Source organism: Salvia splendens, chromosome 6 (assembly GCF_004379255.2).
Source record: "Salvia splendens isolate huo1 chromosome 6, SspV2, whole genome shotgun sequence".
NCBI classification, from domain to species: domain Eukaryota; kingdom Viridiplantae; phylum Streptophyta; class Magnoliopsida; order Lamiales; family Lamiaceae; genus Salvia; species Salvia splendens.
Window position 1 is genome coordinate 5,738,422 of NC_056037.1, and position 118,466 is coordinate 5,856,887.

The window sequence follows — 118,466 nt, forward strand, 5'->3', positions numbered from 1 at the left end:
TAAAGAGAGTTGCACTCATGTGCGCACTCCACCATTTGTTTAAGCAATTATTTACCCTAATTAATGGAGTATTACAGTATTTAAAAATTTTGTTATTCTTCCAATACGTTATACGTACATTCTATAGAATCACTGTTGTGATAAATAAATAAAGAAGAAGAAGAGAGGCATGAGTTTTGACTGCAAAAGTAAGGGTTCCTAATTTTATCCGAAAAATTAGTCTCCTAGTCCTAAATCTTCACACAGTAAAATAGTCACACCATCCGTTTTATGTTGTTGTCTTTTATTGAAAAAATCACACCCTCTACCGCTCTACACACATAAAATGAGAGTACGTCGTCATATTTAAAAATCATTACATATGGAAATATCTAGAAAATAATAAAATAATGATTAATTTAACGAAACGTAATTATGACACCACACAAATTAGAAGCTGCATTTTTAGTACTAGTATATTTTTAACATGATCCAAAACAATAGTATTGTTATAGCTAGAAGAAAAACTAGATACGCCTCATTTAATTGGTTTGTTGCTTAAACAAAAAAGTACGACACTATTTATTGCATTTCTCTCTTCAATCCTATTTGATTCTAGTTTGTGTTATATCAGAGAGCATATGTGTCACAATAATTACTAATAAGTAGTCATTCACGTTGTTTGACGCCAGCAAAAGTTTCATTAAAAAATCTTTACATTTTGAAGAAAGAGTACAAACCTCCTTAGATATCATAGAAAAATGTATCTGAGTGCCAAGATTTTCTTGCCATTTTCCTTTCTCTAAAATATGGTAAGGTTTCTCAGATACCATAAATATGCAAAAGATTGTGCTGCATTTAGCTTAGATTTTATGAATGACTGGTGGCCAATAGCATCATCCCAACCCTGTCTACCTTTTAAGTTTATTTTCTTATGATACTTTTGTAATTAACGTTTTATTTTAGATGCACTGAGTTCGCATAATCTATGTGAACATGGAATACTAAAACAATAATTTCTCCTATTTGAAGGAGTAACATTTAAAAATTGGAGTACTATTGTCCCTCCTAATTCTGGGCTAGATTCAACACTGGTTTTTATCACGCAATTGGTTGAAGATTAAGTACAAACTGATACCACTTCCTTTTTCCTTTTTCCAACTGTATGTTCAAATTATAGGTCTAAGTCTTTCATCTATACTTGACCTTTTTTATGATTTCACAACAAAAAAACTTAACAGTACTAATTTTTAATTTAAGGACACAAAAATCAAAACAAAATTACTTGTGTTGGAAACATTTTAAAAATTACAATAATTTAGGAAGTTAAAGACAACATTTATAAATTAAGGACAAATTAACTTAATTTTTTACTTTTTTAGGACGCTTCCATTTGCATCCTCTAATTTTAGTTTGGACACCAACAATAAAGACACTTTTGAAGCGTTGTTGGTGATATATATATTTAGAAACACAAATAAATGTCCTTAATTGCATTAAAAATCGTCCTTAATGGGTTTTTTTTTTGTTGTAGTGTTTTTACTCTTTTATGTCACTAAATTTGTCAAAACAAAATCACAAAATATATACCAAAATTAGTTCTTCTCCCCAGATTCACTTTTTCAAAGTCTCTATGTTTATATATTTTGCTTATTAATTTGCAAGTATATACTATGTGTAGTCTGCACAAAACGACTACGTATAGAGTTAATAAAACACAGCAGTCGCGGAGTAGTTGTTTTATTTCACTATAAAAAGAAAATAAAAAAAAGTAATTACTCCGTAAGTAGTACTCCATGTATCTACCCTTTTCAGCTTGAGACTGAGATGGGTTGAATGAGAAAATTGCTGTTGGGCTTATTTATACGTCAAATTGGGCTAATGGAGTTATATTTATGATGGGGCTTCTGAATTAATTGATTTGTGATTTTATAACATTCACAATCTTTTACTCTATTAGCCTCTTGATTAAAATATTAATTTATAAACCATTATTCTGCCCTTAGAGAAAAAAGGTTAGTATTCATCTATACACCATCATTCTTCCATCAGAAAAAAAGGGTTTCCAAGATAGTTAGAATTTTCAAATATTATGCTACTTATTTTACGTGAGTAAATAATTTTTAGAAAATTTGGCATTACAAGTACAGATTTTGATCATATATCAAAGTTCAAACATATATATATATATATGGTTGTCTTATATACAAAACAATCTAAAGTGTATAACCTAGAACTACATTTCATCCATTGGATGAGGAAAAAGGATGGTCAAGATCAAATTTCATACATAATCACAATGCATCGGTTATAACCACCCCACTAACCACCCCACTAATCATGTTTTCAATCCAAATTTGGCCTTGGTTCTACATTTAAGATTGGTTCTATATATATATATATATATATATATATATAGGGGTGCATTATAATGATAACCCCAATTTCTGTAATAACCCTATAACTAAAGCTGGACCACACATTTTTAAAATCACGTGGTCTAGATTCAAACTGAGATTTACTTCATCAAAAAAAGCGCGGGGGTAAATATGTCATTTCGCTCATGATAAAATTTACGTATCCAAATTTCGCTCATTTAATTTCTGAATTTCGCTCATTTTATCATTTTATGAGTCAGTCAAATGAGTCAGTCAAAAGTATCATTTTATCAACTCAGAGTATCATTCTATCCGGCAAAACTATCATTCTATGCAATAAACCTAACATATATCATTTTATCATTTTATCATTTTATCAGTCAGTCAAAAGTATCATTTTATCAACTCAGAGTATCATTCTATCCGGCAAAACTATCATTCTATGCAATAAACCTATCATTTTATCAGTCAGTCAAAAGTATTATTTTATCAACTCAGAGTATCATTCTATCCGGCAAAACTATCATTCTATGCAATAAACCTAACATATATCATTTTATCATTTTATCAGTCAGTCAAAAGTATCATTTTATCAACTCAGAGTATCATTCTATCCGGCAAAACTATCATTCTATGCAATAAACCTAATATAATCGGCACAACACATAATATACAAACCTACAAAGCAGTAAACGTATCATTTTATCAACTCAAAGTATCATTTTTATAAGGTTACTGTCATTTTATCCGCTTAGATTATCATTTTATCAGGTAAAAGTATCATTTTATTAAACAAAAATGTCATTTTATACACCAAAAATACCTATCATTCTATCGGCTGAAAGTATCATTCTACCCAGCAAAACTATCATTCTATCGGCTGAAAGTATCATTCTATCCGGCAAAACTATCATTTTATGCAGTAAACCTAACATTTATAAGCTAAAAGAATCATTTTATCAACTCAGAGTATCATTCTATCCGGAAAAACTATCATTTTTATAAGGTTTCTGTAATTTTATCCGCTTTAGATGATCATTTTATCAGGTAAAAGTATCATTTTATTAAACAAAAATGTCATTTTATACACAAAAAATACCTATCATTCTATCGGCTGAAAGTATCATTCTACCCAGCAAAACTATCATTCTATCGGCTGAAAGTATCATTATATCCGCCAAAACTATCATTTTATGCAGTAAACCTAACATTTATAAGCTAAAAGTATCATTTTATCAACTCAGAGTATCATTCTATCCGGAAAAACTATTATTTTTATAAGGTTTCTGTAATTTTTTCCGCTTAGATTATCATTTTATCAGGTAAAAGTATCATTTTATTAAACAAAAATGTCATTTTATACACCAAAAATACCTATCATTCTATCCGCCAAAACTATCATTTTATGCAGTAAACCTAACATTTATAAGCTAAAAGTATCATTTTATCAACTCAGAGTATCATTCTATCCGGCAAAACTATCATTCTATGCAATAAACCTATCATTTTATCATTTTATCATTTTATTATTAAACAAAAATGTCATTTTATACACCAAAAATACATATCATTCTATCGGCTGAAAGTATCATTCTTCCCGACAAAACTATCATTCTATCGGCTGAAAGTATCATTCTATCCGGCAAAACTATCATTTTATGCAGTAAACCTAACATTTATAAGCTAAAAGTATCATTTTATCAACTCAGAGTATCATTCTATCCGGCAAAACTATCATTCTATGCAATAAACCTATCATTTTATCAGTCAGTCAAAAGTATCATTTTATCAACTCAGAGTATCATTCTATCCGGAAAAACTATCATTCTATGCAATAAACCTATCATTTTATCTTTTTATTAGTCAGTCAAAAGTATCATTTTATCAACTCAGAGTATCATTCTATCCGGCAAAACTATCATTCTATGCAATAAACCTATCATTTTATCATTTTATCAGTCAGTCAAAAGTATCATTTTATCAACTCAGAGTATCATTCTATCCGGCAAAACTATCATTCTATGCAATAAACCTATCATTTTATCATTTTATCATTTTATCATATATATAGAGTCGTGATCATATGATAACTCCTAAATATCGTAATAACCCTATAACCAAATCTGGACCACACATATTTCTAATCATGCGGTTGAGATTCAAACTTAGATTTACTTCATAAAGAAAAGGGGCGGGGGTAAATATGTCATTTCACTCATTTAAATTTCTGAATTTCGCTCCATTCTTTCTCTCTTTCTCAGTTCGATTCTTTCCATAATCTCCAGATTATGGAAATGATACTTTTGCCGATAGAATGATACTCTGAGTAGATAAAATGATACTTTTGCCTTATAATTGTTTGGTTTAATGCATAAAATGATAGTTTTGCCACATAGAATGATACTCTGAGTTGATAAAATGATACTTTTGCTGATAAAATGATAGTCTGAGTGGATAAAATGATAGTTTTGCTTGATAGAATGATACTCTGAGTAGATAAAATGATACTTTTGGCGATAAAATGATACTCTGAGTTGATAAAATGATACTTTTGCCGGATAGAATGATACTCTGAGCTGATAAAATGATACCCCTAAATATCGTAATAACCCTATAACCAAATCTGAACCACACATATTTTCTAATCTTGTGGTTTAGATTCAAACTTAGATTTACTTCATAAAAAAAAACACGGGAGTAAAACTGTCATTTCCCTCATTTAATTTCTGAATTCCGCCAAATATCACGTAAAATGATAGGTTTATTGCATAGAATGATAGTTTTGCCGGATAGAATGATACTCTGAGTTGATAAAATGATACTTTTGACTGACTGATAAAATGATAGGTTTATTGCATAGAATGATAGTTTTGCCGGATAGAATGATACTCTGAGTTGATAAAATGATATTTTTGACTGACTGATAAAATGATAAAATGATATATGTTAGGTTTATTGCATAGAATGATAGTTTTGTCGGGTAGAATGATACTTTCAGCCGATAGAATGATAGGTATTTTTGGTGTATAAAATGACATTTTTGTTTAATGAAATGATACTTTTACCTGATAAAATGATAATCTAAGCGGATAAAATGACAGTAACCTTATAAAAATGATACTCTGAGTTGATAAAATGATACGTTTACTGCTTTGTGATAAAATGATAGGTTTATTTCATAGAATGATAGTTTTGCAGGATAGAATGATACTCTGAGTTGATAAAATGATACTTTTGACTGACTGATAAAATGATATATGTTAGGTTTATTGCATAGAATGATAGTTTTGCCGGATAGAATGATACTCTGAGTTGATAAAATGATACTTTTGACTGACTGATAAAATGATAAAATGAGCGAAATTCAGAAATTAAATGAGCGAAATTTGGATACGTAAATTTTATCATGAACGAAATGACATATTTACCCCGCGTTTTTTTTTATGAAGTACATCTAAGTTTGAATCTAGACCACATGATTTTAAAAATGTGTGGTCCAGATTTAGTTATAGGGTTATTACGGAAATTGGAGTTATCATCATAATGCACCCCTATATATATATATATATATATATATATATATATATATATAGTCCTGTTAGGTTGAGATTTTTTAGCTTAATTGAGAATTGAGATACATTTTTAGCCATTCATCCACAACATTTTCGTTAAAATTTAGCATCTAGGATTAAGTTGTAGGGTTCAATCTTATGAACCAACATGATACATATTTAATCATGAGATTTAATCTTGTCAACCGAACATCCACTAACTTTACTTTCACTACTTTTTCTCTTCATCTCTTTTACTCTACTCATTTTTCTTTTTCTCTCTCTTACTTTACCAATTTTCCCACATACTTTACCAATTATGCATTAAAACCCTCGTCGTTTCAAATGCTTCTATTTTTTTTAATACGGAGGGAGTATAATTAATATTTTTAATTTTATAATTATCATATTGGTGCGCGCGCGTCACAGGAGTCTGTTAAGTATATGCATATTCATTTACCAAATTTTTAAAAACAAACTGAAATTACAAATCGAATACTACTATTCATAATGTAAAGGAAATAAATACGTAATCTTTTTCTTTTTGCTAGTATTATAAATGTACTTTTATTGGTTGGTGAGGATGGAACAAAATAAAAAAGGTTGTGCGTCTAAGAGCATCCGCAGCGGTGGCGGTTGGCGCCACCGCCGTCCGTGCCAGCGGCAAGGCGAAGAACCGCCGCCGCTGCAACCGCGCCGCTGGCACGGCGCTGCTCGATGTATCGAGCACGTCCGTGCCAGCGGACGCACACGTGTCACTCTCCCATTCGCCAACGGCATAGCCGTTGGTTTCAAACAATTTTTTATTTTTTTTTTTAAAAAATCGGTTTTTTATTAAAAAAATCGATAAAAAATAAAAAAAAAAAATTTCACTTCCCCAAAAAATTATATCCGTTTATAACCGTTTTTCCCCACTTTTTAATTTTTTTTTTATTTTTTTTACCCCAAAAATACACACTTTCATCTATAAATACCCCCAATTTCACTCCCAAAAATTCACACTTTCACTACACAATTCTCATCATCATTCTCTCATCTCCATTCTCATCTTCAATCTCTCATATCCATTTTCATCTTCCTCTCACACCCTACAACACCACTATGTCCGGTAACGACGACAACCCAAGCGGCTCTCACGGTTGGAACCCCGAATGGTTCGGTTCGCAACCGTTTCCTAGTCCGGAAACGGAATATTCGGCCCCTCCTCTCACCCAAGATTCGGGCGTTCCGAGTGGCTACCGGCCATACCCAATCGACGATCAAGGTGCCTCCGATGGGCGCTACGGGTGGACACCGGAGCCTAGGCCTCGCGCCCCTTCCCAAATGCCGAATCCTCCATCTCGCGCCGGTGTCCGCACACCGTACTCACCGGCGGAGATGGAAAGATTGTTCAAGGCGTACTTGGAAATCTCCGAAGATGCGGTGGTTGGAACGAACCAATCCGGCGATCACTTTTGGTGGCGCGTCTCTAGCCGGTACAATGCACACCGGCCGCCGGGAACGATCGAGCGCAACGAGAGTATGGTGCGCAACTGCATCGGCCGAGCCAACGAAGAAATTGGCAAGTTCAACGGCTATTTCATCCAGGAGTCCCGGAATGCCGGGAGCGGCCAAAGCGAGGTCGACATCATCACCGCCTCGCTGAGCACCTACCAATCCATGAACGGTAAGTCGTTCAACTATCTTAACGTTTGGCAGGAGACGCGGACGCACCCGAAGTATAAGGGAGGCATAACATCCTCCTCTAGCGGCTCCTCCAAACGCTCACGGTCGGTAGCACTATCCGACTCCGGCTCGGAAGAAGTGGCTAGCCAACTCGCCGGAGCTAACTTGGGTAGCCCCGATGCCGGACCAAGCGGTTCCCGACGCCGACCGCAAGGTAGGAAGAAGGCGGCGGCCGAGCGACGTCGCGCCGCGACTCCATCTGCCCCTGCTCCCGAACCCGCACCCTATGTTCCACCTCCACCCCCGAACAACTCGTTGTGGGCCCTTTTGGCCCAACTCAATATGGCCGATAGGTCAACTATGACCCCCACGCAACTTCAAACGCACGAGTCCATGATATTGGGTCTCCAAAAACAATTGGGGTTGGTGCCGCCGGATGCGTAGTCTTCCTCGGGTTATATTAGCCAATAATTATGTAATTTTTAATTTTTAGGAGTTTAATTATGTAATTTTTAATTTTTAGTATTTTAATTATGTAATTTTTAATTTTTAGGATTTTAATTATGTCTTTTTATTTTATTTGTAATTTGTAATTTTTATTGTGGTTTTTTTAATGAATTTTAGTATTATGAAAATGTTGTTGTGTAATTGAATTTTATATTAATTGTGCTCGTCCTTGCGGAAGAGCACAGTTGTGGGTGTTGTGCTCTTGCCAGAGAGCAGGCATGAATAGTACCGCCCGGGCCCACAACCGTGCCGCTGGCAAGAGCACGGTTGTGGATGCTCTAAGTTCTCTTAATGTGAAATCCAGCGGGCCCCACCACCTCTCTCTAGATTTTCTCATCTCTCTCTCTCTAACATATAAACACGAATTATTCTCTCTTTTCTTTCCATTCGTTTCCAGTTCATTTCTCCACCTGTTTTCGCTCCACCCACTGCTGGGAACGAACACCTCACGTATCTCTTTCTCTCCGCGCTTTGCCTAACACTCCCCCCATCTATGTCTCCCTCATCAATTGTCTTTTGAAATTTCCACATATAAGCAGAAAATATGGAACGATTTGATGGCCAAAGTATCCTGGTGAACATCCTGCCAATTAGACTACGTACGGATGCACATTCGTGTAATGGAGCTTCTTCGTGATTTTCTGTCTGCAAAATCTCTTCTCAGCAGCGGAATGTACCGGTTGAAAAAAAATTAGATGGACCAGCATTTTGGTTGAGGTGGATCAAATTGCTGCTTCTAATAGCTGGGCTGTTTTTGCAACAAAATTTCATCGAAAGCTCTCTTTCAAGGATTTATCAATGGGCCTTTTTATTTCTTGAGCAGAAATTTAAGCTTTTGCTTCTGCTCGATGGTAGCAACGAGACACAGATGAAGCTCTAAAATCCTTTTTCTATTTCATTGAAGAATAAGATCTAAAGGTTAGTGTGATTTTCCAGGTACGACTTCTTATTGACTTTACCATATTTTTCTTTCGGGATTTTCTGATATTTTTATCGATCAGTTCAATTGGCATGATTCTAGATTTTTATTTCATTTTTAGGGGTGTGGGGGTGTTAATCTGGGTTCCTATTGGAAATTTGTTTATGTGATTAGTTCAATTACAGTTCTGAATCCCAGAAATTGAATATTACAATCGCCCTTTTTTGGAAGTTATAGGCTGGTTGGCGGGTCAGATCTTTTTTTGTCTGCATTTGGTTGAATTCTGGGTTGAATAATATATGTAATCTTGTATATCTACTTATGGGTTTTGATTCGATTGAATATTTTCCGTCAGGAAATGAATGCCCGCGGTTGTGTTGTGAGATTGTGATAGGAGTGGTCCATTTGTGTATCTAGTTGCATTGGGAGCCTAAATGAGATAGGTAAGCAACAACAACAAATGGATTGAAACATCAAATTGGTTGGATGCAATGTTCAAGACATTAGCATCTGCGTTGCTGGTGTTGTTGTTTTTGTTGTCGTTGTCTGTTTGCGTCTCGGCTGCAGACAATGAGTACCACTGCAGCTGTGACGAGGAGGGTTTTTGGAGCGTTGAGAACATCTTGGAGTGCCAAAAAGTCAGTGATTTCTTGATTGCAGTGGCCTACTTCTCCATCCCTATTGAACTGCTTTACTTCCTTAGTTGCTCCAACATTCCGTTCAAATGGGTGCTGATTCAGTTCATCGCGTTCATTGTCCTGTGTGGGATGACTCATTTGCTGAATGGTTGGACGTACGGACCTCACACCTTTCAGCTCATGCTTGCTCTCACCATTTTCAAGGGTCTCACTGCCCTTGTCTCGTTTGCAACGGCAATAACCCTTTTCACCCTCATCCCTTTGCTGCTAAAGGTGAAGGTGAGGGAGATCATGCTGAAGAAGAAGACTTGGGATCTTGATCGGGAAGTTGGGATTATCAAGAAGCAGAAGGAAGCTGGCTTGCATGTTAGGATGCTAACACATGAGATACGCAAGTACCTTGATCGCCATACTATTTTGTACACAACTCTTGTTGAGCTGTCAAAGACTCTGGATTTGAAGAACTGCGTTGTTTGGATGCCAAACTCGGGTAGAACGGAGATAACCCTAACACATGAGTTGAGAGAGCATAGCTACCCAAACACATATACCTCGGTCATCCCTACTAGTGAGCCTGATGTGAGAGAGATCAAGGGAAGTGAATGGGTGAAGATACTTGATCCCGAATCACCCCTTTCTCTTGCAAGCAGTAGGGAAGTTGGTGAGCCGGGATCTGTGGCTGCGATTAGGATGCCAATGCTGAGGGTTTCCAATTTCAAAGGTGGCACTCCTGAGATGGTTCCCGCCTGTTATGCTATACTCGTGTTGGTCCTTCCCGATGGGAAGGGTAGAACGTGGAGCAAACAAGAACTCGAGATAGTAGAGGTGGTTGCTGATCAAGTTGCTGTGGCTCTATCCCATGCAGCTATTCTTGAAGAATCTCAACTCATGAGAGACAAGCTTGTGGAACAAAATCGAGCGCTGGAGCAGGCCAAACAGGACGCACTAATGGCAAGTCAGGCACGCAATGCATTTCAAATGGTGATGAGTAATGGATTAAGAAGGCCAATGCATTCGATTCTTGGCCTGCTATCAGTGTTGCAGGATGAACAGCTTAGTGAGGAGCAGCTTCTTCTCATTGACACAACATTCAAGACTGGTAACGTTCTTTCAACACTGATAAATGATGTCATGGACACTGCAGCGAAGGACAATAGGAGATTCCCTTTGGATATGAAGCCCTTTAAACTGCATTCTATGATTAAAGAAGCTGCTTGCCTCTCCAAATGCCTATGTGCTCATAGGGGATATAATTTTGTTATTGAAGTGGATAAATCATTGCCAAATTATGTGATAGGTGATGAGAGAAGAGTGTTTCAGGTGATTTTTCATATGGTTGGTAATCTGTTGAATGCAAACAGAGGAGGTGGATTTCTTTTGTTACGAGTGTATTCAGCAAGTGGGAGTCAGGTGCGGAATGAGCAGAGACGGGGGCAATGGAGATCAAATTCATCAGATGGATATGCTTATGTTAGGCTTGAAGCCGGTATTTGCCATACCGGTTCCCAGGAAGCCAACAGTTCTTCTATGATCCAGTACGGCAGGCAGAGATGCTCTGGTGGAGGCGAGGAAACCATGAGCTTTAACGTATGCAAAAAACTTGTTCAGGTATGCACTCGGCCTGTTTACTTTATGAGCAAATGTCACTTACTGTTGATAAAGTCCTGCAATTCGGATCCTCTGTTTATCATTTTGCTTGTAAATGGTTATTAAGTTTATATATAAAATGTTTAGATTTCTATATTTTTGTTGATTCATTGCCATAATATTTTTTTAATCTAATTACTGACACAGCTGATGCAAGGAGACATCTGGATGATCTCAAATCCGGAGGGCTTTGATCAGAGTGTGGCTCTCGTCTTGCGGTTCCAGGCCAGGGCATCCATCGCAAGAGGCATATTAGAAAATGAGCAATCTCTGGAGCGCGTGCAATCTAACTCTGCTTTCAGAGGTCTGACCGTTCTCATAGCCGATGCTGATGATGTGAACAGAGCCGTGACGAGGAAGTTGCTGGAGAAGCTGGGATGCATCGTGTCTGCAGTCTCATCTGGATACGAATGCCTCAGTGCTCTTGGTCCGTCTGCGTCCTCACTCCAACTCGTGCTTCTGGACCTTCACCTTCCCGACTTGGATGGCTTCGAAGTCGCTATGAAGTTACGCAAGTTTAGGAGCCGGAACTGGCTGGTGATCGTGGCCTTGACAGCGAGCGACGACGAAGAGATGAGGGAGAAGTGCTTGCAGGTTGGAATGAATGGTGTTTTTGCAAAACCAGGTTCGTTGCAAGATATTGCTTATGAGCTCGAGGCTATTTTGCTGCAGGCAAATAGACTATATTCCTAGATATTGTTAGTTGATTGAATGAACTAAATTAATTATGCCTTGTTAGAATAAAATCAAAGGCACATTTATTTGTCTGAATCTGATCGGTAGCTATTAAGTAGTATTACACAAAGTATACAAAAAATCTTCTTTTGTATTGCATTAGTATTCAAAGTTTGGTTAGCTTATTGAGCATTTTAAAACATTGCAACATCACAACTCAATTGGTAAAATATTTTCACTACAACAACCAATTGGTATGTTTTAATATGCAATTTAACCATAATCAAGAAAATGAAATATTAATACTAATGTAAATATATGGTGTGTGTGTGTGTGTGTGTGGGAGCATGTGAGAGACATGTGGCGAAGCATGTCTTTTATTAGAAGCATGTGTATTATGTTAGGTGGGAACATGAATGAACTTGAGCTACGTATGTATGTAGACACTTTGTTCATTTCCTTTTCCCACTTGGGCCCCTTTATATCTTGACCTACACAAATACAATTGTTTTCTCAAATAAATATTATTTTATTCACGGTTTCTAAGAAGAGAGAATCGCACACGTTTGATGCATAGATATGTAAAGAATATTGTAGATCGGATCCAAATCTAGTTAATCAACATTATCCAAATCGGTTCTTGGCGGTTACTCAATGCCTTTTTAGGAAAATTAATCTTATACTATTCATATATAGTAACATAAGGTTGATCAGTTATAGAGTAAAGGCCAAAATTGGTCCTGAACATATAGCCATTTTACGATTTTGGTCCTAAACATTATCTTTTGGATTTTTTGGTCCTGCACATATGGACATTTGATCATTTTGGTCCTCCGTCAATAATTCCGTTAAAAACTAACGGTCAACATTATCTTTTGGATTTTTTGGTCCTGCACATATGGACATTTGATCATTTTGGTCCTGCACATATGGAATTTTGATCATTTTGGTCCTCCGTCAACATTTTCGTTAAAAACTAACGGTCAACGGCCAATTTTTGACTAAAACGATGGGTTGAGTCGGGTCGTGTTTGGGTCGGGTTTGGGTTACACGTTAAGAAAAAAATAATATTTTCTTAAAATCTAAGCATAATATTTTCGTTAAAATCTAAGCATAATATTCTTAAAAAATTAATTAATATTTTTTAATTAATAAAATTAAAGTATAGATTTTATTAAAAATAATTTTTAATTATTTAATTTTATTATATAGATTTAATATTAGTATACTTTAATTTTATTATTTTGATTAAAAAATGATTATTTTAATTTGGTAATTTTTTATTTTATCGTGTAATATCATGTTTAAATCGTATAATAACATCATGTTTTAGTCGTTATAATATTTTTAATCAACAAAAATAACTAAAAATTAAAGTTTTATAATTTTTTAATTAATAAAAAATAATTATTTTTTTTCTTAACGTGTAACTCAAACACGACCCGACCCAACCCATTGTTTTAGTCAAAAATCGGCCGTTGACCGTTAGTTTTTAACGAAAATATTGACGGAGGACCAAAATGATCAAAATTCCATATGTGCAGGACCAAAATGATCAAATATCCATATGTGCAGGACCAAAAAATCCAAAAGATAATGTTGACCGTTAGTTTTTAACGAAAATATTGACGGAGGACCAAAATGATCGAATTTCCATATGTGCAGGACCAAAATGATCAAATGTCCATATGTGCAGGACCAAAAAATCCAAAAGATAATGTTTAGGACCAAAATCGTAAAATGACTATATGTTCAGGACCAATTTTGGCCTTTACTCTCAGTTATATTTACTTGTGACTAAATGCTACTCCATATGTCTAGTTCTATCTTTTGAATGGTTCGTGACAATGTATCTTAGCTTGTCTCCAAAAAGTCAAGATTAATTAAAAAATAACAACAAATTGTTGCCTTGAATAAGTTTTGCAATGGTTAATGTAAATTAGGAGTTTGTGGGAACTTCTTTAAGTATTCTGTTTAGAATCAATGATGAGCTGTCAATCTCTCATTGCTGGCTGCATGAGACTGGTCGGTGTATTGTCTACTTTTGTTCGACTTATTATTCCATTTTTATTAGGTGTCTTACATCACTTGTCCGTCAAATTTAACATCACTACAATAATGTTTCTAAATGCCATGTACCTATTAATCCAATGTTAACACTGCAGTCATTTCAAGGGCTGCATTTGTTATCGATAGCTAAGTTTGATTTGAATTATACAAGTTGATGTAATCGTTGAGAGGGACAGGGGAGCATCTGCACCTTATTGTGTTGCAATTTTCATTTCTTGCTTATGTTATACTCCTTTTTAATCTTTTGCATTCCACAGTAAAAAGAGTGTGTGCCCAAGGGCTCTGAATTTGATATGAAAATAAAGTAATAACCACAATGTAAGCTCACATGCTTTGCTTATCTAGTATTCACCTCTATATGAAAGTTACTGAAACTGTATTGTGAGATTCATAAGTCAACATCTTAGACTTGAGAGCTATTCAAAATGCCACCTTCCATTTTGAAAAAATAGAGCTAACTAGCAATAGAAATTTAAAGGTAGCATCATAGTTTTTTGAACTTGAAACTTTGTCTTCAATATCAATCACTCTATCGTTAGGACAACACATATCTATAAAAAGTTAGTTGAGTGTGACTCAGCGTCTGAATTGTGTGTGATGCATTCATGCTTTAATATTGGTGTAGATTTGAGAAGTTTCAAAGGCAAGTACAAGTAGGCATAATAAAAATAACTCTTACTGTATACCTATATCCAAGTAGTTAATTGATTGTCGTAGGTGGTTCGCCAAATTGGGTTACCAAATTTTTGTGTCATTTTCTTGATTTGCTTTTATTTATGTTCGTGACATTGTTTCGACTTAATATATTTCGGTATTAGTCTTAACACTAAAAGCAAAGCATATTCGGAACTTCTTAAATTGAATTTCTGGGTCTTCTAAAGTGTGTAGGCCGAATATTAGTATATTGTTTTAAGGCCATATAGTATAAATTTTAAAAAGTGGGCATCATATTCCACTAACTTTTTCAACTCATTATTTTTTACATATTCTAAAATTCACGCACACACTAAATGTGACTCCTATTGTAGGATGAAGAACTGTAATAATATAGAGTGACCGATAAGCATTTACAAAAGAAAGGGACAAATTATAATTTGTTTAATAAACACGAAATTAAGATAAAAGAAATAATAAATGCATCATAACCATTACGCCAGAGTAAAGAAATTAGATATATTGCATATGCATGCTTGACTTTTTAGTGCACATTAAACAATGTAGGGTAGGGATGGTAAATCGTACGGATTGAATCGTTATTGAGTCAATCTGATAATGACCAACTCAATGAGGCCTAACTCGAATCCGACGTGTTAAGGAAATTTTTAATCAGAATATGAACCCGACTGCTACCCTCAGATCCGAACATGACATGAACCAAACACAAACCCATTAACGGCACGATATAATAGGGGTTGACACGATACGATAATGACCCGAATCCGATATTACACGATTAAAACTCAATATTACACTATTAAACCAAATGTTTAAACTTGGTTTACAAGATAAAAATTTATTTTCCACAAATTAAACTTGATTTACAAGAAATTAAATAATTAAAGTAAAAAATTGTTTTTTTTAAATAATAAAAAAATAATACCATTTCTTATACTTCATCATGAATCTTAAACATTCGGATCTCAATACTCCTTCCGTCTCAAGTTACTTGAGTCGTATTCCTTTTTAGGTTGTCCCAAGTTACTTTAGTCATTTCTTTTTTTAGCTAAAAATAAAACATATAATCTCACCTACTTTATTTTTCTTTTATTTTACTCTCTCCTCTTTCTCTTACTTTATCCTCTTATCTACTTTATTTAACTCAATAAACACAATTTTCTTAAATCATGTGCCGAAAAGAAACGCCTCAAGTAACATGAGACGGAAGGACTATAAGACTTCATGGCTGATTGTTTTAAGAGTGCGAACTGTTGGGCTGGTCGGCCTGGTCCCATTATGTGGGAGCCCAACTCGTTGATCCAAAATAAAAGGGCATATTTCATTTTGCCTTACCTTAACTTAGTTAGGCCTTAAAAAATAAAAAGAAATTGATCGTTCATGAAAAATAGTTTTATTTTTTAATTTTGAGATGTCTAAAAAAATAGTTCCATTTATAAAATAGAAAGTTTATTTCTCATACTTTATCCACCTTTTCTCCACTCTCCTATACATTACCTTTTTTTAATCTCTCCTACTTTTCTAATTTCTCATTAAACCAGTGACATCTCTCTTACTTTTCTAATTTCTCATTAAACTTATGACATCCATAGATGAGACTATTTTTTTGTGAATGTAGTGAGTATATCATTTTGGAGATTCAAAGAATCACAAATTAGGGCGGTGACAAAAATAAAGAGAGGGTGAGAGTCACGCTGCTTGTTTTATCAATTCAGAAATTGGAATTTAGTGACTGAGAGTTGCGACAGTACTCCATTAGTAAAAGAGAGTAACTGCAGATTTTTCAGCTTGGTGCAATTCTGTTTGATGTTTCGATCGAGTATTCATCCAAGGTATTGAGACTAAATTTGGACAGATCCTAAATTTGGACAGATGATAGTCATGGACTTGAAGATCTTGAGTTTGTACGGAGGAATTGTACGTCCGTGACCAGTAAGGTCAGATTTTCTGATGTCGAAGTCAACCCCTGTTTTGGTGACTTTGTCCTCTTGTCTTTTGGTAATTTGCTTAAAATGGTATTATCATATTAGGGGTGTGTTATATTGTTAACTCATTCCTAAATTGCTAACTACAACTAAATAATAGACATTGGATCATAAAATCAATGCACAAGATCATTCATTCATGAATATCAATACAATATACATAAAATGTCAATTAGGGGTATTAATGACAATTGACCAAAAGTTAGTTATAACTAACTTTCAAAAAATATCTATAAATTTTAAATGATTATAACTATCTCAATTTAAATTATTTTTTTACACAACTTATATTAATTTAAAGATAATTTTATAAGGATTCTAACGAGATATCACTCACTTGCATATGTTCCGATGTCAAAATTTGATTTTTTTTTTTGAATTAACAGCTCAATGCCAATGTAGCTATCATAATATGTCGATATAATACATATACAATGTCAATGCTAAATTGTGTAGACGTATTCAATGAATAGTATTGATATGTTTAATACACTATATTGACATTTTGGTGTACAACCCTAATTTTGATAGTTTTCTTTTCTTTTTAAATTTAAATAATAATTAAATGAAATTACACATGGTAATTTATAGACTACTAGATTTCTACAAATCTTATGGTTTGAAATTAGTTATAGTTAGCAATTAGAGATTGAGTTAGCAATTGATCACTCCCCTATCATATTATACTTCCTTTGTTCTATTAAAAATGAAACATTTTTCTTTTTGGATTGTCCTATTAAAAATGAAATGTTTTCTAAAATGGAAATAACATCATCTCTACATTTTCATCTCTCTTATTTTATTATCTCCTCATTAACTCACAAAATAACACTATATAAAATTTCATACCAAAAATCAAATGTTTCATTTCTATTGGGACGGAGGAATACTTGTTTTAAAAGCTGCAATATTTGATTTTGTAGCAATACCATATTATAGTAGAGCTTTTTGAGTGTGACTCTCAAGTCCTGTAATTTTTCCCTGCCTTGAAAGGGTTTTCCATGCAAAAATTACTAGTCTTGTTGTATTACCTATATTTCAGCTGATTATTTGCCATTGATATATTTGTGCTTGTTAGAAATAATTAATATCTACTTGTGCTATTGGGTGAGAAAGAAAATCGTCTGTGCTTCCACAAATTTGAGGTAGTTTGGTTTTCTTCCCAACACGAACACATTGTGATTCAATAATCAAACTGTAACTAAACGAAATTAGCAGCACATGCAAGGTTTAGAGAAAGAGTCATCATTGCCACAGAATTCGATACAAAACGTAAAACGTCCAATAAAGTGAGAAATAAAACTGATATGGATCTATGGTACCATCACTCAAATGTCAACTGCAACATCCAACCATAATTCAAACATAAAATCTAGAAGGTGAATGAAAACTCAAAGAAACCTCATCGGAACTTGATTAAGAAGGATCTGAGCAAGAAGGTAATAAATTGAACTGGTACCACCTAAACAAAGAAGAAGATAATATTTGAGCTAATTAAAGAAGCGCAGGGGATGGATAGAGCAGGAATTTAAAGTTAATGGCAGTATAAGAATGGTAATAAAAGAAAGGGCATGGTGTGAAAGTGAAACTATACCTGGAGAATTGAACAGGCTGGCCTGTTTGTATGATGGTAAGAAAGAGCAAGAGAGATGCAGCGAAAACAGATATGACTGACTGACCAAGGGTTGTTGAAATTTACGCGTCCCAGAATCTCTCGTGATTCGACAAATTTGTAAATCTAAACCAGCGGGCTCTCCATTTACTTTTGCAGTGGACATCCAAACTATCACAGAGATGAGCAAAATAGAAATCTTTCACTTCAGTCAAAACTTCTTTGTGCAGGTTATTGAAAAGGTGTTGCTTGTGTTTTATGAACCTATCCATGAGCATCACATAACTTGTAATGTTCTTGGAAAAGTAGCCATAATAGCCCAAGTGTTCAAAGGCTATATGATTCCGGAAGAATGTCTCAGTCCACTTATTTGCTGTCAATTTGGGGACAGTCAACACACCATTGCTAAAAGTAACATCAAATAAGCAATTTCCATCTCCGCTGCGCAGATAGACATCAGCTTGGACAAGCTCTGATGCACTACGACTATATTCAAACTTCTTCGATGCTAGTTGCATTCTCGGTCCCTTATCCTTCTCTCGGAGCATGGAGAAACAGAAGGAACTCCACAAAATGCCTAGCCTCACTACAACGTGCTGTCAATGGTACCTTGCTTGTAATACCAATGTTCTTGAAGATATTGTGAGCAAGATCAAAGATGGTGACCGTGGTGCCTTCATTTAAGAATGAAAGATCCACAAAACTCAATAGCCTATCTAGCGATTATTCTTATAGGTAGCTGATTCTCTAGCAACAACATATCATGCATCAATTCATTGTACATCCAGCAGTCAGTATCAAATAATATCTCGTTTACGTCCATCAGCTAAATGAAATAGTTTTCCAGCAAAACTTCAACAATGAATATTCCATCCAACACAATCACTTCTGCCACTTCCTTAGGACGAAGATTAACTGTACCCTCATAACACCCACGAACAAAACCCTCTTCCTTTGCTGCAAATTTGGCTATGGTATTTAACCCAACTCCAAATCTCGTCAACAACTTATGCATGAATCTCAATTTAAAAGCTTCCATGCCTTGAAGTTGCGATTCATCATGATGTAATGGCCCAATTGATACTAATTTAGGAGTATAGGCTTCTTCCTTCTCTTTTCGCAGACTGTGAGAAACATTATAGATAGATGCTGCATACGAATATGAAGGATCTGCAGACAGCTTATCAAGTTTTTTTTCGAACGACAAGCGAATTCGAACCAAGTTATATTGAAGATAACCGAACCGACTGGATCAGTTAGCAAGTGTCAACTTGATACTAATTTAGGAGTATAGGCTTCTTCCTTCTCTTTTCGCAGACTGTGAGAAACATTATAGATAGATGCTTCATACGAATATGAAGGATCTGCAGACAGCTTATCAAGTTTTTTTTCGAACGACAAGCGAATTCGGACCAAGTTATATTGAAGATAACCGAACCGACTGGATCAGTTAGCAAGTGTCGTTGCCACTTGATCGATGCAAACTCGCTCTCACTCGTTTACCCACCAAAGTAATTTATAACTCCCAATTTTGCACTACTTTAACAGTAAAGCGGCAAGTTCGGGGTTGATCCCACAGAGAAGTTGGTGTATCAAGTGCGTGAATAGTGAACAGGGGGTTGGCTGCTGCCATGCTTTAACTTGGGAGTTTTTAACTACTGATCTTACTCTAAGCAGAATTAAACTTGCTAGCTTGATAAAAGTAACTTTAACTACTGGGCCAAGTGCTCGAAGATGAAATTAAAGCAGTAAATGCAAGGATGAAAACGGAAGTAACTTTGATTAAAACTAAACTCATTACAACGCGAAATTTAAACTAAGCTAATACTTGGGCAACTACGAAAGCAATTAAAACCGAGAAGAGCCTCGGCGAGAAACTTAAGACTATGCCGACAGAGATAACAAGTATTCTGCAACGCTTCTTCAATCATCTTTCTAACTAAGCATTACTTTATCTAAGCTAAACTAAGCTATTCTAGAGAACTGAACTAAACACTAGAACTAAGCTAAACTAGACGGAAAGTAAAGGATCAGCTCTCTTTTGTGTGTTGGCACATCCTCTATTTATAGGATCGGCACGACCTCTAGCTGGATAACGATCTTGGTAGGGAATATTCGCTCATGCTGAGAGTGAGCGACTCATTGATTGCTACGTGCTCTTCTTCTAGAATGACGACGCTTTTCAGCAACAGAATTGCGACTCAGCTCCGTCCTTGCGTCTCATATTCCAGCACGTGTCCCTTTCTAGAACGTCGACCTTGATAACAGAATGATGCGCACCATCCAGCTCATAGCCTCGCGTGTCCTTCTTCTGACATCCAGTGATCCCCTCCTTAACTGCTTGATTACTCCCCTTGATCAACTTCCCCCGAAATCTGGCATTTTTCGCCTATTGTACTTGCTTGATCAGTCTGACCTAGTTGCCTTGGTCAAGTAGCATTTCTGCACATTTAACACTTGTTTTGCGCAATAAAACTGATCAAGTAGCGTACATTTCACCCTAAACCGATGCATGAAATGAACTTTATCACCATCTTATCAAGCCTAGGTCTACTTACACACAGTGACTCTGTTCTCAAGTCATGATAATTAGTAACTTGATGAGCCTGCAACAATTCCAGCAACAAAAAGTATTACATAAGCTCTAATGCTATAAATGCTATTCAAAGTTAGGTAGTCATAAATATGTAACTACAATTTATGATAATGATAAATAGGATATGTAAGAATTAAAATACTTTCCAATTGACAGATATTGTTCTTCCACTGAGAACATGACCATTGATGATGTTTTCCCTATCGCCCGAGGGGAGGAAGTGGACATGGGAAAATCTGGTAAAATAACATCTGAAGGATGTAGAGATTCATAATCTCATTCCATTCTTGATGGTTAACTTCTTTCACCTAAAACATTTGAAGGGAGTAAATGTTTTCAAGTGTATGGCTCAGGTTTATATCTGGTTGCTTGACCTCAAGTAAGTAGGCTAGGATTGAGCAATAAGAGAAGTAGAGACCTCCATAGTCATACCGAGGCATTACCAACCGAAACTTGTCTGATATTTCAGGAGGCTGGAAACACCAACCTCACAGATCATTTCTCTTGTTCCACAGTACAAGTCACAGATTCTAGCCATTGTTTTTGTACCGAAGATTTTAGTCATCTTTGAAACAGGTAGCTGCTTGAGCCAGATGTAACTCCAACAAATGTCAGAAAACATTGGAGATATTGCTGAAGGTCCCTATGGTGGGTGCGCGATTGAATCGCCAGAAAGAGCAGAGACAAAAGTGTAATTTAGGCATCTCACTACTGCCCATACCCGTGACACACTGTAATAAAGATGATGAAACGAAAGGGGTGTCCGGAGGAGTGCAAGCAGCACCTCTCTCAAATTATGGAGTGTTCATTGGTGCTCAAATCTTGCATTTTTGCTTGTAGCTGTCAGCTGATTATGTGACTTTATTCGATCTCAGCTTATATTTATTTTGATCGCAATATAAACCAGTAAGACCACACCTGGAAATGTCAAACTGAGAATACCTAACGATTATGCTAGAACATAATCAAGTGTAAAAAAGATATCAAAGCGAGATATTTTCCGTAGCAAAAAGCCTTCAAATGTGAACAAATGAAGAAAAAATTAGGCACAAAAAATCAAATTGCTAGTTTTAAAAAAAAAGGGTTCCAGTCTAAAAAATTGACTAAGAGAAATACAGCACCAAATGTTGGCGAGCTGACACTGAATAGTTTATCGACTCTGCCTAATTTAACCTATGCCTTTGAATTCAACCTCCTCTAAACAATTTCCCAGAGCCTGCTTCTCTCGTTGCATTCAAGCAGCCTTCGATTTGGTGATCTTTCTCTTGGGTTGCTTCCTTGTAATCGAGTTCTTCATTCCGAGGAAGAACAGCAATGCACCAACAAGTGCCGCACACTGATAGGAAATTCATGAAAAATGTTACGCGAGCACATGCAACCACAGGAAATAACGGTGTTGAGACTTGTTTTCGTACCTGAAGGAACTCACATAAGACTCTGAAAAACTCTGGCTTTCCAGCTTCGTAGTTGTAGAAGTCATACATTAAAGGAGCTGTCAATATCAAGTAATACATCTGTTGCAAGGAGCAGATAAGATTAGCTTTTGTGCTGTTTTGCTTTTAACCGATCGAATGAGTGGAAAATATCGGAGAGCAAAGGCAGGATAGGGTTTCTCACCAGTAGATAAGCACCGAAACTGCTGCCAAGGACAAATAGAAGTCCTCCAAACCCATTTAGAAAGATGGATGCAGCAACGAAAGTCCTGGCCTGTATGTTTGATTATCAGGCATCATATGGCATTAGATCACCCAATGATTCAGAGTTTTCAAGGAAAATAGAGTAGCACAAAATTAATTCGATTTACATCAATGTGGAAATTGTTTTTCCCAATTATTCCATCAATATACTTCTTGACAAGACCCAATTTGGGAGCCCACTGTTCTGCTGCAGGTCCACCATCGTCTCCAAATTCATTGAACCTGAAAAGGGGCAAGCAAATACGTCAAGAAAATGAATACTACTCCGAAAATGTAAATAAAAATAGAAAGAAGACCAAGAACTGTGGGCCAAACAACTGGGGATGGTCTAGCATATCTGCGGACAAGTTTAATTTTAACGTCAACCAAATAACTAGGAGACACATGTATAAAACGAGGCAATAAATTAGTATTTAATATGCTCATAAAGACAATTACAGAAAATGACTTAAGAGGTTTACTCAACAAATATGACAATGGCCTCTCAAGTCAAAACCGCTCATGCTGACGGGGTGCTAGACAAAAATCTCCAACGTAGGAAACATATCAAGCAATTAAACGAGTTTTAGATGCTAAACAGCATTATAAAACTTTATCAAAGCACTAGGCACTAGGCAGTTGAGGATATAACACGCAAGCCCCAGCTTATGTACAAATAGGTCATTCACCACCCCCAAGGTCATACATGAACATGAAGACCCATAATCAGTGTGAACTCAAAAATCACATTTCCCGTGATGAGTATTGTGACACATGTCATTTAAACCCCCTACCCAACCACTTCTGTGTGTGTGCAGAATAGAAGCTTAGTATCATCCCAGTTTAGACATAGCATCAAATTTCAGATATCAGCAGTGTTTAATGAGTAACATTATTAATTCCTATTTACCAGTATCATTTGCATATCCGTCTTCCGAACTCCACATTTTAACCAACAAAATCCAGGAAACAACAGATAACGTAATTTTCTGATTAACCTTTTACAGAAAATTATCTCACAAACAAATCTTTACCTAGAATCCTTCTACTTTTCTTTTAACAAGGCATATATAAAGGAATCAATGTTCTCAACATGAATGAAAGGAAGTCAAAATTGACCAGGGCACAAACAAGAACTGGAAGCAATAACTGCCCCAACATCTATCCGTTTCAGTAAGTTGGAATTTACGCTCCACTCCATTATGCTCCTACCAATGAGACCCCTATCCAAATGAAGCTACTATCAATGCTAAATCTCCTCCAAATATGAGGGAAAATTAGTTTAAGTTGAATCCATATTAATGAGTATCAAAATGCATATGACTGTCTTAGTCCACGGAACAACAATTCGAGATGAAACAAATTCCGAAGAGTCAAATCTCCAGAAAATAACGATTATTGAAGAACCGAAAGTGAAAATTTAATAGAATCCACAAATAAAAAAAATCGCAGTGAACGCTGGAAAATTTAAAATTAAAAAACATGTGGATTAGAATATTAAATGAACCATTTCAGTGCTACAATAATATTTAATTCGTAGATCAAAACACCAAATACATGAACCAAACAACAAAAATCCAATAAAACAACAAATTCAACCTTTTAAAGTTTATACGAAAACAGAAAATTGAGAATCCCAGCCAAATAAGGGGCATCCAGATCTAAGAATATTTCTGGAGCAGCAATCCTGGGAGATATGCATCAACAATTTTTCGGAAGCAAACGCAAATACAAAAACAGATCTGAGCAAAAAGCAGACGTAACGAAGATATAATAGGAGTGGTTAAGGATTGATTACATTTGCCATGCAGAGAGGATGAAAATGGAAGCGAAGAGCACACGTCCAAGGAAAGAAAAGAAACCCATTTCTCCAGCCCTTCGCCTTTGACTGTGTGTTGTGCGTGTTTCTTCTCGCTCTTCGAAGAAGTTGTGTGTAAATGGAGAGAAGGGATGACCGATATTCCAGTTCCAGTTGGGTAATTTGTTGGGAGGAGTATTTATTTCACTTGGTTTTGCATTATAGTTAGATAATAATTTGAGTTAATAATGTTCAAAAGTTGCGGCACGTCAATATATTTCTATTTTAAAAAAATTTAGATGTAGTACTAAAATTTTAGATTTAGATTCACTTTTATTAAGGTAGCTTGATTAAATTGACGTCTCTACTCTGTATTTAATTGTCTACTATGAATCGTGACAATTAAGTAATACTTCATCGATTCATAGTAATTCTGCAATAAAAATTAAAAAAAAATTGTATATAATATATTAAATAATTGATAATAAGGAGTAGGAGAGATGAAAATCCAGAAATAATAAATTACTAGAAAAGAGGGAAAAATAAGTGTGGGAAAATATGTTACTCCACTTTTTATTAAAAAAAAGGAAATGATTCTACTATTATAGAACACCAAAAATGCAAAAATGACTCTAATACTATGGAACGGGGTATCATCTTTTCATTCCACTCAAGATGTTTACCTTTCCTTTTTAGTTTGTTACACTCAAAATATCCGTTTTCTTTATTAAGAAATAAATTCTTCTCTTATCTCTCCTTATTAAAATATTTAATTATATTTTTCTCTCTACTTATTCCACGTAAGACTTTCTCGTAAAATCCCATGGCGCATAAAAACATAAATATTTTGAGTGGGACGGAGGGAATACTATTAAATAAAAGTACTACTATGAGTATCAGTATGTTTCTCACTTTTTATTTAGAAATATATCATGTAGTATTAAATATTTTATTTTTAATATTTGATAAATTAATTTAATATATCTTTTACATTTTTAAAATATTAATGTATAATTATAAAACATGCAAAGTTTAATATACGTATTGCAAGATGGAGTGAGCAGTTCATGAGTCATATGTGAGGGCATCAAGAAGTACAGTAATAATGATTAAAGCGGGAATGATTAATTTTCTTTTTAGGCGGCCGTGCTAAATGCTAATGCGATTATTTGCACATATTTTATTTTACGTTTGTTTTTTTCCAACAATTTGACTGCTTGGAGTGATAGTGCAAGTCATTACTCAACGTATTAATTTAATGGGTTATCTATTAATTTTCTCGTGACTAAAATTTAGGTTGGAGGAATTAAGAGCATCTTTAACGCTACGGTCCGGCCCGCAAATCGCGAGTCCCGGCCCGTCCCACGCGTTACACGGAAGAGCGGCACGGCCTGGGCCCGGCCCAGCGCGCGTTAATCGGAGAGGGGCCGTGACGGAAGAAGGAATTTTTGCCAAAAATTGGAAGAGGAAGAAGAGGGAGGAAGATGAAGAAGACGGGCGGCGACGTGCTGCAGATTTGCAATTATTTTTCTGAATTTTTACATTTTGGAAGAGGAAGAAGAGGGAGGGGGAGAGGAAGAAGAAGGAGGAAGAAGAAGGAGAGGGGCGACGTGACGTAGATTTGCAAAATTTTTTTGAATTTTTTTTAATATTCTATTTTTTTTATATTTTTTAGGTTATAATTTATTGTTTTTGTATTAAAAATGAATTTCTCGTGTTATAAATGAAATTTTCCGTGTTATAAATTTCCGGTTTTTTTATATTTTACGTGTAAAATAGGTTGAAGTTGTGAATAGTGTCATTTATTAGTTGCGGCCCGGGTTATGGCCTGCAGGGTTAGAACAGTTGGGGCCTGGGCTGCAACTGTAGAGGAATGATGAAGTGGAGGGGACTTGGGCCGGAAATGGGGACGGATAGACTAGATGAATGATCAGACGGTATGTGTCTATTCTTAAAGATGGATAGATGAGGAAAGTAGGAGTAATATTGGGGGTTGGTTATTACTCCATTACTACAGTGGCCTTTTGTTGAATTTGAGTCCACTTATACTAATACAAGTGGCATCCCATAATATTCCGATTATTGGACAAAGTGAGTCTACATTTGCGTAATCAACTTGTAAGTTTACTGAGCTTGCTTTGACTACCCCAAAATGTACTACTATTTGCTCATTGGTTCCATTCCATAAAACAACCAACATGCATGCACTACACTTCATTTAAAACACACAACTCTATATATGTGCCACTCACTTTTTTTTGAAAATATACTTAATACTTGTATATCTAACTCTAACATCAATAGCCAAGCAAGAACCAAAATATAGACGGTCCAATTAATTAAGTCGTAATTTTATCTCTTGGACCAAGCTTATATATGTAGGTGCATCCACGTTTATTTGCCAAGCACTGAGCATTTTCTGCAATTGGAATTTGACCAAATGGAAATTAGCCACTTTCATTGATTCATTGACGTTCAAATTATTGCTTACTTGTTATATTCACTTTGAAAATATGATAATCAAATGTTTTATTCGTCTATCTTCCCCCCTTTGTATATTACTTTCAGAGTTCAAGCTTGCAACAAGAAGTTCATGTCAGATCAAAAAATAAATTGTACTATGTTGTCACGATGGAATTCAGCGATCATGTATCAAACGAGCAACTTGAGTTGATGTGAAGATAAGATAAATATATTACTAATTACTACTATATATTTACATATGTGAAACTTTAAATAATAGTATATTCAATAAATACTTTGATCGTTTCTAAAATATTATATTTTAGTACTTCCATTAAAATTAGTCATTTTTCATTTATAGACACTACCCACAACATATTACTATTATTCTATGGCTTCATTTGACAAGATAGATGGATTTAAGATAGAACGTTATCTATGCTCAACAATCATTTGATAGCATAATTAAATAAGTATGATGGTTCTAACACTAGTAAATAAAGATAATTTATTAGTACAGAGTATCCAGTTAGCACAGCTTACCTGCCAAACAAAGTCTAATTTTATAACCTTATTTTACACTCCCAACAAACATATGTGACCCACTAACTTTTTTTACTTACTAATACTAATTTTTCAAATTGCACCATTTATATACTCATAAGATGCTAACAAGTTTCATTGAACTTTATGTTGCACTATGCTAGACCAATTTTTAAGACATGAACAGGATATAAAATATGCATTTGGCTAAATTTAAACATATGGAATAAAAGAATAAAAGTTGTGTCGCAGCATCGTGTTTGCTTAAAAAACAAATCTTCACACTAATTGGCCTAGTATATTACTCCCCCCATCAGTAATAATTCATCACCATTTGACTCGCCACGGGTTTTAAGAAATGTAACAGAAAGTGAGTTGAAAAAGTTGGTGGCATGTGGATCCTACTTTTATATATTCTCTCTGTCCCATGTTACTCGCGCTTTTCATTTTAGGCCGTAAATTTGGGATTGATTTTTTAGTGTAATTAAATTATAATTTTAAGTGTAATGAGACATCACTTAATAAAAGAGCTCTTTACTTAAACTAACATATTAATTATATGCATTAATTCTAACTTAAACGATAAACAGTATAAGGAGTTTGTGCCGAGCCGAAAAGCAACGGTGCAAATAACATGGGACGGATGAAGTATTAGTTTTATAATAAAATGTGAGTGTGAATGAATTAATGGAATGTATGGTCCATTACCAAAAATGGTAATAAAAGTGAAAGGAGATAATTTTTTAGGGACGGACGAAAATGGAAATAGATGACAAATTTTTAGGGATCGATAGAGTCATGTTTAATTTTGAAGTCAAAGTATTTATGTTCAGATTCATCGTGTTCTTTAAAATTTCTTACTATTTCCGTATCAAAGAAACGTTCATTTTTCAAAATTGGGCAAACAATTTATTTTCCTTTTTCTTTGTCTTTATTTTTGTGGAACCTTTATTTTTCAAAGGTATAAAAGGCAGTCCATTCGCTCCCACGTTTGAATCTCTGTCTTTGAATTGCTCAAATCTAGACTCTGAAACCAGATTCCAATTTCGGAGGAGAGAGGTGTTAAGGAAGAAGTTCCTCAACTTCACGATTTCGCAAGAACTAGAGTTTGGGGGAAGGTGCGGACGAGAGAGAGAGAAGAATAGAGAGATTGAGAGGAAGTAGTTTATTTCTTGATTGAATGATTCAAAAGAATAACAATGTCCACTATTTATAATAGTGGATACCCTAACTTAAGGAACAAGAAAATAATCCTAATAAATATGAAAAGATATGCTAAATCAATACTAAACTAAATAAGAGAGATTTGGAGATATTCTTGGAGATATTCACGTATCAAGAGGTCTCTCCACTTCGGAAGCTGTCACCGCTGCAATGGCGCTCATATCTTTCTTCGGTAGACTGCTTTTCGTCTCTGTCTTCGCTCTCTCCGCCTATCAAGAGTAAGACCCGTTTCTCACTCAGATCTGCTCTTCTTCATTATGCTCCCGATTTGTGTTATCTTATCTTCCTTCACTCTAATTCTGCTCTTGTTTGTCACAATTGTTGACTTTCCACTCTGAAATTTGAATAGTATTGTGTGCTACTTAGGTTTGGAGTTTAAAGACTTGATTTTTCTTGTTTCTTGCTTAGAGCTACACTGTTAACTTGCAGATTGAACTTGCTTGAGCTCCACTCATGCTTAAATGAAACAAATATTTGGGTTGCAGTTTGAGTTGAATCATGAGAGAATATTGTTTACTCTAGTATCAGGATGCTTAATAGGAGTGGTTAGTTAATTCAGATTCATGTCTTATTTTATTGACCTTTTCTATTTTTCATTTTTTGATAGATCCACTGTTTTTTATTATCAATGGAAGATTAGATGGATCAGTACTCCCTACACATGCCATTGGTTCTTCAGTTTTTACTGATAAACATATTACTCCATCCATCAAAAGTTTGCAACAATTGTGTTATTTGAACATAATTTCTTATAATTTACTCTCACAATAATACTTATTTACATAAAAAACTACCCGTGGTCCACCATTTTAAGTATTCAAACAAAATGTCTAATTTATAATAATACTACTCTGGACCATGAACTGGGCTCAATCCTGAAACTGGTTGTTGGTGGTTTAGGATCTCATGGAATGTTTCAGCCACAGGATCATTAAATGGATGTAATAATTAGCTGAAAACTTGTTTAGCTGCTGCTTATATAATGTCACTTTATGCTTATTGATGCATGTTTATTTCTCCATTCTAACAACAGGAGAGATTTCTGCTACTATCCAACATATTGTTGAAGAATTTATGGCACTTTAGTTAGCAAACTTTTAGTGTCTTGATCATCATTTTTTAGATCAGGATAGGAACTCGTATAATCGTATTATTTTCTGTGTGAACAAAGAAAATGAACTAGTTCATTAATTCATTTCATCATTTACCTTTAATGGTTCAAATTGCTTTTTATCTTGGATTTCCACACTTGAAGGATTAGAACTGAGATTTGTAATGACTGTTGTTGAATTGATGCTCTTGATTCTATCATCAAGTTTTAGACCATCCACAACGGGACTCGCCGGCGTCTCGCGTCTCGTCTCAGCGAGACGAGACCCCGGCGAGACGCGTTGCAGCCTCCATCTCGTCCCGTCTCGTCGCGCGACTCGACTCGCCGAGCCAGGAGACGAGCTGGCTCGCCACGCGCCTCGGCGACGTGGCGCAGCCCGGCGTCGTGCGTGACGCCCACTCGCCGGCCCGCGAGTGGGCGTCGTCACGTGCTGACGCAATAAATATTTTTTTTTTTTAAAAATTCGAATTTAAATAAAAAAAAAATTTTTTGTAACGGTATTATTACCGTTTTTTTGTTTTTTTTATATTTTTTTTGTTTTTTATTAAATTTTTTACTCTATAAATACTCCTAAACCCATCCTCATTTACACACAACTACACATCCCGCTTCTCGCACTCCCAATACGCGGCCTGGTGGAACGGAATTGTGCATATGGCAGCACAACTTGGCCTTCCGACTCCCCCTCAACCTCGACCGCCTCCGGAAGATGATTAGCCCTTCCGATTAATTTTTTTTTTATTTTGTGTGTTTTTTTATTTTGTGTGTTTTTTTATTTTGTGTGTTTTTTTTATTTTGTGTGTTTTTTTATTTTGTGTGTTTTTTAATTTTGTTTTAATTTTAATAAAGTGTGTTTGTTTAAATTGAATTGGGTTTTAAAAAAAATTATAAATTAAATTGAATGAATAGTAATTAAGAGACGGTATAGAGACGGTTAAGAGACGGAGCGTTGCAGCCTCCGTCTCTTAGTTAAGAGATGGAGGAAAAAAGGACAGTGGGGCCCTCAAATAGTGCTCAAATAGTAGTTAAGAGACGGTTTAAGAGACGGTATAGAGACAGCGTTGTGGATGGCCTTAATCTTGCATTTATCTTTTAAATATTTTGTGTGAATGTTATTAACTGTGGTGATCCTGTAATCTTTGAGATATTTCCGTTGTCATAAAACAATGTTTGTCCTAATGCACAAGGCATGGTTATTATGTGCGTGATCATCAGTTCTTCTGAGTCGATTAAAGACATGTCAACTTCTCTTTATATGAGATGATTGGAGTTTTAATAAGCAATTTAGCTGTGGAACTGGTGCCATGATGTACGCACTTCATTTCAGTATGTTGAGTGTACTACAAAAAGGGCCGAATATTTGGACCTCTGAGCCCTCTTTCAGCTATCCCATTGCAGTTGTGCTAGGATAGTAGCTATACATTTGTGAAGCACATTTCTTATGCATCCTACGCTTTCAGGTTCAATGAATTTGGAGTTGATGGTGGGCCGGCAGCAAAGAGTTTGAAGCTGAAATACGACGTTTTCTCCAAACATGTCACAACCCAAACTGGAATTCAATTCCCTCATGTAGATGTAAGGAGCTTATATCTACTTAACTATGTGTAGCAAAGCCTTATTGTTCATGTCGCGTTGACTTGGACAACTATGACTGCAGATGAAACATTTGATATTGGGTGCTATAATCATGAAATCTCTCGGAAGCCTCCTATTCGTCTTTGACAGCACTTTTGGAGCTGCGATCCTGGTACGTGTATTCATCATCCACTCTATGCACATTTTCTGGTCTTGTGAGCTTTATCCTTGTTTCTAACGGGTTCCAATTCTTGTAATAGCTACTGCATCAAGCAATCGCAACTCCCATCCTGTTCGATTTCTACAACTACGAAGCTGACAAGAAAGAGTTTAATCAGCTCTTTTTCAAGTTTACACAGGTGTGCTTTGAATCTGAAAACCATTTTACTCTTTAAGTTTCAAGTAAATTTGAATCATCTGTGGATGTTACATGCACATATATTTTCTCTAGGGCTTGGCATTGCTTGGAGCTCTTCTCTTCTTCATTGGCATGAAGAACTCATTGCAAAGGAGATCTCCAAAGAAGAAGGCCACTAAAGCAAAAACCAATTAGCTACTAGGATTAACCCATACTCAGCTTTACTTGGTTTGTCACAACCTTCTTTTTTTTCACAAGATTATCATGGCTACAGCTTTGCAGTATTTTTTATCACATCACTTCAACAGTGCTATGTTTCAGTTTAATCAACGAAAATATTATTTTACGGGTTAATCTACGAAATAATCTAATCTGTCAAAATTCAAATTTTCAGTTATTTTAGTTTTGGAAAAATCAATCCAAATCGATTCGAAATTTTAAATTTTACATTAAAAAAAATCAAATTATCCTAATATCACCAAAAACTCGAATCCAATTAATTAATATTTCGAATTTTGCTCGCCACTAATTACCTAAAAATTATAATATACTAGTTGATGTGATGAATTTAGATAACAATCAATGAGAAAGCACCACGTGAGCCGTGGTTCTCTTTCGGCGCACAAAAGAGACAAAACCAGTTTCTATAGTTTTCTTTGCATATGTAGCAATCGAATCGCTATTAAGCTTTTAACTTGTGGACTTGAAAAATAACTATACATATTATCAGAAACCCTTTTTTTCTTTCTAATTTTCACGTCTTCAAAATATTCAAAGAATATTGAAATATATGTGGCTGTTGTGATAAGTCTGGAAATTTGCATTATCACAAAAATAAATCTTGTGTGTGATATATAACAAGGTGCAGGTAGCTTAGCTACACCATTGAATATATTATAATGAGGAAGATGATACAATATCTGATTTCATGCATGCTCTTACTGTTTTGGAGAATCGCGCGCAAGATATTTCTTCTTGTGTCGAAGCCAGTGAGGAGGGTTTGGGGTCGTGTAGTGCTCAAGTTTATGCGAAGCGAAATGGATGGCACCGACATCAACTTCGTCATGCCTGATAGATTGTACCAGTTTTATAAAAAATATTGACTTCAAATAGCTTATTACAGGAGGACAACACTGGTTTTGCATGCCTCCACTTGTATGTTTATCTCTATTATTTCATGCTTGGCTTCGTAAATATGTTATACTATATGGTTTCCATGTGCACACCATATATTAGACTTTGTATCACTATCTTATCGTGTGAAATTAAACGTTAATTTATCATATCTTGTTTGGTTACATGAACGATTTATCTAATTATATATTCTTAGATTTAATTTTGAAACTTATCTTTATAAACATTATATAGCTCAAATAAAGGCTAATGCTCAATTCAGAAATAAGGCAAAGATAAAATCCAAAACTGAAGTTAAGTTCGAAGTTCGACTATATAGATAAGAGGGAAAGCCCTCCATATCAACGTAATAGAGAGGTAAAACTTTAGCTATTATACTTTTAGAGTAAATGTCAAAATTGATCCTGAATATATGACCATTTTACGATTTTGGTCTTAGACATTATCTTTTGAATTTTTGCATCCCAACTATTTCAATTCGGATCACAATCAGTCCAAAATTAACTTTTCCGTCAAATTTAACAGTCAACGGGTTTTAAATCGAATTTTGACCAATTTAATCATTTTTTTGATAAATTTTAATTAATTAAACAATAATATTTATACCCAAAACTGACGGATCCATTAACAATTAACAGGTTTAAAATCGGATTTTGACCCATTTACAATATTTAAACATGATTATTATTAGAACTTATCATTTAAAAATACAAATTAAATACTATTAAAGCACAAAATAAAATAAAAACAAATGAGTTCTAACACTTGAGCCAATTCAGCCCCCTCCGATGAAAATACACGGCAGAGTGCAGCCATTGGGCTTCCATTTGAGCTTGTCGTAGTAATTATCAGGCCTTCCATTGAAGAAACAGTTGAATTGCTCATCAATCAGAGCACAAGAACCAGGCTTGTACCGTGGATACGAGTCATCTTTCACCCAATTTCCATCAAACAAATTGCAATTCATCAAAGAGTTAATTAAATCATCCGTCCCCTTCTCCTGAGACTTTGTGATTCTTCATTACAGAAGAAGTTAGATTCTTGGGCAAACCCTTTTCACCATTTGCAAAGATGTTCTTGGCTCCGGAGGAAGATTCCGGCGATGAATTAGCCGTGGTGTTTGCTAGTTCGGGAGATTCTGTGGCCGGAATACTGGTCTGATTTGGCTTCAAGACTCCAGCTTCATCTTGAATTTGGGTTTGATTTTGCTTCGAGCTTTCAACTTCCTCTTGAATTTGAGTCTGATTTTGCGCCAAGACTTCAACTTTATCTGGAATTTGACTTTGATTTTGCTTCGAGAACAACTTCATCTGGAATTTGAGTCTGATTTTGCTTTGAGACTTCACTTACACAATTGGAAGTTTGATTGACTTCAGATTTCTCACCAATTTCTCTGGTGAATTGGTGGCATTAGTTGGATTGAAGACTTCAACCTGATGAGGCGGTGAATGATTCGGAGGAGCAGATCCTCCATAGCTGACATAGTTGAGTCACTCAAGAACTAGGGTTCTTTGTTTATACGTCGTGGCTGAAAGAAGAAGATGAATTTCGTGAATGAGAAGTGTTTTTGAAATAAAAGTTATTTTATTTATAAATAATCATTATTATTGTCGAATTAATTAAAATTTATTAAAAAATTATTAAATTGGTCAAAATCCAATTTAAAACCAGTTGACGATTAAATTTAACGAAAAAGTTAATTTTGAACCGATTGTGATACAAGTTGAATTGTTTGGGATGAAAATTTTTAAAGATAATGCCTATGATCAAAATTGTAAAATGGACATATATTCAGAATCAATTTTAACATTTACTCTAATTTTTAATTATTTTTACGGAAAAGTGCATGTATAGTCTCATCATGTGTGATTAATTATTCTTTTGAAGTTTACGGTTTACCCACCGTTCACTCAATTGAGAGTGGATCATGTAAGTATTGTTGTTTGTTAAAGACAACTACATATAGGACTGAAACACAAATAGCAACATGTTGAGATGGCCGAGTTGGTCTAAAAGGTGCCAAATTAAGGTTATGTTCCGAAGGGGTGAGAAAGGATTTAATGATATTGTTTAATTGGAAAGATCAAAATAATGCTATTTTCCCCAATTTTTAGTTACTTGATTACGTTTAATCATGTTGATTACTCTGAAATCTAACCTTTTATACATCATTGAAGAAGTCACAATAGAATATGAAGATAGTTATGTCAAGACGGATTTTAAGATAAAAATTGGCGATAAAAGTGAGAAAGGATTTAATGATATTGTTTAATTGGAAAGTTAGCGATTTTCGGTACGGTGTGATAAGGTAATGGTATGAATTTTCATATACTGAGGTATACTACGGCATATCGAAATTCGGTATATACCGTAAATTAAGGTATATACCGTAAAATATAAATATAATTATATATAAAATATAATTTATATATTTTAAAATTATAAAATCTATTGTGAATATAAATATAATTATGAATAAAATATATTCAATATATTTTTAAATTATAAAATATAAATAATATTCTAAAAACTCAAATATTTTATTTCCATTTATGTTCAGTCAGGTATACCGAACTTCGGCACGATATACCAAAAATGAGGTACGGTATCGGTATGGAAAATTATCATACCGAAAATAAGGTATACCGAAGTTTGATATACGAAAAATTTTGAAAAGGTAAAGGTATGATTTTTTTTGCATATCGCATTTACGATAAAATATACGGTATGTACGATAAAGTATACGGTATGTTGGTTTCGATAAGGTATACTGTGCCTGCCAACCCAGAGATTTAACATACGGCAATAAGCGCGCCAAAACCGCATCTCAATTCCTACCCGCTTCAGCTCCCAACATTCTCCAAATCTCATGATGCCCAAACCCATTTACCAAAATTCTCCACATATCGCTATGAATACCTTCAAACTCTTGATTTCTTATGGTGAATCTTAGTAATGCTCTAATAAATTTATTGGATCACTTTAACAACCTGTCATCCGATCCAATTCTCAGCCAAACAATACAAAATTTTACCCCTATTTCTAGGGATTTCATGATTACCTTTAGAGGAATAGTGCATTTGCATCATCTATGAAGACAACACGAATGGTTGGGACGAGAAATCGATTTGTTCGGTGGATAGGGCTAGATTTGTTTCAGATGGAATGGCAGATCCTGCTAGCTTCGACATTGATCAGGTGGAATGCCACTCTGTAAACCTCTTCTAAATTCAGATTGTGTTTGTCTTGGGATTTCCCCTCTCGTAGTTACCTATTAGTGAGTTGATAAATTTAGTGAGGGACGCAGAGTATCTTTGCTTCTCCCTAATCCTGACAATATATAGTTGATGTGATTCTCAGGTTTGGGTTCGAATGTCATGTGCAAATGTGGATTACTTCATATAAGCTGTGTTAGAGACTTTATATTGTAGAAATTATAATTAAAACTCCTAGATGCTTGGACAATGTGGAATTTTGAATAATTGAGAATGTAGCTTGTAAGGCAGCCTAGATTGCTTTGTGTCAGGGAAAAATCTCATGTGATGTGATTAATCAATCGAAATGCAATAATATGTCACGCTATGGTGGGTAGGATTATACATTTTTTGTAATTCATAATGCATATTATGAAAATTGTGAGAATAGATTAATTTCTACAAGTCATTATAAAAGCTCAAATTCAGAACACACAGATAGAACATAGCTGATGAAATGATACAACTGTTAGTCAACGAAGTGATATTACTAGATACAAAGTGATAATCGTCCAATTAAATAGTGATTAGTTTGGATGCTTATCTCCTCATGTCATTCTATGTTTTTTTCCTTGAAGGCACTCATTCTGTTGAAGAAGGGAACACAGTTAATCAAGTATAGCAGAAAAGGGAAGCCTAAATTTTGTGCATTCAGACTTTCTCCAGTAAGTAATTATCATTTTCATTGTTTTACTTATTGAGATAGTTTTCCAACCTCCATACAGTTTCTAGCTTTACTATTCTAAAATGACAAACTAGTTTCACTTGATTATCTATTTATGTATTATTTTTTTAATGAAGTTTTTGTTTACAAAGATCATGTAAGAGACATCTCATGTATATGTACATAAGTATCAAATGGAAGAATAAAATATATGACTTATTAAGTTGATGGAGAAAGCAATTCTAGAAAGACATGAGAAGATATTTTTCCCTGTGACTTTGAGTTTTCCTTGTTCCAGCCAATTCGCTTTGGTTTATTTATACGTAATGATTTCTCAGAAAGTATGAGTAACAAGATAGGGGTTTTATTATTTCCAGGATGAAGCAACATTAATCTGGTACTCGCATGGATCAGAAAGGCAGCTAATATTATCTTCTGTTTCACGGATTATTCAAGGACAGAGAACTGTGAGTTACCGAATTACCAGGATCAAGGAGTATATATCTTGCTAATGAGTTATGATTATTCTACCTCAACAAAATAATTTATCACATGGAGAAACTTATTAACTCAGAATGCTGTTTTTGTTTGTCATGTATCTCTGCATAGCCTGTTTTCAAAAGATTTTTGCGTCCAGAGAAGGAGTACTTGTCATTTTCATTGATACATCATAACGGAGAGAGATCTCTTGATCTGGTCAGAATTCTTCTTTTTTTGTTTTCAATAATTGAAGTGAACATTTCATTGAAAAAACACACTAGTTCCATCTCGTCCTTTACAGATCTGCAAGGACAAAGTTGAGGCTGAGATCTGGATTGCTGGTCTGAAATCTTTAATATCAACTGGCCAATCACGCAGTAGGCGTACAAAAAGTGAATTTAATGATGTAATTTCGTTATAGCTATTATCCCGTAGAGTCATACTGTTGTTTCCATCTCTTTTTGAGAGCATTATTATGTCCACTTTTTGACATGGACTTCCATGAATTTAACAAGGATGCTACACTAATAGTCCCTTCGTCCTACAAGAATATGCACTCTTTCTTTTTTAGTCTGTCCCACAAGAATATGCACTTTCTAATTTTTAAAATTTTCTCTCTATTGAGGTGGGACCCATTCTCCACTAACAATACTTTAATTACTTTTTCTTTCCACCTCTCTTACTTTACCAATTGTGCATTAAAACTCATGCCCAGCCAAAAGTGTATATTCTTGTGGGACAGAGGGAGTATCTTTTTAAAATAAATATTCAAATTCTGATCCACATAAATTTGATTAAACATTAACTACAGTCCTGTTGTTCCTGTTCTGATTCACATATGTGTTTTCAGTTACATGGTGGAGGTGATATCTCTCAAGATAATCGCACATTCGGAGCACTAGACGGTCCGCGCAGAGTGTCCACTGATTCTCGTGATAGTAGCGTCAGTTCTTCAAGCTCACATGTTGGGTCTGAATGTAACAGTATGCAAAGGACAAGTTGTGCAGATGGTTTCCGGATTAGTGTCTCGAGTAATCCTAGTTGCTCAAGTCAAAGTTCTGGGCTAGATGACATAGAATCACTTGGTGATGTTTTTCTTTGGGGAGAGATCTGGTCTGATGGAGGGGACAAAGATGTAATTGGGAAACCTATTCCAATAAAGGTTGATGTACTGACTCCGAAACCATTGGAAACAAATATAGTACTTGATGTGCACCAGATTGCTTGTGGTGATCGGCATATTGCTCTTGTTACAAGACAAGGTGAGGTTTTTACTTGGGGCGAAGAATCCGGGGGTAGGCTGGGTCACGGCATCGAAAAGGACTTTAGTCGTCCTCGGCTAATAGAATTTTTGGCTGTTACAAATATTGATTACATTGCTTGTGGAGAGTTTCATACAGGTGCTATCTCTTCATCTGGTGATTTATACACATGGGGTGATGGTGCCCACAATGCAGGGCTTCTTGGTCATGGAAATGATGTTAGCCACTGGATTCCCAAAAGAGTTTCTGGACTTTTAGAAGGTCTTCAAGTTTTGTCAGTTGCATGTGGTACCTGGCATTCAGCAGTGGTCACTTCTTCAGGAAAATTGTTTACATTTGGTGATGGAATGTTTGGAGCTTTAGGTCATGGTGATCGTGAAAATGTTCCATTCCCAAAAGAGGTCAACTCGTTGAATGGACTTAAAACTGTTGCTATCTCCTGTGGCGTATGGCATACCGCTGCAATAATAGAAGTTAGTAATCAGTCAGGAGCAAATGTTTCGTCTAGGAAGTTATTCACCTGGGGCGATGGGGATAAATGTCGATTGGGTCATGGAAACAAGGATGCCTATCTCTTCCCAACTTGTGTCTCCGCCCTTATTGATTATAACATGATGCAGCTGGCATGTGGCCATAACATGACCATCGCCCTCACAACATCAGGTCATGTCTTCAGTATGGGAAATAATGCATATGGCCAGCTAGGAAACCCGCAATCCGATGGAAAGGCTCCTTGTTTAGTACAAGACAGATTGGTGGGGGAGTTTGTCGAACAGATCGCATGTGGGGCGGATCATGTTGTAGTCCTCACTTTAAGAGGCGACGTATTTGCTTGGGGGAGAGGAGCCAATGGCAGACTAGGACACGGTGACACTGAAGATCGTAATGTTCCCACATTGGTGGAAGCACTTAAAGACAAACATGTCAAAAATCTCTCATGTGGATCAAATTACACGACGAGTATATGCATCCACAAGTGGGTGTCTGGAGTAGATCAGTCAGTATGCACATCTTGCAGGCAGGCTTTTGGTTTTACTAAAAAACGGCATAACTGTTATAACTGTGGAATGGTGCAATGCCATAACTGCAGTACGAAGAAGGCAATAAAAGCAGCTCTTGCTCCTACACCTGGGAAGCCTCACCGAGTATGTGACTCTTGCTACATGAAACTTAAGAAGGCAGCGGAAATGGGAATTTCATCAATTGTCTATCGCAAAAAATCTACTACTAGTTCTCGAATAGACCGAGAGACAAAAACCTCACGAGTTCTGCTCCCCCCAGCTATGGAGCCAGTTAAATACCTCGAGATCAAGTCAGGAGGTGGTGGACTGAAGGCTGATACCTATTCCATTGTTCGTGAATCGCAAGTTCCATCTCTTGTGCAGCTGAGGGACGTTGCTTTCCCAAGTTCACTCAGTGCTCTCCAATATGCTCTAATGCCTGTTACTCTACCATCATCTTCACAGGCTCAGCCACAATATCAGTCTGCTTCCCCGTACTCGAGAAGACCAAGTCCGCCACACTCTTCTACTCCGGTATACTCGAGGGGTGTTATTGATTCTTTAAAAAAGTCAAATGATATATTAACACAAGAGATTTCCAAATCGCAGAACCAAGTATGGATTCATCATCCTTATCATGTTGATTGTCATACATTGGTTTGTGAGTTCCTATAGTATTGTTGCTTCCAACTTATCCTCAGGTTAAGAATTTAAGACAAAAGAGCGAAATTCAAGAAACAGAAATTCAGCAGTTAAAGAAATCTGCCGACGATGCAACTCTTTTGGCTGCAGATAGATCTTTTAAATGTATCAGAGCAACGCAAGCCGCCAAGAAAATTACGGATCAGGTATTTTTTCCTTTTTTATTTAACGTTTTAATTGCTAAACCAAATCAAAATGTCTATTCAGAGTGTTTCTATTTCTGTTTTCTAAAATTTTGAATTCTGGTGTGAGACTGTGAGTGACATTTGGTTCAGTAGCAAATTTTGATTTGCCTATTCTATAGTATTTATCTATTTATTATGATGTATTATGTGTATCTATTTAGTTCTATTCTTATAAACTTTGATTGTGCCTATAATATTCTTATTCTTTTGAAAATTCAACAATTACTTAAATTTCAAGATATATGAATATAAGTCGAACCAGAGGCTACAAACTGAAAAAAATAATACAAGTCCATGCTATGAACTACTCCATAATTAATCATTTTTTATATCCTTGATGAGGTTTCAAATTTCGTACATGAATTTTTCAAATTTGTGATAAGATATAATCTACTCCCTCCGTCCCATTGAACATGACCCACTTTCCTTTTTAGTTTGTCCCAACCAAGATGACACATTACTAAAAATAGAAACACCTTTTATCTCTACTTTATTTCCTCCCTCTTACTTTATTCTCTCCACTTAACACACAAAATAAATCTGCATAAAATCCCGTGCCGCCCAAGGAAGTGGCCATCTTCAGTGGGACGGAGGGAGTATTTAATTTCTTACATCGATATGTATGACCATCAAATTAATTTTAATCCTGATACATGTGAAAAAAAAATCTCTTCGTTTTGCAGATGAAGGAGATTAGAAATAAGTTGCCTCCAGAGATATCTGAGAATGAATCATATAAAAACTTGCACTCTGATATTGAGTTTCTTCTGGAAACAGTTCGTATGCAAGTATCTGATGACAACTTCTCATTTCCAGCATATCAAAATCACCTTGAGAATACAGTGGTTCAGGACCTGTCACAGACCAATGGATTAGCTGTTTCTTATGCAAGAGCTACACATCAGTCCAGCTCAGGGACCCCGGAAGTTGCTCAAATGGAGGGACAGAAGGAAGTTATCGAACAGTTTGAACCAGGTGTCTATGTAACAGTCATCCAACTTGCAAATGGGACCAAGATCTTCAAAGGGGTTAGATTCAGGTATGTCAGTATTAGACTCTTCTATATTAAAAAAAATGGCATTCTCTAATTATCACCATGCCCCATGTGTGAGTTTGTTACATCCAAGAAAAGTTGAAAATTCCTTCATTTGGATCTAAGCTTAGACCTTTGTAATGAATCCAACTTTCAACTATCTTCCACTCTGCTGATTTCTCAGCAGGATTGATTTTTCAAATTTATATTTTCACTTGCAATCCTTGAGTAATCTCATGGACCCTGATATGCTTGTATTTCATATGTAAAGTTGGATATGTATTTTATGAAGCTTGAAGGAACTGTAACAAATTTCCTGTTTGTATAATGCACATAGAATATACGTAATACGAAATGATGGAAGCTGAGACAATAAGCTCTTCAGTTTTCATTCATATCACGTAACACTCAGTGCAGGGCCGGCACATTAGTTACAGCACCAGCACCATTGCTCTTTCTTTTGCTACACAAGTACAGTTGAATCGGGTTTTTTCTATTTTTGTTCTAGAATGAAACTTAGATTCCGTGTTTGTACTAAACTTTTTTTTTATTCCGTGTTTGGGAGAGACGCATGACCCTCAAGGGTCTCCTTTTAATGAAACGCATGATGATTATGCGTCTTTGTGCAAATCACCCGGTGCAATTTTTTCGAATTGTGAGATTGCAAGTGGCAAAACACCCGACCGGGTGATTTGCACAAAGACGCATAATCATCATGCGTTTCATTAAAAGGAGACGCATGAGGGTCATGCGTCTCTCCCAAACACGGAATAAAAAAAAGTTAAGTACAAACACGGAATCTAAGTTTCATTCTAGAACAAAAAAAAGAAAAAACCCCAGTTGAATCAGAGTGAGATATGTACCTGCTGGTTGCCTCAAAATCAAATGTACAAGAGGAATTTACAAACTGTGATGATTATCCATGCTGGCTGAATAGGGAAAGGAAATGCAAAACATCATTGAGCAATAAAGTTCTTGATGGATTCATTTGCTATCTTCATGCTAAGTCCCATTAGCATCATTAAAGTTGTGAGAATTATTCAACTTCATGCTAAGTCTCATTAGCATCATTAAAGTTGGGAGAATTAGTCAATCTGCATACATTAGCTATGCCCTTATCCTAAATTTTTGTCAATATGTATACATGCATGCGGCTGCTGATCATTGGATTCATGGTTAAATTTCTGCTATAAACATGCAAAAGAAGAAACATTCTGAGAAGAGTGAAGTTGTAGTGCTGACATGTTTGATTATGTGTATAGCAAGCGAAGATTTGCAGAGCGGCAGGCAGAAGGATGGTGGAAAGAAAACAAGGATAGGCTACTTAAGAAATACAGTCCTACTAAACCAAGAAGGCCATCAGCGGAGGCGCTTCCAACTCCAGCCGATCAAGATAACCCGGCAATGCAGTAAACAAGCTAGGCTCCAACGCTTTCCTAGTATATATCCATCTCATTATTTATGTCTGATTTCTTTTGAACATGAATATTTAGAAAAGTTCAGAAGTGGTGTGATTATTATTTAAATGGCAATTTGCCGGAAACCATGTATTTTGGTCATATTTAGTATGCCCCACAACTGGAAAATTAGTCGTAAAAATATATATTTTAAAATTTCCTCAATTTTTCCATGACGAAAAATCTAATTTTCTATTTGTAATATGTTGTTGATTTATTGCTTGCATATTTCAAATTGGTGATGAAGTTGAATTATTTGCTAAGTATGTTGAGAAAAATAATAAAATTCACAGATATTGTTGTCCTCAGCTCATTGAATATTTTGGATCTCACATTAGATTTAATTTTCACCCATTTAGTCCATTGAATATTTTGGATGTCCTCTTATACGTATAAGCTTTGTTTAATCTATTTTCATAAACTCAATCAAATAATCAAGTTATACTTTAAATTCTATATAAGTATACAACTCACGTGGTAGGCTACATTCATTTGGTCATCATATAAACATTTATTGTATAATCCATTATTAAAACAACTAAGTTCACTTACTGATACAATTCTAAAATCTCCAATGCTACTTACCAAATTAATTAGATCATACCATTCAATGTTAATTCATAATTTTTTTTATAAATCGGTTTTGCAAATTAGGGCATTACATATGCATGTCAGAGTTCATATATTTATTGACTCATATAGAAATTCATAGGAAAGATTACCCCTATACGTCCAAAATTGGTGTAGTTTGGGGCATGAATATCCATACCAGCCTATTTATCGATATTTATAATACACGATATAAATATATCATTATTAATGTATTAATATATTGATTAATATTTATCCACTCCAACCTATCCAACCATATACTCCTATTTAGGATTTCGTTTTATACATGCATGTACCTAAATTATTGTTGTATCGACAAAGTTTTATTCATATCAATCCATCTATTTATTATTTTCATTTGTATAATAAACAAAGTTTACATATAAAATAAGTGAGACACAGAACAAACAAAACATTAATGGAATCATTATGCAACAAAATATAGCTCCAGCAGTAGTGGCTCCTTTATATTGACGCGCGTGTGTACAGTCTTCTGAACCACAGTCATGGCAATATAGTGTACGACATCTGCATAAATTAATTATAGAAAATATAAGAAATTAAAATGTACTCCTACTAAATCTAGAATTTAAGACGGAATTAAATTGATTAAAGCAATAATTAAATTGGTTATTAATGGCACTATATATAGCAAATTGGAAGAAAAAAGTAGTAGTAGTAGTATTAGTAGTATAGTAGTAAAAGATACAATACCTGCACATAAGAACGCGACATCCGCCACCAGGGACGGAGCCAGGAATTTATACTGGGAGGGGCAAAAATACATAGGCAAAATTCAAGTATTTTAGATGGGGCAATTAATGAGAAATTAAACTAAATAAATTTTATATTATATAAATTATATATATGCGAAGAAAATGGAGGAGGGGCATTTGCCCCTTCTTGATACATGCTGGGTCCGTCCCTGTCCGCCACCAAGGCGTTCTATTGACTGGCCACATCTAGGACGGACATCTTGTCCACTTCATCTTCTCAACCAAACGACCTAATTGAACGTCGTTTTCATCCATTACTTGGGCGGTCTCGCTGCACCTAAACCCTGGGTGCCATGGAACTCTACACGCGTAGCATATGAGCCTCTTGCATCCGGGGCAAACACATTTTGTAGTCGCCTCGTTGCACTCATTGAGGATCAGCTCAGAGCAGTCCCAGTAAGGGCAATAGCAGCTTGTGACGCCTGAAACGGCTGATCTGCAGAGACAGTCAGACCACTTCACGAAGAGCGAAGATGGGATTACCGGCCGGCATTCCATAGGAATCAGTTCTTTCCCACAATCCAAATCTGGGCAGTGGATGGTACTTATATTCTCATCAAGCTTTGATTGGATGTGGCTGCCTATGCACTGATCAACACAATATAGTTTGACATAAATTCATAAGATAAATTGTTCAACTTAAACTCATAAATTAACCATTCAATACTTCATGGAGGGATTTTAAAACCCTAATTACGTAATTTTAGTTTACGGTTTTATAGAATGATAGTAAACAAAAATAATTAAGTGATTTGAGGGATTAATAGAATACAACATACCGTGAAACAAATATTATGAACACAATTGGTACCGTGGCCAAATTTATGCGTCAACATTGCTGGTTCTATACAGATTTCACATGTAAAATTTTGTAGGACTTCATCACTCATCATGCTTGTGTCATGTATCTCAACCATCTCCATCGCCATCGCCATACTTTCAAATTCAAACTATTATTATAAGTTCTCCATCTCCATCTCCAACTCCATCGCCCTACTTTCAAATTCAAACTATTATTAAAAGTTAAGAACAACTATGTCTATGTATCTTTCTTGTTAGAGATCGTCTCTTTTTATATGTTTAAAAAGAGACTCTTTTCCTACAAGAATTCGGCTTTGGTATCAGATTTGGATATATAATCTGTAGTAAAGACTCCTAAGACTATGTGATTTTGATACTAAAAGATTTCGATGACTACTATCTAGCTATTTATTAGATTAATATTTACGCGTTTTATTCGTCTGTATATTTAAAGAATTATTACTCCTTTTATTAACAAAAAATAATACTAGTAGATATCGTTTTGAATTATAAATTCAAAAGATCGTTTCCTATTCGAGTTTCGTAGTTATCAATTACTATACCATGTTTATGTTAATTATGTCTATAATTAACTTCAAGGGAGTGATCAATTGCTAACTCACCCTCTAGTTGCCAACTACAACTAATTTAAGACCATAGGATTTTAAAAATCTAGTAGTCTAAAATTTGTCACGTGTAATTTTCGTTTCTATTAATTAAATCGAAAAAGATAAAAAAAAAACTACCAAATTAGGGTTTTGGATGAAAATGTTAATATAGTGTTTTGAAAATATCAACACAATGTTTTGAGAATGTCAACACATTGTTTATGTCAACACATTGCTTTAAGAATGACATTCTGCATGTATTATATTGACATATTTTATATACTATGTTGACATTTGTTGCTATACGAAAAAATTGAAAATTTTTGATTTTTTTTTTCAATTTTTGACATCAGAACAGATGCAAGTGAGATCTCGTTAGAATCCTTATGAAATTATCTTTAATTTGATATATGTTGTGCGAAAAATAATTTAAATCGAGAAAGTTATAAGCGTTTTAAAGTTATGTGATATTTTTCAAAAGTTAGTTACAACAAATTTGTTGTAAATTGACCTTAATACTCTTATTGACTTTTTTTGTTGATCGTATTGTCATTTCAGGGCTGATGATCTAAGCCCTTGATTTGAATATCTAAGGATTATTACTTAATTGTAATTAGTAATTAAATATTGACTAACACTCCCCTTACCTTCAAGTACTATATATAAGCTTTTTTCAATCAAATAATCAAGCTATACTTGTTAGGCCAAATTTTGAGGCTTTGACTTTTGAGCAGCATATCAACATATATTGTACTATAATCCCATTAATTGAAAATATGCACTTATGTCATGCGCGAATTGATTTTTTTTTAAATGGCTAAAACAACTAAATTGACTTACTAATGCAATTCTAAAATCCCTAATGCAAATTACCAAATTAATTTTTTTTCGATTTTAATTCATAATTTTCTGACTTTTGATATCGCTTGAGACGGTTTCGCAAATTACATATGCATGTCAGAGTTCATATAGGAAAAAAAATACACAATAAAACAATAGTACTATCATTTTTAGTAATTACCAAGGATATCCACCGGCAGACCCAATAAAATAATAGTACTACCCAAAGGCATGGATCGATCTCCTGACCATACATATGCATGTCAGAGTTCATATAGGAAAAAAACACACAATAAAACAATAGTACTATCATTTTTTTTGGTAATTACTAAGGGTATCCACCGGCGGGCCCAATAAAACAATAGTACTACCCAAAGGCAAGGATCGATCCCCTGACCATTTGATTAAGGATGGACGAGTCTCATGTCACTCGACCACACTCCTTGGGTTAATAGTACTATCATTTTGAATATATAGTTGTAAACGATATCATTTCATGCACACATTGCGTCCAAATAAAATTATGGTTCATCTCTAAAATTGTCTGAAATTTAGGATTGTGTGTTCAATACCCATGTTTGTCCGATCGAATTTCTTCATCTTCTTCGATTGGATTTGATTCGATAAAGACCAAGTATGATTCAGTTTCGATCAAAGTTCATGATTTTTTAAAGAGAAGTTTTAAATTTGTGGGAAAATACAATCCATGATATTAGCGACTAATACGGTTTTATAAATTGAAAGCACACGAAAAAAAGTAGAAAAATAATAAGAGACGAAAAGCATACCACGTACCATGAAACAACTATTGTGAACAGAATCGGTGTCGTGGCCAAATTTCTAGCTCATCATTGCTGGTTCTATACAGATTTCACAAGTGAATTTTTGTTGTATCTCATCGTTCATCTTACTTATATCGTCTGTCTCAACTATCTCCATACTTGGAGAGATTTGTGAAAAAAACCCCCAAATAAGTCCAAAATTGGTATGATTTGAGGCATCAGATCATTTCCTATAGTATACTAAAACTTAAAATGTGATAGGTAATTAGCTCTAATAATATTTCAAAACCAATCCCATTTTTGGTTTTGGGAAAAAATACCAATTTTTAAGGTTTACACTAAACTCAAACCCAAAAGTTTTTCAAATTTTGTGAGTAAAAAAGACATAATATAGAGAATATTCTTTTAAGTTTAAGTCTAGTGTAAATGGTTGGAGTAAAGTCATATTTTTACACTAAAATGAGTTTGGGTTTAGTGTAAATTGTTGGAGATGCTCTCCATATACATATTTCAAATGAACAACAAATACAGTATTAGTATCCACAAAAGAGAAGTGTAGTGAGTTGTTTAAAATTCATTAGCCCTCATTCATACCCCCTCCCGTCCCAAAAGAGTATGGAATTTTAGTTGGATACGAATTTCAATACACAATTAGTAAAATAAGAAAGAAAAATGTTATTAAAATATCATTAGTGGAAAATAAATCTTACTTCATTAGAAATAAAAAAAGTTTTTTAAAATTAAAAAAGTGCATTATTCTTGTGGGACAGACTAAAAAGAAATATTGCATACTCATGTTGACGGAGGAATCACCAACTCAAATCGGTACCAAAAGTCAAAGTTTTATGACATAGAAGCCTATCTACTACACTCTTTTTCTCATGCCTTTTGCATGCCACCAAAGAAAAAACAACTTCGTTATCTAGTACGAAACAACTACGAAGACAATTTCAGACATTTCTTCGGGCATCTATACAATGATAATTCATCATTTACATACAGCTTCTGATACATAATTGCAGGTCATCCTCAGTTAGGGGGCTTTTTGCTCTTTTTCTGTGCAGTTTTAGCTAGGCTTTCTGGTACATCCCGCTTTCGTTTGTTATTGCAGTTCTGGTTGTTGTCGCCGTTGATGTTCCCTCCAGTGCTGGTTGAACTCTTCATCTGCAGTGGTAACGTGTCTTTGACGAAAAATTTCAATTTCCACAAGGTGGATTCACTCTACAAAAAGAATATCTAAATCAGTAAGTATTTCGTGTTACTTATGGATCTTACATGTAAGGAAGGGTGTAGATAAGGGAATTATGATATGATCGGACGATGTTGGGAGACCTGCGCGTCAATGTCAACTTCAACAGTTTCTCCAGCTGCTTGAAACGTGGGGTCGTTCTGGGCAATTATGTCTACAGCCTTATTGATGTCCTCAGGAGATAGACGAGTGATGGCACTCCCAAGTCGTTTCTTTTCTTCGGTTGTCATCTTTCTAAAACAAAACAAGAATTTATGCATAACAGATGAGTATGTTTAGACAATGACAGGCGACGTATATTTACCAATAAAATAAACTCAAAATGGTTCAAGTATTACAATACCATATAACTGATGCAAACACATCCCAGCTGCCTAAAATGGTAATGCAAACTGAACTGATGCTCGTTATTAAGTGTCCAAATTTGCAAATAGTATTTTATTCAGATAAAATATTTTATGCAAATAGTATTTTCTTTAAACATTTCTAACATAATATAAACATATAAAATAATTTTAAAAAATATTTTGGGTTTTTGGATTCAGATATTTCGGATAGTTTAGGATTTATATTCTCGCAAAATCGATTTTTCGGATCAGTTCAGACTTCAAATTTGGAAATAATCCGGTCTGAAATCCAAATGCTTAACCCTACAGAGCCACTCCTCTGACCCGCCTCTCTCTCTCACTCTGTCCTCTACCTCTCTGGTGACTCAACTTATAAACACTTATAACTATTCATAATCTTTGTGTCTCCCATGTGTTTATTTTAGTAGTAAGTTTTTAAGTGTTTTATTATAGTACTTACCATTATTTTCATGTTTTTGTTCTGATTTACTCCTTGAGCTTACACCCCAAACGACCTCAAGGCTTAAACCTCGTAGGGCCGTTGGAAAGAGCCTTTTGAAACACTAAAGCTGATATTATCCGGAATGAGATCGTGTACCTTTGGATGCAACCAACCCAAAAAGTGATATCAGTGGACGACTTCCATCGCTGTTATAAATTCTCTTTTAGGTGTACACAAGTTTTCATTTTATCTCCCACAATTATGGAGCAGTTGCTAGGTTCTTTGAGAAGGTGAAATCACAACAACCAAGCAACCTAGTTTATGACTTTGATCCTAAAACCAAGTACACAGCAAAAGAATCCATAAAATAGAATACTATATTCCCAAATTAATGTCACTTTGGGGACACCCACACCTTGGGTTCAATCCCACTATTTTCCCCTCCCTAAACAAAATCATAATTAGATGGGAGATCCAAGTGATGATTTTCACAAAAAGTAAATTTATTATATTTAAAAGAACTATTCACCTGTCAAATTGATTTCCGTGTGTCAAACCAACTCGTGGGACACCCTATATTAACTTTAAATAATAAGGGCATGTGTAGATATAAAAAGTGTTGTAGTCAAGATATTATCAAACAGAGCAATTACATAGGAGCACGATATAAATCAAGAAGTTCTATGTGTTGAGACAAAACAAACCTGCATTTCTGAAGTACCGAATCTCTGAGTTCCTCAAGTTGTGCATCAACCTCATCCAGCTGGAATGGTTAATAAATGCTTTCAGACCATTTCCATGAGGCTATCTTAGGTAGAAAGAAGAGATGAAAATAGATGAAACAGAAAGTAAGAAATTATTTGCTTCGCTTTCCTTTATTATCTTCATTTGCTTTGAAGAAGGGAAACTCATCTTTAAAGTTTAAGGTTCTTTTTCACTTACATCAAAACATAATTCTCTAGTCATTTTGGCATAAGCAGCCTCTTGTGCAAACTGTACATCTAGTTGCATATCAGCTTCTTCTTCTCTCCGCCTTTCTTCCTTTAATCAGGCAATATATATGTCAAAAAAGCTACTGAAGTTGTTCTTTATTGTTAAATAGATGCACTTTTAAAGTAAACATCGCAATAACTTATGAACTTTTCAAGGAATAAACTACAACCTCTTCATCAACTTTTGGGAGAAGTTGCAACCATTTCGTCTCAAATTTATCCAACAAAGTTTTGGCCATAACATGAACATCATCTCTTTCTTTGTTATACTTCATTGCATTCTTGAATATCAGCCTCACGTCAGCGCATACTTCTCGAACATTTTTATACCCAGTACCATCTTTGGCCTCCATTCTGCATTTGATAGTGCTGAAATCCATGGGCTTCTCAATAACCTAGAGTCATTTGTAAGAAGTTATAGAAATGCAAGAGGAAACTGGAAGATCGAAAGGGGACAGGAAACTGCCTGGTGATTGAAGATGGCGAAACAAGTTACGAAATGAAAGTATGCTGAACAAATTCTCCCATGTATCAATTTTTAAACCTCATACCTATTCAGTGACGAACATATTGATCAACAGATCTTCAAATTTCTCCAGAAACATTTTGGTGGATTTTTTCTTTTTTTGTCATTATTTTAATACTATTATCTAATGCTTATTTTATTTTCATACTGTTTTTTTTGGAGGGGAGGGTGTTATGAAATAGAGAAAATTCAGCTTAACCTCATAGTAATCGTGCAAACCAAGACCTACTACATCCACAGGCTGCAAGAATGGTCCCGCCCACTGGTGTTGAGTTAACTGAAATTGCAAAAACGCAGCAACAACAACTAAGCAGCAAACTAAAAATAAGAAATACAACCGCAGCACAGAACTAAAGAGGGTTAACATTGTGGAACAGCCAGTATTATGCTCTTTTCAATTTTTCATCCCCTTAACTGCAGTGGTAGATGATACAACTGCACCCTAAAAATAGACTTCCCTCACCAACAACATTATTTTATTTAATCCTACACTGGAGTTCTTTCATCGAGACTATTCTCTATGTTCATAAGCACATTCCCTTAACTTCTAGGGCTTAAAGAGGGGAAAATCAGAGTCAGACAACGGAGGTGTCAAACCAACCAATTAAATGTAACATCAATCTAAAAGCTAACATGAATGAAAATTGTTCAGCTATAAAAGGATACCAAACTAGAAGAAACAATAGACTACCTGTCGCAATATCATCCCAAATTGGCGCATAAGCTCTTGCATTCTCTGAGCAGCAACGGCTTCCCTACTTGCAATATCTTGCTGCTTCTTCTTAAAGCTGCTCGCAGAAAACTTGTCCCTTTCTTTTTCCTTCACTAAAGAACCAACACGAGTGTCCAGGTGCTTTGCATTTGAAGTGGAGTAGAATTGTTGAACCTCATTGAATTTCTGCTCAAGCTGCAAGTGCATAGCGTTAAAGTCATCAAAACCTTTTTTTGGTCTTGGAAATCCACTCCCTTATTCGATACAAATAACAAACGGTCATTATTAGTACTAAGAACACTGTAAAAGATCTTGAAAAAAACCAGGTCTTCTTAGACAATGCATAATGTATAAAAATTGCATACTTTATACCACTTCAAACAACAAGTTAGTATATACGACTTCGGCCTTAGTGTTACACGCTCTAGATTACATAACTACACAAATAATCATCACGCATTTCTTCTCCCAAATGTAATTCTTTATTCTTCCACCACCCATTTTTGAGATATTTTCGTATTTACAAATTTTTCTTCCAACTAAACCTTTTAGCTCAGAACTGTAAATTGACAAAAAGGAGTAATTCCAACGAAATCCATTGAAAATAATATCAGAAATATGAAAAAATACAATGTAATCAAAATTGTACTCCAATAAGCTCTGAAAAGCTGCACCTGGTCAACTTTTACGAACATCTCCTCCACGCCTAGGTTCAAGCTCTCCGCGTCAGACATATCTCTCACCGTTCCTGGCGGCGCAACCACAGGCGCGTCAACAACCGACTCGGTCTTTGCCTCCATCGTCTTTCAAGACATGAGAAAAATTCACGAATCGGAATTTTAAAAACAAAAATCATACCGAAAAGGAAAACAAATTGTATAGAAGTTCAAAGGATCCTACCATATTTGGCCGAAACTTGCAATCAGAGAAGACAAGTTTTTTCCGTGAAAACGAGATTAACGCCTACACTTATCTACTAAATTGAAGACAGAGATAGGCGAATTATTCCTATATCATAATTATTCAGTCGAGTAGTCGACCATTAACCAAAACAATAAATTTCTGTTCAACTGCTTGCGCTGAGCTGAGGCTTTCATATGCGAAAAGAAGCTACGCTTTAATAGCTTGTACCTTATGCACATGTGCTTTTTCAACTTACTTTTTAAATTTTAATAATGCACACCATTTTTGGTAAGTTTGAATTGTGAAGTACACTTCATCGTCAACAATATAAACTCTTTCATTTTTAGTCTGTCTCATAATAATATACATTTTCTAATTTTTGAAAGCTTTTCTCTCGAATGTGAGACTCATTCTCCACTAACAATACTTTATTTACTTTTTCTCTCTACCTCTCTCTTACTTCACCAATTTTATACTTCATATGTCCATGAAAAATAAGGCACTTTCATTTTCTTCACTCGTACTTTACTTTCTCTTCATTTTAACTATTTATTATCATTTTTTCAAAACAGGTACAGAAAATGAAAGTGACCTATTTTTCATAGACGGAGGAAGTATTAAAACTCGTACCGACCCCAAAATGCATATTCTTTGGGGACGGATGGAGTACTAATAGTACTCCAATACTTAATTGAAACTCATTGAGTGAAAAAAAAAATATTGTTTCCAACAATTTTCGTATGAGAATTTTATCAGCATTTGGTTTACTTTTTCAATCGAAATTATGTAAAATTTTCCACTCTAAGAGCATCCACAACGGGACGGATGTCCCGGCGGACATCCTGACGGACTTCCCAAAAACATCTTCTGCCACGTCATAAGGACATCTCACTACACTGCCACGTCATAAGGACATCCCATTACACAATGGCGGACATCCCCAAGAACATCCCGAAGGCCATCCACAAAAAACAATAAAAAATCGGGACGTCCGTCGGCACGTCCGTCGTGTCAACGCAATGGCGGACGTCCCGACGGACGTCCCGGAAAGCCGCGGAACTCCGGTGTCCGCAGCAGACGTCTGTATCCATATGCATGCTGCCTAATGGCGGACGTCCCGTGCGGACGTCCGGCACGCCGGTCCGACGTCCGTCGGGACATCCGCCATTGTAGATACTCTAAATATCAATTTTGTTCAAAGAATTAATCGATTAATGCTAGTTGAAGTGAAGGCGCTGGTACTACATAAGAATAGGACATCAACACCTAATTTATTTTTTTATTTGACCACAGGTGTTCTGAATCCCCAATTAATCATGTTCGATTGGGTTTGAGAATTAAGCCAAAAGTCACCATAGCTCCGCGTTGCTAACTGCGCTACAACCCGTTGATACCGTCCAATTTCTAATATACGATAGTCTCATCCATAATAAAAGTCACATTTGTTATATGCACAAGTTTTAAGAAATACTACAAAGTCTTTGGAAAACAATACCAACCAATTTTTTTTAAAATTTTGTTGTAAATAGAAATTATGGGCTATACTGTCATAAATGCAATATTGATTAAATTCATTGATAATTTGGCATTTTATTTATATATTATATTTTTCATTTATTTTAATTGAATATCTTATCCTATGTAGATATGGTATATCATTAATTCGTTCTTCAAAAATAAGCACCACAATATAATTAATTATTTATAATATGCCATTTGATGTAATACTTGTTTTATTAGAACTATAATATTTTTTTTATTTTTCTACCTATTAGAAAAATTATATTCTAAAACTATTTATTACTAAGACCTATTAAACAAATTATATTCTAAACTTTTCCAACTATTTTATTTCTAAGATCTTTTGAAATTTATAGTATTTCGAAAATAGTTGACGTGCCATTAGCATAAGCATTCTGGCATTATCAATTTCGGCCATCCAAACTTATATACTCCGAATCGAGATTTTAGTGTCTTCGCCTTCTCCCTCTCACTATTTTCCTCTCGCCGGACCATAAACCCTAGCGCTTACACAACAAATCAGCATACACCATGAATTGTTCAAGTAAATCTGCTAATACACTCTTGCAACCAACATCTACATTTAAATTGCTTGTGTTTTGTGTTTTACACGCTGTATTTTCTTCGCAGTTTCTGGCGAGGTGCCGGAGGAACCTGTTGTCTCGAAAAGCTCCGGTCTCCTTTTTGAGAAGCGCTTAATTGAGCGCCACATCTCGGTTTGTGTTTTCCTCTCTTTTTATTTTCAGTGCTTTGTAGCATTTCTATGTTAAATATGCTTGTTTACACCTGTTGTTGATTGATTTTATCTGGCCTTTGTCTATTTTCATTTTTTTTAATTATGGCGTGCTTGGTTACCTGGAGAACTTAGTTGGGAAGGATATTTGAAATTTTCGGAGGGAATTTTGGCATGTTTGATTTCTGATACCTCTCATTGTAGTGAGTAATAGAATGACTATTTTAAGTCGACTTTAAGAAGTTTGTTTTGAGTAAGACTTTCAATTCTTCAATTCACAATATTATTGTTATCCATTTTAGTATACAAGATGGTGAAGTTCTATACGAGTCATTTAGCCCCTTAAGGAATAGTACTTGAATTGAATCATCCTTTCATTAAACATGGATAAGCTTTTCCTTCAATCTTCCACAGTGCTTGTTCTGCTGGAGATATTTCTAATTTTTGAAATATGTAGTGAAGGCATGTTTTTTAAAAGAGAAGATTTGAAGTATTGTCCTAAGTCAGTCCAAAAGAGCTGTAGGATTATATATATCTAGGTGATCTTTTGCTATTTTTTGTTCCCCTTAAGTCTTAAACTGTTTTATTGGTGAAGTATGTTAGTAAATGTATTAGTGATGGAAGCACCATTAATGGCTTTCTCATGTCTTCTTGTCCTTTTCAATTCTCTCTTATGTTTCTATTTGATCAGGACTTTGGTAAATGTCCGATTACTGGAGATCCTATGACAATGGATGATATTGTACCCGTGAAGACTGGGAAGGTATGATTGTGGGATGTCTAATAGTTTGGATGGACATTAGCTCCCTTTGTTCAGTTGTTGTTTATTTCTTATAGCAATCATGTTTATATTTTGAGCTTGACTATTTTTGTGCCAGATAGTGAAGCCCAGGCCAATGCAAACTGCTAGTATCCCTGGGATGCTGGGAATGTTTCAGATAGTATGTGTTTCTCTTTTTGAATTTCTTTAACTTTTTTTCATAGTCCCCTAAAACTATTGGATGTTTGATATATATTTCATCCGTTTGAACTTGGGAGACTCATGTTGCTAGTTCTTGCTTGAGAAGAAAATTCTGTGTTAATGAGATAAATGGTGCTTACTGCAGTTTAAATCTTTTGATGGTTTTGTTTTTAGTTTACATCCTGTATCTGGGTTTATCCTATATAAGAAAAATGTACTTTTCCATATACAAATTCAGCATTGTTCCTGCATAGATTAAATACTTTATATGCTGCTTCTTATTATAATCATTGAACTTCTTACTTAGTAATAGTGAAACAAGCACAGAAGTTTAATTAAGCTAATGAGAATGCTGTCATTTAATTACTCATGAGTTGCATTTGTTGATACTGGACGGAGCCACTTTGCAATTGGAGTAGTATTTACTTCAAAAAAATTCATTGATGTATATCTTTCAGCTAGTTAGAGGAAATAATTCACCTACTAAAACGTAATGTTGCTTTGTTATTCATTCGATTCCCACTTTTCTTCTCTATTTGTTATAGTTTTATTTACAAATTAGCTTAGACATTAAGATGCAAATTTTAACTTTAACACTTCTTATTTTCTTCTAATTTCATTTACATTAGGAATGGGATGGTTTGATGTTATCAAATTTTGCATTGGAGCAACAATTACATACTGCCAGGCAAGAGCTGAGCCATGCCTTGTATCAGGTGTGGATTTGTCAACCTGTAGCTTCATGACGTTGTCATGGTACGTAAATTTTACTAACATTTACTTTGATCCTTGCAGCATGACGCGGCATGTCGTGTTATTGCAAGGCTGAAGAAAGAAAGAGATGAGGCAAGAGAGTTATTGGCACAAGCTGAAAGACAAATACCCATGTCAGTGGCTGCACAAGATACAGTGAATGCTGCTGCTTTAAGCAATGGGAAAAGAGGTTCTTGTTTTTTGAGATTGAAGTCCATTCTATGTTTGAGTTCTTGTGTGGGGTTGTCTTGTTCATTTTTCAATTATGCTTGTAGCAATCGAGGATGGTGAGATGGGTCCTGATGGGAAAAGGGTTCGTCAAGGAATCTCAAATAGTATCATTTCTGAGCTTACAGATTGTAATGCCGCCCTTTCACAACAAAGGAAAAAGCGACAGGTAAGTCCTGGATTGATCTAGTATTCTGCGGCTCTGACTCTTGTCATGTGGAGTGGCTTAAATCTAATTTTCACAGAAACTTCTGTTTTGATGTTGTTGAGTTATTCCATAGATATGTATGTGATATTATTTCATAGATATGTATGTGAGTGTGTGTTTGTGTGGTCTACCAGATACCATCAACATTGGCTCCTATCGATGCTGTGGAGAGCTACACTCAACTCACTGTTAATCCTCTTCATAAGACCAACAAACCTGGGATATTGTCGTTGGACATCTTGTACTCCAAGGTATGGGAAGTTCACTTTTTATCTATATCTCTCTGTTATGGATTTCCTTGAGTATCAACAATTTGCTTCCATCCTATATTCCTATTGTGATGCCTCATCCATTTCTATCTTGTTCAAGACTATTAAAAAAAGTCAAGTTCTGATATATGCTCTAGGACAAAAAAGCTCATATTCTTTGACATTGATAAACCCTTTGTTGGACAATAATCAGCATGATCCCCAAAGAGATATATTATGTGTGGATGTTGGGCTGCTGGCTTGGCCCATCTTATGATTTCAAGATGATGACTTTTACTTTTGTTGCGGGTTTTCCCTGGGGATGATAACAACTAAGCTAAAAAGAATGTTCCAATGCACGACATGCCTTATTGTCTGAATTAAGAGCTATTGGTGTAATAACTACTGGGAACATATTGTTTTCTTTATCTATATGTCCTGTTTTTCTTTGTAATTTCAGTATTTTTTGCATGCTAGTTGAAAGCAAATGAGTGATTATTATGTTTTGTCTTATTTTTTTACTAAGTGGAACTTATCTGTATTACTGACTTACTGTAGAGAGCCAATAAAATATTCCGACATAAATTTATCTTCTGCACTTAATGAGGCTGCTAGATTTTAGTTTTGGCTCTTACACTTAACTACTTTGTCCTTCTGTTTTTTTCTGTCACTTTTTTGTTAATATGAACGAGTTATCAAATTGTACACGACAATGCAATGCTCTACAGAACTGTTCTTTTTACAGAATTAATCAGTTTCTGACACTTGTCTATATAAGATGCTACCATAATAAACATCAAGCTGTTGGCTTATTTACCATGATAGCTTGAACATTTAAGCATGGAAGCCTCCAATTTATCAAACTATAATTGAATTCTTACCTGTAATAGATATCTGAAAACTATTCAGTTCTAGTTTATAGATTGTCCATCTGTAACTACTAAACATTGTTCAAATGGTACTATGGAATTGGTGGTAATTATTCTAGAGCTGTTAGCTTTCTTTGTATCTACTTTTTTCCTTCTCGTTTTTTTACGCTATTCTTATAAAGACAGTTTGCAACTTCTTTTGGATGTTTCCCTTAGGATCTCATTGCCACTGCTGGGGCTGACTCGAATGCTGTAGTTTTTGATAGATCTTCAGGCCAAGTAGTATCTACTCTCAGTGGTCATTCAAAGAAGGTCAGCCTTAAATATTATTTTGTTCTGAATGTTCCATTTTCTATCTCACCCTGTTTTTACTTGTTTTAACTCTTTGATGATTGATGAAGATGAATAACTTTCTTTGTTTTTTCTGTAGGTTACAAGTGTCAAATTTGCTGCGGAGGGTGAATTAGTAGTTACTGGTTCTGCTGATAAGGTAATACCAACCATGATTTCCCCCCATTCTATTAGCTGATTATTTACACACTCATTTTCCCATTATTTTATTATTCTATTACCCCGTGTTTTATTGGTTGTTAGCTGATAACTTTCTCCAAGATTTTAATGCAAACTTCTCTCCTTTTAGGTGACTTAACATGACTATACTCTGGACATGCTATTTGCTCTTGCAATTTTTATTGAGGCATATTTGCTCTTATATTTATCTTTATCCTACGATGATTTGAAACTGTGTCAAAACTCAAATTACTGTGAGAGAGAACATTATAATCACTTCTTCTAAAGAAACCTCTTCTTGTTAGGCTTGCTATCTGTTATCTATTATTGTAATAGTCAGAGTGTCCCTAACAGCATTTGGTAAAATAAGCCTCTTTGATGTAAAACTGCGAAGAGGAAAAGGAGTGTTCTGTGATTTCTTGGTACAATGTAAAGTGCTTCGTGAACTATATGGCCCTATTACCATCCTGCTACTTACAGTTTCTACAAGTTGTGTACTGTTCGACATCATATTATTCTACTTATTGCAGACAGTCCGTGTATGGAGAGGGTCTGAAGGTGGAGATTTTGATTGTAGGCACATTTTGAAGGATCATACTGCTGAGGTAATTAATTTGTATGTGGTTGGTGAATTATAAATCATATACAATTTGTTTGCTGGGTTCTCATGCTTTGCATTCTCCTTCTCTCATACATAGCACCCTGATATTCGCTTTTACTTGATCACTTTAGTTGAAAGACATGTATTTCAGAACTCTTCACACACAAGTAATATTGCAATAGCGAAAGATATTTAGAAAACAAAAACCAAAGAATAGCACTTAGTAGCAGATCACTAGCTACTGAATGCGAGATCAAAGTTTTCTCAAGAGCGAATTAAGATTTGGGTTGTGAAGAAATTGACACAAATTTACGCTCGCTCTTTGCAGAAAGTTAGAGTGCTTTCTTTTTTGTTTGATCATTCTTTTGCAGTTTTTAAAATCTTCACACTCTTGATTGCTTGCTACCTGATTTGTTTCGCTCAATACATTTGTACGACAGGTGCAAGCTGTTACAGTCCATGCAACCAATAACTACTTTGTCACTGCTTCTCTTGATAATACATGGTGCTTCTATGAACTTTCTTCAGGTTTATGTCTTACTCAGGTATACACCTTTTCTACAACTTTATACACAAAAGGAACCAAATATGTTTATTTTTCTTCCTTTTTCATTTTATTTCTGTTTAAGTTGGGAATTTTATTTCTCACTTGTGTCATATGGTCTTTGCAGGTAGAAGATACATCAGGATCTGCTGAGGGATACACATCAGCAGCCTTTCATCCTGATGGTCTTATCCTCGGAACGGGTACTTCTGGAGCGGTTGTTAAGATTTGGGATGTAAAAAGTCAGGTGCAGATTCATCCATATGAATTTCTCATCTATTTCGTTATTTCCTTGTTTCATTTTTCATTTAATCTAGTTGCCATTGGAAATGTGCAGTCAAATGTTGCAAAATTTGATGGGCATATTGGGGCTGTAACAGCCATATCATTTTCAGAGAATGGTTACTTCCTGGCGGTAGGTTTTCCTTTCATAGAAAGTGGAGTATGTGACATCCAAGTTTTTCATGCCTACAATATCATGTTTGAACTTTCAGACCGCAGCACAAGATGGAGTTAAGCTTTGGGATCTGCGCAGGCTGAAAAATTTTAGGACTTTTGCCCCTTATGATGAAAATACACCTACACAATCAGGTTATTTTTGTATACTGATGGCTCTGCATGTTGGTCAACGTATGCATATTTCAGAGGTTAAGCAGTATCTACTCTATTACTCCTATAAGACAGTGTACAAGAAAACCTGCAAGATTGATTTGTTTTCTAATTCCTCACTTGAGACCTTCTGCTTTTGCAGTGGAATTCGACCATAGTGGAAGTTACCTTGCTCTAGGAGGATCAGACATCAGGTATTGTACTACTACCATTATTTGGTTCAAGTTAACATGTTAAATTCCCCCTCTGCTGTCTGCACACCCCCCCCCCCCAAAAAAAAGAAAAAAAAAAGAGAATCTCTTAACTCCACAAAAAAGGAATTAAAAGTAACATAACTTCCACTTGTAACGTTCTCCTCTCTACACCTAGAAGAGACATGTAATTGATTATATCAAAGGATACTCTGTTTTCTTTAGTTTTTGCAAAGTTCTTCAATCTGATTGCAGTTGTCATACAGAGTTACAAACATATCAAGAAGATTTAAAGTGATAACTATGTTTTCTTTTTTGGTGATTGTGAATGCTTCATTTCATCTATGGTATATTACAGAGTCTATCAAGTCGCGAACGTCAAATCTGAATGGAATTGCATTAAAACATTCCCTGACCTGTCTGGCACAGGTATATTCCTCATCCTCCGTGCTGCACCAGACAACTGCGAATATTAATTGTATCTTAGCTTTTCAACATTGCTTGTGGTGCTGATGTATTTAATTTCTCAAAGTGTTGGGTTTTATATCACTCATGGGTGCAGGCAAAATAACTAGTGTTAAGTTTGGCCCTGATGCAAAATACGTGGCTGTTGGGTCGATGGATAGAAATCTCAGAGTATTTGGGCTGCCTGAGGAGCAAGATGATCAATCAGAGACATGAAGCGTTTACTGTGTATTCCAATGATGATTGCTGCAGTGCTCTCAAAATGGTTCTGTTTAATCCACAATGGATTTTTCGGGGCTGTCCGACTTCAAGAGGCTTTTTATTTGGAACACAACCAAGAGGGACAAGAAATTTGTGTGTATGAATAGATTATCTCATTCCGAAATTGTTTAAATTAAATATAAGATTCGATAATTGTAGGATCTACTTTCTTTTTTTGTTTCAATTCCAAGTGTTTCCTTATGCTTTTATGAAAGTGCCATTTATATATAGATAGTACTTCGTCTGAATGATATTGGTAACTTGGTACTGCATCGACATATAACATATGGATAATCAAATATAAAGGTGGCTGTATAATCTGCATATACGCCTTTCAACTTTTAAATGGCGTTTCATCCAAAAATCTACTTTTTAGTGGGAACAATCATAACTAGACACAATGTGCTTGAATCTCAAATCTTTGGCCTTACGTTAACTATTCTATCACTAAGTTATACACTCCTCTTTGCATCCAAAGCATGTGCAAAAACGCATACCATCTTATGTAATCTAATGTAAAACAATAAATCCAAAGCATGCGCAACATCTTAACTAACGTAAACGGTAAAACAATGAATCCAATTTCCTCTCTGGAATTTCTTATGGAGAGAATGGGACATAGATTTGATAATTATTCAGTATCCCCCAATGGAATGAGTCCTGACGTGACTATTATTGTGTCATGCATATTGAAATCCATTTCAATTTTTTTACGATATCTACTTTTAAATTTTAATGAACGTTAAAACAAACTCAATCTAAAAAATATCATTTCATCCAAGCGAAAAATGTGTATCATACTAAAGTGACAATGCTTCCCGGCTATCATTTGTAAAATCAATAACAATTATTATATATAATTATATTTTCAACACTAAAATCAAGAAATCTATAAAATTAATATTCCTAATAACTAGTATCACACCTGTGCGACCCATTTTATTTTCTTTACACTTATTTTACATTGTTTAAATAATTTTATGAAATGATAAACAATACTATCATTATACAAAATCTAAAATTATAAATATAATATAATAAAAATTTATTATAAAATAAAAAATTAATAACTTTCAAAATAAAAAAATTTGGCAAATATATTGATTAGTAAAATACTCAATAGAATAATTGAACCAACTAGAACTAATAAAAAAACCCGTCACAAGTTAAGAATTAATGTCTCTATCGTCTCTTCTACTTCAGTACGCCTCCATCTTATCTTTTTCCCAATCTTTTATGCCGCCTCCATCTATCTCCAGTAGGCTCACCTTTTTTGGATATCGTCTTCAGCACTTTCATTGTTTTATATCAGTGCTAGATTGCCTCCATATATAGAAGTCAAACAGAAAAATAACTACAACTAAAAATATATGTTATCAACATATATATGTTCATCTTCAATTTATTTCCACTAATGTTAAATGAAACATTAGCAACAAGAAGTTTTCCCCCAACAATTAATCATGCAAAATACTATCCTAGTGTATCAATATATATACCTGGTTGGCACTAAACCCGGATAGTCATGGATCCAAGTACTATCCTCGAACTTATTGAAAGAGGGACAACAATTGCGAGCTAAACATGCTGAAGGAACTCCACAAATAGTTTATTTGTAGTCTTTATGACATTGCCTTGTTTGCCTGTCTAATAAATGAATTCACGTGATTTGCAGAAAGAAGAAGGCTGTACACAAGACGACTGCAACAGATGACAAAAACTACCTTCAAGAGAACATGAGTTAATGCTATACCTGCAATTGAGGAAATTAATATTTTCAAGGACTATACAATGTTACAGTTCATCAACCCCTAAGGTATGAATTACTAGTGTTTTTATTTTATCCAATGCCCTGTCGTTCTTATGCTTATTTGCTCTTTTATTAGCCTTTTGTCTAATATTTCTATTTTGATATTTTCCAACACCTGGGTTGTTAGTGGCACACCTCAGACCAAGGGTATGTCTAGCTCTTTTGACTCTTTATATAGGCCATGTGGTTGAACTAAAAGTCCATATAACCTGATAGTATTTCTGTCACCAGATTAGCTTTCTTTGTAAACACAACTGAAGCTTCATTTTTCAGTTTATAGTTTAGAGTCTTTAGGCATCCCTTGTATGTAGGCAGCATGACAAATGACACATAGCTCCATTTGTCAATTTATAGTTTAAGAGTCTTTAGGCATCCCTGGTATGTAGGCAGCATGACAAATGACACATACTAGTTTCTCTTGATCATCTCATTTTCTATCTTGATTCTCCATTTGTTTATGTTCGAAACTTTTTAAAAATCTCAATGAAAGGTTGCTGCATCCAGCATTTGTCTTCTAATCTAAATATATCAGAAGAGCAACTCATTTGTAATTCCTTTATTGTTCTTTCAGAATTGCATGAGGTTCTTCCACATATTTTTGACCTGTTGGGTAAGTGTAGTTTTCGTTTCGTTTGTTAACTTGTGATATACAGTTTTTACAAATATCTGTACTCAAAACAACTCAATTTTCAAAATTCCCAGGCCCGGATAGCTTGCAGCATTTTAGAAAGTTAACAGCAGAACATTTCCTTGCTGCTACTGCTGCAGAAGAGGGTAATGGCGACGTACCCGAACTTGTAGCTGGTGAGACGTTTGAAGCTGCCGGAGGAGGGACACACCCATACTATTATCAGTTTTGGAATATCTGTTGCAATACTTTGTCTATGATGAAACTAGGTCTATGTCTCAGATTAGTAACTCGAATTGACCGTGCTTTACTCGATTCATATATCACTTTGCTTTGAGTGAAGCATCCATGATAACCATTCAAGTATGATAGGAGTACTGTATTATGTTTTGATGAGCAGTTGATAGTTTTGTCTTCTCATTCTTTTGGTATTCTGTGGCCTAATGTGTAATCCTCAAGCTTGAGCACCAGAGCGGCAAAGCCGTCTACTCTAATGACTAATGAATGATTCATTTGAAGTTTTTTCTTGCTAAATTTCAATTTGATGCTTGATTGTTAGTTAATTACTCCATAGTATATTGTCATTGCGAATGCAATGATATACTACTCTCTTCTAAATAAATACTTCCCCCGTCCCACAATAAGAGCCACATTTTGCTATTTTTGTTCGTCCCATAATAAGAATCATATTTTACTTTTATCTTAAATGTTAAGTAGGTCTCGCATTCTATTAATTTAATTCACTTACATTTTATTACAAAACCAATATAAAAAAGTCGGTCGTATGACGTTTCCAATCTACTAATCTTTATATTTCTTAAACATGTGTTCACACCAAATATGACTCTCCTATTATGGGATAAAGAAAGTAAATAGTAATATTTTAAACTTTATTCTAAATTTAAAATGTAATAGGGTTGTTTTGTACAATTGAAGGGTTAGATCTAAGATGCTATACAAATGAAATTTATATAAAGGATATTAATCTCTAAAACAATGAACTTTGGCTAAATATGGTATTTTCTACTTTAAAAATGATCTAAAATTTCATAAATTTTACATTTTAAAATATTTGTTATTTTCCAACTCAACACAAATACATATCTTTAATAAAAAACTTATTTTATGTGGGCAACTATGAAATGTTTATAATACGTTGACTTTTTTAGTTTTATGACAAGTAAGATAACATGAATTTAATAGTGCTAAGTAGAATTTAAAATAATGCATATGAGTTATTCGAATACAGTAATTGACCTGTCATGAAAAATAACTAATAAAATATAAATTTATGATATTTTAGTCTAATTTTACGATTATGGAATAACAAAATTTAGCCTAAATTTATAATTTAGGGACCAAAATGTCCCTTATAAAACAGAAACTTACAACTATTAAACATAGAAAGCGTGTTTGTGCTCTTGCAATTGCATTTGGGGCTAGGGTTTTACTATTTGGTTATCCTCTCTTTGGCACTTGCACCTCTCCCCCTCCCCCTCCCTTTCTCTCTCTCCACTCTGCTACTTCACATTTTCGCAGAGGTAATTGCCGTTCTTTCTTCCCTGCATGTAGATTTATTTTCAGCTTGCGTTTTGTTTTATTCGAATTTGCTTTCTTCTGTAAATACTGTTGGGCAAGACGATGCTGGAGTTTTTCTACTTTTATTATACTTCCTTAATTGGAAATCAGTGTATTCCTTCTCTTCTCTGTTGGTGTTTAGCGATTTGTTTCTTTTCCTGCTGAATAAGAATTTTTGGCATGATTGGTTGGTTTATTTCTCGTCGGAAGCGATGGTCTCGTAGTTTATGTTTGGATTAAGCATGTATCATATACCCATTATTTTCTGATTGCGTGGTAATTATTTTCTCATCATATGATTTGTGTTGTGTTATCCCCTTTGATTTATTGTATTTATTCTTACTTGTGCTTTTTTCGTGGTCTTGCACACTTGAAATGATAGAGATGCTCTTCCTTTAGCTGAAAATGTGATCTTTATTGTTGTAGTCATAATTTCTTCTTGTAAATGCTTGTCTATTGTTATTATATTATATGTGTGCTGAATTACTGTTAGAGTGAGAGGCAGGCCTGTGGACGACTGCATTATGGCGATTCTGTTTGTTGGCGTGTTGAGTTATTGTAGATATATATGTAACATGCACACATTAGAGACTATGACGTTTTATCTGACTCTCTATGCTGTTCATTACAGATGAATGTTGAAAAATTAATGAAGATGGCCGGTTCGGTCCGCACTGGTGGGAAGGGTACAATGAGAAGGTTTGTTCCTGATAATATGCTGCAACGTTTATTTATAGTTTTGACTGAGTTGCCAAGACAAGACGATGAGTTATAGAAGAACAAGCATCCTTTCAACTTTGCTCTGTTTGTGTTTTTAACAAAAGCATTTATGGTATGGTTTGCAGAAAGAAGAAGGCTGTACACAAGACGACGACAACAGATGACAAAAGGCTTCAAAGTACCTTAAAGAGAGTAGGAGTGAACGCCATACCTGGAATCGAGGAAGTTAATATTTTCAAGGAAGATGTAGTTATACAGTTTGTCAATCCAAAGGGTATGAGCTACTGGGATTTTAATTTTATGCAATACTCTCATGTTCTCATCTGAATTTGTTATTTCAACCTTGTTTCTAATTTTTCTATTTTGTTTTTTTCAGTCCAAGCCTCTGTTGCTGCCAACACCTGGGTTGTTAGTGGCACTCCTCAGAACAAGAGTATGTTTACTTGGTTATGTTGACTCGAAACCTACTTTATATAGCTGATTTAAGATTGAAAGACCATCTCAAAAAAGATTAAGGCTTTTAACATTACTTGTTTACAGGCAGCAATACACGTATATGGCTCTATGTACTCTTGTTTGATTGTCTGATTTTCTTTCTTGATGCGTATCATTTGTTATTCTATATCTGTTTATGTTCAACTCAAAACATTTGTTATCTCAAAGAAAACTTGCTTTGTTCAACATTTACTATATGGAAGTTAAATTCATTGCAACTCTTCTATGGTTCTTTCAGAATTGCAGGACATTCTTCCTCAAATTATCAACCAGTTGGGTAAGTGCGCTTTTTTCTTTCTTTTAGTGTCTTTCTGAAAAAAATCTCTACTAAAACTTTCTTACTGTACATAATTCTCAGGTCCGGATAACTTAGAGAATTTGAAAAAGTTAGCAGAACAGTTCCAAAAGCAGGCACCAGGTGGTACAGCTTCTGGCGCTGGTGAAGATGACGACGACGATGTACCCGAACTTGTAGCTGGTGAGACGTTTGAAGCTGCCGCAGAGGAGGAACCCAAACAGACCTCTTGAGGACTCCATTGTCCAGTTTTTGACCGTTGCTTACATTTTCCATGTTTCTGAAAGATCTTACATTATTTGCAAGCTAGTTTTCTATGTCGCTATTAATAACATAAATACTTTAACCGTGCTGTCTTGTATTACCATATTTTGAATCAACCTTCTTTTGTAAGCAAAATATGATTGAATCAATTTGCCTTGTTCGGTTTATGCCAGTTCACCTTCTAATTCCATTTGGTTTGATTTTGTAATAAGAAAAAAAATCGATCCAGATTCGCTGAATTCTAGTTCGGCTTGGTATATGTTTTTTATAAATGTTTATTTAGATTAAAAAAAAACAGTCTTACATTATAGTGGTAGGTGGTAAAAATATAACAATTTTGACATAATTTTAATTCAAGATGTAGATTTGTTGACGGAGTAGGGTCTAAATTTGGTTCTTTCGTTATATCAATGAAAGCTTGCTTCGTTTAACATTTGTCATCTAATCTAAAACAAATGATGAGAAGTTGAATTCATATGTAATTCTTTTTCTGGCTCTTCCAGAATTGCAGGACATTCTTCCTCAAATCATCAACTAGTTGGGCAAGTGTAGGCTTTTCTTTATTTTGGTATCTATCTTGTGATATCCAGTCTTTACAAAAATCTACCCAAAATAACTTAATTTTCATAATTCCCAGGTCCAGATAACTTTGAAAATTTGAAAAAGTTAGCAGAGCAATTCCTGAAGCAAGCAATGGCTGCTGGAAATGGTGATGCAACATATCATGATGACGACGATCAATGTACCAGAGCTTGTAATTTGAAGCTGATCAATGTAGTCAGGCCGTTAGAAAACTTGATCTTGGGAAATTGAATTTTTCCATTTTATCTACGTGTCACGAAAATATCACCACTAGACACTCCACCTAGGATTTAATTTTGCCGGAATACTTGATAATGGAAAATCGTAATATAAACGCATTGGTATATACTTGGTGAATTATATCATGTCTATGGTTTGTAACAAATACCTAAATTAATTAATAGTTCGTGTATTTAATAGCAATAAAAATAGAGAATGTAGCCAATATTGTGGAGAACTAATATAATGTTTAAATTATGTTATGCATGCATGAATATTAAGTAGCATGTTTTATTTTACTACGTAACGTAAAAATAAAAGATATGAGTGAAAATTGGATGAAAATCCGATCCTCCAGGCACTCCGACCAACTTAGCAACATGGATTCCCATTTTCTATTTCTTTTTCTTTTTCTTTTAGTGGAAATAATAATATGAAACAAGAATATTTAATATTACCAGAATCATTTGAATTTTAACCCCATATGTAATCCACAGTTCTGTTAGGATTGGTTCTTGATCCCCATCCTCTGGTAAATGAATTTTTTGCAAAAGTTTTCACATATTTACTATTGATCAATGAATTTCACAGCAATATTTATTTGACGGGATCTACATTTTGTTGAATTTTGCAGAAAGAAATGGCAGAAAGTAGTGTGTTCAGTGACTGTGTGGAAGGGTTAAAACATGTGAAATCTGATCATGGAGATCTCATGACCAAGCCTTTCTTGGATGTCTGCAAACTTGTTTTGCCAATTTTAGGTTCCTTTTTATGCTTATTATTTTCCATTTTCATATTCTTTCAATCCTAAATTATTGATTTTCTTATGTGCTGAAAATGTATCGGGTTGGCCCATTTTTTTTTAATCCAGGCTGTCAATAAAATGGTTGAACAAATTCAATAATATTTAAAAATCAAGATTTATCTTTTTTGTTTTTTTACCAAGAATACGAGTTAACTTCTTTGTATTCTCCAATAATAGATAAATTTGGCGCTGCGATGATAGTGGTAAAATCTGACATTGGTGGTAATATATCGGTAAGATTTTCTTTTTTAGCTATCTACAAATATGTTGTGTTTTGACATATAATATTCAATTTTGAAATATTGTTTTAGCGTCTAACAAAAATGTCACAACTTTTAGATAATTGTCAAAAGACACCCACTATCTTAGAAATATCCCGTAAAAAATTTCCGAACGAAAGTGCCCATAGATTTTCTGCAGACGCGGGACATGCTAGCAAGCCAAGAACAATGTTGGCAAGTCCTCACACTTGCTGGAAATTAATACTATGTTAGATAATGTTTTGCTATTATCTAAGGGTGTGGTAATTTCGTTAAAACACTTGAAATGCGGCGTATGTGAAGAACATTGGTGTTGGATTTTACAGTTGTGATGCTACCAAGTTGTTAAACAACTGAATCTTTTAGTATTAAGCAAAAATAGAAGCAAAACAAGTGATATAGTGTAAATAAAGATGGTTCATTTTTTGAAAGTGTAGAGGCTGGAGTCTAAGTATGATTCAAATCCATCAAGATTTAATTACCTATTCAACTTGGTGCAAGCTGAAGTTGAAACCTCAACTGCCAAGTCATCTTCCAGTTGCACCAATGGACTCCTCTGGCTCACCAGGTGCAACCTTTTTCTTCTATTTCTATTTCTCACACATGAAAGAAAAAAGACTACTACTAGTTTTGAAGGTTAATATATATGATTGCAGAGCGATGGATTTCATCGTTGAGCTATTCCGCAATCTAGTTGAGCATCAAGATTGGTCGATGTCTCAAGTTTATAACGACGCATATGCCAAAACCTTGAAGGAATGGCATGGCTGGCTTGCTTCTTCAAGTTTTACGGTAATTGCAACATTAAATTTAAAGTCGACTCTACTTTTCAATTGTTATCTGTGTGTTATAAAAATAAAACCTCTAATTTATTGTTGGGAAAAGGTTGCTCTGAAGCTTGCACCTGACAGAAAGAAATTCATGGAGGCTTTAGGCACAACCGATGATACCAATGGCGACATGCACAAGTTCTGCACGGACTTCTCGCCAATCCTACGAAAGATCCACAAGTTTCTTGTAAGATTATTTCACAAATCAAATTCATTTGTACATCAAAATCTTGATTTGATGATATGAATATTGTGGTTGGTGCAGGCAAGTTGTGGATTGGACAATATGAAATCTTCATGACGGTGTCCATTTGTAGCTCCTCTAAGTTGTTGCTTACCTAATGCTGCACATCAATGAAGAAGAAACCACTTTGTGCTTCTCTAAATCAAGATTTGTTTTTCTTAATTCTTTCGGACACTAGTATTGTACTAATATTATCAGGAGCTACTCATTTTTTTTGTTTTTTCAAGAAAAATCCTGTAAAAACTCATGAATCAACCCATGTTTATGTTTCTAACTTGTACCAATAAAATCACCATTGCAATTCTGATTGTCTGTGACAATGCTATGTAATGATAAGAGAGATGTTTGTTGGCCTTTGAGCACAACATGGAGAGCTGCAGGAATGGGGGTGGATGAGAGAGAAGTTAAATGTCATACACATAAATAATAGAGAGAGAAGAGGTGGAAAAATCCAAAAATAAAAATCAGCTTGTTATACATTCTACTTAAACAAGACAATCTTTTCTAACTCTGAATAGTTTAATCTTGAGCAGGAACAGTGCTCTTTCGCCACTCCCAGTAATTTGATCTCATGGGATCGACTAACTTCAAGATAGAACACACTTTCTCAGCTAAGCCAACATCTGAAAGATTCGGGTCTGGAGACACAGCATCAACGGCATCTTTCAACTCTTTGCTCGGCTGATGGCGATGACAAAGAAGATCGAGAATCATGTTCAGAGCATGAATATAATCTGTTTTGCCCGTCAAAACGTCCAAGCAGACCGATGCCACTCGGGGATCGTTTGCCAAAGATTTACCATCATTCTTGTGAAGACCACGGAGATATCTCCAAGGGCTTTCATTCTCAGGTTTGGTTAAAATGGCTTCAATTGCATAAGCAACTTCAGAGTCCCTCATAACCTCTAACCCTCCTAGGAGAGGAGATTTACTTACAACAAAATATCTCTGCAAAAATATGATACGAATTAAACAAATCAATACCTAGGAAGTAAATTTATCAGTTCAATCAATAACTCTGTAATTCTTTTGATTAGCACAACGGCTAGAATTCAGGGTCTCATTGATACTCTAGTATAACAAAACCTACTACACTGCTTTTGCTTTATATTTACCCATTTCACAAGCCTATCCATAGGCCTACGATTTTTTCATACATCCTCTAAGCTAATAAACCACAAGGCTATTAAAAGTCAAGATTCAAGTGTGTAAAATACATGGTTATACAAACAACAATCAGAAAACAAGCCATTTTCACCACTCAATGCAAATCTGAAGAAATATGTTGAACAGGACCCAAATGCCAGAAAAATAAATCTTATGGAGTACCTGATTCCAAGCAGAATTATTGAAAATGTCGTCTTTAATGAGTTCACTGCAGTAAGAAAGCTCACCTTCCCATCCTCCAAGAGCCTGAAGAACCCACTGCATACAAAAATTTTACTTCAACAAGCGAAATACAATAAAAGATGAGTTCTATGCATGAGACTCTTTGCTATCTTCAAGGAAATACAACACACAGACCTGCCTATGGGACCAAGCATGATAGTTCTTTGCATCTTTACAGAATATTTCCCGGCTGAATTCATGCTCCTTACTTGCAACATGTTCCCCGAGCTTCTCAGCAAGCCACCGTCTGTGATACCTAAAAGTTCAGTGATTAACAATATCATCCAACATGATTAAAATCAAGAAACAATTGAAAACTCTTCATCATTCAGGATTCAGCAGTACCATATCATTAGCAAATCTTTTACCATAAGCCTTTGGTTATAACCCTAGGACGGTCGGGCGAATGAAGCACACTATCATGGGATGGGAGGTCTTAGCAAAAGAATTTTGAAAAAAAGAATGAAAAAAAGGAACTTCAAATAGATATTCTAAATATTCATCCTTTTGTTCTTGAGAACTATGGTGATTACACTTCATTCTTCAGGAACTTCCAAATGAACTTTCCCAAATATTTATCCTTTAATTCTTGATAATTCTGGTAGTGAACTGAGTCTTCTTAGGCTTCTACCACTGCATTATGTGTTTAGTATGTATGCAATTGCAAATATCAGATAACTTAACCAAGTTCTTATTATATTACACTAAGTTTCAGGGTGCCATATAAGCAATATCTATACCTAATTTAAAGCAAGAGAACCTCCAGGATTCAGTTTGTCATGAAACACTCACAATGAAATAGAAGTAATTATCTAATAATACCAGTGCTTTTTAAGCATCCATCAAACTATAAAACTCAATTAGACATGCAAGACAAAGATGATGAGTATAATAACATTGTTTACCAGATCTGATAGTTTTTGGCATTTTCTCTTGTAATCTGGTCAAGAAATTGCAGTTCCTCATGTAAATCGGCATTAAGCGCATCAAGTATCAGACGCCTGAATTGCCAGACCTAACAAAGTAGAAAATTAATGAAACATATTCTAGAAAATAGTCACAATACCAGTCAGCCCACAGCAAATAAGCATAAAAACTCACCCATCTAGCCCTAACTAGATTTCTAAGTTTTGTACTATGATTCAGTGTATAAAACAAAGAATCTTGAACCGAAGAATAACAACAAACATGAATAATAACTTGGACATTAACAACTAGCAATATGTAAAGCAAAAGTCCTTAGCAGAGCCTTCCTCTCAGAATTTCCGTGTTATATAAACTTCTGAAATAATACAAATAGAGGTTTATGCTTACAAATGTTCAATTACAAAAGTTAGCAGTCATAGGTCAATAATCCGAACACGCATAGAGAAAGAGAATGGTATCCAGATATAAGCGATCGAAGCAGTAGTTAAATATTTAATTAAATTACATCCTTTCCATTCCAGTTGCAGTGAATTTGGGGAAGACGATGAATAGAGAAATTACAGTGTAATTGCCGGAGTTGAGAAGAATGGCCTCTTTAGTGAGGTGAAGTGCGCGCGGGGATCGCTCATCGGCTAAGTATACTGCTCTAAAGTAATCCATGGTTTCAGTGAAGTCGTCGGTGTAATCAATCGGCACCACTGGATTCGGGCCGTCGTCTTGCGGTACCGGCCGGACATCAGCCCATTCGGGCCTCTCCTTAATTGGAATTCGCTCTCTCTCTTCTTCTCCCTTCATTATCGATCTCAAAATTGCGAGCAAATAACGAATGAGAGTGGCTGGGGAAACAGAGTAAAAAAGAGAAACAGATTTTCCTCTTCAACACAATCTAAGTAAATAAATACTTTAAGTTTAAGCCCTAAAATCTATTTAATGCCAAATTTATAAGGTAAGAGATAAAAATAATTGAGATATTATTAGTTTAAAAAAAAGATTCAAATAAAAACTTTACAAATATAGAATGGACATACCAAAATTAAAACAATAAATTTATTTATAAACTTTTTCATCATCGAAATATAGTAAAATAAGATGCTTTGGGAGTATGTTTGTATTTGAACTAGTCAAAAACTTAATTTAAGGCGATTCTTTACTACTCACAATTTTGGTTTTGCAGCACCATTGCAGTCTTGTCTATTTGGTATCTCTATAAAAATAATCTATTTTCACTATTTGCACAAGTGGTGGAGCGTGTGGTGAAAAGAATAAATCTTTATTTTCAATTTGACGCAAAGCAAAGAACCTTATCACTGAGATAATAAGATGAATGTTACATAATATAAATAATTCCAATGGCATTAACATAGTCACCCTGGTGTGTTACATGACAATATGCATATGACTAGACAAGGTAAGAAAGGAAAGAGAGAGATGAAGACGGAATATATCGACGACGTTAACTAACGTTCTGCTCTGTAATGGGAACAGGGATCCCGAACCATGAACCTGTGAGGCAGGTAAGGCCAACGGGGAACCTCCATAGCTCGTTCTTGGTCCCCAGACAAAACTGTGCAGAGCTGCAACATGTCCACTATTTCCTTTTCCCCGTCCCAATTGTCAACAGCTCGAAGCTTCTGAGAGTTTCATCTCGGGCGCCTCTTGTAGCACCAGGCTGTAGTCTTTGAGTGGTTGTCAGGCGGCCTCCACCTGAAGTGTTGGGCCGGCTGCTCGATGCCACTGCCCTCTTTGTGGCACTATTCCGGGATATTCGCCCTTTTTCAGAATCAGCTTGCTGATCAAAACAGATAATTAAGTTTTATCAACTATTAGATTGGATGAAATGATTTTCATGAATTACTACTGCCTTACCACATCTTTGGATGATGGGACATCCTCTGCAGATTTGTTGTGCCTCAACTGATCTCCATGACTAGCACCGTTTCTCCTGGCAAATGCCTCAACCGCACCAGAAAGTCTCTCTCGAACTTCTTGTTTCACTATCATGCAATTCCGAAGCAATTCATCAGCCTAGGAGATTGATTGCATCGAATACAATTCGAACGACTCCAGTGTCTAATTGAAAAACATCACTTCACTTGCTCAAAAAACTAAGTTCGTGTGCCAGCAGTGTAGGTTTATGCTATTTGGGCTATAATCAGCAGCAACTTGAGGGTTGATTACCAAATAATGAACCACCCATCTTTCAATATATTGGCTAGAAGCCTCACATACCTGGTGTCTTTTCCACCCTTTCTGAAGATGGTCCAGCATTTGCAGGTGGTTTCCCAGTTTGCTGCATATAGAAATCATTCAAGATTCGAGCTACTTTTGCAATTAACTAGCCTCTTGCGAAGAAAAATGTGAATGTGAATACTCACTCGTGTTCGAGAGCTGGATCCGATTTGGGGGTACTTCAATATGGTCCAGTCAAACACATAATCAAACTGATAACCTGCTCAATTAGTACAAGTCATCAACTGAAAATCATTACAGTAGAGGAAACCAATCCCTGGTGTATAAGACTAACCATGAAAGACAAAAAAAGAGGAGCACAAAATATGTAAGCACGGATATCCTTTTACCTTCTCGAATAAATAGTTCTCGGAAAAGTCTTCTCAGATATGAATAATCAGGCTTGTCTTCAAATCTTAATGAACGGCAATAATGAAAATATGATAGAAACTCAGATGGGTAGGATTTACAAAGCACCTGCCAAAAAAATACACATAATAAGAAAATTCACTTTTTGGACAAAAGCTATATAGTTAACCAGGTTAAGCAAGCTGCAATACTTCCATCGTCGTAAGCATCTTCTTCTCACTGATACTGTCATATTTCTGCTTCTTTGTGCCAGCTTTCAGTCCTTGCCAGGGAAGACTACAACAATTTTTTTTTTAAGTTAGGATTGTGTTTGCTGGATATTGAAGAATGGTCGAAATGTAGATGCTATTCCACCAACCTTCCCCGGATAAAATACATGAGGACATAGCCAAGAGACTCCAAATCATCCCTTCTGCTTTGTTCTGAAACAAAAAATTAGACACAGAATTTAAGTAGAAAGAAGATGTCCTCGAAGTTTCTTCCTATACTCTTACAAAATTTTGAAAAAAAAAAACTAAATAAAAATAAGTAAAAGTAGGATGGTATGTGATTGTGGGCTGCACTCACCAATTCCAAGATGAGTGTTAACACTAGCATAACGAGCTGTACCAGTAAGATTTTTGTTTTCCCTGTAAAAAGAGAGGAAGTATTTGATTATTTTTACACAAGCAGAATTCAACATCATCCAACCAAGTATTTGACATTTCTCATTCTTAAACTCAGGCTGATAGAGGTGATGTGTAGGCAAGTGTGAGAAAAGTAAAATAGACAAACACGATAATGTTGATCAAGTAGTAAACACCTGTATGGTATGTGCTTGTGGGTGTGAAGATCTCTGTATTTCTTTGCAAGTCCATAGTCAATAATGTATACCTGTTACAAAAATGACAATAAATTGAGTTACAGCAGGTTAAGGCATGCAAGAATATCTCATGAAATCTTCATCTTATTTTTCAATATATCTTTTCGGCAGGCTAAACTTGAACAACCTCATTCAGATATCATACTACTACTCATTCCGAAATTCTTAGCTTTAATTGATGAATGAATCCTTAATATATGGCATTACTAATGCTATAAAATTTTACTCTCAATACAGTGAAAATGAATGAGTACTCGCTATCTGGCAACATCCTTTAAAACTCAATAATAAAAGAAGTGATCTTGAGTAGATTGAAGATAGTAAATAACAATAAACAGAATATTAGCTATGCATATTCAACTGAAAACGAACCCATCACCACCTGATTCGCTTTGCGTCCCAAGCCCATTAAGAAGTTATCTGGCTTTATATCACGGTGGAGAAAACCTCTGGAGTGCATGAACTCCACTCTATTAATCTACAATCAAAAGGAGGTGATGAGCAAATAACAGCTTCAAACAAGCAGATAAAATACGTTTTGTAGTGGACTCAAACTCACCAATTGATCAGCAAGCATGAGAACTGTTTTCAGTGAGAACTTCCTATTGCAATAGTTAAACAAATCTTCCAAGCTTGGTCCAAGAAGATCAATAACCATGGCATTGTACTCACCTTCAACTCCAAACCATCTAAGCTCGGGAACTCCAGCTTCACAAAACAAACTACAGATTAATGAGCTTGCTCTGAAGTTTTCACACCACCAACTACAAACCATGGGAAAAACTCACTTCCGCCTCGAAGAAGCATATACAACTTCGATTCATAATAAAGCTGAGGGTGTCTAGTCTTAACAGATTCCTGAAAGAAACATTTTTTGTGTGTTCATAGATCAAAGACACAACAAATTTCAAATAAAATAGACTACATAAAGCACATCATTGATCATATTAAAAAAAACATCTCCCTTAAAATTATGTTTCATGTTATTAGAGATTAAGAAAAAGGGAATCACTCACCAGCTTCACGGCCACTTCTTCACCAGTTTGTGCATGCGTTCCTGAATGAAAATGTGAATGTTATATAAACTTACAATACCAATCACATGAAGCAAAGCTACAAAAAGTTATTGAAATTACCCAAATAAAGCTCCCCAAAAGACCCCCCACCAATTTTCCTCCCCAGCTTAAACTTTCCTCCAATGACATGATCCATTCTTGATTTCCAAATGATCAATTGAAAATGAAACTAAGGCAATCAAGATAATCAAAACAAAGAAAATCTCAAATTTCAGTGCACTCCCTTCAGATCCATTTCAAACCCATTAACCTAAATGACCCAACAAAAATGCACCCACTAGATAATTTTCCACAAATATTCTAATCAAAAACCAAAAATAAAAACACTAATGGGCGAAGATGATAGATGATGAGGCGGGGTTAAATAAAAAAATTAACGGGATCAAAAAGGATCAGAAAACCCATGAAAAAGGAGACTCTTTTCTACATATTCCGATAAAGAAAGTCAACATGAGGGACTATGAAGACGCTGGAAACGGAAAAGGCCAGATTTTTTTTTTGCATGGTGGGGCGAAAATATTTGATGGCACAAATTTGTTTTCCAATACAACAAAAAACTGTTGGATGGAAATGGAATACGCCGTGTTAAAAAATTTACTATTAAAAGGGGAATTGGAAATGGAAGGTGGGAAATGAGAGAATGAGAGAGAAGGTAAACTGGAAGGTCATACAGAGCAGAGCGAGAAGGTGAAGAAGAAGTAGCAAATCAATCTGTGTATTCACCAACTTTTATTTGGTGCAAGTATTATTTAACAATTAATTTAATTAAATTAAATTAAATTTAGTAGTACTACTACTAATTAACTAAAGCATGTGCATATTATAAAGGACCTGGTTGGGTGAGAGTGTGAATTTGAAATTTATTCCTCGTAGCAAAATAAACATATGTATATGAAACAGGTCAAATTACTAATTTAAACTGTTTGATAACTTTGATGTTAATAGATAACTCTATGTTATTGTGTGCTAATTAAATTAATTCACTTTTTATATAATCTATATGTAGCCATAATTTAGTACGACTATTTAACACCAATACTCTCATTCAACAACCGTTATAGTTCGTTTTAATAGAAGTAGTAATATTGAATCAATTCTACTATTTATAAATAATTGAACACCAATTTCTCATTCTATGAACATGATCCTTGTGCAGAATTTGAAATCGTCTTTTTTTTCTAAATAAATAGAAAAAAAAAAAGCATCACTGGGGAGTGAGACAAGAATTACACTATCAATGAATGAAAGGCTTTACTACAGTAGTGAGATGTTATTATCGTGGTTTGGAAACCTGTAGTTTCTGAGTTAACATGTTTAGAAAAGTTGCCAGTGCAGATTGATCGGATTCTGAATTTGATGAGTCCTCATCTGTCATAGGTGGTAGGAGTAATTAACAAGATTACAAAAATGCAAAATTAATTCAACCAAATTTAGGCTCTGCTATGATGGAATATGCCAGTCAAATTCAATGTTTAGTACTGCAAAATGTATTTAGATTTGTAATTTAATTATAATTATAATTTCTCTCAATTCTACAATTTGAATTCCATATCAAAGTAGATAATTGAAATTTCAAATAGTTCCTACTATAAAATTGAGTACCTTCACACACTACACACCTCAAACACCACTCTATACACATTGGACACACTAGACACTATATACACACTACATTCACACTATTGACAAAATATGGAAACAGGCCTAAATTTATTGTTTTAGAGAAGTTTCGATCTTTAGTTATAAATGAACCAGCACAAGATTACAATACAACGATATTGCACCCAATTTCTGGCAGAAAAACACAAGTAATGAAAAGAAAATAAAAAATGAGTGTTATACATGACAAATCTAATCAACGATGTCACACTTTCAAGTGCCAACCATTCTACTTAGTCATGGAAATGGCAAAAGATGGCGCCTGATGGTGAGAGCACCGCATGCGGGTTGCCAGAGAACCCAAATGGGACGAAAACTAGAATAACAAAATATTATCAGAGCAAAAGCTGGCTTCTCACCTCAGTTCTGCACCCTCAGCTAGCCATGCCCGTATCATTCTACGGCATCAGCCTATGTTACCTGCGGAACCTCATCTGATACAAGTCATGACCAACGTATTCCACAGTCACAACACGCCCATCAAATGTACGTCCGTGTAGAGAATGTGCGGCCACACAAGCAGCTTCCAATCTTCTATATTCTAGAATAACCGAGCCAGGCTCAAAGATATGCTCAAGATCCACAAAAACATTTTTTCTATCACCTTCCCCTGGAGCATCCAATTGTTTTCTGTCAATGCTATCCAACTCAACATTTACTACTTCATTTCTCTCTTCAATATCCAACGCTTGCTCAGATCTCTGTGGTTTTGCATTATGGTCTTCTATCAAGTTTTTGGTAGATGGTTTGTTCTCAAGTTCATAGTTCATTACAGAAGTAGAACTGGAATTATTACATTTGGTCATCTGCTCAGTATCTGAAGTATGTTGTTGATTCCCAGATTCTCCAGTAAAATCTTCTGGGTTTGATTGGCTTGCAGATTCTTTGAAAGAAGCATCTTCACCATTGAATGGTAGTTCACATACTTCATATCTTGCAATATTGCCGGCAGTTATCTCATTAGACAAGCTTTCATCAGCCACCGGGGACCTAGTTATATTATCGGGCTCAAGTGATCCACTTGACACATCAGATGAGCCAGTAATATTATCACAACCACTTTTCTCTTCCAAAATTCGAATATTATTCTCCAGTTCAGTTGGGGCCTCCAGAGTTTCTGATTTCTCGAACTCTCTAACCCCAGATGTACTCTCACTGGGTTGTTCGACTCTATGGCTCCTATTTGCAAAGTGAAAGTCATATGCATCAGTACAAGCACTCGCGTTACTTATCTCATTCAATTCCATGGTGCCAGCAGCATTTGTTTTCTTGGCAACATTAATAGATCTCACCATACCAAACCTACAGTATAAAGGAAAGGTAAGAAAAGTAGAGCAACAACAAAAAGTACTGAAATCACTCGACCATTTAGTTATGTCAACCTGGAACACTCCAGCCTTATATCTTCCAATATTTCTTCTAGTTCCAATTCGGACAATGAAATGAGGTCATCAGGGTTGAACTGCAAATTGTAAGGGAATTGGTCATACTATAGCATTAGAACGTGAATTAGAATAAACATAATAAGATATAAGATACACTACCACATTCTTCAGCTTTAAAACAGTAGTAGGCTTCTTGATAAGGGGCTTTGCATGTTCAGGGATCTCATAAGTAGGCAATTTTCCAGCATTTTCCTAACAAAACAATGGCCATTGATTGTTTGAGAAATTTCTAGGAAAAAAATAAAACCTTTAACATTCACTCAAATGTGACAAGTCAGTAGAGATAAAATACACCCACCATATCAGGTTCTGGAGTAGCAAGTACTGCAGTTAGGACTTGTCCGCCCAATGCCATGCCATTAAGACCAGCACATGCCTTTGAAGTCACTAAATGATCAACATACTGAGATGATAAATAATTAGTTTCACACAACACACAAGAGAGAGAGAGAGAGATTAAAAAGAACATAGATGAAAGAAGACAAGTTTAAGATGTAGCACTCCCTAAAAAATTGAAAGACCGAAGACTTAAGAATATTGCCTATTTAGTTTTTCTCTGTGCATTAATTACTACATTGCAAAACTCTCTTCAACCCTTAAATTTGTACCTCAAGAAATGCACATGGTTCATTTGTATCAGCGATTAACTCAAAGTGGAATGCTTTTACGAGTCCAAAGGCTCTGGCGATATCCAAAAGCTGAAGAGAGCATTCAAAAACTAGTGAGATGCAACATAATAAAACAAAAAAGAAGTTTGACTGAAAACAAGATTGCATGTGAGTTTACCATTCTAGAAGAAAGAAATTTTGATATGCCACCGATAAAGATCTGAAAAGTGAAGCAAAAGCTTGTCAAGAAAATGGAAATATTCGCTGGTAAACTAGTAATAGCAGGAGAAGAATTAAAAGTAAGACTGTACAGAGAACCACTGTACTCAATTTACATACACTAGTAAACACTCTGTATTACCTTTTACAAAATAGTATAGATTGATACAGCATAATAAACAATAAGAACATCAGAAAACAACCTTATCCAGATAATGTCTAGAGAGGGAGGTTGGTCCAGAAGACTTAGCCATCCGAATATGGGTGTCATAGATGAGAGTGAACTCTGGATATATATACTGAGTGGTTCATATCTTATGTGGTAGCTAAAGGTTCCAACTCATTCTTTTTAGTGACTCAATAACTAGCTCCATGGAGTATAGGTTATGAGTTAGTCTTCCTTGTCAAAATCAAAGCCAGAGTAAATTCCAACACATAATAAATGAATATGAGAGGAGCAGGGTTCTGGTGCCACCAGATTAGCAGCTCATCTTTACAGTTCAGAGCTTCATCCTGACTAACTTTTATCACTTAAAAACATGCTTCAGACTCATGTTAGTTTTCTGGTCTCCGTTATAGATCTTTACTTTAAGCCCAAGCAGTGTTTATAGCAGAACACTTACATTTGATGCCATAATGAATATTTAACCTATATGAAGATTATGAACAATATTTGTTGGTGCCTGAAGCAACATCTTTAAACACCTCTTGTGAGAGTAGAAAGCTATGATGCTTCAAAGCATACCTTGTGGGGTGAATCTTCTACAATGTCACTGATTGAATCAACAACACCCACAGATTTGTCAGAAGGACCAGTCTGCATGAAAATAGGAACTGTCTGAAAACCTGCTACATGGAATAATAATGACAGTGTACCTTAGAAACTAAAAGAATATGATAGAAAACAGTCTTAATCGGTAAGTAGTTTTCTCAGTACAATACCATCCTACAAAGCTCAAGAAGGAGAAGTTTGTTTGCAAGAAAGAAAGTTAGCACAAAAAGAGGAATATGAAGATTCATAGTTTCAGAGCAACTAATAGACAGGGAGGTGTATGATACAGAGTATATTTCCTAAACATGGTAAAGGCTATATTTTGTAATGAATGCACAAATTACTAATTGTGATTCACAAAAAAAAACAGTGTTCCCTAAAAGCCAATGCCAAATCATGATCATGATGTTCATTTAACAGAAATTTCATCCTTTCATCCCAGTCATTCAATATAATCATCAGAAGCTATAGGACACAATCACCACCCTACAAAAGATTTACATATCATGAACATTTGCCAAAACACATAAGGTTTGCTAATTGCTACATATGGATACTGGACCAGTGACAAAGAACTAAAGCAAAGATTGAAGTATTATATTTGGGAGAAATCAAATCATACATTTTATTCATCCTATCATATATATGTATCAGTTGCAAACTTCCAAATAATCTTAGTAACATAAGCTACAGTTTTGAGTAACACAATTCCCATTTCTGTTATTTTGTACCATCCAAGCTGATAAATCAATAAATTAAAATACGGGTCTTTTTTGTGAAAGTAAAACAAACATGACTTAAGGAGGCAAATGAGAAAGGTAAATCATGTATGCCAATAAGAGGATAGGAATGAGATGCAAATAAATTCAAGTACACAAAATTACTTTTCACCAATATCAAGTAATAATACTGAGTTTGTGATCTACTTATCAAACATTAGTCATCACTCAATAGAAAGAAGCAGCTACCATAATATGAGCAACGATTATAATAAGAATGGAGAACAGCATGGAAATGATTCTTACAGTTACATTAGCATAGTCCTTGGGGCGTCTGAGTTTAAGATCCGAACCGGAAAAGGACATTCCATCTAAAGAAAGAGCAGCAGAAGCATCCTCAGGGGTCAGAAACTCTAAAAGAGCTTGACTCTTTTCCTTATGTATCTGCAGTTCAAAAAAGAGCAAGAGCTTGCTGAGTGTTAAGCTCATAATGAACATGCAGAACAGATTAATAGATCAAGAAAACGAACGGAGACATACTATACAGCTGATACAAGGTTGGGTCCCTTGGACATAGTTAACACCAGATGACAACAAACGCTTGTTAATGCACTCTATTAAATCTTTCTCAGATGCTGAAACAGGCAAGTTTTCTAGGTAAAGCCTCCTCTTAGGTCTTGTCGCTTGAGTTAGCTGAATTGACTCCACAGCATGCAGCTGTGAAGATATGGAATGGAGAGAAACTCCAATAGGCTTCACTACAGGAGGAGCCACAGGGTACTCCATATTATACAGTGATAATTTTTGGCTTGTAGCATTCAAATTGAAAAGAGTGGATGTAGCTATCACACTCTCTTTTTCAACAGGTTGCAAATCCCATCCAGCAGCTCTTTTCTCTGGAGAACGACGAGTTGGGGAAGGAGTTTTAGCAGCAGCCTCTGTTTTTCTCTTTCTAGGTGAATAGCCTCCAAGACCACTCGAATTATTAGTATTACGCCTGTAGTAACTTGTAGATCCAGTACTGGACATCCTCTTGTTATCAACATTAGAGTGTTCTCTTCCCGATTTGTCTTTTGTAGAATGAGATGATGGTTCTGCACTTTTATCTTTCGATGTGTGCTTGTAAGCCTTTGGTGACTGTGAAAGAGATCTTTTACCTACATTTTTTTCGCGATCCTTGCTCTGTGACCGTCTTCTTTTTGACCTGGATCCTTCAAGATATGTCCGTGTTGGTTCTGTCCCTTTTCTTACAGAATCATTCTTTTTAACACTATCCCTGCCTCTAGACTTATCTTCTTGATGGTGATGTTTGTGTTTCTTTTCCTTTACAGATTTCTCTCTGCCTCTGGCATTTAAGGTATCTGTTTTCCTATCATCTCTCACATCTCTTTTCTTATGCTCATGATCAGAATCACTGCCTATCTGCTCATCTGTTTTCCTCTTTCTGTGAATCTGTCTCTCATCTTTATGTGGTTGTGCTTTTACTATTTCAGATTTGACTCTGCTTCTTTCAGAAACTCTATCCTGTTTATATGATTCACTATCCTTCCTCTTGTCAAGTCCATTATCAGAACAAACTCTTGATAGGTCTTCTGTTTTTCTGCTGCCCCGATTTCTTGCCTCAATTATTTCATCTGATACTCTATCGCGCCTCGGAATCCTGTCTCCTCTGTCCTTTGACTTAGCATCAGGATATCGAGATCGGTCTGCATTATCCTGGACCGAATTCTCATTCTTTCTAGACGCGTTAACATCCGATTTTTTCCTAGACCTTACCTTCACATGATCAATGTTTCTGCTTTCAACCAGTGGTTTCGAATCATCACTTATTCGCGGAAGACATTCTGGAATATCAGATGCCCTCTCCATGTTCTCTTGAGCTAATTCACTATCAACTGCACCAGAGCTGCTGGAAAGTTGTTGAGCTGTATCTCCCTTGTTTTTTCTTCTACGCATTATCTCATCATAACTCATTGGTCTTGTTCTCGCTGAAGTGCCATCCAAGATATCCTCCAGTGACATTTCATTAGTATTTCCGTGTATCTCTTTTTGTGAATCAGATCCAGCCATCGTGATTGTACACTTCCACACTGGTACAATAGCAACATATTCAAGACGGATAACAAAAAATAAGAAAAAATCACCAAATTTTTACACACAAATTTAAAGGCTATCACCAGCGCTCTTCCAAGAAACGGAAGAATTTGAAAAAATGAATGATAAGGGTGCTTATTTATCTATTATCATTACACGTATCTTCCAATAAAATAGGTATGCTCTCAGAAATTCATACATATTCAAATAGTCCAGCAGCTACAGAACATTTTAAAGGCAGTGTCAAGTGAGGGCGGAGGGTAACCGAAAATTTACCTCAATTTAGTACTCCAAGAAGGTGGTGGTTGTGTGGTGCAATAGCCCCCCTTTCGCGGCGGAAGAAGATTGCAAATGAGGTGGTTACGGAAAGAAGATGGAAGTCGCGTCGGCAGAAGGGCGGTGCGCAGAAGGGGGTGGCTAATTCTTTGTTGGGGAAGAATGAAGACAATAGGAATACGATATATTTTTAGGGTTGCATTTGCACAGCGCCAGTGATTCAGTGAATAGACTGATTTTATTAACAACCTTGCAAATAAATCGATCGAATAGTTACCATTATTCACATTTTTAGACATAAGCAACCTTCTTAATTCCATCAAGTGAAATGCATATTTTATTGTTTATCATCTTTCTTTCGTTTTGTTGTTTATATTTCGTGTATTTAGAGGTTGTTGAATCATTTTTTCCGGCACGATTTCTGTTTAAATATTACTCCACATGAATATTTCATTTTTTGTAGGGTTTTGTCTTAGCTAACTATAATTAAAAATTGTTTTACAAATTTCCCTTCTCCACATGAATATTCAATTTTTGGACGTTTCATAAAAAAATCAACATTTCTCTTCATCTTTTTTAACATATAGCTATTGACTTAATTGTGATTGTCATGAATATCATTGTGGCGGTTGATTTAGAGTATAATTTTACATTGAAAAAAAATGACTTGGAACTTTTGGCACTATTCAAGTGTACACTCCGAACTATGATCTTTAATTATTACTATTATTTTTTGCTTTTGTTTGAATGAACTTTTAGTTACTCCTTGATCAACAAAAAAATATTATGCCTGGGAATACAAAAGACTAAAGACTCATTTTGGTCCTTAACATATTGCGATTTTACGATTTTTGTCCAAAACATTATCTTTTGAATTATTCGGTCCTTCACAAATAAAAACGGGTTACATTTAGTCCGAATTTGACGAAACTGTTAAAATTTAACAGTCAACGGATTTTAATTACATTTTGACCGGATTAAGTTAATAAATATGTTTTATTAATATCTAATACTCTAATTAACCCAAACCTAAAAAATTAGGGTCCAAGGAGGCGTAGCCACCTTGGATTTCGCCAGAGGCGGTGGCAAAGGCGGAATGTTGGAAATCTCCGCCAATGCGCGGTCAGCTGAATCCGAAAGAGAGGCGGATGAAGATTGAGACGACGACAGCAGCGTCGGCGGCTTCGGAACCTGCAGCGCGCGGGATCGAATCCCTATCTATCTCCCATTAATCAATGTTGAATGAATTATTAAAGCTCCCCACCAAAAGATTTTCCCTCTCTCTCGTCTCAGTGCATGTCTTTCTCCTATGACCTCTCTTCCACCAGAAACACCACCGTCGCATCTCTCCTCCTCCGTAGCTCACACATCCATCTTCCCCATTTCCGACCCAACACTCACCTCCTCTTCATCCTCAACCCTCACCAACGGTAACCATCATCCTCTTTGTCCCTCTCATTTTCCACCTCAGCAGCGCTGCCACCCACAGCCAGAGTCCCTCCTACCGTGACCTCGAATATTCGTGGAGGAATGTGTGCTATACGGCGTCGATCACGGCGTTTAACTCAGAGGCTTCCTGCCGCGCTGTTCACATCCACGACGTTGCGGGAGCTCGAGCTCAGGCAAAGAAGAGAGTGTTGAGAGATAGAGATAATTTGTTCTTAAAAAATAAGAAAAAAAAGTAAATATTCTTATTTAAATTCATAATCTAGTCAAAATAACTTAAACAGCCGTTGACCGTCAAAATTTAACAGTTCCGTCAAATTCGGACCAAATGTGACCCATTTTTATTTATGAGGGACCCAATAACTCAAAAGATAATGTTTTGGACAAAAATCGTAAAATCGCAATATATTAAGTATCAAAATGGGACTTTAGTCAATACAAAATTAGAGTTGAATCTATAATTAGGATTCTCTCTCTTTAAATACATGTATGCAACATATTTATACATGTACATAGTAACAAAAAATGTTCAAAGGGAGCCATTCCTCTTGGCTAGATGGAACGTTCTCTTGAGAAAGCTATTGGCAGCTCGATCATTCCTATGGCAAAGCACCCTCAATATAGTATTCGGATCGGAGCGGCTCCATTTCCCCGTCGTCGGCGGGATCGCCATCTTCTGCCCGGCCGCCCCCGCCAAGACGCTCAAATCCTCCACCAACTGCTCCGTCGTCTGCTCCATCAGCGCCACCACCCCTCCCACCGCCTCCGCCCCCGCCGCCACCTCGTCCTCCCCCACCAGCCCCTCCCCGAAGAGCCCCCTCAGCCCCTCGAAATCCTCCTCGATCATAGCGTGGTCGGCTCGGTAGAAGATCCTGGAGCTCCCCCCGGCCAGCAGCACCATCAGGTACGCCTCGAAGCACGCCGCCATCACGTGCCTCACCGCCTCCCCCTGCACGTGCTCTGTCACGATCGCGCAGAGCAGGGTCAGGTTCTGTTTCATTACCCGCAGCGCCGGCCTGATCCGCGCGGCGCCAACGTCCGAGTTGTAGAGGCTTCCGTAGAGGACCGAGCTGGAGTCGAGGAACACCAGGCGGTAGGCGGCCACCTCCGCCACGTGCTGCAGCGCCGCCTGGATGGCCGACCTCGTGTGCTCGAAGTACGAGTGGCGGCGACGCCGGCTCTTCGACGGCGTCACCTTCGGGGAGAGGGAGAGCGTCTTTTCTAATGAGTGGAGCTGCTTTGTGAGGTAGTGTAGGGTGTTGAGACGGATGTAGAGGCGCTGTGTCCCGCGACTCGTTGACGAACGAGGGTTTGAGTTCCCTTCCTCCGCTGCCGTGTTGCTCTGGCTCGCTTCTTGTTGATCTGTTCCCACGTTGCAAGCGGCTTTCTTCCACAGTTTGACAAACTTCGAGCCTTTGCTGCATCGGGTTAAGGGTGGAAGCGTTGGGAGGTAACTTTGCTTCGATCCTTTTGTGGAGTAATAAAATGAGACAATTATCAGTGATGGACGGAAATGGCAAATTGAGTCGATGAAGTATAGTATTTACCGCATGAAGAAATAAATGCGATGTATTCTCCCAAAAGATTTTCCAAGCCGCCGGTCAAATCATAGACTACACTTTCCGAAACGTTGATCGGAATCTCGAAGAAATTCTCAATAGTCTCCTTGCAAAACTTGATTATTTCCTCAGCTGAATGAGAATATGGTTCTGATTTTGATTTCGGGTTCCATGTCTGCAAACAAAAAAAAACAGTGAGAAAATGTTTTCTCTTAAAAAAGTAAAGACAAAATCGAAAATTTAGACGAATACTTCAGTTTCTTTAGCTGTGTGGAGTTTATCCTTGCCAATCTTGAGCTTTTCCTGCAACCAGTGTTTCAATAATCTGAGTATAATGGCGTCGATTTCGTAAGGGAGCATCTCTCTAACAATGGCCTTGCCTCCGTCTGCGCACTCGACAGAATCCTCGACCACCATCTGCACCAGCACCTTCTCAAGCTTCCCAGCTCTCTGCAGCACCAGGATCGTCTCGCTCATTTGCGCCGCCGCGGAGCTGTTGAGGTATTGCCGCAGCAGCGTCCCGTAGCAGGTGTGCAGCGTCACTGCCGAGACTCCCGCGGCAATCGGGTGCCATTTCTTGGTGACCGGGCTGAAAATGGCCTTCTCCTTTGATGCAACTTGCTCCGTTTCTCTTGCTAATTTTATCATCATTTCGCTCACTCTGTGCGTCTCCACATTTGATGCATTCTGCTCCTCCATTATCTTCAAAACCACATGCTTTAGGTACATACTTGCTATACTAGGCTTACTTGATGACTAAAATCAAATGCTAAACGAAGATTATATTTTCATCTTCATAGGGATTCCATTTTGATTTTTCAAGCAATTATCATGTGGAAAGATTTTCACTGGTTCACTGTGTTTTTGGACAAGTTTACAAGGTTTATGTTTTTTCAATTAAATATATTATTATCAAAGAAATAAAATTACCCTGACACACTAATCCTCCATGCATTAAAATTTCGAGCTTTATATAGATAAGAGAAGTTAACTTCAAGTTTAACCATCAAAACCGGGGATAGCTCAGTTGGGAGATCGTCAGACTAAAGATCTGAAGGTCACGTGTCGATCCACATTCACCGCATTTTCATTTTTTTTATCTCAAAGTGTATGTTAATATTGTTTTTTTTTATTTTCTTCATCTTATTACTATATTTTTTGTAAATTCTATGATTCTTTTATTTGAATTTTCTACCTTTTTTTCTACCTTACATCAATTCCTTAAAATTAAGTTCCGTATTTAACACTCCAATTCCAATTTATTTTTTACTAACTTTTATATTCTGAGAGAATTACTCCATTTAAAGTGAGAGATCTAGAGAGATAAAGTTACCTTAGCAAAGGCATTTCTTGAAGAGGATCTGATAAAGTAATCAACCTTATTCCCAGTAGAATCATAATCAATCTCTCCCCCCTTATTCAGGTGAGGAGTAGTAATGTTATAGGTGGGCACATCCTCCTCCAATATCTTGGTCGCCGAGAAAACCAAAGGCAGAATACTCTCCATCAACCTCACCGTCCCCTCATCGAAATTCCCATGATAGTCCACCAGCCTCATCCCACACCACTTGTTCATCGCCGCCAGCACCTCCGCCAGCATCCTCGTGTACCCGGCCTCCCTCCTCGCCTTCTTCGCATCATTCGCCACCTCCGTGCTCAGCATCGTCAGCGACGCTGCGAACAGGTCCGCCTCGGCCTGCCCCGTACGCACGTACTGCTCGAAGAACACCCACGCCAGCAGCAGGTTGTGCACGGGCTTGCTGATCCCCAGCGTCGACCACGTCTTCTTCATCAGCTCCAGCATCTCGTCCACCTCGTCCAGCACTAGGGTTTCGTCCCTGATATCAGTCGTCAGGATTTCATTATCCTCCCTCCGTCCACCAATAATCATCACATTTTATCATTTTCGTCCGTCCACCAACAAATAGTATCTAATTTGCTTTTTTCACTATTTTTTAAAGTATAATAGAGCTCAACGTTCCATTAACTTTATCATAATCACATTTTATATTAATAGACCTCAACATTCCATTAACTCCATAGTTTTATATTAATTAAATGTGATTGGAATAAGTTAATGAAATTTAAAGCCTGCGTATTCATAGTAAAACTCAAAAAAGAGGATTTTTATTGTGGGAATGACTAAAATAGGAAAAATGGAATGAGACTAATGGAGAAATAAATAGTATATAAAGGTGAAGAAGGGGGCTGCATGCCTGATGTCGAAGATGGATTGGAGGAGGCTCTTGTAAATCTCGGCGTTTAGGGGGTACCCGTCCGCCCAGTGGGAGGTGTCGTTGTTCCCAGCCTCCGGTGTAGCCATGCTGCGCCAGGCTAGGGAGACCACGGAATTGCATAGGGATCGCATGGTCTCAGAGTTCTTGCTGGTGTCAAGGGGCTTGTTCTTGACGGATTCGATGATGGAGCGGAGCTTGGCGGCAGAGGGGTCGGAAGGGTCGAGGGGGATGGAGGGGAAGAGGAGGAGCCCGACTTCGAGGACTCGGAGCTGCCGCTTCTGCCACTGGTGGTACTCGTCCGCGTCCGCAAATTCTGAAGGCTTCAAATGGCGGAGCAGCTCTAGAGGTAGGATGATCGTCTCAGCTCGCCTCCCCATCTATGCCATACAAATCCAAACGTTACTAGGAACATACTATAATATTATCCAATTGCTTCTTACTACAATATTCTTTAAACTTTTAAAAATGCAAAATATTGGGCTATAATATACTCCCTCCATCTCCAAAGAATATGCGCTTTGGTAGTGGCACGAGTTTTAATGTAAAATTGGTGAAGTAAGAGAGAGGTAGAGAGAAAAAGTAAATAAAGTATAGTTAGTGGAGACTGGGGTCCCACCTCATTAGAGTGAAAAAACTTTCCAAAATTAGAAAATGCATATTTTTGTGGGACGGACTAAAAAGGAAAGAGTGCATATTCTTGAGGGACGGGGAGAGAGTATGAAATATTAGCCTCTATAAATAGTTGGTGAATAAATATACGACCTTATACTATTGTTCAATAGTCAAAACTACTTGTATCGCCTAAAAGTTTTAGTGTCGCTCTAGTTTTAATTTTGTCGGATTGTAAATTTCTGATTCATTTCAAAATCATCAAAAATCTATTTCACCCATTTTCTCGATTTCTGAAAAAGGCCCATAATAGATTATAGTTCATATATATTCCATCCATCACCAAATCAAAGATGCATTTTGTCATTCTGAAACGTTCACCAATAAAACTAACTCACTTCACTAACTCGTAACACTGTCTAATAAAACTAATAGGTGGAGTACTGGTATAAAAGATGTTACTCATATTTCACTAAATTTTTTTATCTATATTATTATTAGGTCAAATACAATAATTTTTTAAAATTTGTGTTGATTTAAAACATGTTTTTTATTCATGGATGGAATGAGTAATATAAAATTGGTGAATGAATATGCTAGCTTAGAGTGTGATTTTAGAACTTGCACAAATTATTCCAAACATATCGAAACTTATGTACTATCATTTTAAATTTCGCTCCAACCGATTCGATTTGATCGCAATGTGAATTGTGAGTAAAAAAATCATCAAAACTCTTGCATTACGCTCTATAAACCTCCCAAATCTTACTAATGGAGCATATATTTATAGAATCACAAGGAATTAACTAATACGTAATAAAAAAAGTAAGAAGTTGAACGTACTTGTCCAACAAGAGTTCTCATAAGGGTTTTCCTCAGCCTATTGTCGCTCTGCTCCGTCACCCACATCTGCTGCCTCATGATCTCCGCCGACGTCATGGGCCGCCTCTTTACCACCGACGCCCTGGGGCTCCCGGCGCTCGGCGAAGAGGGGTTTGATCCCCACGAGCTGCTCCGCCTCGACGTCGTCCGCCTCAGCATCTTGAGCCCCAGCGCCCTCTTGACCCGGCTGCTCACGGCCATCCCCACCCCGCCCCACCTGGGCGACCCGCCGCCGTCGCCGCCCTCTTCCAAGCTGTTGTAGTACGTGATCTGGCTCCGCCCCCCAAACCCCGGGGACGCCCGGCACGCCGTGAAGAACACCTCGTACGCGGCCTCCCGGAAGTCGTCGCGGTCGAGGCCGTCGATCTTGTCGAAAGGCGACACTGCTTCGAGCGCCGGGGGAGCCGCGGGGCGAGGAGTGGTGGTCGGTAGGCGGAGAGGATGGGCCATCGGCGACAACACCAAACGACGTCGCCTCGGATGTGTCTATATATGTAATGAGGCTGGAAAGAAGCTCCTCAAATTATTTTTGCATGTTCTCAAGAGGCCGCAAATTGCATAGATGACAGAGACAAGAGAGAGAAAATGTTGATAAATTGCAAAACAAGAGGAGAGAGAGAAACAGAGAGTTTTGATGGTTTGATTTTAGTCGGGTGGAATTGAGGTACAACGCGAATAACGGTTTGGGAATTGTTTTTGAACATACGATACAAAAGATGTACTCCTATGAGATCTAACGATGAAAATTAGTTACTACTCCTATAATATGTGCTTACTTTTATTGATGCTATTCTGTAGGCAAAAAATCTTTTTATGAAATACTTCCCCAATCCCATAAAAATATGGGCAGATGAGATGTCACATGAATTAAGACAAAATTGGTAAAGTATGTGAGAGAATGAGAATTGTATGGGTAATGTAAGAGAGAAAAAGAGAATAATAGTTAAAGTAGAGTTAGTGGATAATGAGACCTATATTATTAAATTGATATAAATTTCTAAAAATGGAATACACATATTTTTGTGGAACAGATGAAAATGGAAAGTACACATATTTTTATGGGACGGAGGGAGTAGTATATATTTGTCACACCTCAACCCCTCTGACGTATACTCTTTTAATAAATAAATCTCTTATCATAAAAGCAATCAATACACGTGTCTAATTCATAGAACACCCATATTATATATGTTCAAACCAACACTTATCCGCTACATATTTCAAAATATCCTGCAAAGTAGTGGAACCCTCTCACCACTCTATATACTATACATTTATCTACATGCAAAATGATGAGCAGGAGAAGGTTGTCAATATGCGTCAGCCTCCGAACCTGATAACACGTGGAGTTCCTATGACTCACGTCAGTCAAAACTTACTGCTATCTTATTCCTGAAAAATTTTAGTGGTTTATATGAGTCACAACTCAGTGTATATAAATCTTACCTTTAATTCCACAATTCAATAGTCAGCCATATTCTTAAACCAAAATATATAGCAATAACCAACAAATATTCAATACAAATTCATATACATATGCACATGCCACTTTGTTCAGTTTATTATTCTGTAACAGTCAAGCCTGGTATCTGCCCGGGATTCCTCTATGATTGACCCGTAGGTCCCATTATGATTTGGACTCATAGGTCCCTCTGTAATTTCAGATCCAGTACAAGGCTGTCACAGATCCTCTTTAATCACATGATTCATGTACTTTCAATACCATATGTAAAACATCAATTACATATTTCTATCATATAATTCATTTACAATATCATATTCATTGCACCAATCACATATCCATATCATATTCCACCATCTATATCAAATAACACATAATCATATTGGATCACATCATATAATCAAATCATTCATTTTGTTTAACACCTAGCATAGAAGCAAATAAAACATGTAAAATTAAAAGTGTGATTTATACACACCTTATCACGATAGGTAAACAACTCAAAAGCTTGATCCCTTCTCTTCGTTAACCACTCTCAGATTATATATAGTTGTTACTTATAAATTCTAAATATTCTTTCTACTATTCTTTTGTTTTCTCCCAACTCCCGTTTCTCTTTTATTTATTTTTTGTATATATGTATATCGTACCTTTCTCAAAACCCCCCTTTCTCGTTCTCATTCAAAAAAATATATTCTCTATAGTCCTAATACATGTCAGCTGCAAAATTAGGTGACTCACTTATTATTTGTAATATTTTTATAAGGAAAACACGTATAAGTGAAAAACTAAAAAAGTGTAATTTTGTAAACACTTGAGTTGTGAACTAATACATAAAAATGCTCATTTGCTATGCCACGTACGTATGTTTATTTGTTTAATATATATACATTAGTCTATCCAAAAAAACTAAATTTATAAATATGTATATATGTAAAGTACGTACATGAATAGTACTATATAATCCCATTTACACATGCACACGTTACAACACATACATACACACCCACATATATATTATATATTTAATATATACAACATAATTTATAATTATATAAAATATTCATTTATCTATTAAATAAAATTCTCGTGAATGGAAACTCTCTATTTATTCGACTATACTGATTGATCGTAACACTAAATATATCCTCTATGACACACACTTAATATCTATGTAGTAAAAATGACAATTTAATATGCAATGACAATATAATATGATAATATGCAAAATAATGCATGTTTCGGGTTAGGGATGTTACAATATTACTACGTCTAATACAAAATTCGTACATTCCCTAAGAAACACCTATCGAACCTCTAATTTGCCGGAATGTTCAAACGGTAGCTAATTCCGGTGGGAGACTTAAGTTTGAATGTGTAAGAACAAATTTGAAACTGGAGATTGGGTGCTTGCAACACTTTTTTTGATGCAAGATTGGCGTGTAAGTGTAACACTGTCTGTCTTCATAATCATACTCATAGGGGGTGTTCGGTTGGTAAGATTAAATCTCATAATTAAATATGTATCATGTTTGGTTCATAAGATTAAACCCTTCAACCTAATCCTAGATGGATAGTCTCATGATAATTAGTCATAGCCTCCCCTCCAACTAAAATAATCATACAACTTAATCCTAGATTGATAGTCTCATGATATTAGTCATGGCAACCGAACGCCACCATAGTCTTCCTTTTTTATCGGTGGTATTTTGGGTTGAGGGGAGGGGAGGGGAGGGTTGCATCTAATTGATACTACTTCTCTGCTTGTTGCGTTCGTCCGTGTTGAAACCCTTGTCTTCAGTCCCCCTCACATTCCGACCCCATGAGCATGCGTTTATCCAATAAAAGAATTAAAATGAACTTGATTAAAAAAACTAGAACTATAGTATTACTAATCTTTTTTTGTTTCAATAAACTTGAACTACATATTTTAAAAATTTTGAAAAATATCTATTTTCATGGAGTATCTTTCATGAATACATAAAGTTAGGAGTACTTAAGACATACATATAAAGTTAGTAAGTGCTTCTGAGCCATCATTCCTTTTAATCTTATTTTGTGCATATATACCCAAAATCATACCAAAACAAAATTGTACTACTATAATTTAAATTTTTCTATAAAAAATGATAACAAAATGAATCATTCCACTTAACTAGCATTTAAACACCTGCTGCCTCATAGAAAATTGCAAGCGCCAATTCGACAATGGCATCAAATCTCATTTATATTTTAGTAATTTCTTATTAGGCTGCTGGGTTTAAACGCCTTAAAACTAAAATAACAAATTAAATGAATCCGCCAGCAGTTGTAACAGCATTGAAACTGATTACAGTCTCTCTGCATCCTCTCTTAAATTCCACTATATAACTTCATTACTTGACCTGACTCCTCCATTTTCTCCATTTCTCATAATCTCTACTTTTTTATAATTCTTTGTTTTGCTCTCAACATGAACCCTTTCCAGCGATTTTTCATCTCAGTTTTCGCTTTTACGCTTGTGGAAATGCTGGAACGGCACGATATTCTCGATCAAAACACTGAGTTAGCCGGAGTGGTTATCATTGCTTCAATCTGGAACTTGGCGCTGTGTGTTAGATACTCCAATGGAACATCATGCTTCCCTATTTTTCTGATAGCTAGCATATGCTTTATAGTAGATGCTATTTTTCTCTCTGTTTTAGCATTTCAAGGAAAATCTGTGAACTGCATAGTGTTCTCAATTTCTATAATTGCGATTGTGTGTTGGATTGCAGCACTCATTTGGGAATCATATCTCCATACCAATACATATGCACAATTTTCTCTTCTGAAGTCATGGTTTCAGCCAAAGCTCACTCAGGTGGAGACTGCTGGACCAGCTGCTGTCGATAATTGATGATTTTCTTTCGGAATTCCTCTAGCTGTACAGAATGAGGAAATTCTGTAATGTCTCCAAATGCTGGCAGTTTCTGTAATTCTTGTTCTAGCTATACTGCAAAATAATGACAGTTTCTGTATAATCTGCACTGGTGAGGCTAGTCTGTAATGTCTCGGAATGCTGAAGTTTCTGTAATTCTTCTTCTAGATATACTGCAAAATGATGCAGTTTGTGTAAAACCTGTACTAGTGGTCGAGGTGATTCTGTAATATCTCCAAATGCTGACAGTTTATAATTCTTGTATCTGTGCTGGCTTTAGCTTCTGCAGTTCCTGTATTCTTCCTCAAATTGATATGCATTCAGAACTGAAAGTAGAATGGATTCAGTTTTATTATCTATAGTTTTATTAGTTGAATGTTTTGACAAAGATTGATTTATTCTTTGTCAATACTTTCAGTTATATTCTTTATGCCTGTATGGTTGGTTAGCTGGAAACAGGGCAAGATTAGGAGAAACACAAGTCTTCTTAATGTTTTCAGGCCTTAGGAATGCCACAACAGTCTTCAGGTCAAACTTTACTTTTGACTCCGTAGCTGATATTCATTAAAAGAGGCGCAATCTACCTCAGTTTACCACTTTTTCTTGTTGAATTGAGCTGGGAACAGCAAGACACATTGGGTATGAATAACTGATGAAACTTTGTTTTGAAATATTTGTTCCACAGTGACATATTTGAGGTGCACCTTTGATTCAGAATTGTCTTGTGGAGTTTCATAGCTCTGTTTTGCATATGGACAGGTAAGTTCATTTCCACTTCAGGAATTTCTAAAAAATACACAGTGCTTCTTTAGCATGAACTGCTTGTGGTATAATGACTTTTACACATTGAAACCTATTGATTAATCTGACTAGAAGTGGAACGACGTACAGATCTGGTGTGCATCCAATGCCTTGTTGGAGGAAGATGGCCAATGGGCAAGACCTAGCGCCACGTGTATTTCACACTCTTTGAACGGATTAACGAGGTTTCTGCGTGACTATTTACTGCAGCAAATTCATAAAACTCCAGGATTATTTTCTTGATTCATCAAACATGTAATACCTTTTCATTGCAGGAACAGACCAAGCAAGCCGACAGAAACCTGGTCTATATGTGTTGCTGCTTTTTCCCTAAGGTAGGTTATAATCTATTCCTTGCTCTGCAGAATACTATCTGAACTTTTTTTAATTACCTAATCTTAGGTTCTTGTAAACTCAGAAAGTTCTTGCTCTCACAGTGTTTTCACTTGTATGGTTGAATCATGTGGCAAGGTAGTGGAGTCCTTGAACTGAAAATATGTTCCTCTTGTTGAAGTTAAAACTTATAAGTAACCTATCTTAAATCTTTGAGAATTGATGAACAAAGGATAAGTTTTCTGTTGGCTCTGCATGACACTTGAAATCCTTTTTTTGTTTCTTTGATTGATAACTTGTTGCTTGAGATCTTCTGCTAAACTTGAACGTATCGTATATCTATTACAGAGTGCAGCTGATGGTTTAAAATGAGCAGAATCTATTTTGTTGATCTTGCTGGATACAAAAAACAAACAGTTGCAACTGGAGGGGGCTTGAAGGAAGCATGGAATTTTAATAGTTCGCTTCCACAGCAAGGGTATGGTTTTCAATACTAGTCATTTCGATATACTTTATTTTTAAATTAATGTGTTTATATACTAAGTACTCTGATCAATACCGTTTTATTTACACTCATGGGACGTAAACTGTGATTTGTTTAAGGCCGAATATGTGTTTTGGCCTTTCTTGTGTTGATTCTAGAACTAGCTTTTGAAGTTTAATTATCATTATATGCATGCTTATCATCTTTTTATTAATTACAAACATTTCCTTGTGTTTTGTGTATTCATTTGTCATTTGTCTTATGTCCATGCATTGTTATCTGTAGGTTGAATTATTATATGGCTATTGTGTGTCCATTGGGAAGTGTAAGAATTTAAGTCTACAATGATATATGGGGCCTCCATAAGAGTTTTAATATGAAACACAAATCTATTCTACCATAGAACATGCATTTATGCAAGTGATGGAAAGGAAATATTGCCATTAAAAGTTTCTTAATTTGCTTATAACGCATAAGAGTTTAGGGGGCATTGGGCAGTGTGTACATGTGTTAGGTACAACCCAAAGACCCATAGGAAACAGAGGGAGTATATTTGAACATTAACCAACAAGACTGAGTGGAAAACAAATGAGAAATAATTAATCAAACTCAAACCTTCAAAATCACCAAGTAACTAAACATATTTGAAAAGTTAAATAAGAAAGGTGAATCTATTTGAGTCATTGATCGTGACATAGACAGAGTAATGTAAGAGATCTTTTAGATATATGGAAAACTGGAAAATATAATCCTTAAGAGGTCTGGGCGTGTGTGTTTCCCTCCTCTGCAGCAGCCTCAAAAGTCTCACCGGCTACGAGTTCAGGTACATCGTCATCATCATCTTCTGCAGCACCAGAAGCCGTACCACTTCCATCTGCCGGTGCCTGTTTCTGGAATTGTTCCACTAACTTTTTCAAATTCTCCAAGTTATCCGGGCCTGGGAATTATGAAAAATTAAGTAGTTTTGAGTACAGATATTTGTAAAAAATGGATATCACAAGTTACCAAAGGAAAGGAAAAATTACACTTACCCAACTGGTGGATAATTTGAGGAAGAATATCCTGCAATTCTGAAAAAACCATAAAAGAATTACAATTTCAACTTTTGATGTTATCTAAGATTAGAAGACAACTATGGAACGAAGCACTTTCATTGAATAACAAATGTTTTGAGTTGAACATAAGCAAATGGATAATAATACTCCTAGTAAATGATAAGTATCAAGAAAGTTTATCAGATGATCAACAAACAGAAGTACATGATGTCATATTATGCTGTTTGTTAAAAAGTACTGTTCAAACCCAGAATTAAGAGGGGGTTTAAACTTTAAATTAAGATTTTAGTTCTAACATAGCAGCAATATAAAGTAGATTTCAAGTCAGTAGAACCAAACATACTCTTGTTCTGAGGAGTGCCACTAACAACCCATGTGTTGGCTGCAACAGATGCTTGAACTGAAAATAAAAAATAGAACACAAAATTATTAAATAGAAAGCAAATAAAAGATGATAAATCCAGAGTATTGGATAAACTACAATGGCAGTATTTCATACCTTTGGGGTTGACAAACTGTATAACTACATCTTCCTTGAAAATATTAACTTCCTCGATTCCAGGTATGGCATTCACTCCTATCCTCTTTAAGGTAGTTTGAAGCCTTTTGTCATCTGTCGTGGTCGTCTTGTGTACAGCCTTCTTCTTTCTGCAAACCACATAAGTGCTTTTATTAGAAACACAAACAGAGCAAAGATGAAAGGATGATGGATGCTGATCTTCTGCAACCCATAGTTATGTCTTGACAACATAAATTAGTCAAAAAATACAAATAAAATCGTGCTGAATATTATCAAGAACAAACCTTCTCATCGTACCCTTCCCACCAGTGCGGACCGAACCGGCCATCTTCATTAACTTTTCGACATTCATCTATAATGAACAGCATAGAGAGTAGTATAAAATGTCATGGTCTGCAGTGTAGTGTATTAATTGATATATATCTAAAATAGCTACAGCATGCCAAAAACAAACACAGCTGCCTGCCAGTGTGAATCAGTCCAACAGCAGCTAACTTTAACAGCATATCAGCGCATGTACAACAGCAGTAGACAAATGTTTAAGTGTAAAACTAATGATTGGAACAATAAATTTCACATTTTCAACTAAACCAATAGCATCTGGTAATTAAATTGTGCAAGAACAAGAAAAAAGCACAATTAAAATATCAAGATTTAAAAAAGATACAATAAACCAAAAGGATTGCAGAATCATAGGATGAGAAAATGATTGTCACGCAATAATCAGAATAACAGTGATATTAATGAACGCAGCAGCTAATCCAAAAATGACCAAGTAAAATCCAGTAGACAATCAAAATTAGTATAGTACTTCCTGAGAAATGAAACGAATCGGTCCACACAAAAAATGAAGAATACATCAAAGAAAACATAAGGTGGGTTCAAAAGTAGAAAACCACCAGCCTTCACTTCCCGACAGATTTAGGAAATAAAGCAAAATCTAAGCGATTACCTCTGCGAAATGTGGATGGGGAGAGCAAGCGCTAGACGCAGAGATAGGAGATAACAATAAAACCCTAGCGCCAACTTCAATTAGGAGATTACAGCTTTCTATTTGTGTAGACAAATAAAAAGTAAGAAAAATGAAATCTACTACTACTATTTGCAGAAGTTATTATGTGTACAATTTTATTAAATTTTAACGATCAATTCAGTTAGTCAATACTATATTTATAATTTTTTGTTTTTTTATTGTCTTAGCAAATAAATTGAATTAATTTTTCCAAAATAAACAAATTTGACGTGGATCAATGGAGGAACTCTGATTGAAGTAGGGTCGAGCTTGATGTAGCCGCAAACTCTTATGCGTGGATAGACGACTCAATGAATGAAGTCTAATTTTGTAGTCACCCCTAATTCATTCTCTCATTTTTCACATTTATAATCCATTTGTTTATTGCAAAAAAAAACAATTAAATTTGTTAGTTAAATTGATTAAATATTAGGCTAGAATGAAAACTGAAAATAATGCAAGCTTACAATGTTGGTGACAAATTTAATTAAAATTACAATTTTAATAACCAATTTACTTGATTAATTGGTCAAATTTGAGTTGAGTGTTAAAAGGCCCAACAGTTTAATGTCCATAACTAATAAAAGCTTGTATTTGATTAATTGGTCAAAATCAACAATTTACTATAGAAATAAGATCTTTATCTATTCCTTCAAAAACAAGATCTTTATCTATTGAATACCGATAACTCAATCTTATTTGATCTTGATAAATCTTTTGATTTTAGATCTATATTAATAACATTATTTATTAAGTGCTACGTACTTCATTTGTTACAATTTTAAAGTAAGCAATAGTTTTTAATCAGTCGGACACAATCATTTTTTACGAACACTTTTATAATATCTTGGACACTTTTTTTGCAACTCTCCTTACATAGGGATGGAGCTCATATGTTAGAACAAAATCTGAAATTTACCCCAACTAAAAAAATATGAAACCTGTTTGGTTTTGTTATAATCGTATTTGTGTTTATATTGAGTAAAGTTGTGTTTAATCGTTGGTCTACTAGCAGATCAACAAATCGAAATTGTCACAATAACTCATAATTTAAAAACAGGGCACGTGTTAAGATTGTGGTTTGACTGATATCAACTTTGTGATTTTTATAATCTACTATATAGATTTGTAGGGTAGTGATCTATGGCAAACACCCCTTAACCAAATAACTAGAGAACAAATCTCAGCCACACATCTTAATACTCCAAATTAATCTTATGGCTTAGCTATTTTTACATGTTTTAAATAAAAAGTAATTAACAAGGGTATTTTTGGAAACTATATTCAATTCCAACCGTCTCCTTCAATTTTTCAACTCCAATTCACACTTCTTTTCCTCTCCCCTCTCTTCCTCCTCTCCCCAGCCTCCGCCGCCGAGCTCAACACCACCAGCCGCAAAATAGATGTGATCACAGCCTTGAAGCAGCCAAGATATGATCGACTGCATCGAAATCCATCTTCTTCTCTCTACAAGCAAAATCCGGCGTACCTCTCCATAGATTCATGCGCAACGAAATGCGGCAGTAGTATCTTATGGATTCAATTTCTTCAAAAGCTACGTCATTAGCTTTGGGCTTCTTAGTTTACACAAAATCGGATGTTTAAGTAACGAGTATTATAATCAACGAAAGGACTAGCTGGTGCTGGATTCTTGCTGGGATGGTCCATTGCGTGGATGTTTCCTAGTTGGTGATAAAGATGTGCAGTCTGTATATAATCTACTGCAGCTTGAGAATTTTGTGGTTATTGTGCGCTTGTGTGATGTTCATAGAACTGTATTTCCCTTTTTCTTGTACGTGATTAAGTGTATTGCCTTCAATTTCAGTTTTTTGGTCTTTGAGTAGTCCTTTTTGTAGCAATGTTGTAAATATGATCTTGATGGAACTTCGGTAAATACTTACAATAATATTGGGCTAAGGGATGGAGTTGTAGCATTTTAATAGTGATGTGTTTTGTTAACAATAGTGAAGTAAAATCATGCTAAGAGTGATGTGTTTTGTAAACAAAAGTGAAGTAAAATCATGCTAAGAGTGATGTGCTTTGTAAACAAGAGTGAAGTAAGATAATGCTGAGAGTGATGTGTTTTGTAAACAAGAGTGAAGTAAAATCATGCTAAGAGTGATGTGTTTTGTAAACAAGAGTGAAGTAAAATCATAATAAGAGTGATGTGTTTTGTAAATAAGACTGAAGTAAAATCATAATAAGAGTGATGTGTTTTGTAAACAAGAGTTAAGTAAAATCATGCTAAGAGTGATGTGTTTTGTTAATAAGAGTGAAGTAAAATAATGCTAAGAGTGATGTGTTTTGTAAACAACAGTGAAGTAAAATCATGCTAAGAGTGATGTGTTTTGTAAACAACAGTGAAGTAAAATCATGCTAAGAGTGATGTGTTTTGTAAACAACAGTGAAGTAAAATCATGCTAAGAGTGATGTGTTTTGTAAACAACAGTGAAGTAAAATCATGCTAAGAGTGATGTGTTTTGTAAACAACAGTGAAGTAAAATCATGCTAAGAGTGATGTGTTTTGTAAACAAGAGTGATGTAAAATCATGCTAAGAGTGATGTGTTTTGTTAACAACAGTGAAGTAAAATCATAATAAGAGTGATGTGTTTTGTAAACAAGAGTGAAGTAAAATCATGCTAAGAGTGATGTGTTTTGTAAACAAGAGTGAAGTAAAATCATGCTAAGAGTGATGTGTTTTGTAAACAAGAGTGAAGTAAAATCATAATAAGAGTGAAGTAAAATCATGCTAAGAGTGATGTGTTTTGTAAACAAGAGTGAAGTAAAATTATGCTAAGAGTGATGTGTTTTGTAAACAACAGTGAAGTAAAATCATGCTTAGATATGTGGTTACAACAATTAGCTGATCAATCAAACGACTCTATTATATTAAATTATATTATATTATAATCAATGACATGAATGATATGAATAAAATATCTAAAGTAGATTGCTTTATCAATTCATAATATGATTATTACTGCATTTGCTTTGGGGAAAGGATGTTGAGAGCCGTTTTTAGTAAGAGGATTGGGAGCATACCAGAGAGTATTTGTTATCTTGCTACTATTATTGGACATTAAAATGTGTGATTTTATTTTAGATTGGAGCCTTTGCAGCTCCGGACAGAATACACTGGGCCCCTGGTCAACCAAAGACGACGAGCGGAAAGATAATGAGAAGAATTTTGAGGAAGATTGCTTCGCAACAGTTAGACGAGCTTGGTGATACAAGCACACTTGCAGAGCCTGGAGTTGTCAATCAGCTGATTGCACTTGCTGATTCCTGATTTGAAAGTTCAATAATATTCAAATAACAAATGCAAACTCCAACGATAGTTGCGAGTACAACATTCAAATACATAAATAGACGAATTCACCATGTAGCCCTCACAAAATCATAGGTGGAAGCCAAAGGAGATATGCAACCATGCAATTTGCAGAGTGTTTCGCCTATAAATACCGACGCTTCCGCTTCGCCACTTCTCATCACCACACACACAGCGCATCAAGATATCAACCATGGGCAAGCTCTCGCTCTCTGTTCTAAGCTTTCTTCTGCTGCTAGGATTGGGCTACGCCATTAGAGAGCAGCAGGGAGAATGCCAGCTCAGCAACGTGAAAAAAACGGCAACACAGTGAAATTTCATAATGTAATTTCCAAAAATACCCTTGGCCTATTTTAGATTATTAAAATAAATAATATTTGTTCCATTAAGATGTGTGGCTGAGATTTGTTCTCTAGTTATACACTTAAGATTAGTTATATCTTGATCACTACCCTATATTTGTATATCTATATAATATACATAGAATAATACATGATGCTACGTCTTATGATTATGAGTAGGACATATTACCTAAAATGAATCGTAAATATGTTGGATGAATTAATTAAAGCATAATCAAAAGTCAAAACTATATTGGCACCACGGAATTTTAAATTAGTAGTTATAACCATAAACTTGGTGACACTTATTTTTAAGTTTAGGCAAAATACAATTCCTAAGTTAGTGTAATTTGATTGTTTATTTTAATAGGTCTTTATACTATTTTTTCGTGTTAGTAAGTCCTTGTACTTTAATGTTCGATATATTCCAATCCTTATTTAATGGTACCGTTAACTTTTCCATTTAAAATAACACATCATATATTAATTATTTGAATATATTCCACCTAATATCCTAGTAACATAAATAAAATAAAATAAAGATAAAAGCGAAATCAAAAACAAAAACAAAAACAAAAAAACTAAAGAATTCCAATTTGTTAAAAGAATTTTGTTGTTTGATTATTTGAAGTTCGAATATTAATTTATATTTGGAACCAAATACTATAATTAAATAATTAACCTATGATGTGTTATTTTATAACGGAAAAGTTAACTGTTTCGTCAAATAAGAATTGAAATATATCGAATATAAAAGTACAATGACTTACTAAAACAATAAATTATATACGAACTTATTAAAATAAACAATCAAAATATAAGGACTTAAGGATATATTTTGCCTGAAGTTTACTATGTAAATAAGCTATACACATAAAAAAAAAAAACCACACCCATCTGTATTGGAAAAATATCAAACGGTCTCTTTAAAAATAATGTACTCCACATTTTTGGGTGTAATATTTACAAATCAATATCTAAAGTCTAAACCAAAAAACGGTACTATTATACTACTCCCTCCCCTCCGTCCCGTTACAAGTGAGACACTTCAAATCGGACGTTGTTTTGCAAAAATGGTAATAAATAGTTAGAGTAAAGATAAAGTAAAGTAAGTAAGATAATAATGTATAAACGACTTTCTTCTATATTATTTTCTCTTACTTTAATTTTTATTTACTTTAACTATTTATTATCACCGTTGCAAAAATACGCCAAAAGAAACGGCTCAGATGTAGTGGGCAAAGGGAGTATAAAATTGCATCGTTCTGGTATTAAACACAGAGGGTGTTTGACTTGTTTCGACAAGGAGTAATAAAATATTGTCCATCCCAAAGTATAAAACATTCCAAAAAATATACTACCATATATTATTGTAGCTTTTAACATAAAGTCATCGAATAAACCACTTGTTCATTTTTTATTCGATATCATCGTGACTATGAATATGTTGATACTTTTGAAGTCCCAGCATTAAAAAGGAAAATGATAAATATTCCGTTTTTTCAAATCTTTTACTAATATTTTAACAAATCTATGATAGTCGCACAAAATAATCAACATTTTAATTTTAACCTTAATAATATTCTCCCAATTTCTTTGGGACCATATTGTCACCAAAATTAAATTGGTGAAATCATTCGTCAAACTTTTAAGTGTCTGTAAATATGGGCATATATTTTAGAAAAAAATAATGAGAAAATCAGAAAATAGTACTCCTATTCGAATCAACCAGATGTTACCTCGAAGAATACTGTGACGAGGAAAAGGGGATTCTCTCTCTCCTTTTCTTCACAAACACATTTATTCTCTAATCTCTCTTCCCTTTCCCCACCTCTTCGCGCTTTCTCTCTAGAGCTGTGAGTGCGATAAGTAATATTAAATGATTTGAGCATCTTCAATTTTTTCACATGGCAAAACCCTTCTGAAGCAGAATTATGTCACCCCCTTTTCCTTTTGCCGAAATTCTTATTATATTGGGTTTGTGAAGATTCAGTTTTTAATACGGTGGGTAATTTAAATTCCGCGGCGGCGGGGATCGTGATCGGGAGGATCGGCAGTCATGCTGTCGTTGCAGAGCGATCCGCGGCAGTACAACCTCAGTCTGCAGCAGTTACAGCAGCAGCAGCAGCAGACCCAGCATGTGGCTAGGGTTCCGTACAATGTTGGCACCGATCATCACCGGGAGGAATCGTCATTGGCTTTGATCTCTTCGAGTAACATCAAACAAGAGACTTCTCGTGAAGGTTTGGTTTTTTTAAAACCTTAACTCTGCTTTTTAGTGGAGGAGTTGTGCTCTGATGCTTCCTAACTTTCGGTTAAAACTGGTGCTATAATTGGCTGTTTTATGAATTTATGTTTTTGAATTTTTTTATATACTTTCCTTGGAGAATTATTACCCTTGAGCTGGAACTTTATGATTAGTATCTGGGTGGTAAGATCATATGCGAATTCGTAAAACATCGATGCTTTGTTGATTCTGTTGAATTCAGGTTATCCCCTTCAGGTACTTCTAAGTTATAACTAGTACATTTAACCACTGAAACTTTCGGACACCAATTTTTGTGGGTTTTATTATCTGCTATAGGGATTTGCTAACCGTGTAGGCTTTTTCTATTTTCCTATTGAAAATGTTTTTCGACTTGTCCAGTTTGAAGAAGCATTGCTTCCAAGTTTCGATATTTGTGCTTTGATAAGTTGTTGCTTCTATCTTAATGTATGACCCTTTTCAGCTAAATAGGCTACCCGTGACCCATGCCACTTCATTTATTCTGAGATGGCACATCATTTGGATTGTAATCAGTGTTATCTTAGATTCTGAAAAATGCTAGCTATGTATTTCAGAAATCGCTGTGTTAGTCAAAGCTTTATTTTTAAGTTGACTTGGAAACTCAATGGAATTGGACTTTGTATCGGGTTCTTTAGCCTTTTTTTTCTGATTGCTTTTATGTGTGCATGTTACGTACAATTAAATAGTTCTTGATCAAACTTGGAGATAATTTGTCTTTTAACATCTCCCTTTTTGTATTGATGTAGTAGACGAAGACACACTCTTGAACCTTGCTCATCAAAATTATAAAGCTGGGAATTATAAACAAGCACTAGAACATGGAAAGGCGGTCTACGATAGAAACCCATGCCGCACCGACAACCTCCTTCTGTTGGGTGCAACCTATTATCAGGTTGCTATTTGGTTACTTTCATTTTTACCTATTTACCTGATTACTGCCTTTTACGTCTTCGAATCAGCTCTTGGACCTGGAAAGCAAACATTCAAACTTATTTTATGAAATTTTTTGGTCAGTTGCATGACTTTGATTCATGTGTTGCAAAGAATGAAGAAGCTCTTAGAATTGATCCACAGTTTGCCGAGTGCTATGGGAATATGGCTAATGCTTGGAAGGTGCTCCTTTTGATGTTGTGCATCCTTCTTAGTAGGTTGGATCTTGGATGTGAATTAATGGAGATGCTAAATATGTTGCTCTTGTTTTCTGCCAGGAAAAAGGAAACATCGATGTTGCAATTCGTTATTACTTGATCGCAATTGAGGTCTGTCTTCCTTTGGAATTCAGTTGCAGTTTGATCTATTTGCATGAAAGGCAATTATGTGCGTATGAAATATACATCAATTTGATTTTTCTTTAAAAATTTCCTTGACCTCCAGCTTCTTGTGATTTTCTCCTGTGATTTTCCTGTTGACTGAATACTGATATCCACGAATTCCATTTTGCATACAGTCACTGTGTGTTCTTTTTTAAAAAAAATCTGCTTATAAGTGTACTGGGAGAAACTTAGTAAGACTTTGTCCTATAAATGGGTTTATTGATCGGCCTTCTATGTTTCTTCATTAATCTGATTGTTACCAGGGTCCCTCTGCACAACTGCAATAATAGAACCACTCTTTCTGAATTTATGATATAATTAGTTGAAACTATTGACAAATATTATCGTGTGTGTGACTGTGTGAGAACCTTGTGGAAGTGATTCTTCCTAACTCTTACAGTTTCACAGTATTTTCTTGAGTTAAATCACTGATAAAATGCTCCCATTATGTTCTTCCTGGGATATCTACTACGTCAATCACATTAACCATTATGTCCACTTCCTTTAGCTGAATACTAGTAATAGTTTTTGCCACTACTTTTTCTTTATTGTAGTCCACTAGTCATATGGTTTCTGGGTTTTGTGATCTGTCTCATTAATCACTATAGGCTCTATTTTCTCATTCTAAATATACGAAATGATATGCAAAGGTTAAATGCACGAGGTAGTTGGCAACTTCTCATGCACTGGACTTGCACAAATACCCGCATTTCTGAACAATTTACTTGCAGCTCCGGCCTAATTTTGCCGATGCATGGTCAAATTTAGCTAGTGCTTACATGCGCAAGGGAAGGTTCACCGAGGCTGCTCAATGTTGTCGTCAAGCACTTGCTCTAAATCCACGTTTGGTAACTTTCATTCATCTAAGACTTGTCTACTATTATATCCAACATGTTGTATCTTCTTATATCTATTTCAATTTAATTTCCTTAGGTTGATGCCCATAGTAATCTTGGAAATCTGATGAAAGCTCAAGGTTTGGTACAAGAGGTATGTTAGCAGATGGGACAATTTTTCCCATCAAGCATGTTTTCCATGATCTGATGCTTTGATGCTATGTTTCCTTTTATCAGGCATACAATTGTTATTTGGACGCTCTTGGAATACAGCCCACTTTTGCTATTGCATGGTCCAATCTTGCTGGTCTTTTTATGGAGGCTGGTGATCTTAACCGGGCCTTGCAATACTACAAGGTAGAACAACCGGTTTAGTCTTTTAGGATATGATAATTTTCATGACCTCATTGTGTACATTCATATTTTCTGGTTTGTTTTTGATATGGTTGGTGGCGTGTTCTTGTGTGCTCCTCACTGTATTTCATGTTACATCCAGGAAGCCGTCAAGTTGAAGCCAAACTTCTCCGATGCCTACTTAAATCTTGGAAATGTTTACAAGGTTAGTTTTGTTCTTTATACTTGTATGGTTAGTTAGCTGCAAATGGGGCAAGATTATGGAGAAAGACAAGTCTCCTTTATGTTCTCCAGGCCTTAGGAATGCTACAAGAGTCTATTGTATGCTACCAAAGAGCCCTGCAGTCAAGACCAGATAGTGCTATGGCTTTTGGTAAGTGATTCAGGAAATGTTTTCATCTTTTCCTTAGGCGAAATAATTACATAAATATTTCACAGAACTGTTACTCTGTTAGAACAAGTTGTGATTAAGTGGAAGTGCTTTATGATCCTCAACTGCAGGAAACTTGGCAAGTGTATACTATGAGCAAAGTAACCTTGATATGGCAATAGTTAACTACAAGCGAGCTATTGCCTGTGATGCTGGATTTTTGGAGGCGTACAATAATCTGGTCAGAAGTCTTTTTTATAAGTCCATCTAGTTATATTTCTTTAGTTGAAAACTTCAAGCAATTTAGCTGATTATTCTGTGTTGGATTTTGATTGCTAGGGTAATGCATTGAAAGATGCCGGAAGAGTAGATGAAGCAATTCATTGCTACCGAGTTAGTTTCTGTTCTGTTATTTTAAAATGTTTGTTATGTAACTAATCTCTGCATGCACTAATTATGTTGTTTCCTTGTGAAGCAATGCCTGTCTCTTCAACCTAGTCACCCTCAAGCCCTTACAAATCTTGGAAATATTTACATGGAGTGGTATGTTTGATTTCAATGAACTAACTTATGCAGATTGCATATGCTATTTCTTTTGCTCTTTGCTGGGTTTTTGGTCATGAAATCTGTCTTCTGTATGTTGAAGGAACATGATGAGTGCTGCTGCTCAATGCTACAAGACAACGTTAACTGTTACCACAGGACTCTCTGCTCCTTTCAATAATTTAGCCATAATATACAAGCAACAGGTATGGAGCCACCATTTTCCTTTCTTGTAATTTTGTGCAGTACCCTAGTTAATAGAATTCAAAGTTGTCTTTTGTTACAATAATTTCTTGCCCGATTGGAGTGAATGATATTGATCTGTCCAATTACACATTAACATGGTCATGATGAGAGAGCTGCAACTAACATGTTTGGCTGTATTACAGGGTAATTATGCTGATGCAATATCGTGCTACAATGAGGTCCTCAGAATTGATCCATTGGCTGTTGATGGGCTTGTCAATCGGGGTAACACTTACAAAGAAATTGGAAGAGTAAATGAAGCCATTCAAGATTATATGCGTGCTATTACCATCCGGCCAAGCATGGCTGAGGCTCATGCTAATTTAGCTTCGGCATACAAGGATAGGTATATTTTTAGGTTCCTTCCAGCAGATGTTTGAACTAGTTGAGAAGGTCTAGCTACTCTATTTCTCTAGACATTGTCAGCATATGCTTTACATCCTTTTGTTTGGGGTACCTGCAGTGGCCATGTAGAAGCTGCGATTAAGAGCTATAAGCATGCATTGGCATTGCGTCCAGATTTTCCAGAGGCAACCTGCAACCTTCTCCACACTTTGCAGGTACATATCGTATTCTATATGTTCTTTCTTGACGTTTCTATAAATTAATCATGTGTTAAGCATCCAGATCATGTGCTCATCCTCTACATGAATAGCTGCTTCTGTTTGTTTCCTTCTGCATTCATGAGTTCTTACACGCATGAATGCAGAAGGAAACAAACAGAAGTCTTGGAATATGGTTATATTCAGTGGTCCAATTTGATTCTATCCCATCTACCATGTTACTTCAACTATATTATAGTCTTTCACCATACTTGTTATAATTGATACGGTTCTGTAATTGTTCAACTGTTTACTTCCTAACTTGTTAATGTATTAAATTCTTGCAAAATTTAGTAAAATATTTATAATTTTGTGGTGTTTGTCTCTTTTGTATTTTATCCAGTGGCTAGTTGATCTTTCTCTAACATGATTATCTTAAATAAAATTTACCTCAGTGTGTGTGCGACTGGGAAGACCGGGACAAGATGTTTGCTGAAGTTGAAGGGATACTTAGAAGACAGATCAAGGTTTTGCTAATCATCACAATCAGATTCTCTAGTCCCATCTTGATTTGGCGACCACCATTCATCATTTCCTGATTGAACAAATATAGATTTCAGATATTCATTTTGTTCATCACTGGCCTTTTATTTATTCGTTGTAGATGTCAGTTATTCCAAGTGTGCAGCCTTTTCATGCAATAGCTTATCCTCTTGACCCCATGCTTGCTCTTGAAATCAGGTAAGGGCGTTCACAACTCTTTTGGTTGGGCATTCTCGAATTCATTGGTAAATTTTGTAACTTGGAGGTTTTGATACATGCAGTTGGAAATATGCTGCACACTGTACCGTTGTTGCATCCCGATACTCACTTCCTCCTTTCAACCATCCAACTCCACTACCAATAAGGGGTGGGGGCAGGAATGGCCGGTTAAGAGTAGGGTAGGTTTATTGACGATTTTTATTGTGCTACAGAAGTACCCTCCTTTTTTCACAGTGACTGATATATAATATATATTAACGTGTTTATTATCTCACAGATATGTGAGCAGCGATTTTGGTAACCACCCTTTGTCACATCTTATGGGTTCAGTTTTTGGAATGCATGACAAAGATAACATTGAGGTTAGTGTATTATGTACATAGATTGGTTAAGTTCTGACTACCTCTTGGTGTGCTATAAGATTGTTATAATTGTAGGTTTTCTGCTATGCATTAAGTCCAAATGATGGTTCTGAATGGAGGCTAAGAATCCAATCGGAAGCTGAGCATTTTATTGACGTGTCATCTATGGCATCTGATACTATTGCAAGGATGATCAATGAGAATCAGATTCAGATTCTTATTAACCTCAATGGCTACACTAAGGTATTAAACATATCTTATTGCCGATTCTTTGCTTGTTTTGTTTGCATATCTGTAGATTGAATCTTCAGTGCGATAGTGATTGGTTTGTTTGCATATCTGCAGGGGGCAAGAAATGAAATATTTTCAATGCAGCCTGCTCCTATTCAGGTTTCATATATGGGATTTCCTGGGACCACAGGAGCTAAGTACATACATTATTTGGTTACTGATGAGGTATACTACTTATGTTGTACTATCTGCATTGTTTGTATTGGAATCTGATACATGTCGTCCCCTAGCATCCAAGTGCTGTTCTTGACCCATAATTCAATGTTTTGCGGGTCTCCCTTACTGTTCCGTGTTTTTGTTGCAGTTTGTGTCACCTATGTGTTACTCAAATATCTATTCTGAAAAGATTGTCCATCTACCTCATTGCTATTTTGTGAATGACTATAAGCAGGTAACCATTGAGATTTTCTCTTTCTTTTCTGTTTACCTAGAAGAATTATTCTTTTTTTGGCTGATATTGTATATATATTTTGCTGACTTCTAACCTGTTGCAATGTCTTTAAGAAAAATCTCGATGTCCTGGATCCAAACTGCAAACCTAAGAGGTCAGACTATGGGTTGCCAGAAGACAAATTTATATTTGCTTGTTTCAATCAACTCTACAAGATGGATCCTCAGATTTTTACAACCTGGTATATATGGTCAAAATTATAATGTTTGAAAATTGCCATCTTACAATTTGATGATGTGCTAAGAATCTTCTTTAATGACTTCAGGTGCAATATTCTTAAGCGTGTTCCAAACAGTGCACTTTGGCTTCTCAGATTTCCGGCGGCAGGAGAGATGAGGCTGCGTGCTTGTATGTTCATATGTACCTGTATTATGTTCAGTAAGAGAGAGGTGTAGTTGGATGGCATATACTAAAACTTTTTACTTGTTATCCAGATGCTGCTGCACAGGGGGTGCAACCAGACCAAATAATATTCACAGATGTTGCAATGAAACAGGAGCACATAAGGCGTAGTTCATTAGCAGACCTCTTTCTTGATACGTATGGTTCTTTTACTGCTTTCAGACAGCTTATGTTTAACCAGCATATGTGTTTAAACTATTCTGATCTCATGTTGATTCTGCTATAATGTCAAATAGACCACTTTGCAATGCACATACTACCGGGACAGATGTTCTTTGGGCTGGTCTACCGATGGTTACTCTTCCTCTTGAGAAAATGGCTACTAGAGTTGCTGGCTCGCTCTGTTTGGCAACCGGGGTTGGTGAAGAGATGATTGTGAATAAGTAATGCATCTTAACATATGCTAGTCTCATACTATCTAATTTCTTTTGCTGTTTGGCTGACTGTGACTGGATTTTTAACATGATTAGTATGGAAGAGTATGAAGAGAAGGCAGTTTCTCTAGCACTTAATCGCGAAAAGCTGGAAGATCTTACCAAGAGGCTGAAGGCGGCGCGCCTAAGCTGTCCTCTTTTCGACACAGCACGCTGGGTCAGTATTACCATCATCATCACTACTTCACTCAAATTTAATCAGATCTGTCTGCTGATTTTATGGTATGAAGAGGAGTATTAATTTGTGAAGTTGGGGTTTTGTATGATCAGGTGAGAAATTTGGAGCGGTCCTACGTCAAGATGTGGAATCTGTACTGCTCAGGGCAGCATCCCCAGCACTTCAAAGTTGTGGAGAATGATTTGGAATTCCCCTATGACAAGTAGATGTATGACAAACGCCCTTTGTACATAAACAAAGAGATTGGCTTGAACCAGTGTCAAAATCCTCATGTGTCATGTCATGGCTACCCATTTCATTTATGAAATAGAGAGAATAAATTATTACTACTCCACTTGTTTTATCTTTTTTTTTCTTTATCTAAGATGGGGGGAAAAAATAGGATATATGGGAAAATTTAACTTTCGTCCGAGTGAGTGAATACATTCTCAAAAATTAAATTTCCAGTATAAATTATTGATACGTTTTCTTCAATATATTATCCACACAAAACTGGAGAATATTGAGTTATAGTAGAATCTCATATATCTAAAAATACGAATTGCTATCGAAAGATAGAAAGTTACTCATACAAAATGCCGATATGATGGTATCTGGAAAGTCATCTATGAATTTTTTTTCTTACAATTGTTCTCAAATCACCCATGGCTACACAAGATATTGCACTACACCATACAAAAGCGGTTATGATTAACCTTATAAATATAATATTAACACACAGAGACACGATATTAATAAACAATATACGTAGGAGAAAAATGACTCCTTATTTTCATGATTTTCGAGGTCAGATTCAATTTTACCAATGATTAATTAAGACCGTACAAATCATAATTGAGCAATGATTAATTAGTTGATAATGTATAGTATATGTGTGTAGTGGAGAGTGCATGAAATTTTGCAATAATAGTAGTAGCACAAAATATGTAAGTTGGAGCAGCTTGTATACTAAAAAATGAAGATTTTGAGGAGAAACTCACACATTATTACCCGTTGTAGATTCACAAACTCTCAAAAAGAAAACAAAATGGGAACACAAGTAGAAAATAGCAAAATCACAGAATTAGTGAATATGTTTTCTACTTGGCGGTATTAGTAGAAGGTTGCGAAGGCGCAAAATGGACCAAATCCTTGTTATGCAGCCACGGCTTGACGACCACAACCGCATCAAAAGTCTGGTGGGGGGCGCCGCCTCCGAGCGTGGCAGCGGAGATCTTGAGGTAGTACTTGATGCCGGAGACGACCTGCGTCTCGGCCTCCAGCACCTGCGAGAACACGAGAAGCTTCTCGCCGTTGGCCTTGTGGTCGTTGTACTCTCTCACGCAGTATCTCCCGAGCTCTTGCACTTCCTTGTTCTCCCTCACGTTCTTCACCTGCATCCGCCCCCCCACTTTTCTGCCCACCGCGGCGGCGTGGCTGTGGGAGACAGCAACGAGGAGGAAGAGGAGGAGGAGCAGCAGCGGTGGAGAAGGGAATCTTGATTTGGCCATATGAGTGGTTTTCAGTATAGGATGAAGATGATGTGTTGTTGAGTTGTGATAATAATACATATATAGAGAGAAAGAGAGAGATGTGTTGAGTAATTGAAGAGAGAGGACACGTAAGGAAGGGTGTGGCACAGCAACGGGGTGCCGCGTTTATGTAATGCAGAGGCCAGAAGATAGATAGAGTTATGCTCTCTTTTTGTAGGGTTGTCATCCTCCAGAATGGCCTCTGGGGCCTACCTAATGCTGTTATGTTAACTTTGTTTCACTAGCCCCTGTCCAATTCTGCGGTTAAAATAGTACTACCTCCGTCCACCAAAATTCGTCGCAGTTTGATCGGGCACGAGTTTTAAAAAATGTAATGGAAAGTGGGTTGAAAAAGTTAGTGGAATGTGTGCTTAACTTTTATATATTAGTTTTATAATAAAATGTGAGTAGGAATGAGTTAGTGGAATGTGGGGTCCAATATAAAAAATGATAAAAGTGAAATGGGACAAATTTGGGAACGGACGAAAAAGGAAAGTTGGGACAAATTTTCAGGGATGGAGGGAGTAGTATTAATGAATAATAAATTTTATATTATTATTAGTATTTAATAATAAGTTCTAGTATATTTAATAATGAGTTTGAATTTTTTTTATAAATAGAAAATAGATTTTTATAGAACGGATAAAAAAGGAAAATAGTTTTTTATGTTTATGGGATGGAGAGAGTTTTTTTTTGTTTTTAGTAAATAGGTATTTTATCAATTTATTTCATTTATATTTATTTAAAAATTTAATATATAAAAGCAAAATTTCTACTATTAAATTAATTTTCCACCATATTTTTCTTCACATTATATAAACTTTGTTTCGATCCCAAATATGGCTATCAATGGCTGACAAAACGAGTACTTAATACATTACTTGAGTCTTTGAAATGAAAATCCTATTTCTATCTATTCTCTGTCATAATTTAATAAGTACTATACTAGTTTTGTTTGCTTTTTCACGAATTTTAGTGAACTGGTTAAATGTGAGCAAGATTTGTTAATGAAATATGAAACCCATTTGTTAATCATACTCACTTAATACAACTAATCAACGGTTAATATAAGAGATTTTTCTAATGTCAACATTTTGACATCGAAAAATCAGAATTTGGACACCCCCGTCGACAGAATTTGTACACTCCGTACATCCCCCGGTGACATAATTTGTACATTCCGTTGACATCGACCCCCGGTGACAGAATTTGTACAGTCCGTTGACATAATTTGTACACTCCGGTGACAGAATTTGTACACTCCGGTGACATAGTTTGTATAGTTTGTATTTTAGAGAGTTTGTATTTAATCACACCTCTATATATATATATATATATATATGGTAGTGATCTATGGCAAACACCTCTTAACCATATAACTAGAGAACAAATAATAGCCACAAGATCAAAAAAATCAAGGGCTAATGTTAATTTTTGAATTTAATGAGATATTAGCTCCCTCATTCACAAATTTACTCCATAATAACAAGTCAGGGGTATTATTGTCATTGCAGATCGAATTAAATCCAAAATCAAATTCGTCTCGTCTTAATCTCTCTCTCTCCTCCTCCTCCTCTGTTTAGCATCTGTTTGAGAATTTTATGTAGTTGAACCAGCACGCACGACTCAAGACTTCATTGACCACTCCTTCACTCATCCAACATTCTTCACCAACCAATTCCCCCTTTTATACTTCCAATTTCCAAATCCAATCACTCAATCCTCACAAGATGAACGATCTATTCTCCGGATCCTTCTCCCGCTTCCGCGGCGGCGCCGACCTGTCCCGGCCGCCGAGCCACAACATCGAGCTCTCCGGCAGCGGCGGCGCCGTCAATTTGTATATTAATAAAAATCAGTGGATAAATAGAGTAATTTTGTCTTGAGATTTGGTTTCCCTGATTTTGTAGCTGGAGTTCTCTGCAATTGATAAACAACTTCTCAAAACTCTTCTTTTTCTTGCCTGCATCTTCATGTCACAAAAATACAAAAGTTGATATAAAAGAATATACATATATTTTGCACGAGAACTGAAGATCCACTTGGCTCATGCAAAACTAGAACAACTAATCATACTGTTCCCATTGTATTGTTGTTGGTTCAAAACTGAAAACTTTCATAATTATCAACTCTATTCCACTAAATTTAGTCATCTGAAGCCAATTTACATCCAAAGATTATGTAAGAGTGATGTATTTTGTAAATTATAGTGAAGTAAATTCATGCTAAGAGTGATGTGTTTTGTAAACAAGAGTGAAGTAAAATCATGCTAAGAGTGTTGTGTTTCGTAAACAAGAGTAAAGTAAAATCATGCTAAGAGTGATGTGTTTCGTAAACAAGAGTGAAGTAAAATCATGCTAAGAGTGATGTGTTTTGTAAACAAGAGTGAAGTAATATCACGCTAAGAGTGATGTGTTTTGTAAACAAGAGTGAAGTACAATCAAACTAAGAGTGATGTGTTTTGTAAACAAGAGTGAAGTAAAATCACGCTAAGAGTGATGTATTTTGTAAACAAGAGTGAAGTAAAATCATAATAAGAGTGATGTGTTTTGTAAACAAGAGTGAAGTAAAGTCATGCTAAGAGTGATGTGTTTTGTAAACAATAGTGAAGTAAAATCACGCTAAGAGTGATGTGTTTTGTAAACAACAGTGAAGTAAAATCATAATAAGAGTGATGTGTTTTGTAAACAAGAGTGGAGTAAAATCATGCTAAGAGTGATGTGTTTTGTAAACAAGAGTGAAGTAAAATCATACTAAGAGTGATGTGTTTTGTAAACAAGAGTGAAGTAAAATCACGCTAAAAGTGATGTGTTTTGTAAACAAGAAGTAAAATCATAATCCATATCAGAAATCATGATCTATCATTTTATTAATTATACATTAATTTTCATATTATTTTAAATGCACAAATTTTAATGAAATAGAGCATTTCTTAAAATCATCCTGCACTTTCCAAATTTAATTAAACCCTAGAATTCATAGCACTAAACATACTTTCTTCAACGAGGATTTCACTCCTTATCACCATCAAATCTGAATTCGTGATCTATCAAAATTAAGACAATCAGACCCAAAGAGCATGAAATCAAAAAATAAGATAAAACCAAATCAATCTATCAATCAATTAAAATGATAACCACCAGATCTGCGTTTCCGGAGTACCAATCATTCAATTTTCCATTCAATTAGCAAATGTAGACACAGCTGAGCATCAAACACTATAAAAAATAATCTAATAAAATAAAATCACTCTATATTGAATCGCTTCTCCGCCACCACCGATTTGCCGCTCGCCGCGAATTCCGGGGAACGATCGGTTCAATTTCCATGACGCATCGATCCAAATTATGATAAAGTCAATCCGTGTGCTATGCATCATTTCTGCTGCATCACATCGATGAGCATCCACAGCAACTCCGACTTGCCGCGCCTCCTCCCCCTCTCCCGCCGTCGCCGCGATCCGGTCATCGGCAGGAGCCTGAGCGCGGTGGTGTCCAGGGATCTCTCGTCGCGAGACGCTTCTGGATCATGGCTTCTCGTTTAGTAGCAAAATATGGAACAATGTATTTCCCAAAAATACCCTCATACAATTTTTATTAATAGAAAATGAATACTTAATTTTATCATTAGATTAAGATAATGAGTGGCTGAGATTTGTTCTCTAGTTATACACTTAAAATTAGTTATATCTTGATCACTAACCTATATATATATATATATATATATATATAGGGATGTATTCATTTCCTTTTTGCATATTTCCTCCTTTTTCCTTCTTGATCTCAGCCCCACGATTTTGTCATCTGACGGTTAGATTGATGCCACGTGTCATTTAATAATGCAGATTTTCAGTTGAATAATGCACACCGACTAATAATGCACCATTATAGTGTAATAATGCAGATTTTCAGTTGAATAATGCACACCGACTAATAATGCACCATTATAGTATAATAATGCAGATCATCTGGATCGTTGATGAATGAGATCTAACGGCCCATATTAAGAAGAATAAAGGATCTAAGGGATGAATAGGAGAATAACACTCCCCTATATATATATATATATATATATAGGGGAGTGTTAAACTCCTTTTCTCCCCTTAGATTTAAGTTTCTTCGCAATCTCGGTC

General features: G+C 35.7%; 15 protein-coding genes and 1 pseudogene across 23 annotated transcripts; 8 read left to right on the forward strand and 8 right to left on the reverse strand.

Annotated features, from left to right (window-relative positions):
- The first annotated feature begins 8,459 nt into the window (after positions 1 to 8,459).
- On the forward strand, positions 8,460 to 12,121 carry LOC121809428 (protein EIN4-like). Of its 2 annotated transcripts, none has more exons than XM_042210047.1 (3): positions 8,460 to 9,016; positions 9,355 to 11,245; positions 11,432 to 12,121. In XM_042210047.1, the coding sequence occupies exons 2-3, from the start codon at positions 9,491 to 9,493 to the stop codon at positions 11,975 to 11,977; spliced, it is 2,301 nt and encodes a 766-aa protein (XP_042065981.1). In that variant the 5' UTR covers positions 8,460 to 9,016; positions 9,355 to 9,490; the 3' UTR covers positions 11,978 to 12,121. The 2 variants fall into 2 exon arrangements, with proteins under 2 accessions (XP_042065981.1, XP_042065982.1); XM_042210048.1 differs by having other exon boundaries at positions 8,460 to 8,998.
- A 9,799-nt stretch (positions 12,122 to 21,920) lies between these two features.
- Positions 21,921 to 24,568, reverse strand: LOC121806470. Its single transcript, XM_042206519.1, has 5 exons — positions 24,372 to 24,568; positions 22,702 to 22,816; positions 22,515 to 22,604; positions 22,313 to 22,411; positions 21,921 to 22,233 (listed from the first exon to the last, which is right to left on the reverse strand). The coding sequence occupies exons 1-5, from the start codon at positions 24,437 to 24,439 to the stop codon at positions 22,132 to 22,134; spliced, it is 474 nt and encodes a 157-aa protein (XP_042062453.1). The 5' UTR covers positions 24,440 to 24,568; the 3' UTR covers positions 21,921 to 22,131.
- A 3,769-nt stretch (positions 24,569 to 28,337) lies between these two features.
- LOC121807353 lies at positions 28,338 to 31,999 on the forward strand. The gene is made up of 6 exons (XM_042207573.1): positions 28,338 to 28,436; positions 28,720 to 28,819; positions 31,173 to 31,287; positions 31,370 to 31,459; positions 31,548 to 31,646; positions 31,739 to 31,999. Exons 2-6 carry the CDS (start codon positions 28,752 to 28,754, stop codon positions 31,838 to 31,840), a joined length of 474 nt encoding a protein of 157 aa, XP_042063507.1. The 5' UTR covers positions 28,338 to 28,436; positions 28,720 to 28,751; the 3' UTR covers positions 31,841 to 31,999.
- A 3,626-nt stretch (positions 32,000 to 35,625) lies between these two features.
- Positions 35,626 to 42,971, forward strand: LOC121807625 (PH, RCC1 and FYVE domains-containing protein 1-like). 4 transcript variants are annotated; one of them, XM_042207896.1, is made up of 9 exons: positions 35,626 to 35,977; positions 36,612 to 36,698; positions 37,075 to 37,164; positions 37,307 to 37,393; positions 37,479 to 37,583; positions 38,028 to 40,055; positions 40,142 to 40,288; positions 41,011 to 41,366; positions 42,623 to 42,971. In XM_042207896.1, the coding sequence occupies exons 1-9, from the start codon at positions 35,945 to 35,947 to the stop codon at positions 42,771 to 42,773; spliced, it is 3,084 nt and encodes a 1,027-aa protein (XP_042063830.1). In that variant the 5' UTR covers positions 35,626 to 35,944; the 3' UTR covers positions 42,774 to 42,971. The 4 variants fall into 4 exon arrangements, with proteins under 4 accessions (XP_042063830.1, XP_042063831.1, XP_042063833.1 ...); XM_042207897.1 differs by lacking the exon at positions 37,479 to 37,583; XM_042207899.1 differs by lacking the exon at positions 42,623 to 42,971 and having other exon boundaries at positions 41,144 to 41,331.
- A 5,062-nt stretch (positions 42,972 to 48,033) lies between these two features.
- LOC121807190 (transcription factor GTE6-like) lies at positions 48,034 to 52,600 on the reverse strand. Of its 3 annotated transcripts, none has more exons than XM_042207400.1 (9): positions 52,405 to 52,598; positions 52,179 to 52,307; positions 51,484 to 51,699; positions 50,992 to 51,069; positions 50,437 to 50,661; positions 50,217 to 50,315; positions 49,979 to 50,037; positions 48,569 to 48,719; positions 48,034 to 48,457 (listed from the first exon to the last, which is right to left on the reverse strand). In XM_042207400.1, exons 1-9 carry the CDS (start codon positions 52,405 to 52,407, stop codon positions 48,266 to 48,268), a joined length of 1,152 nt encoding a protein of 383 aa, XP_042063334.1. In that variant the 5' UTR covers positions 52,408 to 52,598; the 3' UTR covers positions 48,034 to 48,265. The 3 variants fall into 3 exon arrangements, 2 of the variants coding, with proteins under 2 accessions (XP_042063334.1, XP_042063335.1); XR_006051770.1 differs by lacking the exon at positions 48,034 to 48,457 and adding an exon at positions 49,293 to 49,430 and having other exon boundaries at positions 48,588 to 48,719; positions 52,405 to 52,600; XM_042207401.1 differs by lacking the exon at positions 50,992 to 51,069.
- Positions 52,601 to 54,314: 1,714 nt separating this feature from the next.
- Positions 54,315 to 61,316, forward strand: LOC121806264 (pre-mRNA-processing factor 19 homolog 1-like). Its single transcript, XM_042206248.1, has 18 exons — positions 54,315 to 54,472; positions 54,559 to 54,644; positions 55,353 to 55,424; positions 55,540 to 55,602; positions 56,252 to 56,338; positions 56,418 to 56,565; positions 56,651 to 56,772; positions 56,946 to 57,062; positions 58,145 to 58,240; positions 58,359 to 58,418; positions 58,969 to 59,043; positions 59,480 to 59,584; positions 59,711 to 59,830; positions 59,921 to 59,998; positions 60,078 to 60,174; positions 60,335 to 60,386; positions 60,742 to 60,812; positions 60,946 to 61,316. Exons 1-18 carry the CDS (start codon positions 54,460 to 54,462, stop codon positions 61,062 to 61,064), a joined length of 1,581 nt encoding a protein of 526 aa, XP_042062182.1. The 5' UTR covers positions 54,315 to 54,459; the 3' UTR covers positions 61,065 to 61,316.
- Positions 61,317 to 62,285: 969 nt separating this feature from the next.
- Positions 62,286 to 64,005, forward strand: LOC121808671 (annotated as a pseudogene).
- Positions 64,006 to 64,964: 959 nt separating this feature from the next.
- On the forward strand, positions 64,965 to 67,071 carry LOC121809611 (nascent polypeptide-associated complex subunit beta-like). Its single transcript, XM_042210332.1, has 6 exons — positions 64,965 to 65,088; positions 65,757 to 65,824; positions 65,971 to 66,119; positions 66,222 to 66,278; positions 66,579 to 66,617; positions 66,699 to 67,071. Exons 2-6 carry the CDS (start codon positions 65,757 to 65,759, stop codon positions 66,866 to 66,868), a joined length of 483 nt encoding a protein of 160 aa, XP_042066266.1. The 5' UTR covers positions 64,965 to 65,088; the 3' UTR covers positions 66,869 to 67,071.
- A 1,063-nt stretch (positions 67,072 to 68,134) lies between these two features.
- Positions 68,135 to 69,997, forward strand: LOC121809610 (glycolipid transfer protein 1-like). The gene is made up of 7 exons (XM_042210331.1): positions 68,135 to 68,232; positions 68,335 to 68,461; positions 68,683 to 68,738; positions 69,203 to 69,333; positions 69,422 to 69,557; positions 69,651 to 69,782; positions 69,861 to 69,997. Exons 2-7 carry the CDS (start codon positions 68,341 to 68,343, stop codon positions 69,894 to 69,896), a joined length of 612 nt encoding a protein of 203 aa, XP_042066265.1. The 5' UTR covers positions 68,135 to 68,232; positions 68,335 to 68,340; the 3' UTR covers positions 69,897 to 69,997.
- Positions 69,998 to 70,266: 269 nt separating this feature from the next.
- On the reverse strand, positions 70,267 to 73,040 carry LOC121809933 (protein farnesyltransferase/geranylgeranyltransferase type-1 subunit alpha-like). Its single transcript, XM_042210781.1, has 5 exons — positions 72,717 to 73,040; positions 72,134 to 72,243; positions 71,364 to 71,484; positions 71,169 to 71,264; positions 70,267 to 70,787 (listed from the first exon to the last, which is right to left on the reverse strand). The coding sequence occupies exons 1-5, from the start codon at positions 72,948 to 72,950 to the stop codon at positions 70,359 to 70,361; spliced, it is 990 nt and encodes a 329-aa protein (XP_042066715.1). The 5' UTR covers positions 72,951 to 73,040; the 3' UTR covers positions 70,267 to 70,358.
- Positions 73,041 to 73,435: 395 nt separating this feature from the next.
- Positions 73,436 to 77,465, reverse strand: LOC121808636 (casein kinase 1-like protein 10). 2 transcript variants are annotated; one of them, XM_042209220.1, is made up of 14 exons: positions 76,752 to 77,465; positions 76,632 to 76,672; positions 76,404 to 76,473; positions 76,175 to 76,323; positions 75,998 to 76,093; positions 75,556 to 75,626; positions 75,321 to 75,382; positions 75,112 to 75,175; positions 74,945 to 75,029; positions 74,735 to 74,861; positions 74,531 to 74,604; positions 74,385 to 74,445; positions 74,022 to 74,149; positions 73,436 to 73,944 (listed from the first exon to the last, which is right to left on the reverse strand). In XM_042209220.1, exons 1-14 carry the CDS (start codon positions 76,825 to 76,827, stop codon positions 73,744 to 73,746), a joined length of 1,305 nt encoding a protein of 434 aa, XP_042065154.1. In that variant the 5' UTR covers positions 76,828 to 77,465; the 3' UTR covers positions 73,436 to 73,743. The 2 variants fall into 2 exon arrangements, with proteins under 2 accessions (XP_042065154.1, XP_042065155.1); XM_042209221.1 differs by lacking the exon at positions 76,752 to 77,465 and having other exon boundaries at positions 76,175 to 76,337; positions 76,632 to 76,661.
- A 942-nt stretch (positions 77,466 to 78,407) lies between these two features.
- On the reverse strand, positions 78,408 to 84,709 carry LOC121808390. The gene is made up of 10 exons (XM_042208856.1): positions 84,484 to 84,709; positions 82,654 to 84,203; positions 82,420 to 82,557; positions 81,368 to 81,439; positions 80,582 to 80,623; positions 80,404 to 80,493; positions 80,094 to 80,198; positions 79,895 to 79,987; positions 79,733 to 79,812; positions 78,408 to 79,652 (listed from the first exon to the last, which is right to left on the reverse strand). The coding sequence occupies exons 2-10, from the start codon at positions 84,181 to 84,183 to the stop codon at positions 78,767 to 78,769; spliced, it is 3,036 nt and encodes a 1,011-aa protein (XP_042064790.1). The 5' UTR covers positions 84,184 to 84,203; positions 84,484 to 84,709; the 3' UTR covers positions 78,408 to 78,766.
- A 1,648-nt stretch (positions 84,710 to 86,357) lies between these two features.
- Positions 86,358 to 91,793, reverse strand: LOC121807366 (protein unc-13 homolog). Its single transcript, XM_042207583.1, has 6 exons — positions 91,178 to 91,793; positions 89,705 to 90,102; positions 88,822 to 89,326; positions 87,741 to 88,190; positions 87,477 to 87,663; positions 86,358 to 87,396 (listed from the first exon to the last, which is right to left on the reverse strand). Exons 1-6 carry the CDS (start codon positions 91,664 to 91,666, stop codon positions 86,459 to 86,461), a joined length of 2,967 nt encoding a protein of 988 aa, XP_042063517.1. The 5' UTR covers positions 91,667 to 91,793; the 3' UTR covers positions 86,358 to 86,458.
- Positions 91,794 to 97,773: 5,980 nt separating this feature from the next.
- LOC121806216 (nascent polypeptide-associated complex subunit beta-like) lies at positions 97,774 to 99,877 on the reverse strand. Its single transcript, XM_042206181.1, has 6 exons — positions 99,723 to 99,877; positions 99,055 to 99,122; positions 98,750 to 98,898; positions 98,594 to 98,650; positions 98,227 to 98,265; positions 97,774 to 98,132 (listed from the first exon to the last, which is right to left on the reverse strand). Exons 2-6 carry the CDS (start codon positions 99,120 to 99,122, stop codon positions 97,948 to 97,950), a joined length of 498 nt encoding a protein of 165 aa, XP_042062115.1. The 5' UTR covers positions 99,723 to 99,877; the 3' UTR covers positions 97,774 to 97,947.
- A 5,311-nt stretch (positions 99,878 to 105,188) lies between these two features.
- LOC121808359 (probable UDP-N-acetylglucosamine--peptide N-acetylglucosaminyltransferase SEC) lies at positions 105,189 to 113,152 on the forward strand. 2 transcript variants are annotated; one of them, XM_042208793.1, is made up of 28 exons: positions 105,189 to 105,695; positions 106,489 to 106,631; positions 106,754 to 106,852; positions 106,948 to 106,998; positions 107,784 to 107,900; positions 107,986 to 108,042; positions 108,126 to 108,245; positions 108,385 to 108,447; positions 108,537 to 108,615; positions 108,744 to 108,853; positions 108,952 to 109,005; positions 109,088 to 109,155; positions 109,259 to 109,361; positions 109,545 to 109,747; positions 109,865 to 109,961; positions 110,399 to 110,470; positions 110,608 to 110,684; positions 110,768 to 110,884; positions 110,983 to 111,067; positions 111,143 to 111,310; positions 111,413 to 111,523; positions 111,663 to 111,749; positions 111,863 to 111,990; positions 112,075 to 112,157; positions 112,244 to 112,349; positions 112,448 to 112,594; positions 112,682 to 112,802; positions 112,916 to 113,152. In XM_042208793.1, the coding sequence occupies exons 1-28, from the start codon at positions 105,512 to 105,514 to the stop codon at positions 113,027 to 113,029; spliced, it is 2,964 nt and encodes a 987-aa protein (XP_042064727.1). In that variant the 5' UTR covers positions 105,189 to 105,511; the 3' UTR covers positions 113,030 to 113,152. The 2 variants fall into 2 exon arrangements, with proteins under 2 accessions (XP_042064727.1, XP_042064726.1); XM_042208792.1 differs by having other exon boundaries at positions 105,190 to 105,695; positions 106,486 to 106,631.
- A 659-nt stretch (positions 113,153 to 113,811) lies between these two features.
- Positions 113,812 to 114,313, reverse strand: LOC121808360 (cysteine proteinase inhibitor B-like). Its single transcript, XM_042208794.1, has one exon. It carries the CDS (start codon positions 114,311 to 114,313, stop codon positions 113,903 to 113,905), a length of 411 nt encoding a protein of 136 aa, XP_042064728.1. The 3' UTR covers positions 113,812 to 113,902.
- Positions 114,314 to 118,466: the final 4,153 nt, after the last annotated feature.

Bases quoted from the DNA above. Each gene is read 5' to 3' on its own strand.
- LOC121807353 (XM_042207573.1), top strand. From the start codon at position 28,752: ATGGCGCTCATATCTTTCTTCGGTAGACTGCTTTTCGTCTCTGTCTTC. The intron at 31,288-31,369 runs GTAAGGAGCTTA...CTATGACTGCAG, and splicing joins TTCAATTCCCTCATGTAGAT to ATGAAACATTTGATATTGGG. The intron at 31,460-31,547 runs GTACGTGTATTC...TTCTTGTAATAG, and splicing joins CTTTTGGAGCTGCGATCCTG to CTACTGCATCAAGCAATCGC.
- LOC121808360 (XM_042208794.1), bottom strand. From the start codon at position 114,313: ATGGCCAAATCAAGATTCCCTTCTCCACCGCTGCTGCTCCTCCTCCTC.
- LOC121808390 (XM_042208856.1), bottom strand. From the start codon at position 84,183: ATGGCTGGATCTGATTCACAAAAAGAGATACACGGAAATACTAATGAA. The intron at 80,624-81,367 runs GTATGCTTTGAA...TTCACTTTTCAG, and splicing joins TAGAAGATTCACCCCACAAG to ATCTTTATCGGTGGCATATC. The intron at 79,988-80,093 runs GTGGGTGTATTT...TTGTTTTGTTAG, and splicing joins CTACTCCAGAACCTGATATG to GAAAATGCTGGAAAATTGCC.
- LOC121808636 (XM_042209220.1), bottom strand. From the start codon at position 76,827: ATGGATCATGTCATTGGAGGAAAGTTTAAGCTGGGGAGGAAAATTGGT. The intron at 76,474-76,631 runs GTGAGTGATTCC...TGTTTCTTTCAG, and splicing joins AAGAAGTGGCCGTGAAGCTG to GAATCTGTTAAGACTAGACA. The intron at 74,446-74,530 runs GTGAGTATTCAC...TTCTATATGCAG, and splicing joins GATCCAGCTCTCGAACACGA to CAAACTGGGAAACCACCTGC.
- LOC121809933 (XM_042210781.1), bottom strand. From the start codon at position 72,950: ATGAAGGGAGAAGAAGAGAGAGAGCGAATTCCAATTAAGGAGAGGCCC. The intron at 71,265-71,363 runs GTCTGTGTGTTG...TTTTGTATGCAG, and splicing joins ATGCTTGGTCCCATAGGCAG to TGGGTTCTTCAGGCTCTTGG. The intron at 70,788-71,168 runs GTACTCCATAAG...ATATTTTTGCAG, and splicing joins ATAATTCTGCTTGGAATCAG to AGATATTTTGTTGTAAGTAA.
- LOC121809610 (XM_042210331.1), top strand. From the start codon at position 68,341: ATGGCAGAAAGTAGTGTGTTCAGTGACTGTGTGGAAGGGTTAAAACAT. The intron at 68,739-69,202 runs GTAAGATTTTCT...TTGAAAGTGTAG, and splicing joins ACATTGGTGGTAATATATCG to AGGCTGGAGTCTAAGTATGA. The intron at 69,558-69,650 runs GTAATTGCAACA...TGTTGGGAAAAG, and splicing joins TTGCTTCTTCAAGTTTTACG to GTTGCTCTGAAGCTTGCACC.
- LOC121806470 (XM_042206519.1), bottom strand. From the start codon at position 24,439: ATGGGTTTCTTTTCTTTCCTTGGACGTGTGCTCTTCGCTTCCATTTTC. The intron at 22,817-24,371 runs GTAATCAATCCT...GCCCCTTTTCAG, and splicing joins ATCCTCTCTGCATGGCAAAT to GTTCAATGAATTTGGAGACG. The intron at 22,412-22,514 runs GTGAGAAACCCT...TCCTTGCAACAG, and splicing joins GTTTCGGTGCTTATCTACTG to ATGTATTACTTGATATTGAC.
- LOC121806216 (XM_042206181.1), bottom strand. From the start codon at position 99,122: ATGAATGTCGAAAAGTTAATGAAGATGGCCGGTTCGGTCCGCACTGGT. The intron at 98,899-99,054 runs GTTTGTTCTTGA...TGTGGTTTGCAG, and splicing joins GGGAAGGGTACGATGAGAAG to AAAGAAGAAGGCTGTACACA. The intron at 98,651-98,749 runs GTATGAAATACT...TTTTATTTTCAG, and splicing joins ACAGTTTGTCAACCCCAAAG to TTCAAGCATCTGTTGCAGCC.
- LOC121809428 (XM_042210047.1), top strand. From the start codon at position 9,491: ATGTTCAAGACATTAGCATCTGCGTTGCTGGTGTTGTTGTTTTTGTTG. The intron at 11,246-11,431 runs GTATGCACTCGG...TTACTGACACAG, and splicing joins TATGCAAAAAACTTGTTCAG to CTGATGCAAGGAGACATCTG.
- LOC121808359 (XM_042208792.1), top strand. From the start codon at position 105,512: ATGCTGTCGTTGCAGAGCGATCCGCGGCAGTACAACCTCAGTCTGCAG. The intron at 108,448-108,536 runs GTTAGTTTTGTT...TATGTTCTCCAG, and splicing joins ATCTTGGAAATGTTTACAAG to GCCTTAGGAATGCTACAAGA. The intron at 110,471-110,607 runs GTTTTGCTAATC...TATTCGTTGTAG, and splicing joins TACTTAGAAGACAGATCAAG to ATGTCAGTTATTCCAAGTGT.
- LOC121809611 (XM_042210332.1), top strand. From the start codon at position 65,757: ATGAATGTTGAAAAATTAATGAAGATGGCCGGTTCGGTCCGCACTGGT. The intron at 66,120-66,221 runs GTATGAGCTACT...TGTTTTTTTCAG, and splicing joins ACAGTTTGTCAATCCAAAGG to TCCAAGCCTCTGTTGCTGCC. The intron at 66,279-66,578 runs GTATGTTTACTT...TGGTTCTTTCAG, and splicing joins TGGCACTCCTCAGAACAAGA to AATTGCAGGACATTCTTCCT.
- LOC121807190 (XM_042207400.1), bottom strand. The intron at 51,700-52,178 runs GTGCAGCTTTTC...ATGCACTTGCAG, and splicing joins TGTTCGTAAAAGTTGACCAG to CTTGAGCAGAAATTCAATGA. The intron at 48,720-49,978 runs GTTTGTTTTGTC...GTTTTGTTTTAG, and splicing joins TCGGTACTTCAGAAATGCAG to AAAGATGACAACCGAAGAAA.
- LOC121806264 (XM_042206248.1), top strand. The intron at 58,241-58,358 runs GTCAGCCTTAAA...TTTTTTCTGTAG, and splicing joins TCAGTGGTCATTCAAAGAAG to GTTACAAGTGTCAAATTTGC. The intron at 60,387-60,741 runs GTATTGTACTAC...GGTATATTACAG, and splicing joins CTAGGAGGATCAGACATCAG to AGTCTATCAAGTCGCGAACG.
- LOC121807366 (XM_042207583.1), bottom strand. From the start codon at position 91,666: ATGGCCCATCCTCTCCGCCTACCGACCACCACTCCTCGCCCCGCGGCT. The intron at 88,191-88,821 runs GTAACTTTATCT...GTGGTTTTGAAG, and splicing joins CAAGAAATGCCTTTGCTAAG to ATAATGGAGGAGCAGAATGC. The intron at 87,664-87,740 runs GTATTCGTCTAA...TTTTGTTTGCAG, and splicing joins ACACAGCTAAAGAAACTGAA to ACATGGAACCCGAAATCAAA.
- LOC121807625 (XM_042207896.1), top strand. From the start codon at position 35,945: ATGGCAGATCCTGCTAGCTTCGACATTGATCAG. The intron at 37,584-38,027 runs GTAATTTCGTTA...ATGTGTTTTCAG, and splicing joins CAAAAAGTGAATTTAATGAT to TTACATGGTGGAGGTGATAT. The intron at 41,367-42,622 runs GTATGTCAGTAT...TTATGTGTATAG, and splicing joins TTCAAAGGGGTTAGATTCAG to CAAGCGAAGATTTGCAGAGC.